Source organism: Dreissena polymorpha, chromosome 3 (assembly GCF_020536995.1).
Source record: "Dreissena polymorpha isolate Duluth1 chromosome 3, UMN_Dpol_1.0, whole genome shotgun sequence".
Classification (NCBI taxonomy): domain Eukaryota; kingdom Metazoa; phylum Mollusca; class Bivalvia; order Myida; family Dreissenidae; genus Dreissena; species Dreissena polymorpha.
The window spans coordinates 63,479,849-63,624,027 of NC_068357.1; the positions used below are offsets into that span (position 1 = coordinate 63,479,849).

Consider the following 144,179-nt stretch of genomic DNA (forward strand, 5'->3'; position numbering starts at 1 on the left):
TTAACGCGGACATGGTGGAATTTGTCTGTTTCATAAATCTTTTTTGAAAGAATGTATTTCAGTAATAGAAACTGACAATCAGGGTGCTATATGGATTAAATTAGATAGCTCATTTGTTCATACCTCTGTTGATGTTTACATATGTTTTATTTATATTCCTCCACATAACTCTATTTATTTTAATTTGCATAGCGAGGGATTTTTCGAATATTTAGAACGAACTGTCTGTCATTATTCGTCATTAGGCTTAACGTCTATTATCGGTGATTTAAACGCACGTTGTGATAATAAATCCGATTATTTACAGGCGGATGAACAGTTACCTGTATTTATTAACACTTTAGATAACAATGACATTTGTACGAATTATTTACCCGAGCGATTTTGCAACGACACAATCGTAAATTCGTCTGGAAATATGTAAATCGATTTATGCTTAAATTCCGATCTGCGAATTGTTAACGGGCGTTGGGGATTTGATGCGGGGATAGGTGATTACACGTTTATGACGGCTAACGGTAGTAGTACTATCGACTACGTACTGGCGCACCAAGAGTTGTTCTCCTTCATTAGTAACTTTGTTGTGCATGAATACTTTTCATTCTCCCCACATGCACCTATTGAAATATCTTTCAACTTCAATGTTGATAAAGCGTCTATTGGGGACGAGAAATTTACAATAAAAAAATGAATTGGTGTTACGACGATGATAAGTCTAACACATATTTAACAAGTATGCAAAACAATTTACCCGAATATGATCGCATTGTCGATAATATAATTAGCAGTAATTTGAATATTGACATAGGTATTGAGAATTTCGCGACATTATTGTATGACTGTGCATTTAATGCATATGGTCAAACGAGAACATATTTTAATTCTAAGAAAACACCTGGACGGAAATATAATAGCCCATGGTTTAACAACGAGTGTAAAGTTGCGCGTCGTAGCTACATGCGGGCCAAACGATTATTTTACGATGATCGCTCAACTGATAATCGGGCAGTATTTTTAACATCGAAGACGCAATATAATAAAACAAAAAGACACGCTAAGCGTTCATTTAACATGCGACAACGAGAACATTTTCGCACATATGCCAAGTCACAACCTCAAAAGTTTTGGAATGAAATAAAAAAGATAAATAACCGGCGAATTGATAGTGATATTACTCCGGACACATTTTTTGAACATTTTAAGAATTTATTTTCAAGCGATGATGTTTTTTCTAATGTCACGGTTGAAGAAGATTCATCAAACTTATTAGATAGTGCCATTGTTTCCGCGGAGTTCCTTGATAGCGACTTCACAATTGAAGAAGTAATGAATGCAATAGGGGATATTAAACGGGGGAAAAGCGGTGGTTTTGACCAACTTATTCCTGAGATTTTTATTGATTGTAAAGAGATTATATCTCCTGTCCAATTTAAATTGTTTAATTATATTTACAGTACAAGTTCATATCCATATTCATGGTCTTTAGGCGTTATTGTTCCCGTGCCTAAGAAAGGAGATAAGAACGATGTCAATAACTACAGGGGGATAACTCTTACTAGTATTTTTTCCAAAATATTTTCCATATTGCTAGACAGAAGAGTACGTATTTGGCTTGAAAACAATAATAAACTTAGTGATTTTCAATTTGGTTTTAGAAACGATAAGAGTACTATAAATTGTATTTTTGTGCTAAATGCAGTGATAAATAGAGTAGTTTATCGAGAAAACCGGCAGCTGTATTGTGCCTTTGTTGATTTTAAAAAAGCTTTCGATCTCGTTTATAGGAACGGAATTTTGTACAAACTGCTGCAGCATAACATATCATCTAAATTTGTTAAAATGATTAAATCAATATATGGTTGTGTTAAATCATGCGTTAAGACAAGTAATGTAAGTAGTGGTTCGTGTACACTGTGTAGTAGCACACGTGTAGAAAATCAGTGTAATCACACATTTAAAACAGGCTATTCTCTTTCAGAATTCTTTGATAGTCATTCTGGTGTAAAACAGGGTGAGCCTTTATCACCATTATTATTTATATTGTTCGTAAATGATATATATGACTATTTGTATAATGATTCTACTGAATATGTAAATGTCGACAACATAAAATTATTCTCGCTGCTATTTGCTGACGATAACGCTCTATTTTCTTACTCAGCAACTGGACTCCAGCGTCTTTTAGATAGGTTGCATGAATATTGCAGCGAATGGGGTATATCTGTGAACACAAGCAAGACTGTTGTTATGGTTTTTAATAAAGGCAGTAGAATTAAAAATATTGATGTTAAATATAATGATATTAAGCTCGAGGTAGTAAATAAGTTTACTTATCTCGGTGTGACATTGTCCTCAAACGGCAATTTTTTAAAAGCGCAGAAAGCCTTATCGAAACAAGCATCTAGAGCATTGTTTTCCTTAAATAAACTTTTTTCTAAATTTCATTCAGTGTTGCTGACAAAATACGTGTTTTTGATGCTATGATATTGCCAATATTGACCTACGGTACTGAGATTTGGGGATTTCATCCCAGCCCGGACATAGAGAAAGTCCATCTAAAATTCCTTAAACAGGCATTGTCTATTCGACCACAAACTACGTCTGCCGCAGTGTATGGCGAGCTGGGTCGTTTTCCTTTAGAGTGTATAAAAAAGATGCGTATCATTAAATTTTGGTTCAAAATAAAGCAGAAACCAGATTCCTTACTTAATAAATTGTTGCTAGATTTCGATGATGTTAATTCGCATATTACTAACTGGGGTATTAAACTCAAGATATTGCTCCAGGATTTAGGATTACCTTTTTTGTATTATAAATCTGATATAACCACTAGTGATGTTAATTGTATTTGTCAGCGTATAAAGGATAGCAGTTTACAAACATGGGTTAGTGATATTGATAACTTGCCTAAACTTGATACGTATCGTTTATTCAAATCAAATTTTGATTTTGAAAACTATTTAGATACTGTGGTAAACGATAGGGATAGAATCTGTTTGACTAGACTTCGCTGTTCTGCACACTCACTATTCATTGAAGAAGGTAGATATAGAAATATTCAAAGAAATGACCGAGTATGTACAAGATGTAATATGGGTGTAATTGAGAATGAATACCATTTTTTGTTAATTTGTCCATTGTATAGAGATTTAAGAAAACTATTGTTACCTAAATATTATCTACGCTGGTCTTCTATTATAAAATTTAAGCAACTGATGTCTACTTCGAATAAAAAAAACATTAATTAACTTGGCTAAATTTACTAGAATGAAATTTAATTTAAGATCTAGTCGCAATAAGTATTATGTATGTATAAAGGTATATTGTTTATTGTTGTTTTGTGTTTTTGTCAACATTCGCGCAACCATTAATCAGTATTTCATGTCCATCATATACACCATACTTTTCATCACAATTGTTGTATATGCATTTATTCACACCGTCATTACATGTATTATGTATGTTGTTTGGCTATGTACAAATGTATTTGCCAATAAAATTGACTGACTGACTGACTTCTGCTTACTGTGTTCATGATGAACATATTTAATCTTGGCGCGAACGGTCGTAATTTTCAAGTGGGAAAGAAATTTTGGATTATTTAATTAAATCTAAACGTCTTATAGCGATATTATAGTGTTTTTATGTGCAAATGTGTGCTTTATCAAAATGTGATATTGAACGATGACAAGAACGCGAGATAAAAAGGGGAAAGAAAGAAACAGTAGTGACAATGAACCAAATAACCGGAAAATATGTAAACAAAGAGGCCCGTCTGGGGAGTCAGCAAACGCGTCGGTTAGCGAAGTTTTACACTGGACTAACTCTGTGCTTTATGGTGAGAATAATCTAGAAAGTAGTGTATTTAAACAGTTTTGTGACAGTGCTGCAATGGCGGAAAATAATGCTGAACCAACAATCCGGGACTTAATGACACTCATGAAAAATGTAAGTGATCGCCTTGAATCTGTAGAAAAGAAAATGGGCGGCATAGACTCTATCGAGAAGAAAATGTGTAACATGGAGAAAGATTTGAATTAACTTTGGGTTGCTCTAGAAGATCGAGTAAGGAAGGTAGATGAGCGCGTTACACGTATAGAGGACAAGGTGGACGGGGCGGACATCCACGCGGCGCAGCTGTCGGAGCGGGTACAGGAGCTGGAGAAGCAGAGGGATACCCTGCGTGACAACGTAACATACCTACAGTCGCAGTCAATGCGCAACAATCTAATATTCACGGGGGTATCGGAGGACAATTCGAATGGAAGCGAGCCACCGGAAACAAAAGCGAAGAGGCTTCGCCAGCACCTCCATGACGCCTGTAAGGTAGCTCGTGACGTTGCGGACTCCATAAAGTTCGAAAGGGTGCACCGTTCGCCGGGTTCACCAATTTCTGGCAAGGTCAAAAATATAGTGGCAAAATTTACATATTTCAGGGACAGGGAGAGCGTTCAAAAGTGCTGGAAAGAGTTAGATGGGACTGTGCACCGTGTTTTCGAACAATTTCCACAGGACGTCATCGAAAAACGGCGTAAATTAGTGCCTAAGATGAAGGAGGCAAGGCGACAGGGTAAGCGTGCGTACCTGGTATTCGATACTCTTTACTTCGACGGAAACGCGGTGCGAGCGTAGGGGCACGAAGGCAGTGAGATATCCATACTATCATGGAATGTACATGGACTGAGTGAATGTAAAAAATCTAGTGCTGAGTTTGTAAATATTTTATGTTCTTCTGATATATGTTTCTTATTTGAATCATGGACTAATGCTTCTAGTAACATTACAATCAATGGTTATCAATCTTTTGACTTTTTTAGAAAATTTCATCACAGGAATGCACGGCGATGCAGCGGTGGAATTGTTATCTATTTTAAAGACCATCTGAAAGATGGCATCGAAATTGTTCGTAACCATCACGACACTATTATTTGGTTAAAAATTAAACATGATTTTTTTAATACTGCTAATGATATGTATATATTTGGAAGCTATGTATGGGGAGAAGATTCTGCAGTTTATAATACCATTAACGTGGCTCTTTTTGATATTTTAGAAAATGATGTTTCATATTATTCTGAACTTGGTAGTGTCTTTGTTACAGAAGATCTGAATAGTAGAACCAGTAATAAATGTGATTTTATTGTATATGACTCAATTAATAATGTACTTGACGATTTTGACTATATACCAGATCACTCCTCAGTTAGGGCCTCTATTGATACAATACACAATAATCATGGGATTAAATTGCTCTATTTATGTAAATCAACCACTTTACGTATTGTCAATGGAAGAATTGGTGATAGTTGTAAACAAACATTCTTTTCATGTATCGGTTCATCTGTCATTGATTACTTATTGACCAATGAATGCAACTTTCCATTGTTATCACAATTTAATGTTGGCGAATTTAACGAGTGGAGTGATCTCTCTCCGTTGCACTTTTCTTTGTTTGGTAATAATTGTCTACCTAGTTACGAGACCGATGTCAAATATAAATGGGACAGTTCGCGTAGAGATGAATTTCGCTCAAGAATTATTTCGAAACTTCCTATTTTTAGCTCCACTGGCCAAAGGCCAGCGGGGCTTATGTCATGGTCCTGTGTCCGTCGTGTGTTCGTCCGTGCGTGCGTCCGTGAGTGCGTGCGTTAACTTTTTCTTTAAACATCTTCTTCTCCTAAACTACTGGTCCAAATCTGATGAAATTTCTCAGGAATGTTCCTGTGGTGAACCTCTTTCAAATTTGTTCAAATTATGCCCCTGGGGTCAAATTTGACCCTGCCCCGGGGATTCAAAAAATTGAAAATTTGCTTATATAAGGCCTATTTTGTGCAAACTTTATAAATCTTCTTGTCCATAACCATTAGGCCTAGGGCTACCAAATTTGGTATGTATTGACATCTTATAGTCCTCTACCTAGTTTGTTCAAATTATGCCCCTGGGGTCAAACTTGACCCTGCCCCGGGGGGGTCAAAAAATAGAAAATTTGCTTATATAAGGCCTATTTTGTGCAAACTTTTAAAATCTTCTTGTCCGTAACCATTGGGCCTAGGGCTACCAAATTTGCTATGTAGTGACATCTTATAGTCCTCTACCAAGTTTGTTCAAATTATGCCCCTGGGGTTAAATTTGACCCTGCCCCGGGGGGTCAAAACATTGAAAATTTGCTTATATAAGGCCTATTTTGTGCAAACTTTAAAAATCTTCTTGTCCATAACCGTATGGCATAGGGCTACCAAATTTGGTATGTACTGACATCTTATTGTCCTCTACCAAGTTTGTTCAAATTATGCCCCTGGGGTCAAATTTGACCCTGCCCCGGGGGGTTAAAAAATTGAACATTTGCTAATGTAAGGCCTATTTTCTGCAAACTTTAAAAATCTTCTTGTCCATTACCATTGGGTCTAGGGCTACCAAATTTGCCATGTAGTGACATCTTATAGTCCTCTACCAAGTGTGTTCAAATTATGCCCCTGGGGTTAAATTTGACCCTGCCCCGGGGGGTTAAAAAATTGAAAATTTGCTTATATTAGGCCTATTTTGTGCAAACTTTTAAAATCTTCTTGTCAATAACCAATTGGCCTAGGGCTTCCAAATTTGCTATATAGTGACATCTTATAGTCCTCTACCAAGTTTGTTCAAATTATGCCCCTGGGGTCAAATTTGACCCTGCCCCGGGGGTTTAAAAAATTGAAAATTTGCTTATATAAGGCCTATTTTGTGCAAACTTTAAAAATCTTCTTGTCCATAACCATTGGGCCTAGGGCTACCAAATTTTGTATGTAGTAACATCTTATAGTCTTATATCAAGTTTATTCAAATTATGCCCCTGGGGTCAAATTTGACCCTGCCCCGGGGGGGGGGGGGGGGTAAAAAAATTGAACATTTGTTTATATAAGGCCTATTTTGTGAAAACTTTAAAAATCTTCTTGTCCATAACCATTGGGCCAAGGGCTACCAAATTTGGTATGTAGTGACATCTTATAGTCCTCTACCAAGTTTGTTCAAATTATGCCCCTGGGGTCAAATTTGACCCTGCCCCGGGAGGTCAAAAAATTGAAAATTTGCTTATATAAGGCCTATTTTGTGAAAACTTTAAAAATCTTCTCGTCCATTACCATTGGGCCTAGGGCTACCAAATTTGGTATGTAGTGGCATCTAATAGTCCTCTACCAAGTTTGTTCAAATTATGCCCCTGGGGTCAAATTTGACCCTGCCCTGGGGGGTCAAAATATCAAAAATGTGCTTATATAAGGCCTATTTTGTGCAAACTTTAAAAATCTTCTTGTCCATAACCGTATGGCATAGGGCTACCAAATTTGGTATGTACTGACATCTTATAGTCCATTACCAAGTTTGTTCAAATTAAGCCCCTGGGATCAAATTTGACCGTTCCCCAGGGGTCACAAAATTGAACATATGCTTATATCGGGCCCATTTTGTGCAAACTATAAAAATCTTCTTGTCCATAACCATTGGGCCCATTTCTACCAAATTCGGTAGGTAGTGACATCTAATAGTTCTCTACTTAGTTTGTTCAAATTATGTCCCTAGGAACAAATTTAACCTTGTCCCAGGGGTCACAAAAATGAACATATGCTTAAATAAGGCCTTTTGTGTGCAAACTTTAAAAATCTTCTTGTTCTTAATTATAGAGCTTAGGGCTACTAAATTTGGTATGCAGTGATATCTTATAGTCCTCTACCAAATTTGTTCAAATTATTCCCCTGGGCTCAAATTTGACCCGGCCCCGGGGGTCACAAAACTGAACATATGACGTTTACCAGTGGAGATTACTGCGGCTGTTTGGCTGTGACCAACAACAACATCAACATCTTGTAAACATGAGATAAAACCCTGTCATTTAGTGCCATTTTAGGTCAGATGGTGACTGCTTACAAAGGCATTGAAGTAAGAACAGTATAAACTGAAAAAAGTCGGGTTTTATTTAAATATGTCGAAAGTGACCATATATCCGGATGAAAATATTTTGGATGACATGTTAATTTCATGTCTTTTGATAGTGTTAAAACCAGTTTAATAATATATTATTGATTTTAAAAACACAGCTTCCATGAACATAATTATTTCAAGGAAAGTCAATATATGATACTGCACGGTAAACTCAAACTTTGTATCGAAGAGAAGGTGTTGAAATTAATGAAGTGCAATGTCTTAACTATCGTATATGCTGCTTTTTAATAACTAATGATTCATTGTTCCATTTGTGAATCGTGACTGATCATGAATTGTTGAAATGATTGTCAATTGCTCAACAATCCATATATATATTTCTGACCATTTTATACTTTTCTTAATATTAGTTATGAATTGATCTTAGAAGTCAAATGTATTACTTAATTAAATACATTTATAAATATAAAGAAATAATCTTTAGATTATCATAATATTCTCAGGCTTGTTGGTCTTAGGGATGTGTGGGTTGATGAGCAATTTCTCCTTTTATCACAATTATTTCTACCCTACCTGATAATTTCCTTCATATTCCATTTTAATTCAATTGACGTCTGCATCCTCTTTCAAATTGGGAAAGTCCAAAATGTGTTGTTTGGTAAAGTGTTAAGGAATTTTGATTCCTATGGGTCTTGTGAATCTGTTTCAAATCAAATGCGTAGATTTGATCTTCAGCATCTAAAAATATGTGAAATAGAAAGAACGACAATATATTTTGGAGAGATAAATGTACCTACGTTATAAGCAAAGGACCTGTGCAACAATTCCCAGGCTTTTTTGTCTGTTTAGTTAACACGGTAGTAACTTTTTCCATATATAAAAATGCTCATCCTTCCAACTTTAAGCGCCCAGTGGGACGAGGGATAGAAAGAGAAAGTCACAATTTGCTTGAGTACATTTCAACCCATGCGCATTACACGTTTTTTTCGCAAAGAAAAAACAGTGGAGCGATGCAGGGCCATCATGGCCCTCTTGTTAATGATATTGTTAAAAGTATTGATAATTCGAGCCAATTGTCAATTAACTCCATTTTAGATAAATTCACAGCCACAATTCGCAGTGAAGCGGATGAGCTATTCTCGAAATCGTACAAGTACAGTAATAAACCTTCATTCAATACTGACAGTAGTTTAAAGCATGCAGATTGGTTTGACAACGAATGTATTACTGCACGAAATCACTACCATGACGCTTTAAAATATTTTAACCTTATCATGACCGATTTAAATAGAAAAGTGTTGTGCGAAAAGAAAAGTGTTTATAAAAAATTAATTATGAAAAAGAAAAATATTGTATATCAGCGTAAAATGGCAGAAATTGAAAGTTTGAAAAGTAAAAAGCCGAAAATTTTTTGGAAAATTTTCAAATCAAAAAATAAAAGTAATTGTAATAAAATTCCAATAGATGTATTTAAAGAGTATTTTGAACATTTAAGTACTAAATACTAATTCGGACAATCATAATGCACAGGCAGAATTTTTTTGTTCGAACAATGACTTTGACATTGAAAATTGTACTTTTCCAGAATAAGACCAACCAATAACGGTAAATGAGGTATTAAATTCATGTAAACACTTGAAGCGTAATAAAGCGTCTGGTGGTGGCTGTATTTTAAACGAATACTTTATTGAGTGCATTGATATCTTATCCAGTCATTTGTGTGATGTTTTCAATAGTATTTTAACCTCGGGCTATTTTCCTGAAAAGTGGACAGAGGGTATAATTATACCATTGCATAAAAAAGGCCCTGAGGACGATGTGAATAATTATAGAGGAATAACCCTTATTAGCTGTTTTTCTAAGCTATTTACAACTGTTTTAAACAAGCGCATTGAATTATTTTGCGAAAATAATGCTAAAATTTCGGTTGCACAATTCGGATTTAGAAAAGGTTGTTCAACCGTTGATGCCATATATATTCTTATGTCAGTTGTACAACATTTTTTAAATGAAAATAAGCGTCTGTATGTTGTTTACGTAGATATGCTAAAATGTTTTGAAAGCATATATCGCAATGCATTATGGCTAAAAATGTACAAATCCGGTATACAAGGCAAAGTATTACGAATAATTAAAAATATGTATGAAAATGTCAAATCATGTGTAAAAGCATGCTCGACATACTCTGAATACTTTAGCTACGCCGTTGGCTTACGGCAAGGGGAGGTAATGTCTCCTATTCTATTTTCATTGTTTGTCGAGGACTTAGACCTTTTTTTACAAGATAGTGTCCATTCTGGTTTAAATATAGATGATATAATTTTAATTTTACTGTTGTTTGCAGACGATATGGCGATTTTGGGTAAATCACCCGAAAAAATACAATCTCATTTAGACAACCTTTACCTTTATTGTAACTCATGGGGACTTAATTTTAATACTAGCAAAACAAAAATAATGGGTTTTCGGAAAAGGGGTAGAATTCGCCGAGATGAGATATGGACATATAATGGGGAAACTATAGAAGTCGTCGATAATTTTAACTATTTGGGTACTGTTATTAATTATACTGGTAGTTATATATTAAACCAGGAGCAGTTAGTAGGTAAAGCTCTTAAGGCTATGAATACTTTGCTTTATAAATGCAAACAGTATGATCTAAAACCTAGAATATTGTGTCAATTGTTTGATGCCTTTGTTGGCTCTATTTTAAAATATGCATCGAGGATATGGGGTTTTAATATATTCAAAGATATGCAACGGTGTATGGTGAATTAGGTAGAATTAGGTAGACACCCACAGTATGTAAATAGATATGTTCGTATTGTAAAATATTGGCTTAAAGATGTTAATAGTGAAAATATTATCATAAAAACTGTGTATAACCAGGAGATAAATGATTGTGATAAAGGGTATAAAAATTGGGTTTCGAATGTGAAAAAGTTATTAAATGATTATGGATTTTCATATATATTCGAAAATGAAAATATGATTAATGCAAAGTCGTTTTGATGTGAATTAAAATGTAGAATTGTAGATGTTTTTAAACAAGAATGGTTTGGCAATATGAACGATAGTTCTGTTTTAGATATGTATAGAATATTCAAAACAACTCTTGAATACGAAACTTACTTAGATTTACTGCCAAAAAGTTTGCGTACATACTTTGTTAAACTAAGGGCTTCTGCCCACCCTTTGAGAATTCAAACTGGAAGATACGCACGTAATAATATTCCCCGTAACGAAAGATATTGTCAATGTTGTGATCAAAGGGACATAGAGGTTGAATTCCACTTTATATGTAAATGTCCATGTTTCCAACAATTAAGACAAAAATATATAAAAATTGTTTACTATGTGAATCCATCAGTTTTTAAGTTCCATACTTTATTGAACTCAACTTGTAAAATTGAAATTATAAATTTGTGTAAATATATGAAGGAAGCTCTAGCCGCAAGATATTCTATCACAAATAATATTGCCAGCGAAAACTAAAGTAGTTCCTTACTGCTAGTAAAACGATATATATTTAACTACGGTAATGTAAAGTCGTTCTTCTTTGTTAAATATACTTTGTCTCAAATTGTTATATTACATTTTTTATATTGTTATAACTCATATGTTGTAATATATAGACACTTGACAATATTTTGTATTATATTTTGTGTATTTAGACGATGTACATTTGTATAAGTCTTAATAATCTGTCTGTTTTGTTCTGTTCTGTTCACACCATTTAGCAAATGCGAATAGCTTTTACGTAAGTCATTTTCACACAAATCGCCATTGCAGAGCTCGGTAAATGAATAATTGTTAGCGAACACAACGTTGTCGATCGGTGTTTTCTTCTTTTTCGATTTTGCAAATCGCTCGCTTTTATTTCGCACTTTCATTTTGCAAAGAAAATGTCAACAACCGTGACGTCATGAACACAAATATTTTATGAAACGAATTAATTTAACTTATATTTGTATTGTATAGTTATTAAATCTTACAGAGATAAGCAAATTTAACTCTTAAATAAACAAAATACAAATTTATTAATAAGTGACTGTAGTGTAACTGTTATCAATAAAGCAATAAACCGTGTAATCGCTGTCGTCTTGTAAAATCGAAGAAAACGCGTCAACCAAAACTCGAACAGCAAAAGTCTGCGTTATTGTTAGAAAAGCCACAAAATAAATATATTTTGATTATGTTTTGTTTTTATAAAAAACCAGAAAGTTTCGCGTATTTGCCAAGTCCCTGTGATCTTTCCCCTGTGATCAGTTATTATTTTAAACAATTAGCTTTGCATTATTGGCAATAAATGTTGTAATACATGTAATAGGCACAAATGCAGTACTTATTTACACTAATTTACACAAAAAAATCACCACTTTGCAAGATATTCTTAAAACAAAAACATATACATTGATCCGTAAAATAACTTCTCCTCCCATAAGCGAAAAAAATGCATAAATGTGAAGCAAACGCTATTAATAGAATGTTTACGTTAAGTGTTATAAATGCTTGTAGCGTAACACAGTAAATTATCAACAAAAAGAAATTAAATATTACTAAATCAAATATTATGTTATAGGCGTATTTAAATTGTCGCTGTTTTAAATATATTTATTTCATAAATATATTTATTCTGAAAGACATTGAAGTAAATTATTTTTAAAGGAAACATTGCTCTGATTGTTCAATGGTTGGACAGAGTAGATTTTAATTGTAAATAGGATTAGTAGCGTTCTTTTGTAGTAATTGATTAGTGTCCAGTATGTAAAGACTGGGTAGAAATTTGAACTGTTTTAATAACATCTTAATACGTTAATTGGCTTGTCACGCATGAGATTATTCACTCAACCGCAACCGTGTGCATGAATGACTATTTCAAATGCCATATCTTTCATGCTGTTAACCTGTATATTTATGATATTAAATCGTTAATATTATATATTAAGGTAAATATGCATTTTATACATCTTTTCTATTGATGTTTGTGGGTTGTATTATTGAATTTATTTTGTTGTAATAGTTGTATTTTTGCATTAATTATGTTTGTCTTTTACCGTCGGAACACATTATTTTAAATATAATTGAAATTGCTACTTATTATCAGAAAGTCATTCTTTGCATATCTTTCATGCTGTTAACCTGTATATTTATTATATTAAATCGTAAATATAATATATTTAGAAACCTTCAACGTGTTGGTCGAAAGAACCCTTAACGCTCATACGGCAACATTGGCGCCCAACAACGAGTCTTCGACATCAGCAACGTTTGGAGCAGAAAAACGGTAGTAGCGGACACGTTACTACGGCGAAAATCCCAGAACAGACAGGAGCCTCAGATCGGTAGCGAGGTCGGGGAGAGTCCAGGAGTTTACTTAGCGATTCCTTGGAAACCGGTTTTTGATGTTTCACGGGGAGTAGAGGTACACCATTTTTGCGCGGCATCGAGCTCGAGCACCGCTGGGATTACAACTACGTATTTCTTGTGCACAAAATGTTGACGTCAAAACCATTAAAACGTACGTACAGGATTTCACCTTCTGCTACGCAAGCGAGGATTCACGTTCAATCGGGACGGAGAGTGATGGACACTTAAATCGCTGTGGACATTGTGTAGCGTTTCATTCTTGTTTTGTTGTTTGTATGTTGTAAGTGTTCCGACGGAGTTTGGTGAGTGTAAATATTTTTATAATTATTATGCAATGTACATTTATCTATTTATTGTAGTTTCATTGTCGTAAATGAGTTATTTGAAATACCAATCAGTTTACTTACAAAAACAACAACAACATATGTAGCTAATTTAAGTTTGTATGGTCATGCATTTTGCGAAGTGGTCGAGATAAATGATACGACCTTTTGTCAGCTCATTGGTAAATTAGTGTCGATATGAAGTTATTTTAAGGCAATTATAGTCCCTTCACGAGCACAAAGTTTACTGCATACTCACCACTTACAGAAAGTTAAGTAGTAGATAGCATTTAGCCAATCTCCACGCAGAGTTGTCGTTCCTTGCTGTCACATACACCTCTGCGTAAGGCTTAGCATGCCATTTTGCCTATGAAATAGGTAAAACCGAACAAACGCATTCAATGTATATTTGATTGGATATTTGAAATCGCATGCATTAAATTAAGAAATATGACTTTTAAATTTACGATAAATCGTGCAAAAAATGCGAGTTTTAATACAACTCTTTGGAACTATTTTATTACCCATTTACGCAGATGGATCCATTCCACGAACTTCACAAATGTAAACAATTGAACATAATTAGCGAGGCTGTTTTCGGAGAAAACCCGAGCTATTGTCATAGCCAGCTCGTCGTCGGCCGTCCGCCGTAGGCGTCGTGCTAAAACCTTAACATTGGCTCTAAAATCAAAGTGCTTTCACATACAACTTTGAAACTTCATATGTACATGCATATTGATGAGTTCTACACGCCACACCCATTGTTGGGTCACTAGGTCAAAGGTCAAGTTCACTGTGACCTCTAATATCAAACTTTAACATAGGCTCTAAAATCAAAGTGCTTCCACCTACAACTTTGAAACTTCATATGTAGATGCACCTTGATGAGTTCTACACGCCACACCCATTTTTGGGTCACTAATTCAAATGTCAAGGTCACTGTGACCTCTAATATAAAACTTTAACATAAACCTTAACATTCGCTCTAAAATCAAAGTGCTCCCACCTACAACTTTGAAACTTCAAATGTAGATGCACCTTGATGGGTTCTACACGCCACACCCATCATTAGGTCAAAGGTCAAGGTCACTGTGACCTCTTTAAAAAATTCTGACAAGCTTTCGCAGCCGAGCGTGGCACCCGTTATGCGGTGCTCTTGTTTTTATTGAGTGACGTTAGGAATTGCTTCGACGTGTGTATGTATGTTGGTTTCTTAACATAAAAAAAAATCAATTTATAATAATGAATTAAGACTGATATAAGATATCATGTTATAAGATGGTTTTCTTAAATGCAGTATATGCAATGTAACCGTCGTGCAAGAGATTGTTTAGTATACTGTAACCTCAATGATGAACGCTTGGAATGATCATGACATGAATGAGACGCTTTCATAACAATAGTCCGTTCTGAGCCCAACACAAAGGTGAATGTAATGTAACCGTCGTGCAAGAGATCGAGGTTTTAGCAACTGGATTTATTTACCTCTAGTAGCGGTAGATTTTGGCCAAGGGTTATAATAAGCATCGAGAGATTTCAATGCGTAAACTTGTTTATTTGTCATACTGTACGTTTGGTTGAATTGAAAACGCATTGTGCGTATTTTTAAAGAGAAAACTCTCTTTATAAATACCGGGAAAAAAAATACTGTTTTTTTTTCTCTGAAATTTTATAATGTTAAAAAGTACATGTACGATTTAAACTGCATTATGTAGTTTAATACGTGGTAAATGCACGTGCTCGCGATATCGTAGCGCAAGAAGAACGCTATTTTGGCAGTGTGGTAAACGCCCGATAGTAAATCAGTTGCGGGTTCGAATCGAAATCAAATGGAACTTAGTAAACACCTGGTACAAAATAAAAGAGCTTTGATTGGATATTTGTGATAGTCAATCTGTTGACTTAAAATAAGCCTAAGGGAGGTAATACAGGTATGTTGAGATAACTGTTTTGGTAAACGTATATTGGAAAAAGGGGAAAAGTGAGTCGTTATTATTATAGCTTGATTAAACGAAATTTGACTTCGGTGAAAAGGGGAAATAATTGAACGTAAACGTAAATTAAGAAAGAGAGAAATAAATGCGATTCATGTGAATTATTTGTCTTTTTTCTGCTCATTAAATGACAATGAACTAAAAATTATATTCATACAATAAGTAATGTAGCCTAAGGTTTTAACACACGGGATTTTTTTTAAAAGAATAAATCCCTACTTAACAATGTTGCATTCACATTGTTATTAATGTAACCGCGTTTAAAAGCATGCCTACGGGTAGCGACCGCGAAACAAGGGGGGGGGGGGTTGATGATGAACTGTTAGAATTACAAAATGCCAGGCAAATGTTTATTGAAAGGGGCAGACGGGACGTACATGTTGAGAACCAAAGCACTCCTTCGCAAGACATGAGGCCTGAGGAGGAAAGAGATCAGTCTAAAACTCCAAGAAGAGCTTATCCCAGTGGAAATGAGCAAATACAGGAAACGGGGGTTAAAACTCCAGTTTCAACCAGACTTTCTAAGTCGCTGATAAAACAGACAACCAGAAGTCGGAAGTGGAAACAGATACACGAAGCTCCACAAGGAAGGAGATACCACTGCGCCGCAACCAACGTCAGGCCCGTCGGCCGGCGTGGTTTACATCCAGGGAGTATAAATTGTGATCGGTGTTGTTATGTATGTGCAATTACGATTAAGTACAGTGACACCGATACATTTAACATGTGTGGATTTGTATTGGAAAGATACACAGCTGTTAACATTCACTTCTGAGTATTGAAATGCAAACTATTGTTTTATGTGTTTCTTTGTCAAATTGTTGTTGTTTTCTAATTGAAAATAAACAGTTTCAAATGAAAACGGTTATATTGTTGATTGTCATTATTTTTTAACAACTATGCTTTCATATATATTTTTATCACGAGATTAATCAAACCTCGCTTAACAAGCGGTGTTTGAATTTGTATAATGTCGAGGACGAAATTTTCTCGGAGAGGGGAAATGTGTTACAGGCGTATTTAAATTGTCGCTGTTTTAAATATAGTTATTTCATAAATATATTTATTCTGAATGACATTGAAGTAAATTATTTTTAAAGGAAACATTGCTCTGATTGTTCAATGGTTGGACACAGTAGATTTTAATTGTAAATAGGATTAGTAGCGTTCTTTTGTAGTAATTGATTAGTGTCCAGTATGTAGAGACTGAGTAGAAAGTTGAACTGTTTTTACTAACATCTTAATACGTTAATTGGCTTGTCACGCATGAGATTATTCACTCAACCGCATCCGTGTGCATGAATGACTATTTCAAATGTCATTCTTTGCATATCTTTCATGCTGTCAACCTGTATATTTATGATATTAAATCGTAAATATAATATATTTAGGTAAATATGCATTTTATACATCTTTTCTATTGATGTATGTCGGTTGTATTATTGAATTTATTTTGTTGTAATAGTTGTATTTTTGCATTAATTATGTTTGTCTTTTACCGTCGGAACACATTATTTTAAATATAATTGAAATTGCTACTTATTATAAGAAAGCCATTCTTTGCATATCTTTCATGCTGTCAACCTGTATATTTATGATATTAAGTCGTAAATATAATATATTTAGAAACCTTCAACGTGTTGGTCGAAAGAACCCTAAACGCTCATACGGCAGAAATTACTAAATATTATACGCATTGGAAAATTATAAGCAAAAGAAATTCAAAAGTGTTAGCGGATCACAAAATTGACAAATTCCTACATATGCTTTGGATCGGTGTCAATATTGAATCAATACCGATCTAATTATTGAATGGCTAAGCCTATTGATACATGTTTGAGAGCGATGCCAAATGGTAATACGAGACGAAGGGTCACACAATTTGTTATTGTCACGGGGCCAATAAGCCATTACATTTAACTTCTAGTTTAGAATATTTTACGAACATTGGAAAACGTTGTCTCAGAATAAAATTCATCGAAATAAATCGATATGAACACTGAAAAGGACTTGTTTGTGTTTATTATGTTTTAATGACTATGTCACATGCTCTACGTTCATCGAGTGATCACACAAAAGGCAAGTTCATTTGTAACTATCTTTCGCAGTATTTTTAATTTTTAAATTAATGCCATGACGTTTGTTTCCCATAAAAAAATGTAAAATGTATATTGCGAAAATATCGACTCTAAATTTTACTTCAAAGTTTTTAGTGAGATGATTTTGAAATCGAAAGCAAAATTAGTTTCAAAATTACTTCTTTTTTCTAAATTCGACTGTAACATTGCAGTTTCTACTCAAATAGGCGAGTGTTTGCCTTAAATGGTTGAGTTGTGTATCTGAATCTTTTTATATCACATATATGTGCAAATAATTATTGGTACTTGTATAGGTATTTAAATAAAAAATGGAAAATCGAATGGGGAATTCCATGTGTTTATTGCAAAATCATTTTGTTCAGGAAAGTACTTAAAAGCAGTAACAGGATCATAATAGCAGACTAATTTGACAGCGTTTAAATGTTTTCCAGATCCTTATAATTGCATGGGCTAATTGATAAACTGCTGAGAGATCTCCCTTAGTATTTTTTAAATGTTCAAATTAATTTGTAATTGCAGCCGACTGAAATGGCAGAAAGAGGCGAAGATCGTAGCATGTCAGAAACCGAAAGGGATCCAATCCATAGCAGCATGTACAGCACTCACTCTCGGGTACGTTATGTACTAATAGGGCTTCCTAAAACAACAGCTTGTAAAGTCGGCACTCGGAGGTAAGTAAGAGACAGAAAGCGTTGCAAGATATAGAAGCAGTCTGTACATTATGCATACGCAGGTGAGTCAAGGACCGGAAGCGTTTCCAGACATAGCAGCCTGTAAAGTCGTAACTCACGGGTAGGTTAGGGACTGAAGCAGGTCCCCTGTACAGTCATCACTCATGAAAAAGTCCGGGACTGAAAGCAATCACAGACACAACAGTCCGTACAGTCATCACTCATGGGTACGTAAGGGGACTGAAAGCGTACTCAAACACAGTACACTGTACAGTTGTTATTCATGGGTAAGTCAGGAACTGAGAGCGTTCCCAGACACAGCAGCATGTACCGTCGTTACTCATGGGTTAGTCAGGAACTGAGAGCGTTCCTAGACACAGCAGCCTGTAGAGTCGTCACTCATGGGTAAGTCAGAAACTGAAAGCGTTCCCAGACACTGCAGCCTGTGGAGTCGTCACTCATGGGTAAGTCATGTAGATTCATCACTATCGAGTTAGTCAGGGACTGAAAGCGTTCCCACAAATAGCAACATGTACATTCATCACTATCGAGTTAGTCAGGGACTGAAAGCGTTCCCAAAAATGGCAGCATGTAGATTCATCACTGTCGGGTTAGTCAGGGACTGAAAGAGTTCCCACATCTAGCAGCATGTAAATTCATCACTATCGGGTTTAGAAGCGTTCCCACAAATAACTACATGTACATTCATCACTATCGGGTTAGTCAGGGACTAAACAAGTTCCCAGATACATAGGCCTATAAGTCGTTACTTTCGAATTAGCCTGCCATTTGTCTTCTGAATTAAGTAAACAAATCTGAAAATGCAACTGTTTCTGCAGAACATTGAAGTTGAACGAAGTTAAAATTGTATTGTTAACAACTTACTTAATTGTGTGAGCATAAACACAGTATAGTTCATGTACTAAATGACACTTTCAAAAATATAGCTTGTACCACTTGTCTCCACTTGTCTATATTTGATATTGGAGATGCAATGATTATTTTGCAGAATAACATGGTTTGGATCTATGGAGGTTATTCGTTGCCAAATAACCAGCCTTGTCAAAATGACAATTTATACTTAGATCGCACTGAATAGATTTGTTTAAATATAAAATGTTGCTTGTAATCGGTCTTTTGATTATCTCAGTTTTACTAGTACCGAAGAATAGCGAATGCTCACGTTTCTTTACGATGGTGAAATGGGCGGGGAAATGGGTGGAGCTTATTAATCTATTTTTTTCAAAACTTGTGAAGCTAGACTTTACATACCCGAATCATGATGATCGGAAAGTGCAAAGATGCGCGTGTAAAAGCAGTTTCGGCAGCGTTCTATTGTAGGCGTAAACATTAATATTGTATATCCTGAACGTCAGGATGAACACTCGGAATTGTCTCTCTGGTAGTACTAATATTTAAATAATAGTTTAATAACGTGCATCTTATTTTATATAAATACGAGTGTACATTGTTACATCAACAAACCTCGTTTTCAAAATACACTTTTTGAGTTTACAAAAGAAGAAACGCATATGTATTTCACCGGAAACAATATATTTAACACAGATCAGCATGACTCGATTTTTTGGCAACGAATAGCCTCCATATGGTTCTAATCATAAATGACCATTATGCCTTGAGTGTGATTAAATATTGGTCCCCAGCTAGATCAAGTTATCACTATATATAGATGTGCATTCACATGTATACATATTATACTATACATTATTTTCAAATATATATTAATTTGTATAAATTATTTATTTATTGATTTAAATATCATTCTCTTTTCGATAGCTCACATTAAAATATAAACTGTTGAGCAATGTACATGTATCGTGTCTGTTAGAGGAAAAAAGCGAAACGACATTGGTTTGACTATGGTCAATATTTAATGGAAATACCGTCAGTTATACACATTGTAATCGCAATGTGTGAGGTGCCGGAATAATGTAATTTTTTATCCACGCTCTTCAATTTTACTCAAAATATAACGACTTTCGTCTGATTTTATGTGTTACGTATAAGTAGTTTGAACATGACAATTATAATGCAGAAACTGTGAATGCTATCGGTAAAACAATACGAATAAATAAAATTAAAATATCGAAATAAAATATCATATCTGCATAAGGAACCATTGAACATTTTATCACAAACTGTATCATGTAATGCAAGCGAATTGTACAATACTGGATTATAATACAAGTAAAAAGCATAACTTTTAAAGAGAATGTAATAGTTGGATCCTGTTTTTCAGGATTATGTCGAAGGTGTTTCGGTAGAAGTCTGTAATATAATGACTCAGCTGGGATATGGAGAGGAAATCAGACGGGGACGTATTGAGAGATACAGGGAACGTGATATGTTGTTTAACGCAAGCTCCTATCATTTCACTCACTTCACAGCTGGCAGTAAGGCCGAGGGGCTTACCTGCTGGGCAGAAAGCGACCATGACTGGTTGCACGTGCTGAAAGATGTCGTCTGTGTGGAAGCTGAAGTCGATCTACACACCATACCAGACCACACAGAAGTATACAGGATGGATACACGTACATACCCAGGGCACTGCAGGATGTTACTGGAGAGACGTGCTTCCACACAAATTACCCTCATTAGTAATTCTCTTTGTGATGACGGAAAAGGGAATGCTTTGCTAAGCAGCAGTTTATTTCTTGATGAATTGTCAAAAATTGAATTAAAACACGGAGTTCGACTTGAACGCGCGGGGCCCTCACTACCGATGTCATTAAGTCGTTTCAGAATTAATGTCGACAATGTGCATGCAATACACTGTCAATGTCCCTGCATCCTGCAGAGATGGGCTGAACGACCTCGACATTGGCCGTCACCGGATGTCGTGCTGAAAGTTGTGTCATTGGGATCTTTTGTTACCCCAAACGGATTAAAAAAAAGTGAATACAAATATTTAGAGTGGAGAATTTGTTTTAACATTGGTGAAACGGAACTCGTTAACAATCTAAATGGCACTCAAGCAAAATTGTATGTTATTTTAAAAATGATTGTAAAAGAGGTACTGAAACCAACCAATAAAGAAATAACATCCTTTGTGCTGAAAAATATAATACTTTGGCAAGCTGAAAGCAATTCGCCCGCAATGTTTCAAGAAAGGAATTTGATCCATTGGTTGCATGACGCACTGGGAACACTTAGAACTGTAATAGCATCTACACAGCTGCCATACTACATGATTCCTGAGCGAAATTTGATGGCAGATTGTGGGTTGCATGATGAACAACAGCATAAATGGGTAACAGATGTCACGGCCATGATTGAAGAAGGTCCAAGGGCAATACTTAGATTGCCAAAGATACGACAGGCCATTATTTGTCACCCAGAGCCGCTGTTGTGGTTCAGCAGGAGAAGGATGGAGCTGGAGATGCTGCAGCTAGAGTTAACGAAAAATTGCCTTGTTAACTACGGGGAGTGTGATGACACTGATATCATCCTGCAGATAGTGAGACGCATGAATGAGATAGTAAGAGAGGTCTGTCTACGGATGTTTATAGAAGGCAGTACTTTGAATGAAATAGAAGGCAACGTTATGGAAGGAGTACTTTCTAGAATGTTGATGTAATTATGAATGCAAGTGATATATATATATATATATATATATATATATATATATATATATATATATATATATATATATATATATATATATATATATAGTAGTGGTGGTGCTGGTAGTGGGGTGTGGGTTGTTGGCGACAGTTTGTCAATCGAGCATATTTGATCTGGACTGTTGTTATTGCATTCCAATTGTAAAACTATCGGATTAGCTTATACCGTTATTACCGATATGTATACTTTTTGTCAACTATTCTTGAAACTGCATTTAAATATTCCTGTACTGTGTTTACGCTCTCTTGGAAATTTTTAAATAAACAATATACATGTGTCACTTTTTCATATGTTTGTCATAGCCACACAACTGTCATTTTTTGCCACAAATCATGTCGTTCATCATGCAATTTCAATAACTTGCCACAAAAGACCATCTCGAGGAGAGGATGTGGTGCGTGCGAGATCAGTTTCCCTACCTCAACGGTTAAGGTCAAAGTTAATGATCAAAGCTTAAATTTGGACATAGAACAGCTTGTGTGAGCTGTTACTTCATCGTTCACCATACAGTTGTTAAACTGTTCACCACAAATGTGCACCATGCTGAGATGGTGTGTCACGTGTAACAAGCGTATCCCTATTGTATAGGTCACCATCACGCACAACTGTCATAGGTTAAATTTGGCTATTATTGCCAGACATTAATGAATTCATAATTTATCTTGCAATTAAAAAATAATTTACCAAAAATAGTAACTTTATGAAGAATGTGTGTCACACGTTTGGTCAAGGTCAAGGTCACATCAAACTGCAAAAAAATGTTCATGGTTAAGCTTGTTAAATACTTTCAAGAATTGGTGACAGTGGGAATTAAGTTACCATCAAAATCATTCGGGCAACGAAATATTAAACTAACCATAAATGAAATATGAAGTGTTATTCAATTTCACTTACTAGTTTTACATGTATTTGAACACGTCTACTGTCATAGTTGGCAAACATGTGTTTATGTTCAGAAAGAAAACGAGCTATATTCAATCAAAGGTGGTTAGCGTGTGGCTATGATATTAATTAGTGAAAACATTATTTTGAATGATAAATTATATTTTAACGAAAAATCAACTTTCTGGAAAAAAATCACTATCAAATATATATATATAACAAGGTATCCAACTCGAAATCACCCGAAAACGGGGTGCATCGCTTTGAACAGCCATTAATTCTTGTATAACTTATTTTATCTTGAAACTTCTATTGCATTAATGTTTTTTTTATTATAAAAGTCGTCAATTTTATGTAGATTTCTCTATGGTTTGAAAAACATTTAGGCAAAAATTACGCATCTAATATAAATTTCAAATAATTTAGAAAATATTCCCTTTTATTCAGTAAGTTTATCGGCCAATAACAATACCACTTCATTGAATTATTTAAAAGTTATAACAAACATTAAATGTTTTTTTATCAAATGATTCATGACACGTATTACAGATTGATAGGAATTCCCGCCTAGAATGGTCATGTTAGTATAGAAATACTTTATATACAATTTTATAAGCCTTTGGGTGTTATAAAGACATGACATATTTAATGAAATGTCTCAAAGTGTAGATTTTTTTTCATTTAGTAAAAGAAAGACAACATTACTGTTAAGAAGCTGAGAAGAACTTGTGGCTGAATACAAAGAACAAGAGGCTATATAGTTGTTGAAAATAGATGTAAACATCATTTTATATGAATTTTCTGATAAAAGTGGTATGTTGAGTGAAAAGGGGAGATACATTTTCAAGAATAAACAATATAATTATAAATGTTTTGGTGAAGTGCATGTCATCCAGTATTATTATAGTAGCAGTTTTGGTCTAAAAAAACTATACCATTTTTACAGTTCATAACCCCTTATTGCAAAATAAATCATTAAACAATAGAATTTTCAGAGTAACCTATTAAAACAAACATAAAATGCTTTATTAGAACCTAGATATTTTCTCTGCACTCATTTGTCATCAATTACTTATGATTAAAAAAAATATTGTTTCATGCTACTCATGATACCAGTTTTTTCGACAGAACATAAATTACATTATTTTAAAGTGTGTAACCCCTTGTTGCCAAAAAATTCATAAAAAATATAATTTTCAAAGAAATCCATTAAAACAAAAAACAAAAAAGAAACCGCCTTTTTAAACCTTAAATATTATTCCTGCAAGCATTTTACATCAATTATTAATGTTTAAAAACATCATTGGTTCATGCTTATGTAAGTTGCTGAGGTATCGGGCCATTCAGGGGCTATCATTTTAATGGTAGACCATGGCCGAACCGTTCTGCGTTCTGCGCTTATTTGGATGTAATAGCCTCTTGAGATGCGCATGTTATTAGAAATTGCAACGTGTGCGTTCTATTAACATTGCAATAGACCCTTAAGCTTCATGAATATAGGCAAAAATTAGCCCATTGTGTTTGCGCACCAATGCATGAATTAAACTAATTCATACAATAACAATCAATTGGATTATTTTATTTATCGAGATAAAACAATACACGCGTTATTACAAATCTTAAATCTGTTTTAGTATATAACAAAAAGTCGTAAGATTTTGCATATCCCTCGAGTTCGAGTTCGACGTCATATCACGTTACGCGACGACAAGCTGTTGTTTTTTGCAAACCTTTGATATTCTCGCTTCGTGATTGAATCGCAAATACCGGTAATCTACAAAAACATTATAGTTGTAGTTCACCTTTGGACAAAATTTAAAAATGATGTGTTTGATTCGCACATTTTCGTTGTAGTTATGATATATGTGAGGAAACAATAATACTGAACTTTTACCATGCTCTCAAATTTTGACGATTTTAAAACCTGAAAATTATAAAGCGTTGCATTATTAAACGTTTGAATAATTTGGAGAGATCTGTTGTTGTCGTTATATTTTGTGACACTACGAGGATTGCTTATATAAAGTACAAAATACATCACTTATTGTATGAGAACGGATGGCCGATAAGTCTAAGCGTTAGACTTTTACTCCAGGGGTCAGTGGTTCGAGCCCAGTTGAGGGTTATATTTTTATTTCTTTAATTGTATTCTTGTTTTTTACTCGAGCTTTTTAAATCCAATGTTAACATTATCATTATAAGCATATAATAACAAACTTCAATATCTGCCCAAATCGTGAATAGGTCCCTTTATAACTATCGTTGCGATATGTAAATATTCACATCACAAACACAAGCTACCTACGTATGTACGGTTTAGGCATATTTATAATACAATATCTACAATACTTATTTGTTGTATTGTATTAGATGTTAATGCAAATTAAAAAACTATCTATACAATTGCCATTGATGCATGCTATACACTATGTGTATAATTGTATGCGAAAATTGTGTTCCCTGATTTTCTGAAATTTTTTGTCGTCAATAAACTGAAACTGAATCACAAATGTATGAATGTAATGTTTACTCGAATTGATAATTAGCTGAACAGTTTTGTCACCATTTACAATTTTACACGTATGTTGTATTTTCCGAAATCATTTACTGCATCTTTGCTTTCTAATCGATATATATAATTGGAAATATAATTACTTTAGCAGTTTAACTTCTTTTCAATGAAAAATGTACTTTATGACTAAATGGGTATTAGGCGTAATGCCTGAACTTACGGGCTACCTGAAATATAGGTCAACGATATCATATACAGCATTGCACCCATGTAATGTATTCAACGTTCTCGATTGAACACATAATATCAGCACCATTGATGCAGATCTATTGCATTCATACCGAGGGCTTTTTGAGTAAATGCTCGCAGCAGCGAACGAAATTTAACTAAAAGTAGTAAACATAAATAACCCTTAAAATTATTCAAGAAAGTGATCATCCTATTGTCTGCCCTTTTATACTCGACTCCACACTGCCTGCTGGAAAGCAAATTCAGATTCCTCGAGTTGTTTACGCTGATTAATAATCTTTGCTTTAACTATGGTGCGTCTTCAGCTAACTTAGTTAACAAAGAATTATCTTAGTTCGAATGCATCGAAAGCATAAGGCTTATTCAAACGCTATCGATTCCGTTTCCTGAGCATACTCAGTACTTTGTCTCTTTAGGGCGATATAAAGAACGCCCCCACAGTAGGGATAGAACCATTGACCTCACAGTCGCTACGGTCACACGATAACCGAAGAAACTAAACTGTTCTGTGTTGTGTGTATACTAAATAAAGCTTCTGATCTTGCGTTTGACCCGGAACCATTTTTCACTCGGCTGAGATATCATCAGAACATATGCACCAAGTGCTCGTGGTGAGCTATTGTGGCCATCGTCATGAGTCGTAGTTCGTCAATTTTAAGCTCTTTATTGCACTATATGCCACCAGGTCAAATCCTGGTAAAACATTACTATCGTTCTAGAAGCAACATTTATTACTCAATCTTAATGAAATTAGTCTGTTTATTTTGTTATCACTGTAAAGGCCGTATGTATTGCTCAATTTTAATTAAACCTGGTCAGAACATTTATCTGTACAGCACTTAAACCGTGTTTGAATTTCAGTTACTTCAAGCACTCAAAAACTAGGTAACCAGGTAAAGTATAAGAAAGAAACTTTAAATCACTATATGGGCCACATTTCTTACTCAATCTTGATGAAATTTGATAAATGTTATCTTGACAATATTAATCTCGATATCTCATTTGGGTCACGTTAATTCACGAGCTCAAATCTTAGAAATATGCACATATATGGCTCAGTCTTGATGAAACTTCAGAATATACATCTTAAAAATAACAAGGCTTAATTCGAATCTGAAGAATGTGCATCCACTGTTCGTGGTATAACGTCATATAATGTTCTATTCTCGATATGTGTATCGTATACCCATACGCATGGTACTAATATCATTTAACTTAATATGCAGAATCCCTTTATGGCGGACATGCGCATTGGTATCAGACCACTTCGGTCCAATAATGTTGCACGAAGTTACTGCTCTCTGATTAAACATATGCCATTTCTCATTTTTTTCCGTTTCGATTAAAATTTGATAAAAGTTTCAATGCCCTCTTGTTTTAGGGTGGCGCATATTCAAAGTTTGAATTTCCAGGGAGTTGTTGTCCTTTTTTACCGCATTTGATCTAGGATACTAACGATTCGAACTGTACATGTACTACACTTAATAAGCAGCATATCCTTATTTGGTGGACATGCGAATATGTTAAAGGTTGTTCCGCTCCAATAACTTATCTGGCACTAAGTGACGTTTGACTTATGTTATGACATTTTCTTATTTATTTCACGTTTCACATTAAATGATGATCAGATTTCGATGAAACTTAACATGTATCGTAAGTTCAGATTGTTTATGCGTATATTTTTATGTCTTTTCAATGCAGTGGTTTTAGTGAGTAATTGTCGATTGAATAATAATTAGTTTCCAAACATTAAACCCATATATTGACGAAGCGCATCATCGAAGAGCATCTATCTGTTTTACTGACAATCTCGTTCCTATGTATTTGAAATATTTCAAAAGTAACCAAAACAATACAGCGATATGGTATGTCTGGTACTTTTGTTTGTCGGTTTTAGTTGGAATCTTTTCAACATTGTTTCAGTCTTTTAACGTCGGTCAGCTTACAAACTTGCATATAGGTGTGTTGCTGTGTGGGGATGGAACCCGCGATTCTCGGACTTAAAACCCATCGATCTACCAACTGATCTAGCTGGCCCGGTATGGGGTTGGCGCTATGTTTTCAACGAAATTTAAATTCCTTGTTCATAGATTGGCGGCCGGGCTTCGTCAAACTACTGTTTTCGGGTCAATAATGTAGTTTCGATTTACCAGTGTGGATGAAATCTTGGATATAGCTTGTATTGGGACCCAGCTTGGGCTTGTATTTGTGACTAGTGGGAGCAATGTCAGTGTTCTTAAAATAAAAAAGTAGTTTCCGCTCATCAACTCAAGTTTGGACGATGGTTTTTTACTGAAATTGTGTGTGAATGTAGCAAATATGCGGGCCCTGCTAATGGTTTAACGAGGGGCCATCCGGTCATTTATACTGACATTAGAACCAAAACACAAAAAAATGAGTTCGGATTTAGGTATTGAATTGAAATTGAGTGTGTTGTTAGCTTACGTGCCTACCTGGCCTGTGAATGCATTCGGTTGCAGTGATATCCAGGTGCCTTTTACTAAACTTAGTAAAAATAAGGTTTCTGTACAATAACTTGGGTTTCGATTGAGTACTGCACCGAACGTTTGTGTGTAGTAAACTTTTTTACATACCTAGTTTGGAATTGGGTGCGTGTCAGATCGTGCTCAGGTGTCACTGTTTCTAAAATATACAAAATATTTCCACTCAATAACTTAATTTGCATTGATTCTGAAATTGTGTGTGCATGTGTTGTCTTGGAATGGCACAATGATTAAGCTTTCGTGACATTTCCATATTATTGCTCGAGTGTTCACCTATTTTTTTAAGTTTCAATGTTGCTAGGACATTATTTCATTGATCATTTAACGTAGTTCTATATAAACAATTCAGTAAAAACAATATCACTATGTATCGTAAAACTATGTTTATTATATACAACAAATACAAAACGATAACTCTAGCTAATTGTTATATAGTATACTCAACAACTTAATTAGATTAAAAATATCCACTATGATATTTTTTAAGAACACAAAATTGTTATTTTAAACTATATCTTCAAAGGCAATACGGTAAGCGGACACTACTTTTTTCTAAACTTTATTTTAAGATTTGAGAGTTATTTTCCATCGTAGTAAGGATATATAATAAAAGGAATTCTCAAAATCTCCATCAAAATTCTTTTTTTTATATGTTAAAGTTTACATTTAGTAAATGAAACAAAATTGATATAAAACTCAAATGGTAATACTGAATGAGTTTAATGTTGGCAATACCAATACAATAGGTCAGGCTAGCGGTTATTTCCGACGACAGTAAATACATAAACAATGTCACATCCTGGTCACAACTTTGCCTGCGACCGGCTGTTTGCCGGTATCACTTGACTGACGAGAGAGACCACGTGGTCTGCACAGCCCCAGTGAAGCGTTACCCCGCCACCGCCATGACCGTAGTTGTGGATCACAGGCTAACCGTATGTGGATTATACAAACATATGCAGGTTACATATTTTAAGAACATTTGATGTGTTGTATTGTGTTAAACCGCATTAATGTCATCTTAATTTGATTTTTTTTTCATAGGCGCTTGCACTTTTTGGAACTATACGCAAAATATACAACTATTTTTATTTTACGTTGTATTTATTACTAAAGAAAATCGTTTGAGCACAGGCAATGTAAGGATCAAATAAATAAGTTTCGATATTTATTTTAACAATTATCATACTATTAATTATTAAAATTTCAACATACCTTAAAACTACCTTAAAACCAGAATTGTATGTATTTCAGAAATTCTAATGTGTTAGATTGCTTGTCTACTGACGTTATAACTTATGAACAATTAATAACCACAAAAACACCCCGTCCCACTGCTTCATAAAAAGTATAAATTTAATATCTAAATGTATCAATATGCTCGTTTAATCCACAGGTGGAAGTAACGTACCCTGGATAGTATATTTCATTATTTTTATTTTTTTAGAAGCCCAGTTTATTCAAATAAATATATAAAATCATGTTTAATGAGAAAAAAATTGAAAAAGAGCCATGAAAACCAATTCCCCACCCTCTGATATTGGAATCATAACAAGGTCATTAACTTGAATTTATCATATTCCTGTCTTCGAGGGCCGCACAAATGTCAAAAATTGCTTTAATCCAAAACAACCCTTGGTCTTCTTATGGGCAATTGGACAACCTTTCAAAAAAAAGTTTACTTCAAAGAAATCTGTCCAGCCGTTTACTCACAATCGGCCGATAACCAAGCAATATTTCGAGCCCATTGGTCCACCCGAATAAATCTTCGACAGACTTTCAAACAATATTTTTTAGTTTTTTCCCCTTAATCGATAGCTCGTGTTTTAGGGGTATGATAAATTCTAGTTAATGACCTTGTTATGATTTCAATATCAGAGGGTGGGGATTTTTGTATGGCTCTTTGTCGTTTTTTTCATTAAACATGATTTTATATATTTTTTTGAATATATTGGGCTCCTAAAATAAAATAATTTACTATCTAGGGTACGTTACTTCCACCTGCGGTTTAATCAAGAATTTAGAATGTCCATGCATGTCAACAATTACTTACTGGTTTCATCTGACCACATAACAGGTGCATAATCTATGCTCGCCTATTTTTGTAAAGATGAAGAACACACTTATTATTGTTTATCTCCTTATAAACAAAAAGTTTACCTTCCAGATCGATGGCTATTTTACCACTCACATTACGCCCTCGCGGTTTAATACCTAGTAAGAAGAATTTCAAAATCGTTCTTAAATGACAGAACAAACGTAGCTAAATTAAATTCTTTATTAAAATGCCATGTCCAGTTTTGCTCACCACGTGTTTCCCGCCCATCGCCACGCGCTCGAGCTCGAGACGCACCGAGGTCCGGCTGGGCCTCAACCCCACGTGATCACTCTGCACTTCCGCCGACTGTAACAGTGAAACACAACCTGCGTAGAAGCGTCTGTGAGATACGGTGTGTGGGCGTTTGTTGATATTATTATAATCATGGGTTATATACTAACTTATACTATCTGCCCATATTCATTATTGACAAAAAAAATGTTCAGATGACGTTTGCATGTACGAAACAATCAGGATTTCAAGAAAGGTTCGCTCAGACGCTTGTGCAATGTAATACTATGGACGGAAATGGTCCATAAGAAATGTTAATTTGCTTAAAAAGCAGTAATAGTAAGAAGTCTAATTCATAAATACAGCCACGCTGTATTACGTATAAACAATTACGGTCTTTTTTATTTGTTATAAAACAGCCTCACGATTTACTACTATACCGATGGTAAATGAAATACAGAAAGTCATCTGATGTATGATGGTCCGTAAAGAAGATAGATACACTACGTACATTTTCCATCATTAGATGTTATCCGCCATCCTTGGCACCAGTTGTATTTTGCTGGCGTTGTGTGAGCTCTCCATGTGCGCTATGTGTGCGCATTAGCATTATGATTCCATGCGATCGTTAATGCGCTTTTGGAGGTTTAAAGGTTTTTAAAATGTTCAATCTACGCCTCCCAGATTTTTCAATTCTAAATTCATAGCAACTTATATATATTTATAACTATAAATATAACTTAGAAATATAAATATAAAATTACTAATTTTAGAAAATTTAACGCAATTTAAAACATTTGTGCAAGTAATTCATGATGATCTATGAAGTTGTGTTGTCATATGACCTTTGCTTAATTGTTGAATTTGTTGAATTTTTTATTGGTTTTAGCTTGTATGAATAATTGTTCATTAAAACTTATGATGAACACAATACATTATATACATATTTTAAATCTTCAATTTTCATTTTCTCATTGTTCTACAAAGAACTTGCGGAGTGTATTTTAGTTATTTAACTGTTCATCAGTGTTCGTTTTAGTTCAATTCTATGAACAATACTATAAAGCGAAATCGTTTCGTGCATATAAAATAAAGACACGTAAATCACACAATACACCCACTACGCATGTTTCCTTGAAATTATGTCCATACACGCTTGAAAGGTTCTATAACACACCATGCACACGATCCCCGTCCCCGGACGTATATACCTACAAGCTGGACAGATACTACAACTTAACATAAACGCATCACACAAGTTCCTTGAAATGTGGTACCTTCAAGCTAGGCATATACTTGGTACATATGCCCCAGATGTGGTCCCGATCAACTGCCCGTACCCGCGTGTCCCAGTCCCCGACCTGGCGCGTACCGCCTAGCACCACGTAGTTCATTCTGCATGTAAGATTGTTCGACATTAAAAAAATGATCCACTGTCTGGGAAAACGGGGTTTACTGCTCGTGCGTAAAGCGTCGTCCCAGATTAGCAAGTGCAGTCTGCACAGGCTAATCTGGGTCGACACTTTACGATTTCACATTAAGTTTCTTCTTATAAAAAATCGAATTTAGGCGGAGTGTCGTCCCCGATTTGCTTGTACAGGCTGCAAATGCTAATCTGGGACGACACTTCACGCACATGCTTTAAACTGCGTTTTTCGAGAGAGTATGCAATAAAAAGTAACACATTGATAATGTTATCAACAAACAAGTGTCAAATTTGTTTCTAATGTTGTCCATCAGAGCTATATAGCGTAAGCTAAGGCCTAAACACACATTTAACAAAAAATAATTTATAACAGATTCTTGCTTTAAAAAATACGCATTGAAAAAAAAGGAACATAAGTTAACTAAATATGATAATGTGCGTTACTTTACAACAGTGCATGTAACATAAACCAACATTTGAAGGTCTTAATCATGTCAGGTTTTAAGATGTATATGAATTGTTTTGTAAGAAGATCTTATTCCAACGATTCTTCCTTCAGCGTCACTTCGATCTTTACTAACCAATCGCGTTTTCGAATAAGGAAAAACAGACGGTTGAGGCAGTAAACTAATTTGTCAATACTTTTTTTTTTTAAATAGTTTTCTCATATAAGTGTTAAATCACTAACAGCATATATAAGAATAAATGTAGTAATAAATTCCCTAAACAGTAAGAAACAGTAAACATTATCATAAGTTTGTAATTGATTGCCTATAACTTGATTCCCGTTTTAAATGGTCTTTCATTCCGAAAAACCAAGAGCTTTAGTGAAGTCATTATTTTCGATTACTTTTCCTATGTGTTGCAATGAGCGCCTCGACAAGTCAGTACTCCGGTTAATGGACACTTTAAACTTGATATGTTGGATAAGTTGATAATAACAGCTGTCAATTTAGAGCAGTTGTTGGTTCACGCGCTTCTCATCTAGGCGACCCGGGTTCAATCCCCACTCTTGGTGCATGTAGGCTTGGTTGTTGGTCACCATACCAGACAGATGGGGTTTCCTCCGTGTACTCCGGCTTCACACCACAGAACAAGACCTTGTACAAATCGAATGACTTTCAGAAAATTCAGCTGCAAATTGAAGCTATAATACTTTGTTCGTCCCAACTTTCGTGAGTCTAGTAGTTTACAACAAGAGAAGTGTTTGTCAGAAACACAATGTCCCCTATTGCGCCGCTTTGAAATAAAATTTCAATTTATCATTTGGAAGGTTTAGAAATTATCTCCCTTTTAAAGCTTATTACTTCCCTTGGATTGTATTTTTTGACTTTTGACCTTGAAGGTTGACCTTGACCTTTCAACACTCAAAATATGAAGCTTCATGAGATACACATGCATGCCAAATATCAAGTTGCTATATTCAATGATGCACAAGTTATGGCCAATGTTAAAGTTTTCGGACGGACGGACAGACTGACTGACTGACTGACTGACTGACTGACTGACTGACGGACAGTTCAACTGCTATATGCCACCGTGCCGGGGGCATAAACATGGATGATTAAGACCTTCAAATATTGGAGTTAAATGGCTAATTGTAAAAGCCTGAATTGATTATCGTTATGTTAAGAATGGAAATTTAAATCATGGAATTAAACGAGAAGCACTCTAAAACGTGATCTCAGACTCTGACACTTATTTAAATTGTGTACTGCATACAAAAGTAAACGCACTTCACATAATTACGAGCTTGCATCATGTATTTCAAGTGAAAACGCGGGACAAAGATACGGCGATCCGTAGTGGTTTCAAATCACCAAAGAAAAATATGCGATTCTTTTAAATTCATCATTTCCACTCGAAAATACCGTTGCAATAAAGTCGTACCCGAGTAGTTAATAGTTATACCTCTGTTATAACATACTATATACATTTTAAACGCGCTTTTTATTAAAAAAAGAATAATTGATGATTGATTATTATTGATTTATAATCAATAAATTATGCCGAAATAATATATTTCAACTATAAATACTAACGACGGTAAAACGTATGCCAGATGATCTTTTCCAACGCAGATCACAAAATGCCTTACCCACGACGCCTCGGCCTGTGAAAATACAAAAAGGTGTTTGATGACATGAATACACTGACAAACTTAATATTCTTGGTATGCCATACCCCGGCAGCACATATCCCTCGGTCCCATCGGCGAATTCGAACGAGATATGCATTTTCAGCCAAGGTGCATATACCTGAAAATTTCATTATGAACTGAGTTGTTTGATACCAGCTCCTAGTGGATAGCTTAACTTTGGGTTTATTTGAGTCTGTTTTCAAAAATAAATTTTAACAAAACACAGTGAATTCTTTTAAGAAAAGTGTCAAAAGTGTTAAGCATTTAAGAATTTTTAAATAGTATTTGTAGTTTGTAACATTTCGATTAAAACGTCTTTTACGTGTACATAAACTGAGTACAGAAATTTATCTTAGACGTTTTGTGCATGTAAACCCAGGTGTTTAATTGCGTTTATCTATACCGCAACGTGCAAAAATCAAGTGTATGTTGCATCCATTTCTGAATTAGGTGTTTACATTTACAATGCTTCTACATGTAAGTTCACACCGGAGGACACTGATACGAACTCCTCGCACCAGTTATCTCCCTTATAAGTTATAAATGTCTGCCGATCAACAATTATGCTTACCTCACCTGGGCGACCCGGGTTCAATCCCCACTCCCGGCGCACGTAAACTTGGTTGGTAGTCACCATAACGGACAGTTTTTTCTGGGTAATCTGGCTGACTTCCACCAAAACCAGTTCAAAAACTCACCAAAATTAACAATATTTCAGTAAAAATTAAATAGATGGAAACATGGGTTATACTTAAAAAAAAACTCGCGAGTCTAGAAAGTAAATTAGGTAGGAGTGCTGAGACACAATCCTGGTGCTCACATAGTGCAGTCTCTAGCGTGGAAGGACCTCATACACTTCGAAGCACACATTCATCTTACCCTCATGACCTGACCTCGCACCGCCTGCACCTTGTCGTCACCTAGCAACTCCCGCGCACCTGTTCCGGTACAGTTGATAATGACGTCATACGCGTCAGACAACAACTAAAATGACAGGAATACCAGCAAGTTAAGAACACAATTATGGCAAAACAATTAGGTAAAATAACACATTAGTACTTTAAAGTTTCATAAAGATCAGGCAATCTTTTTGAGAGTGTTCGAAGAAATAAGCAATACATATGGATCCGTAAAGGTAATACAATATTCTACATATTTACAGCAAACGCAGTCTATTCGTAGCATTACCAATTAATTCCTTGGCTTATAGGCTTAGTTTAATATACAATATTTATATAGGTTTTTAACATGCTCAAACGAATTTAACTACATAGATCTCTGTCTACAAAAAGGATAAAAATGAATTCGTGTTAAACGTCTCATTTGTTTAGACAAGTTTGACCGTAAAACAACTATCTCGTTAATAAGTGATATTCATGGAGCTCATGCTCGAATATCCCAGATAATTATAATGATACCTCGTGTAAACTGCTCAGACGTCGCTGCAGTAGACGCCCACCGCGTTCCTGAAACCTGAGAATGAGGCGTACAGACGAGCGTGTCAATACGTCAATAAGCACTGTACTGATACATTCAATTCTTATACTCGCATGGGTCTTGTTTTACTACCATATGTATAAAATTTCAATTTAATTTTATAAGTAAATTTTGTACTTATAACGAAACGGTATTTTTAAGTGCTTGGGGAATACAAAACATGGAATCCAAAATCCAAACGAACAAACGGAAAGATAGTGCTGGATATTAAACATACGTCTTTCAAATATACCTTGTTTTCAGCCACTGCAGGTAGAGTGCGGGGTCTAGCATCACAGTGGTGAAAAAAGAGCCTTTCCTAAAACGGTAAATTAAACACATTAAGCCTGTGAAAACTGCTCTTAATGCATCATCATCATCATCATCATCATCATCATCATCATCATCATCATCATCATCATCATCATCATCACCACCACCACCACCACCACCACCACCACCATCATCATCATCATCACCATCATCATCATCATCATCATCATCATGAATACCCTTGACCGATCTGGCCGTTGTGTGAAATTAGAGACAACGATACAGAAATCCTCCTCCAGTCAGGTTTGTTGTGTGCTGCTGAGAGTAATTCATCCATGGGAAAGGATGACTCTTTCGCATAGTCAATTCAGCTGTTCGTCACGCGGCCTCGACGGCGACCTCCCTCTAGCGAGCCCTGGAGAACAGTCTTACACAGAGAGTTGTGCATGGTGACGTGTCCAAACCAAGCCAGCTTTCTTCGTTGGACGATCGCAAGTACGGGCTCTTGTGGGCCAACAAGTACAGCAGTCATGGTCCGGACGTACTCGTTGGTCTTGTGCTCCGTGTTGTAGATGCAGAACAGTCATCTGAGACATTTGTGTTCAAATGCCTGTATCCTGCGTTCTGTTTCCGCGTGAAGCGTCCATGTCTCGCAGCCGTACAGTAGGATGGAGACTGCGAGGGACTCGAAGAACCTGTACTTAGTGGGGTAGCTAATGAAACTGCTTGTTCACAACCTGCTCAGTCTGGCCATCGTTGCGGTCGCAGTGACAATTCTTATTCGAACCTCAGCGGTACTAGTACCATCCTTGTACAGATTTGCTCCGAAGTACTTGAAGCTGGTCACTTCTTCAAGCTTCTCTCCATTCGTGGTGATGTTTGAACTTGTGTTGGTTGTGCTGTTTACCATGATCTTCGATTTCTTCGTGCAGACTTCCATCCTGTAAGCTTTCATAGAGTATGTTGGTGAGAATTTAAGTTCACTGCTGGTGCCACCCATGAGGTCAATGTCATCAGCGAATCTTAAGTCTTCCGCCGATGGAGATAGAGGCGAGGTGGTCATGGAGAGTCTCCTGCATGATCTTCTCAAGGAAAATGTTCAACAGGACGGGAGAACGCAGACATCCCTGATAGACGCTCAGTGATGTACGGCAAAAGTCCCCCTGCTATCAATTGAGAAGTACTGCGCTGCTGACGTTACCGTAGAGTTCTAAGATGACTTACACCAGCCCTTCGTCAATGTTGAATCCTATCATAACACACCAAAGGCCATCATGCCACACGCGGTTGAAAGCTTTCTTAAAGTCGATGAAGTTGTAGAACAGCTCAATATGGTGCTGCATGTGTTTCTCATTTATGACTCTGCAGTTGCAGATATATTCCTCTGTACGCCGCCCAGCTCTGAATCGAGCCTGTTCCTCGGCTTTACTTTTCATCAGGTTAGGATCATGCGTAGCATGACTTCGCTGGGATGAACGATGAGGCTGATGGTGGGGTAATTCTCACACAACGTGAAGATGCCTTTTTTCGGTCGGTAGGGGGGGAAGGGGCGATGACAAGTGATGAGATACACTTCTTGTGTCACTTCTTCTACTCCAAGCCTCTTCTCCATGTTTTAACAGCTCGGAAGGGACGTTGTCCAGCCCCGGAGATTTTCCTGCCGTAAGACTACGCACTGCCTCTTCCACGTCTGCCTATGGACGGAATTTTATAAACAGCTTCTGGTCTGTGATTGATTTCTGATTTTTAAAGACCCTGTAGTTTCTTCTTAAATTGCAACTTGTTGTAAACTTCTGCGTTATGATTTATGCCAAGAAACATTAAACACGTGTGGAATACATGTATAATTTCATTTTCGTTTATACGTTTGTGAGAAAATGATCATTTTACATATTATTGCAGTGCATTTGAAAGTTACAAATAATCGAGTAACAAGTATGTGCTATAAGTGCTATATATATATATATATATATATATATATATATATATATATATATATATATATATATATATATATATCCACATACATTTGAGACGCGTTGTGAGAAAGGGGGGTGTAATGCATGAGTGTAAAGTGTCGTCTCATATTAGCGTAAAGTGTCGTCTCATATAAGCGTAAAGTGTCGTCTCATGTTAGTGTAAAGTGTCGTCTCATATTAGCGTAAAGTGTCGTCTCATATTAGCGTAAAGTGTCGTCTCATATTAGCGTAAAGTGTCGTCTCATATAAGCCCGAGCAGTCCGTGCATGCTTATCAAGGACGACACTTTCCGCAAAACTGGATTTTCGTCAAGAAGAGTCTTTCTGTAAACGAAAAATACAATTGCAGTGGAAAGTGTTGTCCCCTATTAGCCTGTGCAACCTGAACAGGCTAATCTAGGACGACACGTTACGCACATACATTAAACCCCCTTTTCTCAGAGTGCGTCTCATTTTATCTGCAACGTCACTTACGTCATAGGGTGGTAAGGTTTGAGTTCGTCTTCAGTCATCTCCCGGAAGTTCAAAACTAGATCTTTCCAAAATGGCACCTGTAATATGAAACAAAGGAATATATTTTACTAAGCCTAATAATATATAATTTAATGTAATGTATAGGTTAATATAAAATTAGTGGACTCAAACAACGTAGTTGTTGCAAAAATAGGAACATGCGCTTTTTACGAAATAACTTTCGATGCTGGGTTGCTGATCGGTTTTGAAACCACCTTTTTGAAATCTGATGCCGCATATTGTTTATAAATAAACCGCACTTATACGAATATTCGGCGTACATATACATCTTAGCAAATATTATGTGGAAATTATATCCATTCTTACATTATCTGCTTTTAAACTTAATTTACTGCGTTTTATTGTTATGTAACTACTTTTTAAATTAGCTTATTGGCAATTGAGCGACTTTATCCATATAATGAATGAGTACACATCAACATAAGCAAAAAAGATTAATACGTGTCTGATTTCATTATTTAGAGTCTTTTGAGTACATGCTTATTAAAATATTTACTTATCACACACGTGCTTACAAACAACGCAAGTTTCTATACAAAAGTTTTCAATCATGATTAAGTATAATAATGTACAGCCCGCATCGCCTGGGGTTCACTCAAATACCGGTTCTTCAGCCTCAGTCATTCTGTAACCGGAAACCATGGTTGCCCCGGTGGCCCGCGCATGTTCACTGTCGGCCAAACCCTGCATGTGCTCGAACGTCTTTCCGCTCCATACTCTAAACAGACACGAGTAAACTCAAATGTTCATACATTAAGATCTATATACAAATGCGAAATCAAAGTACCGTTACAAAAAAAAACTGAATAAATGTCGTGCTAAAGCAACAAATAATATATGTACAGTCGAGTCGCCCAAAGCGGAACAAAATAGCGTTCAAGGATTAATACTTTTCTTATCGCGTTCTTATTTAAAATATGATTGGAATTTTGTCAACCTTATCAAAGCTTAAAAGCGAACACATGAATATGTAGTTCATGGTGGTGGGTTGTAAGACAATCCAAATACAAGGTACATTATTCTGACAGTATCATATATCGTGGGCTTAGCGCAAAACGGTTGTAACTCACATTTTTACCAAAAATCATATTTTTTCATTTTTCGAGTTTTTTTTTTTACTTTACACATACTTAATCGATATTAAGATTATATTCTGAAAATTTACCCATGAAAACATGTATTTGGCTTATGGTTGTATTTAATTTTGGATAATTTTTGTTATGCAAAACAGTTGTATCTCAAGTTACAACCTTTGAGCACAAAAAATTACAAAGTGTACAATGTTGGTAGGGAAGTAACTCATCTTTACATCTTTAGTTTATGACATCATAATTATGACATCACTGTTTGATTTGCTTGCCATGTGGGCCTTGACATTCTAAAGGTTGTTTTATTTTTTTTTAATTCACAAGAACATACATAATTACCTTTACATCTTTCTTAAATCATTTAATATTCGTATTGTAATTATTATAATTCAATATTGAGTTAAAGTCAAAACATGTTTATCTTATCAGCTCATTTTAATTAAAAAAATAATGAACTTAAATCCTCTTTCTGAATTCAAATACAAACTATTCAAATATAATTGTGATATAAGAAAAATGATAAGACAGAAACTAGAACAAAATGCGATTGATCTTTTCCCTACCTTTTGAGCATCATTATTATAATTGTCTCAGTCTGACATGCTACACACTGGTACCATTGTCTCAGTCTAAATTGCTACGAACTGGTATTATTGTCTCAGTCTGACATGCTATTTACTGGTACAATTGCCTAAGTCTGACATTCTATATACTGGTACCATTGTCCCCATCTGACATGCGTACAGGTTTAATTGTAACAGTCTGACATGCTATGTACTGGTACCATTGTCACGGTCTCAGATGCTACACACTGCATGGTACGTTGTCACAGTCTCACATGCTACATACCGGTATAATTGTCACAGTATGACAAGCTTCTTACTGGTACCATTGTCACAGTCTGACATGCTACGCACTGGTACCATTGTCACAGTCGCAGATGCTACGTTCTGGTACCATTGTAACAGTCTCACATGCAACATACTGGTACTATTGTCACAGTCTAGCATGCCATGTACTGGTATAATTGTAACAGTCTGACAAGCTACGTAGTGATACCATTGTCACAGTCTCACATGCTAGCCCTGGTATAATTTTCACAGTCAGACAAGCTACGTAGTGGTATCATTGCCACAGTCGCACATGCTCCATACTGATATAATTATAACAGTCTGACTTGCTACATACTGGTACCATTGTCACAGTCTGACATGCTACATACTGGTACCATTGTCACAGTTGCAGATGCTACGAACTGGTACCCTTGTAACAGTCTGACATGTTACATACTGGTTACATTGTCACAGTCAAGCATGCTAAAAGCCTATGTACTGGTATTATTGTAACAGTCTGACAAGCTACGTAGTGATACCATTGTCACAGTCTCACATGCTAGCCACTGGTATAATTTTCACAGCCTGACAAGCTACGTAGTGGTATGATTGCCACAGCCGCACATGCTCCATACTAGTATAATTATAACAGTCTGACTTGCTACATACTGGTACCAATTTGTCACAGTCTCACATGCAACATGAGGATATAATTGTCACAGTATGACAAGCTACATACTGGAACCATTGTCAAAGTCTGACATGCTACGTACTGGTACTTTTGTCACAGTCGCAGATGCTACGTTCTGGTACCATTGTAACAGTCTCACATGCTACATACTGGTACTATTGTCACAGTTTAGCATGTCATATACTGGTATAATTGTAACAGTCTGACAAGCTACGTAGTGGTACCATTGTCACAGTCTCACATGCTACATACTAGTAGAATTTTCACCGTCTGACAAGCCACGTAGTCCTGGGTACCATTGTCAAAGTCCGACATGCTAGATACTGGTACCATTGTCACAGTTGCATATGATTCATACTGGTACCATTGTAACAGTCTGACATGCTACATACTGATACCATTGTCACAGTCTATCATGTTGCTATGATATGTAACAGATGCTACGTACTGGTACCATTGTCTCAGTCTCACATGCTACGTACTGGTTAAATTGTCACAGTCTGACATGCTACATATTGGTACCATTGTCACAGTCTAACATAATACATACTGGTACCATTGTCACAGTCTGAAATGCTATGTACTGGTACTATTGTCACAGTCTGAAATGCCACATACTGGTACCATTGTCACAGTCGCAGATGCTACGTAATGGTACCATTGCTACAGTCTGACATGCTACATACTGGTTATATTGTCACAGTCTAGCATGCTATGTACTGGTATAATTGTTACAGTCTGACACGCTACATAGTGGTACCTTTGTTACAGTCTCACATGCAGCAATGATGCTACCTACTGTATAATTTTCAAAGTCTGACAAGATATATAGTGGTACCATTGTCACAGTCTCAGATTCTTCGTACCAATACCATTGTCACAGTCTCAGATGCTATGTACTGGTACCATTGTCTTAGTCTCACATGCTATGTACTGATGTCTCACATGCTATGTACTGATATAATTGTCACAGTCTGCCATGCTTAATATTGGTACTATTGTCACAGTCTAACATAATACATACCGGTACCATTGTCACAGTCTGACATGCCACATAGTGGTATAATTGTAACAGTCTGACAAGTCATGTTGATGAAGGATCTTACTTTTGCTGTTATACCCAGTTAAAGCGTTTATGGTATCATATCTTTAGCTATTAATTCTTTTATGTTAAATAACTGCAGACCAAATTGAACAAAGTAACACGGGAATTATTGTGATGCTAAAATATGTTTGAATACAAGTACATACTTAGAAGTCTCAATTCTATTTTCCAAATCTCAATTCTACCTTTTTGAAACAAAATTAACTTGTTCTAGAACTTTCTTTATTGTTAATTTTATTAATTTACCTATGTTCAACATAGTGTTAAATTCCTTTTTATTTATTAAAAAATCAAGTGAATGAACCGTGAAAAAATAAGTATATTCTTTATAATTAATTATAGTATTATATATAAGCATTATAGAAAAATGATGTACATGAACGGCAGGAAATAAGTTAATTAATTAATTAAGTTGGCTTGAGTAAAAATCTTTTAATACTGGAAATATTATTTATCGCTTCTTTAATTGCATTTGTCGAGACTGCAGTATAAAATCACAAACTTTTTCCGTAATGTATAATAAAGGATAAAATAAATACCTCAAAGTTTGAATCTTAGTTGATCATGTAGATCTCTAGAATAGTTTAAGATGATTAAAAAATCGTTTAAAGATCTCATTTAATTTAATTTATTTAAGTAAACAACAAATTATATTATAAAAAAACGTATATCAATAATGTGTGGAATAATTATGAATACATTTTATACACCATACTAAAATGATTGTATTTGTTCAAAAAGTGTTTTATGATTGTTGAAAGTTTATGGTAACTAATAAGTTTTGCTTTCTTTTACTAAAGATGAAGAATAAAGAGTATATGATGAGAAACTTCCATTTAACACACAAATAAATGTTAAAATCTGCCCAAATTAAAAATGGAAAACAGTTGTAACTTGAGTTACTTCCCTATTGCATAAAAATAATAAATGAAATTTTCCAAAATTTCAGGTTGAAAATGGTTGTAACTTGAACATGTTCAAATATCTCTTTCCATAATTATTCTACAGATTGGAAATTAATGTTTTAACACTGCTTGGAACTAACCAAATATATGCTTTTTAAATAAAATCCAGCAAGAAATTTTCAAAAAATTGGGCAGTTTTTTGTCTCTCCTGTAAAATTTCCAAAAATGGAGTTACAACCGTTTTGCGCTACGCCCACGGTATACATTACACAAGTAATAGAAAATATGTATATATATATATATATATATATATATATATATATATATATATATATATATATATATATATATATATATATATATATACAAAAACGCTGTATTTATTTTATGCCGAAGTTTTCGACTTCACGGTCTTCATCAGCGGCCATTTTTTTATTTCATGATGTTCCATTTATGTACGGATATGACGCTGTGCGTTTCCGGCGTCAACGTTGTTTTGGCGCCCTTTCATGACTGTTTATTTCTGCACGTTAATACCATATTGTCGGTATGTCCTTAGTTTTGCCTTCCACAATTGCTCCGTGGTTTTGCGGTACTCGTCCGACCCGCTGAGTTTTTCGAGTGACATTACTTGGAAATCATTCATGGAGTGTCCGTCTGTCTAGAAATGTTCAGCTACCGGGCCACTGTGCTTTGTGCGAATACGCGACAGATTCAATAGATGTCGCCGGTCTCTCCCAAATACACGAACCTGCCACAGCGACAGTTGACCGCGTACACAACATTGGATTATTTGCAATCCACATTGTTCCTCGCGCTGTACTTCCTGCCGCTGGGATCTGTGAAATAGTCCGCCTTTATCATGTTCGGGCAAATGGCGCACCTCTGCGCCCCACAGGGCCCGCTCATATTGGACCTCCGGAAAAACATCCTATTGTGTGTTTTGTGCACTAGGATGTCTTGCAGGTTGCAATCCCTTCTGAAAGCTACTAATGGGGGCTCAGGGAACACTTCTTTCATAGTGCGCGCGAAAACGTAATCCTCGTATTACGCTCCGAGTTTGTCTTTTCGCGTAAAAGGTCCTGTCTCTTTTAATTGTCGACCTTTATTAATTCGGTCTCCACAAACGCCCCGTCATATCCACGGTTCACGAGCTGTGTTTTCGTCGCCTGTCTGTGCTTCCGGTAGGCAACCTCCTCTGAACAAATTCTTTCCGCACGCACACCGAGACCATATGGTATCGCTTTTTGTAGACCCCGGGTGCGAAGAATCCCTGGGCAGGTACAGGTGTTTATCGGTAGGCTTAGTATATAGGTCGGTTTGAAGGCGCCCGTTCCGTATTGATGTCACCGTGTCCAGGAACTCTAATTTTCAGAAGAATTGCGGAGCTCGAGTTTAATGCGAGGGTTGATTTCATTTCCTTGTGTGTGGAAAGTTTTAAGTGCTTCGATACCATGCGTCCATAAGCCCAACACATCATCCACAAACCGGAAGTATGCGAGCGGTTGCTTATCTGACCGCCGGAACAGTTCCTCTTCCCAAGCACCCATATAGGTTGATGCAAAGTTCAGCCCGAGGCGTGAGCCAACGGCCGTCTCTTCCGTCTGTATAAAGTGTTTGTCGTTGATGGAGGTGTTGCTTTCCAACACAGTGTCCATCATCACGATGACGTCCTCTGTAGGAATTTCCGGGTCCGTTCGCCTGTTTAAAGCCTCTATAGCAGCAGCACGGGCCTCATCTCTCGGGACACTTGGATACAGGGCCTTCACATCTAAACAGAATATTAGTGTACCTTCCGGAAGAGGTTGTTTCACTTTATGTATTTTGTTTAAGAAGTCCATAGTGTCTCTTACAAACGACGGAAGTGACGTCACATGGCTTCGCAACTGGTTCTCAACAATTTCCGCCATTTTCTCTGTCGGGTGGCTTCTACCATTCACAATGGTGCGTAACGGCATTCCTGGCTTATGTAACTTCGTGTTCCCTTGAAGCTTACCGGAAGTGCCATCGTACCCTGTCATGTATTGTCATAGATCACTGTCTATGGAACCTCTTTTGTACAGGTTGTCTACCACCTTTTTTACCTTGTTTTGCACTGATTTTGTTTTGTCGTCGGTAACTTCCGAATATTTGTCGCTATCAGAAATTTCACCTTTTATTTTTTTTATATTATTAATATATATATATATATATATATATATATATATATATATATATATATATATATATATATATATATATATATATATATATATATATAATTTTCATTGGTTTCATCAAAAAGTGTCGCGCATGAGTTTATTTTAACGAAAAAAGCCATATGTATCCCATGAGTTTGGATGACAAATGTATACCGTTTTCCCAATTAACCAACATACATCTACCATTCCGTATACACAACTGCGGGTTAATTAATGAGGCCTTATCCTGAACTCATTTCAACTCGGTATTTATTGTGGTATGTATACGTAACCAATTTATGGATGAACATGCTTAGCCGAAATGGCGATTTGAACTACAAATATAATTGGTTTTATCATAGTAATTAATTAAAATAAGTAAGTCTCTGCCAGAATATGTTTGTTGTGCAAACGTTTGAGCTATTTATGTACCTGTAAAGAGTTATGTGTTAAGTATGTTTGACTGCACATTACAGATTTAGTCCGTTGATGTTCAGAATCGTACAGATTCTTCAATAAGAAATCGTGACACTATTGACATCCGTCCAATCTGGATATGTGTATGCATGTGTCGTCTGAGGTCAGTGTAAAAATAAGGTACCGGGTAACCGCTGTGATGGGTTTACTATTGTAAAACGTCAGTGTGTCCTACTGGTGTTGAGCTTAATTCTAATCATATTGCCATGAAGGTGATATAGCCGTTTACAAGTAGGTGTGTGTTCGTACCTGATATCGCTCTCGGGTGTCTCTCCCAGAAGGTGAGGCTCCCAGAAACCTCCTGATACGTTGGTTGTTGTGTCAGGCGAGAATTGGGCCGCGATCACAGTGACATCAGCGTTTGGAAACCGCTCGAGCACGCGCAATGCAGACGACAACCCGATCACTCCTGCTCCAATTACGCCGATTTTAACCATAGCTTTAGAGGTCAAAATTCAGAACTTTAAAACGTTAGTAAAACTAACTGGCGAGTATGGCGAAACCTGACGACCTGCCTTAAATGTACGTTAATATATCCGTGCTTCACATTAACTCAACGAATTATATAGTCAGATGAATCTCGTTATCGGTACATGTCAAGTATATTTGTTTGCACACATATGGTTACAGTTCACTATGCCTAAGTAAGTTCCGATGAAGTTAATCTTATGTGTACTTGTTAAAAGTTCAGAAGAACATATGATACTAGCATACTGTATGTTTTCACTAGTTACAACTAGTAAATAGTGACGTATATGCCCAGGGGCTGGGGTATTGCAGGGCAGATTGTCTTATAAACTGACGGTGACGAAAACCTAGTGCTGGTGTCACAGGAGTAATCCTTCTACCAGACTCAACTATGTATGTATGCATGTATGTATAAAGGAGTATTATTTAAACTAATTCCCATAACTTTTCCAATTTAAGTATACAATTTATTTTCTGAAAGAAGAAATCAAAGAATCTATTTCAATAATAAAATACATGTAGTGTATGTTTACCGTTTTGCGACGATTACATCTTCAACATATATTTTTACTAGGGGACACCACTCTGTGAAACATATTGCAAATAGTTTCGTAAGAAACGAAATCAAAATAAAATGCCAACTGACAGCGACAAAAGGGACCAAGACCTACAAGAAAGAATAGAAACATTCGTTGGAGATCTGAAACAGGGGTAGTGCTTAACTGTCAAGTGTCTGTTTTAGTATAATGTTAATAGGCTAAAATATGGAGGTTAGAAAACACTAAATTAATAGATCCAATTATTGTTCATTCGTTGCCATAAAAATATGTTAACAACTTTTTACTGCAAAAGAGACTCATTAATTTAAATGGCTGCCTTTTCCATAACTAATGGTATAGAAACAAAAATCTGATCACTAAATGGCACATTTTGTTTGGTATTTATCACAAAAGACAACAAGAAACCCATCAGTCTGACAGTATAATTTTTTTTAATGAGTATACACATACAGCCATACATGCCATAATTTTTCAGACCAATTCCGGGACATTGAGTTAAATTGTCCGGGACTTTTGCCGATTTTCCGGGACATGTATAAAATATAGCGATATTTATAGACATATGCATTTTTGGTACGTTTTTTTTGTTTCGCATCGTTAATTGCATAAGTTCGAAAGCCTATCCGAAATACACTTAATCTATTAATGTCAAATTAAACATTACTACTTCCGTTACTAGATACAAGCCACATGTTTTCAGTGTAAGCGTTCTAAACATAGATGGTGACGTCACTGCATTATTGTTATTAAGACCGGTGTGTAACGTGTAGTTGTTGATACGCCATTATTCATTTATAACATTTATAAATAAAAAGTTTTGACATGGCGAACGCAATTCAAATGCACTTATTATTTTTAACGTTATGTTTACTAGAGGTTTAGAACAAGACAATAATAAACCTAGTGAGGATGACGTTTTTATATGCTTGCTTTTTTACTCGACTTCTTTGTCGGTTAAACGTGCGAACATAAACTGCTTTTAATTTTTTACTCAGCGATGTTGGACTTCAGATGTGTTAACAACTATCCTTTGCCCTTACACAGCGGGAAATAATGACGTAGTAGATTAAAGTCAATTAACAACCACATTAAACAATGCCGCCTTTTCGGTTTGACCGCGAACGTGAGACAATCGATATGATAACAGGACCCCTGTTAATTGATCGATTTTGACACGTAGCGTAGTCTGCCTATTCGGGTAGGCATTGTCATGGAGACGCTGCAGATATACACAAATTCGAGGTGCAGTTAAGCCTAAGATAAGGTACATGTATATATGGATTTTGTAAATTCCGGGACATTTGACAGATTTCCAGGACAGCTGGACAAGTTATTCATTTCCGGGACTGTCCCGGACAATCTGGGACGTATGGCATGTATGCATACAGCTCAACGTTCTTTCTGACAAAGGGAAATTTCATATGGAAAAAACATATGTCTCCAGTGTTTTTTATGGCAATAATGAATTCTGGGGCCGAACTTATTCCCCAATGGCCATTCCCATCAAAAAAGAGTAGGCTGCTTGAACCAGTTACCGGTGGTCTTAATATTAATCGATTACAAAAGTTATTGAAATTATATTGCAACTGCTTACTTGCACTTTATTTGTATATTATCAATCGATAATCATCGTCCATAATCCAAATATTGAAGAAAATGGCAATAAATGCATGTAAAACGGCTCCATTTACATGTCTGCAAAAGTGAAGTTGTAAGGTCACTTGTACGAGTAACCGGTGCATTTATAAAAATCGCCCTGGGAGCTTGATCTCTTGTAAACACTGTCTTGAAAGGGTAACTGTTTGTTTATAAATATTTAAAGTCATTATTATGAACTAAAATTGTTTGCTTTTTACAACAAAATAATAAGTTTGTGTTATTCCTCTGAAGATATAGAAATTATTTGGCACTCATCTATTGTTAGAAAATGATAATTGAACAATTAATCAACTTAAAGTAAACGAATCCAACGAAAAATGTCCTAAAGCTGAACAACTGAAGTTGATAAATTTAGATTGTTGTTTCTGGATCACAATGCGGACAAAGAAAAGCAGACTCACGCCTTACAACTCTTATTTTTGTACAGTATTTGAGATGAGTCCAATGAGAGCATTTATCACACTGTGCCCATTGTGCAAACTCCACAACAAAAGCCAGGTTTACAGAAGATGGCATTCTCTTGTCACAAATGCAGCAAAAATTCCCCTCCTCATCTTCATATGTAGATAAATCACTTATGCTGGGACTTATAGGTAAGGCGTTCTCTTTTGAACAACTTGGACGTGGCAACTGTTGATTGAAAAGGGATTTCTTTGATTTTACTTGCTTAGCTGCTATGATTTTTGCATTTTTAGCAGAAGAAAGATTTCCTATTATGGCAGATGGTAAAATTTTTCTTTTCTTTGAGGTGGCAGCTTTAACAGCCACTATTTTTTTACTTTCAAGGAACTGTTCAGTACTTGTTTCATAAGGACTTGTTTCCAGTTATTTCCAGTTTCTTGCATAGTTTTTTCCATGGCTGCATAAATAACAGGCATCACTTTCTTTTAACTAATTTCTTTCCAACAAAGGGGGAAAATGCCTGTTTTTCTGAATGCGCTTATTAGATTGTTGGGAGATAAAGCTTTTAGGTATGCTTTGAAAGATAATTCACCAACAATATATCGATTTATGATCCATCCAGGATGTTCTCTGATAAATGTTTGGCATTCATGATTGAAGATTGACTTCATTGGTCCAAAGCAAGCTACATCTAAAGGCTGTGACACATGTGAAGTATGAGGTGGCAGAATGTAAAATACAATTCCATGTTCTTTTCCCCAATTTGTTAGTGATAATGAGACATGTGATGTGTGTCCATCAAAAATAACAAGGTGATTCTGGCCTTCAGCAGTGTTAACGAACTTGAGGAAATGGTTATCTAAATAATTTTGGAAAGTTATCGAATTAGACCAGCCAGTCTCGCTCATTTCTCCTCCTGCTCCAGGACATGTGTCCTTCAAAAGGTCATCACACCACCTCTTACCAGGAAATATGTAGTAAGGTGGGATGGAAAAGCCAGCTGCATTTCCACAACCTATGATGGTAACATTTTTACCTCTTGGAGAGGTGACTGCTTGTGGAGTATTCCCCTTTTGGCACAATACTCTGGGTGGAGAATGCTCCATCAATATACCGGACTCGTCAATGTTCCATATCCTTTCTGGGTGATCCTTGAGTCCGTTTTCAATATAAGTTTTTTCTAGTTCTGTGAAATGTTTGTTCATTGCTTCCATTGATGTGGCCTTTGCCCTTATCAACGCAAGGTGCTCTGGCTTAGCAAGGTGGATAGCAGGCCACCTTTTTTTGAAGCCATCATACCATGACTCCTTGAAAGTTCTACACTCTTCTTTCCTAGAATGACAGCAAACTCATTTGCCATACCCAATAAAGCCTGCCTCGAATACCCATATCCAATATTCGACATGTTTGACAGTTGGTTGACTAACAAGTTTTCTTCGTCTCTGGTGAAAATTGGTTTCGGTCCATGACTAGGGAGTTGGTCAACAGGTTGGATCCCTAAATGCCTGTCTCTTAGGGTACTCTCGGGAACCCCAAACAACCTGGCAGCCTTGTAGATTGATATCCCACTTTCCATGACTTCTTTTTAGGCCAGCACAATCTGGTTAGGATTGTAATTGCGTCTCCTCTTCATTTGAACACTTGATGGAAACTAAAGTAAATACAACAGGAGATGTGTTTGTCAGAAACACAATGCCCCCTATCGCGCCGCTTTGGATTGTATTTTTTGACTTTTGACCTTGAAAGATGACCTTGACCTTTCACCACTCAAAATGTGCAGCTTCATGAGATACACATGCATGCCAAATATCAAGTTGCTATGTTCAATGTTGCAAAAGTTATTGCAAAACTTTACTGTAAGGTTAAAGTTTGTGGGACGGACAGACAGACAGACAGACAGACAGAGAGTCCAAAAACAATATGCCCCTTATCATTTGATCCAGGGGCATAACAATATTAAGAAATTGGAATTGTAAGAATAATTTTGAAATAAACTTTCCATGGGACTAATTACACGGGGGACTTTTAGCTTGACACCTGTATCTACGGACGCTAGCAGACAGACTTCTGGATCGGATTTTTAGTTATTTAAAACCACATTCATGGATGTAAGTGTCATGGGTATGGAATTTTTTGTTGCAAAAACAGGTACTGAATTAAAAATTTGTAAACTTACCTTGTAAAAGCTCATTCTTGATCAAAAAGTAGACTTTGACAGCTTGCGGGAAGTTTTGACAGCGCACTGACATAAATTTCAGGTATGCATATCAACTGACGTCATTGATTTTCGGATATAACGGATTGCACCGGTTACTCGTATACACCGGAAATAGGGTCAAACAGCATATATATTTTCCCCCAATTTTGTAGAAAAAATCCCCTCCAGAATTTTTTTTTTTTTTTTTAGAAAGAACTGTCTAATGATAAATATATCTCAAATTTATTTCATAAATAACTAACAAAGTATATAACTATAATTAATATAATTTTGTATTATTATTAAGAGTTATATGAAATTAGTTTTTCCCAAATCAGTGGACTTTTCACATGAATTGCATTTTTTCCCCAAAATGGCCAAGAAAAGGCCTGATGTATCTATATTGTGTCAATATGTGTTGATCAAAACATTCCAATTTGGTCCATTTTATTGATATAAAATGCTCATATTAGTCATTTTATCTATTACAAACATTCCAATTAGAATCAAATTGGCTAGGAAAACTGAGACTGTACATGACGGCTGAACTTTCTGAAACAAATGTTTGAAAAAATCATTGATATATATTTAAGAAAAATGACAGAGACATTCAGCTGTGAATATTACATACATACATACATGTGTATTCATATAATAAATATAATTACTTATAAAAGACTGAATTTTTAATTTTCCCCTTTTCCTAAAAAACGACGAGTTTTTCCCCTTTGGACAGGCCCCGCCACCATTCCCCTATAGGTGAAAAAAAACACTGGTCTCATGTATGTCTATTAATTTGAGTTCAATCAACATAATAAATCATAACCAATGCTATACATGTAACTATCAACATCAATTTGCGTATCTTTTGTGGAAAAATGCTCCAAACAAAAACTTGATAGAAAACATTGAATTTGTCAAAGTTTTGAATTGACCATTCGATCTATTTTACAGAGGTTCAAAAGATAGTAAATGAATCACAATCAGTTGATTAATAGTAAGTTGCATTGTGTTTAACAAACGCAAGTCTTGTTACAGTGTTAACTTTTGAATAAAAAACAACGAATAGATTGCATCTTACTACTATGTATAATGAAAACTGGAAAGTCACAGCTACTTTCCCTTCTCTTTCAGAACTATCCAGGGCTCCTTCAATGTGGCATACACGACTGTCTCACTGCTGGTCAGGATTATCTCACAGACAAAATGGTCCAATGCAAAGTATGAATGCTGTGCTGTGTTTATCAGAATCTTTCATTCTTTGGACAAATATTTGAACCTTTTTTTCATTTTAAGGAATTTTTGTTTTTGTGGAAAGTGTTGACCTTAATGAGCCTGTGCAGACTGTGCAGGCTAAGTCGGGATGCTATTCATTAAACCCATTTTGCCAGAACAAGGCTCATTTTCCTATATCTGGAGCAGGAAATCAAGACAAATATTTAGCAGTTCACCAAATATTTTTCTTTGCATGGGAGTGCAATATATGGAAGCATTTAGCCATTAATTGTAAAGAATTTGTCATCAATAAGGTGTTAAATACTATGATGAAACACTAGAAACGTCTTGAGGAATGGCTTGTAAAATATTGGAGAAGGAAACATAGCATTAAAAATAGCACTATCAGTTAATCTTCAAGACATTTGTTGCATGGTCTTTAGATTTCTAGGAAAAATATAAAAATAAATGCCCAATTGGGCATCAAAAATACTAATGCACCTAAATACTTTTTATATTAGAAAAAAAATACACAGATTGTCATCAGCTTCAGTTTACAAACAACTAAAATGACAAACCACAACAAACATGACAGCCATGATTCAGACAGTGTTCTACAAATTATAGGGAGCTGATGGACATTGTTCGCGCTGAGGGAAAGAAGCTAATGTCCTCCCAGCCCTCAGAGTCGGCCATCGGCAACATGGTGAGACGAGTCCTGAAGATCATCAGAGAGGAGTATGCAAGGTGTGTGTGGAGAGAAATGTCACACACATGTGCAGAATATTTACCTGAGCCTTGCTCTGGGTAAACGAGGCTTAATGCATGCATGTATAATGTCTCCCATGTGCGGACTGTACCGGCTAATCTGGGACGAAATTTTCCGCTTGTAAAGATTTTTTGGTTAAATGAAAGTCTCTTCTTAGGGAAAATCCAGTAAAGTTGGAAAGTGCCATCCCTGATAAGCCTGTGGACTGCTGATCTTAGACGAATGATAAACGAGATTAATTGATGACCTACTTGTATTATATCTGGTTCTTTCTAGAAAAAAATACTTTAATGATATTTCAGTGGCCTAAAAGGAAAATCAGAAGAAGGGGATCCCCAAGAATCTCTCAGGAATGTACGTACCTAGGCCAGAATTGAGATATGTCTCATGAAGAAATTATAATTATACCTCATACTTGAATGTTTGCTAAAGGCAGAAAGTTTAAATACTTGAATTTGTATTAATTTTAATAAATTGTCATAGAAATTATGCTGACAAGGTTAAATTTTACAGAATAACTGTTTTATGTACAACATAAGAAATAAATTAAGAACGATCTGATCAGAGTTAAACCTTTAGAGACGCATTATAAGAAAAATTGGTTTTATGCCAGACAAGCCTGCGCATTCTCACAGTCCTGTCATCAGCTAACCTGTGCTCAAATGAAACTAGGAAACCTTGCGTGACTTTACAGCAGGCAGGGCAGCTCTTGACCAGAATGCCCAAATGCGTATGCTGGTTTTAAGCTACACTGACCGCATATGGCGTTTTTATTATTACGTGCTAAATGTAAGATAGTGTTGTCCTTGCTGTGACTGTTGGTGCAACAAATGGTTTGTTTCTTTGTAGAAACTTCTCACAGCTGAAGGCAATATAGATGACTTCACACGGAGTGTCAAAGACTTGAAAGCTACAGTGATAGAAGCAATGACAGAGCTCAAAACAGAAATAGAAACAAGGTTAGATTGTATTTTATCAAATATAAAGTGGTATTTCTAGTACTGCATGAAATTGCATATTCTATTTTGAATGAAAAATTGTTGGCGTTTGCACTATTTGTTTCATTTGTTGAAGATAAAAATCTTAACTGTTGTGGAATGAAAACACCATGGCACAAACTTACTTGTATGAATGAATATTGTTCAAATTAAGTATTATATACAAAATCTTCATGACTTTAAAGTTTAAAAGAAAAGGATTTCATATATCGGGGCTAAAGATAACAAGCGTTTTGTGTTATTACGCAATTAAAATAACCAAAAACGTAATTAAATTCAAAATAAAGAGTACAAAAACGCAAATACAAATTTAATTACGTAATTCCCGTAAAAAAACTTGCTTCACAAAAGCTATTCTTATGAACAGTTGAACACTGGGCGTATTTTTTAGACTGGTTATTTTCCGTACAAAAATGTACCGGATAGTATATATGCCTTCCTATGAAGAAAAGAAGGCAGTCTTTCCAGTGGTTATCAATCTTTGGGGTATTATTGTAACTATTCGTAGACCTGTCCGATTTCTACTTTCATTTTCAAGGTATTCATCTCAAAATGACCTGAAAACGGGGTGCATCGCTTTGAAAAGCCATAACTTCATCAATGGTGCAGTGATTTTCATGAACTCGGTCTTATTCAATGCAAAAATGAATGACTTTGATAAAAAAAATCAGTAATTGTTTATTGTTATGTACAGGTACCGTTTTGAATTTCATTTGTATAAATAATATAATATCCTTAGTAGATTTTTATTAGATTATAAATGTCATTCCCTAAATTACCCAATTGAGTTAAAAAAAACAGGGATGAAAAACCCTATTAAGCTCAAAAGTAGAGAGTGAATTTTTTTTGCTAAAACTCTATTGAATTTACAAAAACCCTATTGTTGTCAAAAACAGGGGTTGATTACCCAATATACCCCAAAAGTTATCTATAGCCCTGCTATGTATTAACAATTCAAATGAGCTCAACACATAAATATGCAAAATTAACATTTAACACTTAATGCTGTTATGATGTATTATTTACATTTTGTATGCCCCTCTTCGAAAAAGAAGGGGTATATTGTTTTGCTTGTTGGCTGTCGGTAGACCAGTCTGAATGTCCGTAGACCAGTTAGTTTCCGATCAATAACTGGTCAACTCTTCAACGAATTGACCAATTGGCTTGAAACTTCACATGTGCATTGGACAGTAAATGACCCTAATTAAAATTGGGGTCACTAGGTAAAGGTTAAGGTCACTATCACACATAAGTGTGAAAAAAAGTTTCCGACCAATAACTCGTCAACTAATTGACCGATTGGCTTGATACTTCACATGTGCATTTGCCTTAGACAGTAGATGACCCCTATTGAAATTGGGGTCACTAGTTCAAAGATCAAGGTCACTATCACACTAAGTGTGAAAATTGTTTCCAATCAGTAACTCATCAACAAATTTACCAATTGGCTTGATACTTCACAAGTGCATTGGCCTTGGACAGTAGATGATCCCTATTGAAATTGGGGTGACTAGGTCAAATGTCAAGGTCACTATCATACTAAGTGTGAAAATCGTTTCCGATCAATAACTCGTCAACCAATTGACCGATTTGCTTGATACTTCACATGTGCATTGGCCTTGGACAGTAGATGACCCATATTGAAATAGGGGTCACTAGGTCGAAGGTCAAGGTCACTATCACACTAAGTGTGAAAATTGTTTCCGATCAAATACTTATCAACCAATTGCCCGATTGGCTTGACACTTCAAATGTGTATTGGCCTTGGACAGTAGATAACCCCTTTTAAAATGGGGGTCACAAGGTCAAAGGTCAAGGTCACTGATACACATTAAGAGTACAATCGTTTCCGATCAATAACTGGTCAACTGATTCACCGATTGGCTTGATACATCCCATGTGAATTGGGCTTGGACAGTAGATGACTCCTATTAAAATTGGGGTCACTAGCTCAAAGGTCAAGGTCACTGTTGCACGCTAATTGTGAAATAGTTTCCTGTCAATAACTCGTCAACTGATTCACCAATTGGCTTGATATTTCACATGTGCATTGGCCTTGGACGGTAGATGACCCCTATTGAAATTGGGGTCACTAGATCAAAGGTCAAGGTCACTGTTACACACCAAGTGTGAAATCGTTTCCGATCAATAACTTGTCAACTGATTCACTGATTGGCTTGATACTTCTCATGTGCATTGGCCTTGGACAGTAGATGACCCCATTAATATTGGGGCCACTAGGTCAAAGGTCATGGTGACTGGCACAATAAGTGTTAAAAGCGTTTCTGATCAATAACTTGCCAACAAATAGACGGACTGGCTTGATACTTCCAATGCGCATTGGCCTTGGACAGTAAATGACCCCTATCAAAATTGGGGTCACTGGGTCAAAGGTCAAGATCACTGTCACAATAAGTGTGAAAATTGTTTCCTATCAATAACTCATCAAAGAATTGACCGATTGGCTTGATACTTCACATGCGCATTGGCCTTGGAAGTAGATGACCACTATTGAAATTGGGGGTACCTAGTTCAAAGCCCTGTTTGGAGGGGCATATGTCTCCAACCGCGGAAGGCTTGTTATATAAATGGAATGGTTCACTCTATTTTACATTTCACTCATTATTTCACTCAGTTTATAGCTCAGTGTTAATATAATCCATATAATTGGAATTCATTCCTATTAAGACATAATAAACTTTTCATTTTACACTTTTTATGCCCCCGGTAGGGTGGCATATAGCAGTTGAACTGTCCATCAGTCAGTCTGTCCGTCCGTCCGAAAAAAAACTTTAACATTGGCCATAACTTTTTCACTATTGAAGATAGCAACTTGATATTTGGCATGCATGTGTATCTCATGAAGCTAAACATTTTGAGTGGTGAAAGGTCAAGGTCATTCCTCATGGTCAAATGTCAAATATATAGCGTCTGTCCGTCCAAAAACTTTAACATTGGCCATAACTTTTTCAATATTGAAGATAGCAACTTGATATTTGGCATGCATGTGCATCTCACGGAGCTGCACATTTTGAGTGGTGAAAGGTGAAGGTCATCCTTCAAGGTCAAATGTCTTATATGGCGTCTGTCCATCCGTCCAAAAACTTTAACATTGGCCATAACTTTTTCACTATTGAAGATAGCAACTTGATATTTGGCATGCATGTGCATCTCATGGAGCTGAATATTTTGTGTGGTGACAGGTGAAGGTCAAGGTCCTCCTTTAAGGTCAAATGTCAAATATGTGGCGTCTGTCCGTCCGAAAACTTTAACATTGGCCATAACTTTTTCAATTTTGAAGATAGCAACTTAATTTGGCATGCATGTGTATCTCATAAGGCTGCACATTTTGAGTGGTGGTAGTTCAAGGTCAAGGTCATCCTTCAAGGTCAAAGGTCAAAAAAACATATATATTTTTTTTTTCAAAGCGGCATTCTCATGAAGCTGCACATTTTGAGTGGTGGAAGTTCAAGGCTAAGGTCAACCTTCAAGGGCAAAGGTAAAAAAAAATTCAAAGGGGCATTCTCATGAAGCTGCACATTTTGAGTGGTGGAAGTTCAAGGTCAAGGTCATCCTTCAAGGTCAAAGGTCAAAAATAAAAATAAAAAAAAATATTGTTTTTCAATGCGTCGCAATAGGGGGCATTGTGTTTCTGACGAACACATCTCTTGTTTCATATGTCATTGTGTCTATTTATTATGCCCCCCTTCGAAGAAGAGGGGGTATATTGCTTTGCTCATGTCGGTCAGTCTGTCGGTCTGTCGGTCCGTCCACCAGGTGGTTGTCAGATGATAACTCAAGAACGCTTGGGCCTAGTATCAGGAAACTTCATAGGTACATTGATCATGACTCGCAGATGACCCCTATTGATTTTGAGGTCACTAGGTCAAAGGTCAAGGTCACAGGTGAAGGTCACAGTTACTGGAAATAGGCATTTTAAGGATTTAGCATGGTTCAAACAAGGGAAACAACTACCGTTTACCGTAATTACTCTAAATTTTCGGACACTCTAAGTTTTCGGACACCCCTTTTTTTAGCAAAAATATTTATTTTTGGTGACTCTTAATTTTCGGACACACGAGTTTTCGTCCATAATTAATGTCTCTACGTTTTCGGACAGTATATTTTACAGCGCTATTTTACCAAATTTCGGTCCTGTTTTCGATATCTAATGACACTTCGATCATGGGGTTTTACAACCAGTTTAACATCTTAAAACATGGCAGGTGCATGCCTGAGGGCAACGGACCATTACATTTGCGTTATTGGGTAAATAACCTTGTAAACCGGTATTAAACAATGGTTTGGCCCGATAGCATAAGCGTAATGACAATTACCGGGGGTAGTGCCAATTAACAGTTCAATTATCTACCGCAATGGTACTCCCCTTCTCAGTAAAACAACTGTGGCAAATACTAAACGCTTCAAAGTGTGATGCACCCAGGATTGCAAGTTTTACGAACAATGGAAGGTGTTCGACAACAACTATCAGAAATGAACAAACAAATAATTTATAGTTTGCTTTTTTATTTCGTTAATTACAGGTTCATACTAGCGAGTATCGGTACATTACATGCTCATCTTTGAACTGGTTGGTCAAAGTACAACCTTGTAGTAACTTTCTGTCAAATAAATTAAGCATTTAAAATTATTTAAAATGCAGTGCAAACATATATAACTGTAATTTGTACTATACGGCATGGTAATTTACAAGCGCGTGCTATAACCGGTAGTCGTTGATATAATTTGCGCTATTTTTGGACACTTCAATTTTCGACTCTAAGTTTTCGGACACCTGTATTTTGTGAATATTTTTTGTATCTAAGTTTTCGGACACGAAAAAAATTATTATTTTTAAGTGTCCGAAAACATAGAGTAATTACGGTATGCATGTTCTTTTTGTTACAGCATTTGCCTCCCTTGTAATATATTTAAATTTTACCAAATGTAAGGCTAACTGCATTTTTGTAATGCATTGTATCAATAACCACCACCACTACCACCACCACCACCACCACCACCACCACCACCACCACCACTACCACCATCACCACCACCACCACCACCACCACCACCATCACCACCATCACCACCGTTGTTCACAGTGACAAAAAACGTATTCACACAATGGCTGCTACTACAACTTATAGCTCATATAGGGGGGCATGCATGTTTTACAAACAGCCCTTGTTAATTTTAAGTTATGTTCATATTTCCTTTCTGTTCTTACTTCTCTCTCTTCTTACTTTACTCTGTTCATATTTTAGTTTAGATAACATTGTGTTCCTGCCGCTGAACATTTTATTCTTATTAAGTGATTATAATTGGTGTTAATATTTCACTTTCTTCATATTTCAGTGTAGATAACATAGCAACCCAGGCTCTAGAACACATTCATTCTAATGAAGTCATCATGACTGCTGGCAAGTCAAAAACTGTGGAAGCGTTTTTAAAGGTATTTGATGTGAAAACTTTTGCACCTGACCATGTGGGAAAGTTGCCGTGGGTCTGAGATTGTTAAACAATACCAATCATACATGGTAAACAAAGCGCAAAAGCAAACATTGATTAGGAAAAAAACAACTTTTTCTTCCCCCTTTCATCTGCACTTTATTAAAGCTTTAAAGTTTTCCTGTCTGTTGTGTACCGGTATTTGATAATGAATTTACATGTACTTAAACTGGTTTTGATTTTTATAATGATTTGACAGTTTCCAGTTACTTTTGCTTATAATTTACCGGTAACTATTTTGAATGTATTTAAGGCTGGTATTACTTTCTTTGATAGTACCAATTAAGAGTTCTATACCTGGCTCTGCGTTTTAACTAATTTGTCTTCTATTTCTACAGCAGACCTCTTATCAATGACACCCCTGTGACTATTTTTTCCAGGATGCAGCCAGATATAAAAGAAAGTTTCAAGTGATTGTCGTGGAGTGTGCTCCATTCTATCATGTAAGTTGTGCTGGTTATTTATGTGTACATGTAGTTGGGTTACTCAGCTAACTGCATCTGGTATTTAAATTCTGATATAATAAGATGCAGCTGCAAACCTCATTTTGTCAAGATGAGCAGTTACAAATCATTTCAATTGCAGTAGGATTTTGGCAAGTGTAACGACCTTTGAATTCTTTAACTATTTGATGTTAACAATCTTTGATAAATGTGAAGTCATTATAAAATCAATCGTCTTACAAAGATATAGCTGGCGCATTGATGTCAAACATTGTTTTCAATGTTTGTCTTTTGTTCTCTTTTATAGTGTTATCTTACAATTATCTTACAATTTAATGTTGCACCCCAGTTTTTTTATGTACATCCTATCATCACTGCTAATATTTTTGCCAAGTTATTTTAAATCCATCTGTATTTGACAAAGTTACTGCATCACAATCTGTGCAACCGACACACCTCCTCATCGAAGTTTATGTTTGTGCCAAATTAGCTTATAATTGATCTCTGTATGATAAAACTAATGCTGATAGAGGAGATGTGCATATTATCAGGCGGTTCTGGTCGGATGATTTTTCACAGAGTTATGGCCCTTTGAAATTTTCCATTAACTGTACATATGGTGCAATTCTTGTCCCCCCAACTACTAGACGTTTCCTTTTATCTGAATATATAGTGCAATATTGTGACAAAAAAAACTTTGGGGAGCATCACACGTCTCCGACGGTTTCTTGTTTACTTTTTCTTCACCACACTTCCCTGTTATTTCAGGGCCAGGAGTTGGCTGTGAGTCTGGCCAAGGCGGGCATAGAGACCACCGTGATCAACGACTCAGCGGTGTTTGCAATCATGTCGAGAGTGAACAAGGTTATCATGGGAACTCACACTGTCATGGCTAATGGAGGGTAAGCTTACTATGTGATGGTAGGTTATCATGAACTGAATCAAGAAAGGCAAGGTTAAAATCAACTATGGAATGTATGGTAGGCTGAAATGCATACTGGCAGAGATATTGACATGTATAGGTAGACAAATTCAATAACCTATGGATACTTTCCTGGTATGTGGTATTCTTTTTTACCCTTCATTTTCGGTCATAATGGTAAAGTTTAATTAAGGTAGCGCACCCGTAATGATTTCCCAATTTCTTCAAAGATCGAAGAGCTTTTTTACCTATTACTTATGGATATCTAATTTAAGCAGGTAGTAATGTGAAGTCGTCCTGGCCGAGTGGATAAGACGATAGACTAGAAATCTTTTGGGATCTTCCTGCGCAGGTTCAAATCCTGCCAACAACGCATACTTCTTGTGACGCGTTTTACTTCTTTTCTAACGTAATTTGATTTAATATAGCATATCAGGTATATATTTTTTTTTAAATATGTTGCAATTTTTATGCACAATCTTCAATTTTAAAATTAAAACGTTATGGCTAAATTGGGTGATTTACTGCTGAAAATACGAATCATGCATGTTGCATTTTATTTTTATTTCAAAAAGTAAATGCTAAATCTGTCTATTTCTTGGTATTTTTGCTGTATATAGTGTATCTATAAAAACTAAGTTCAAAATATTACTTAAATGATACTATTTTAAATTTTATGACACTTTGTTTTTAACCAACCCAATTTCTACTTGGCTGAAACCACTTACATTTCATGGCGCTTTCAGAGATAACAGGTCATAAAAATAAATGTCTGTAAAAGAATACTTATTTCATCTTGTTTAAACTTTAAACACCTTTACTGCATCTGTAAGTACCAACTGCATGCCCATATTTAGAAATCTGGATGAATTATGGAACTTTAATTTACCCCAGGGGTTCAAATAAACTGGACAAAAGCAGAGCGTGGGGGTGGTTTTGAAAAAATCAGTAAAAATTTTTTTAAAGCATGGAAAGCCTATCTAAAAATGTGCATTTAGTTCAGTGAAATGATGCTGATTAGGAAGATAATACATTAGATTATATTTGGAAAGGTGCCCATTACAGGTGCCCTACCTTAAAGAAGACTACATAGTGTGGAAATCATACAATTATTTCCAAATAAATGTTTTCATCTGACATAAATGACTAAGAAAGTTTAGGATCTATCTTTTATGGGTGGAAAAGGGCATTGTAGGCCTTAATGAACTTCATTGAGTACAGAACATTTGTTAATGGTTCAACTTCAACTATAAATGGGTTTTTACAAATTGACTGTATTGAACATGGGTTTGATATATGCAACTAATTACTAGTACAGTAATCAATTTTCCAGTAATTCAACATTCGTTTTGGTTTCCTTTCTCAGGTTGAAGGCCATAAGTGGAAGTCATGCAATAGCACTGGCAGCAAAACACTATTCTGTACCTGTAAGTACTGATTATTGTCTTGTTCTGATGTATAAGGTCAATTAATGATCTATCTTTGGCAAATCACTTGAAAGCCTGCTTCCTGACTTAATATATTATTGCCATTACAGAAAACTAAGTATAGTTATACTATATAATAGTATTTTAGTGTGTGATGTAAAGTTGTTTTTTTGTTCTTTCATTGATAAGTGATATATTTATGTATTAATGAAACTTTGAATATATCATGCTTGTGTGTAGATCTCGCTTATGGTTAGTTCACACCAACGGCGAATGCCGCGCTTTAGATCAGCGAGCAAAGCGCCTTTATTTTTGATTACTTTTCCAAAAAATATCACGATTTCTTACGCTCTGATAAGCTCTGATACGCTCTGATACGAATAGATTGCCGCTTTGGGGACGAAATATTTCCCGACTTGTTACGATTCCTCACGCTTTGATGCCGCTTTAATCAGGCTTTGTTACACTTGAAATCACGCTTTGATAAACTTTATTAGGCTTTATTACCCTTTGAGGCGATTATGACGCTTACAATCAGGCTGTGATACGACTATCAAGCTCTGGTGTGCATTTTTAAGCTCTGTTACGTATTGGAAAATGTCACGATCGCCGGTTTTTATGCCGCCCTTGATCCAGAGCCTACGTAAAGATGCAGCAGATCCACAAAATCATTGCATCTTTGACTCCAGAACACAACGACAGAACAACAAGATACAGAAGTTCCAGATGTACCAGAGCATGATATATCTGAAGAAGAATTGACGTTTGTCTCCCTGTTGTATAACTATATCCTAGGCTAGCCCTTCAGGTGGATGAGAGGGAAGAAGAACAGCGCAGACAAGGGGAGGTTGACCTACCAGCAGGAGGGAGAAGACCATTAATCAGAAGCTGCTGGACCAGGCCATTGCTCACTGAAGAAAGAAGACAGCAAAATGGTAATTACACTAGCCTCCTGGACACACAACTCAGATTAGAAGACCCTGCTGGCTGCTGCCTTCAACAACTTCACCAGATTAAACCCTGAGATGTTCCATTATATCCTGAAAAGAGTGGCACCAGTCATCCAGAAGCAGCAGACTAACTACAGGAACCGCCTGTCAGCTGGCATCAAGCTAGCAATCACCTTGAGACATCTGGCCACTGGGGACAACTACAGGTCACTGGCATATGGATTCAGATGTGGTATCTCCACCATATCAGAGCTGATTCCAGAAGTGTGCACGGCCATTGTACAAGTGTATAAAGATGAGGTTTTCAACGCACATATAACCCCTGAAGCCAGAGACACCTTGCCCAGCAGTTTGAACAGAGGTGGAATGTCCCCCATGCAGTTGGTGCCTTGGATGGAAAGCACATTTCCATCAAGAAGCCAGCAAACAAAGGCAGTTTCTACCGCAACTACAAGGGTTTCTTCTCCATACCAATGCTGGCCCATGTAGACGCAGAATACAAGTTCATCTGGATTGGGCTGGGAGGAAAAGGACACATGTCTCACCCCCAGATATTTACAGACTCTGAGCTCTTTGAATGCCTAGAAGATGGGTCCATAGGGCTGCCCTCATCATGCCCTCTCCCTAGGAAAACTGAGCCAGATATTCCATACTTCATCCTGTGTGATGATGATTTTGCCCTGAAGAGCTACATGATGAAGCCATACAGTAGAAGACGGATAACAGATGAGCAGAGAATCGGCAACTACAGGATCTCAAGGTGTAGAAGAGTGGTGGAGAATGCCTTTGGCATCCTGGTAAACAGGTTCAGATGCCTGCTGGGAACACTTGAACAGAAGCTAGAGAACGTCAGAAATTTGGTGGAGACTGCTGTGGTGCTGCACAGTCTGTTGAGGCATAGGGTGGTGATGGCAGCCAATGAGGTGGACCACGAGGATGAAGCGCACAACTTCGTACCTGGGGCCTGGAGACATGGACCTCACTGGGAAGATGTTCCACAGCCACATGCGAGGGGGAACCTCGCCACTGTGGATGCTAGACATCAGAGAGATCATCTCAGAGACTACTTTTTCTCTCCAGTGGGTGTTGTTGACTGGCAGCAAAGAATGGTTGGTGTTGTACTTCCTGCTGCAGTTGAACAGAGGAATGGGTCAGAGGCTAATTTATAGGGAGAACAACAGAGCGTATGGTAGGAGATCATGAAAGAGCGTGAGGATGCTTGCCGAGTGTAACAAAGCCTAACAAAACGAGTCGATCCTTGATCAAAGCGCCTCAATTCGTGGGAAAGCGGGAGAGTCCTTCATGAAAACGTAACAAAGCGTGTCAGATTTTGATGAAAGCGTCTGACCTCGTGTCAGATCTTCATGCCAGATCGTAGCAAATCTTGAGACATCCTAATGAAGCGTGTCAAATGGTGACATACCGTGAAGATTGTTTTTTTTTTAAGCTTTGATGCACTCTTGACGCTTTAATCAATTCGTGACAGAGCGCCCAAAATTTTTAAACAGTTAAAAAACATTTGGCGTTCTTGCTGGATGTTCCGCTTTACTCCAAGCTTTCCCACGATCTATTACGACACTGACGCATTAATCAAGCTTTGTTACGCTTTGGTGCCGCTTTGAACGCCGCTTTAAAGCGCCATCAAAGCGCCGTTGATGTGAACCATGTATTACGTATATAGAAAGACTAGCGTATAGTTTTAAGTTGTTCTGCTCCAATAATTAATATTATTCAGGCAGTTATTGCCCTTATAATATTAATAATCTGTTTCCACACAATTAAGCAATGGATTGATAAAGCACATGGTGTGGGAGCTTCCATCAGTTTAAACTCCTGGTATTAAATTGGGTCATGGCAGGCAGGACAGTGTCAAACAGGTTGTTCCCTCAATAAAGTTGTGTTAACCAATTATGGTTGAAACTTTGAATATATCAAGTTTGCAGGGAGATCTAGTTGGGCTGGTATTTGTGACAGGTGAAGTGGGGGTCAAGGTCACTGAAATTAAAAATAGAAAAATGTCTTATGCTCAATTACTTGAGTTTAGATGGACATATGATATGAAATTTTGTGTAAATAGCTGACATAACTGTGGATGAAAAGTTTAAATCGTTTTGATAAAAGTCCTTCACTGAAACTTTTTGCTGATTTCTGATATTAATACATTTTCCTTGGACTATCCAATGTATGTTGTTAGAAAAATTAACCTTGTTATCTTTAACCACTTATCTTCTGTTTGAAAAACTAGACTCACATGTACTTCTGTATATCAGTTTGCTCAAAATTAAAGTATCATCATGTTTTCTCTTCTGTGTTTGCAGATTGTTGTTTGTGCTCCAGCTTTCAAGTTGTCACCAGAGTTCCTGTGCTCTAATGATCAGGTAGGCTAGCATGTTAAATTTGAACCGTGTTCTGGGCTTAATGCATGTGAGTGAAGTATCATTCTAGATTAGCCTGTGCAGTCTGCAACGGCAAATAAGGGACGACATAAAATGAATGGTTGTGAAGTAGAGACTTCCTTTAAACGAACTAAAAAAATAAAAGCTGAAAGTTTTGTCCCTGATAATCCTTTGCTGACTGCACAGGCTAATCCTGGATGACACTTTACACACAGGCTAATCCTGGATGACACTTTACACACAGGCTAATCATGGATGACACTTTACACACAGGCTAATCCTGGATGACACTTTACACACAGGCTAATCATGGATGACACTTTACACATATGCTGACTGCACAGGCTAATCCTGGATGACACTTTACACACATGCTGACTGCACAGGCTAATCCTGGATGACACTTTACACACATGCTGACTGCACAGGCTTATCCTGGATGACACTTTACACACATGCTTTAAGACTGCACAGGCTAATCCTGGATGACTCTTTACACACATGCTGACTGCACAGGCTAATCATGGATGACACTTTACACACATGCTGACTGCACAGGCTAATCCTGGATGACTCTTTACACACATGCTGACTGCACAGGCTAATCCTGGATGACACTTTACACACATGCTGACTGCACAGGCTAATCATGGATGACACTTTACACATATGCTGACTGCACTGGCTAATCCTGGATGACACTTTACACACATGCTGACTGCACTGGCTAATCATGGATGACACTTTACACATATGCTGACTGCACTGGCTAATCCTGGATGACACTTTACACACATGCTGACTGCACTGGCTAATCCTGGATGACACTTTACACACATGCTGACTGCACAGGCTAATCTTGGATGACTCTTTACACACTTGCTGACTGCACAGGCTAATCCTGGATGACATTTTACACACATGCTGACTGCACAGGTTAATCCTGGATGACTCTTTACACACATGCTGACTGCACAGGCTAATCCTGGATGACACTTTACACACATGCTGACTGCACAGGTTAATCCTGGATGACACTTTACACACTTGCTGACTGCACAGGCTAATCCTGGATGACACTTTACACACATGCTGACTGCACAGGTTAATCCTGGATGACACTTTACACACATGCTGACTGCACAGGTTAATCCTGGATGACTCTTTACACACATGCTGACTGCACAGGCTAATCCTGGATGACTCTTTACACACATGCTGACTGCACAGGCTAATCATGGATGACACTTTACACACATGCTGACTGCAAGGCTAATCCTGGATGACTCTTTACACACATGCTGACTGCACAGGCTAATCATGGATGACTCTTTACACACATGCTGACTGCACAGGCTAATCATGGATGACACTTTACACACATGCTGACTGCACAGGCTAATCCTTGATGACTCTTTACACACATGCTGACTGCACAGGCTAATCATGGATGACACTTTACACACATGCTGACTGCACAGGCTAATCCTGGATGACTCTTTACACACATGCTGACTGCACAGGCTAATCATGGATGACACTTTACACACATGCTGACTGCAAGGCTAATCCTGGATGACTCTTTACACACATGCTGACTGCACAGGCTAATCATGGATGACACTTTACACACATGCTGACTGCACAGGCTAATCCTGGATGACTCTTTACACACATGCTGACTGCACAGGCTAATCCTGGATGACACTTTACACACATGCTGACTGCACAGGCTAATCCTGGATGACTCTTTACACACATGCTGACTGCACAGGCTAATCCTGGATGACACTTTACACACATGCTTTAAGACTGCACAGGCTTATCCTGGATGACACTTTACACACATGCTGACTGCACAGGTTAATCCTGGATGACTCTTTACACACATGCTGACTGCACAGGCTAATCCTGGATGACTCTTTACACACATGCTGACTGCACAGGCTAATCCTGGATGACTCTTTACACACATGCTGACTGCACAGGCTAATCCTGGATGACTCTTTACACACATGCTGACTGCACAGGCTAACCCTGGATGACTCTTTACACACATGCTGACTGCACAGGCTAATCATGGATGACACTTTACACACATGCTTTAAGACTGCACAGGCTTATCCTGGATGACACTTTACACACATGCTTTAAGCCCAGTTTTCTCAGAACAATACTCAATTTAACTTTCCTAATGATTTCCATAAACCTTTTCATCAAAGCCAACGAAGTCCTTGTACTACAGAGTATTTTCTCTCTATATATTCTAACTCATGTAGATATGTTGTACCTTTGACCAACTATGTGTAAGGTGCACAGCTTGGTCTGTATATTTTACAGATCATCCACCTTTGACTATTCAGTGTGCATACTTCTATGTTTACAGGATGCCTTTAACAAGTTTGAAAGCCCAGAAGACGTGATGCGGTTCTCTGAAGGGAAGATTCTCTCTAAGGTTCAGATCTACAACCCTGTGTTCGACTATGTACCTCCAGAACTTGTCACCTTGTATATATTTAACATGTACGTTAAGACACATACATACCGGTAGTTGATTTAGGACATAGCCCGTGTTATTTGATGATTTCCTAATAGCTTATAATTTAAAAAATTGCATTGGACCTACGTCCTTTTTAGCTCACCTGAGCACAATGTGCTCATGGTGAGCTTTTGTGTTCGCCTTTTGTCCGTCGTGTGTTGTGCGGTGTCAACAGTTGCCTTGTTAAAACTTTAGAGGCCACATTTATTGTCCAATCTTCATCAAATTTGGTCAGAAGATTGTTCTCAATAATATCTTGGATGAGTTCGAAAATGGTTACGGTTTCTTGAAAATCATGGCTGCCAAGGGGCGTGGCATTTTTCCTTATATGGCTATATATTGCTATAGTAAAATCTTGTTAACACTCTAGAGGCCACCTTTATTGTCCGATCTTTGTGAAATTTGGTCAGAAGATTCATCCTAATAATATCTTGGAAAAGTTCAAAAATGATGCCGGTTGGTTAAAAAACATGGCCGCCAGGGGGCTTGTCATTTTTCCTGATATGGCTATTGTAAAACCTTGTTAACACATAAGAGGCCACATTTATTTTCCGATCTAAATGAAACTTGGTCAGACGATTTGTCCCAATGATATCTTGGATTAGTTGGAAAATGGTTCTGGTTGGTGGAAAAACATGGCCTCCAAGGGGGCATGGCATTTTTAACCAGGTTTTCTGAAGGACAAAACTGGTTATTAGATTTGCGAATGTCGGGCGGAACAAGCTTGTCCGGGCCATAACAATGTCGTTCATTATGAGATTTTAAAATCATTTGTCACATTTCTTCACCATCATTGGACGGTGTGTCGCGCGAAAGAATTACGTTGATATCTCCAAGGTCAAGATCACACTTTGAGTTGAAAACCTGGTTTTGTGACAATTTTGTCCCTTGTTCCTTATATAGCTATAGTAAAACCTTCTTTACACACTAGAAGCCACATTTATTGTCTGATCATCATGAAACTTGGTCAGAAGATTTGTCACTATGATATCTTGGACAAGGTAAGAAATGGTTCCAGTTGCTATAAAAACATGGCCACCAGGGGGCGGGGCATTTTTCCTTGTATGGCTTCATCAATCTTATGAAACTTTGTCAGAATATTTGTTTAAATGATATCTTGGATGTGTATGAAAATGGTTCTGGTCTGTTGAAAAACTTGTCTGCCGGTCATGAAAATTGGTAAGAACATTTGTTCTAATGACATCTTGGGCTGCACAGAACAGGTCAGTTTGTTTGAATCTCAGGTGAGCGAGTTTGGGCCTTTTAGGCCCTTTTGTTGTTGTTTTAAGATTGTCTATGCGTCATAGAACTTGAAGATTGCAGAATGGCAGAGTATTTATTTGCCATAACTGGGTACAACAATTACCATAATAAATTTCATATGCCCCCCCCCCCCCCCTTTGCCCACAACATATTAGAGGGATTCAAAAGCAGGGATGTTTGTGACCTTCACTCAATCCATTTCTGGCTGGCTGTCCGTAGATATAATCTTTTCCAGCAAAGTACTTTTACACGTTTCAACTTACAATATTCCAACTTGCAAGCATGTTTTGTGTAATATGAAGTTTTGCATGTGAAATTGTTTTTACTGGTATCATACCTTAAAATTGTCCATGTACTGACAATTTTTATAACATGCTTGTAACAAGTAGCTACATATTATTACATGCAGTGTCATGTGGTACTGTTCACTACTCTGACAGGATCTAGGGTAAATCAGATACAAAATGTGCCTCGCTTTGTAAAAGCCCGTCTTAATGCATCTGAGTAAAGTGTCATCCCAGAGAAGACTCTTTCCGCCTTAACTGGATTTTCAATAAGAATAGACTTCTTTAAACAAAAAATAACTTTGAAGCGGAAAGTGTATCTCTCATTATCCTGAGCTGACTGCATTAAGCCCCGTTTTTCCAGAGTGAGGCTCCAATGGCTTATTTTCCCCTGTTCTGTCTATTTCCAGTGGTGGGACTGCCCCGTCCTATGTGTACAGACTGTTGAGTGAGTTCTACCATCCAGATGACCATGTCTTATAGCACGCCCTGGACACTACCTTGTGATCATGTGCTGTTACAGAAATCATGTTAAATTAAACCTGTGTTGTTTATCCATGCCATGGCTTTGTTTTTGTTTATTTGTTTCCTGTAAGTGCCTGCTCCCATAGCTTGGTTGTGGAAATGAGCTTAAATTTACAAAATATGAGCCTTGCTCTGTGAAAAGGTGGTTTAAAGCCTGTGCATAAAGTGTCATCCCAGATTTTGCACACATGCATTAAACCCCCTTTTCACACAGCGAGGCTATTACATAATACCCGTTAATATAGATTACTGGTAGTTATGCTTAGTCAATAAGGCTTGAAAGTCAAGTCTGCATACCCATATATCTAGATTGTAAGTGTGCTAAACTTCTGGAACACTTGTTATAGATCACAAACAAGAACAGCAACTGACAAGAACATACAGAAATTTTGCAAAATTGTAGCATTTCTTTTGTAAAATGAACCAAATATTTCTCAGTTGGCAATTAAAAAGAGACCTCAATGATGTAAATTGTTGAACTTTTAGGGATGCAGTGAAGTTGTATATATATTATTTATAAGCAACTACATTTAGTTGTTTATGAAAAGTAACGGGTGCTTTTATTTGCAAAGGTTATAACCCTTTGACTTAAAATGGTATTTAAAATATCTTTATATACTTGAATATTTGAATGGGTGCAGTTGTTAACAAGTTATATTGCAAAGATTTCTAATGATCTGCATTTAAATTATCTTAAAAAACGTTGCTTTAACACCCTTGATGTTTGGGCATTTTATCATTGTCAGGTAGAAGTTGTAAAAAGAATTCTTGAGCTTTGGATCCTTATTGTTGAGGCCAGTAAAAGGTTTAACCCTTTCCTACTCAGATGCAAAGTAAAAATGTGCAAACAGCATAAAACCAGAACAGCCTGCGAGTAACTCGCAGTCTGTTCAGGTTTTATGCTGTTTGCTGCTCATCAGTATCTAAGGTTTGGAGATGAAGCCTTAAAATCTTGAATCAAGTAAGAAAGGTCTTCAATTAAATTTAACTTTCTTAGGGACTACAAATGCGTCAAAATACATATCTTAAGTGGTTAAGGGTTAAAGGCATTGCACTGGTTAGTCTGTATATATACTGGGGAATCTCCACTGGAAAGAAGGCCTTTGTTATTGAACACCACACAATCGTAAAAGGTAATTATATTAGCTTTATTGAAACCCATAGAACACATTTTGTTGTGATTGTATTATATTTTGTGGGAGAACAGGCTGGCAATTATACTCCTAAATATTGGTGAGGGGATAATTGTAATTGTGGCAAAACAAAGACCACCTGCATGTCACTGTTATAATAAACCGTTTTCTCATTGGTTGAATTTCCCTGCCGATTTGGACTATAACTTGTGCAATGTCTCATCAATTATTCACAAGTATCAACATTTTGCTACGATTATCTGCCATGGTGGATCAAGAAGTATAGCAAATTTGAGTAAATGTGGGTCCTGATAATGTTCTTGTAGAATAAGACATTGTATTGGACACTTGGAACTACAGGAAAATATACAAAAAGAACACAAGTATTGTTAAATTTATATTTATTTTTGTATTCAAAAGTAGAAAACTTCGACAACGATGTACATCTATGGTAGAAATGGAATGTCTAGGGTTAATGGACAGAAAAGAAAGAAAAGAGGTTATAAAATAGCAGTTATGTATGTACTTTGTACAGAAAAGGTCTATATTTAAAAAATGGTTATAAAGTTAAAAGCTTAAAGATTGTTTTTCCATTTAAATGATATAATGCACTTCAAAACTTAAGTTATGGAATTATTCCTGTTAGAAATGTTTTTATCTGAGCAATTATTATTACAGCTAAATTATATCATGGTTGTTAAATAAAGTATGATCAGTATGGAGGTAATTTGTATGGATTTGAAACGAATATTGTGATTGTTTAGAGTGATGATGAATATGAATACCGATTGATTAATGCTTTCTGAACACATCTTTATTATTTTCAAATGCAGAAAAATGGCTGCTATATGTATGCAACATGTTTAACATTTTCACATGCATTGAGCAATATGTCACATTTAGAAACTACTCTCACAATAAAAATATGAAACAACTAACAAATCAATTCACAAATTTCAAGAAAATCACTTTCAACATCTATAACACTAATCTATAATTAAAACGGTGTTTCTACATATCTATGAAAAATATTTTCACGCAAAACATCAAACATAAATATGGAATTTTAAATTATTATATATATTAATAGTGTATACTATAATTTGTGTAAATACTTTTCAATATCATTCATCAAACATACATTCAGGCTTATTTACAATATAGCACATTTTGTACTTGCATAATTTATACTTCAATAAGTAATAAATTAGGTGTTTTACTATTTACACAAAACAACAACACAAAGGTAAAGGGGAAGGTGAGAAAAGAAGAGATAGCAATTTAGCTTAAGAGACAAGAAGAACATATTTTCACATATACATCTTTAAACTGAATTCAACAAACTGAATTCAACAAGTCTACCGGTACAGAAATAGATCGCTTATTTTTTCTGTTGTTCGTTCAAGAGATTGAAATTATTTTATGTGATGTGTGTACAGCAAAAATGTACTTTTCTTTGCTGATACAAATACATATCAATGATAATTTAACACAATACTTATTTGGCAAATAATTAGATTTGAGTGCTTTTAAGATTAAATTCTCACGTGACAATATCCCTTAATGATTACACAATGAATGAATAAGAGTTAGCATTCATATTGAACAAGAAAGGTTTTTTAATAAAAAATATGTGCATAAGTGGCTGATAACTCCAAATAACAATTTTATAGTAAAAACAATTGGTAAATTTTACACTAACAACAAATTTCAACCTTTAATCAATTACCTAACAAACAAACTTAACTACGACAATATAAAACTGCTAATTAATATATTAATATATTTCCATCACGTAATGATAAACAAAAATTGTTTACAATACTAACAGCCTTTATTAATAATGATATTTTTTTAATGAAATAATACAATCTAAGCTTTGTTACTTATAGGCATAGCAAAAAAAAGATGTGAAAGAAATAGAAATAATCTACTAAGCAAGAACAAATCTACAGATAACGCATGTATTTAATTATTCCACCCTATGAATTTTGCAGAAAAACACGCAGACATTAACACAACAATCTCTGGCAGTCAAAACTGGTTGTGAGTACTCGGTCTTTAAGAAATGTTCCGTGTCATATATCATATAATACTGGATGGAACTAAATATTCTCACATGATCTAACTAAACATTACTTAAAGCAAAAAAAGCTCAACATTTTTCAATTTCAATTAATATAATTTTTGTATAAATATTTATTCTTTTTATATATTTTTTTATGATTTTATTTGAACAAAAACTTGAGTTACTCAATAAGCATTTACGTATGCATGTCTTTATTTTAGCTGCATTGGATGACAACAGAACATTTCTAGACAAGTACATTAAACAATTATTAAAATCTAAACAAAACATATAATGGCAGTGATAAATAATAATTGTAATTGTAATAAAAGTTTAAGCCAAAACTCATTGTTTCTATCAATCAAAATAAGCTTTAACGTTTTCTTAATGTAATTGGATTAAATAAATACAAATAAATAAATATTTTCAATACATAAATTAAATAAATTTGGAAACATTTATTTTCGAATGTTTAAAAAAGTATTTTACACAACATTCATCAAATCAGAATCAACATGTTTGTTCATAAGTTACACATTAATTTATTTGTAAATAAATAATAAAGTTATATATTTGATAAATACCGGTATTTATACTTACAATGAGTACATAAAAATGAATAAATACCTATGTAAAAATTAGTCATACAAGGACAATACTTTGAAATAAATTACTAGTAATGTACAAAAGGATGAAACTATTACAGATAAATAACTGCAATATATGGATTGATTGGACGGAAAATAATAAAAAAACATTGTTAACTTAAGACTACAGAAAATGAAACAAATGTATTCTTCATGAACAATACCTGATTCATAACTATGGCTTTGTTATAAGCAAACTTAAATTTCATTAAAAAAGAAGAAATAACACTTCTATATACACAACCAAAGAACTTTGGTTAAATTATTAATTGTTTCTATGTTAGGTTGTAAAATCTATGTTAACAATTCGACTGAGAGTTATGCAACTGCAATCTATACTTGTGGCCTAATTCATAACTATTTCCATAAAATCAAAATTATGTTCAGATTCAGATTATAAACTTATCTTTAACTACCATTACATTCTTAATCAATGTAATTGGTAATGTTTTACACATTAATGCACAATATGTTTAATATATAAAATCTTGTCAATACCAAATATGCAAACTGTCTATTTTGTAGGGGCATGTTTAAAAGAACTTTAATTCAGTATTGAAAAAACAAAATGAGCTGCGCTCTGTGAAAAGGGGGTTTAATGCATGTGCAAAAATTGACGTCCCAAATTAGCCTGTGCAGTCAACACTGGCTAATCAGGGATAACTATTTCCACCTAAACTGGATTTTCGTGAAGTAGAGTCTTCCTTGAAATGAAAAATGAAAAAAAAGTGGGAAGTGTCCCTGATTAGCCGGTGCAGACTGCACTGTTAAATCTGGGACGACACTTTACACACATGCATTAAGCCCCCTTTTCACAGAGCACATCCAAAATAGTTCCTTAAAACATAACACAACACATTACACAACAATTAAAAAAAACAACATTTTAAGTAAAAAGTGAAGCGTGTTTGGTAAAATCTTAAACAAAGGCTTAAAGTTGTTTAAAATACATAAACAAACATTTGTGCACAACATACAAAATCATCTGTAAAGTGATGTAACTACATTTAACATTCCACACAAAAATCTCAAAATTCTGAACACAAGTTTATAAATATGCAAATTCAGGAACTTTTTATTTAAAAAATGTTGAAATCAACATCACACAAAAATGAAATGCACATATGTTTGAACACTTTTCATTTAAAATGAACTTAAAATTATGCTGATTTGGTGATCCAATGAAAGCACCTTTTCAAATGAAAATAAATGTATTTCTCTTTAAAAAAGTAATGTACCAGTATGATTAACTATTGTTTTTGGTTTTAAGACGAACTTGTTGTCAAAGGTATGATATATTCTATCATATCAAATTCATTGAGAAAAGTATTGCCTTTGAAATTCCAGAAATATTTACATGTACATACAATACTTATAATTGAAACTATGCTTGCTAGTTGACATGCCATGAATAATTCTTTTAAATAATATATGCCATAGAAAAGATATATCAAAACGACAACTGCAATTCTTAAAGATAAAATAATAGTAATGATACAATGTGATTGGTGCCGAAGGAAAGTTTCTTACGAAACCCCATGAGCCAGTTCTAGCAAGGCTAAGGCGGACACCCATTTGTCTGTAGCCTCCTTTTTGAAGGGCCTGTGTCCCGGCTTGAAGCTAGACTTGACCGGGGATCCAATCATCTGGACAGGTCGATCTAGGGACGTAGCACAGTGGGTTGAGTTTAATAATGATGACGTCACTGGAGCTGGTTGGACGGAATTCGATGACGTAAACATGCTTGGCATTGACTGAATGGGCGGAAATGACGCAGACGAGGCGACTGAAACGGACGATGCTGCACTGACAGATGACGTGGCTGAAGAGAATGATGAAGCAGATGACAAATTCGTCAACGATCGCGGCGTGATGAAGGGCATCGGGACATTGTCTGGATCCTCGCGAGGGGTCACTGCAATGTGCTGCACCTGCACGATAGGGGTTGCTGGCGGCAGCGCCGACGACTCGCGCTTAAACTTCTTCTCAGGCTGAGTTGGAGCAACCGCCATTTCCTCCCGCTGCATACAGTGTCTGTTGTAAAATAAGGAATTCGATTATTTACCAATTAAAAGCAACGTAGCAAGATGGAGGAAAAGGACGACATGATCATCACGTTGATTTTATCCATTTTGCGTCATTTAATGTTAAAGCAAATGCTGAAAGTAAACCCTATCGGGAACTCAAGCGACGGAAAATGAAAGCGCTAACCGAGTGAGCCATTCCGTGACGGACTGGTTAGATGACGACTTGATGACGCCGAGGCGGTCCTTCAACTGCTCCTGTGTGGAGACGCGCCTCAGACTGGCGTATGGGTGCTCCGTGCAGTGGCGGTTGGCGTGCGTGAACCGGCTAGGGCAGCCTAAAACGTGAGACAGGGTCAGATATTAGAGCACATTTTGATTGCTTAATCGTCAGCCAAATATGCTGGGTGATTTGCCCACGAAACGGCATAGTTTGGATAAAGTGCCAAGTAGGTCAATTAGGGGCGGGGTGATTTGCTATGTAAGCACTATTCGTATAATACATCGTTTTGTAAGTTTACGAATCTACCGATATGTGTACACAATTTGAAGCTTTCTCCTTAATCGGAAAAATAATCGTGTATGTCAATTAGTAAAACATGTTCTGATATTTCTACCCCCCCCCCCCCCAAGAGCTGAATTCACCGTGCGGCAGACTTTTCCACGCACATCGATTTTCAGTCACGTGGATTTCCTTGATATTCAAGCAGAACATTAGATTCGATTAAAACGTAATTTTATGTAAATCGGCAGGCAATAAAATACTCCGGCTATAGACAATCTGCGCTTTATGTATGATAAAATGTCAAGGGCTACACAATACGATATTCGTATAGAATAAAGATAATATCGCGTTCCGCGCGATAAAAGCTTAACTCGGCACTGCACTGAGGAAATTAATAGGATTTGTTCAAAGATTTCCGCATTTTTAAACATGTAATTACAATTTTAAATTCGAATTATAAACCCTATTTATGTGATGCGCGTTTTTTCCCCCTCAAAATTATCGAAAAAAACGTCACAGAGGCTTTAGTATTATACAGATTTCGTATGATGATGATCGATTATTGTTTTCACCAATATTCTTCAACGTTTCATCGCCAGAAGTGTTATTTCGTTTGTTGAAACCATGTGCATACTTATTTTCCAAATATGACATTTTTTAATCGGCATTTTGGAAATCTGCCAACAAGTTCCTTCAACAGGATTACTTTCAAATGGTACAATATTATTTAATAGCCAATGGTTTAAGCTAAAGTGTTGTATGAAAAGGTTTTATTAGATAAAATTGTCTGAGATCTCATTAAGTTGATAAAATATTGTAAGATTGAGAGTTTAAACAAAACATATATATTTTATCGCTTACATAAAAGGTTATATAACATTTCTATTTACGATATTGTACTACGTAATATTTCGTCACAAACACAATTTAAGGTTGTTAATGCGTAACAATTAGTTTAAATACCCGTCAAAATGCAATTTAAACAAATTAACATAGGGTTGTAGTACGAATTATTTCATTATAAACACAATTTAAGGGTGTTGATGTGTAACGGTCAGTTTAACTATCCTTTAAAATGCAATTAAAGAAGTTGACACAACTGAATATATCATCGAAACATGATGCTGATTGACTACACTAAACGGACGATTATTTGCAAATAAGGAAGTAAAATATTTCAATACCATGTGAGGAAAGCATGTTGTTTCGCATTCACAAATTTTGACATTGATATATTTGGGGAGTCTATAGCATTGTCATGATTTGTATTCTTTACATTATTATACATACGCATTCTTAATACTGTCTTAAAACACAGTGTTTATCAGTCGTCTATGAAAACATGTACCTATAAATGCTAAAAACAATCATACCGACAGAGTGACCACGAAATCAATTAAAAAGGCTTAATATATTTTGAGACTTAAAGACCGACTTTGAAACTGAACAGAAAGACGGCCCAGTCTCATTCTTATGCCAGGCTCCCTAACATAACAATAGGGTTAATAAGTCATTGTTTTTATTTGCGCTAATTCTGATCTTGCGCTTCTGAGCAAACAAAAAGTCCAACGCCCGCCCCCCCCCCCCCCCCCCTATCAACCAATGTATATAAATTGGTACCAGTAAGGAAAGTAAGCCGATTTGTCATGGTTTTATAGTACCCCGAGTGTTAACAGACGACTTATGGTATAATTTAGGGACCGTTTGGATGCATAATATAAAGTCATACAAATGCCATCATGTAAGGATGAAAAAGAAGAAGACAAATGTGATTAACATAAATCTATACCACTATCTGAACGAATGGAATTGTCAAGATGTAACGTTAAATTTATATTTCACATAAAAATTCCGAGACACCAGTAACGCTGCCAACACTTATCAAACTATCATGAGCACAATACTGCAAAATTCTGATAAGTTAATGAGAAATGAGAAATGGAAATGAAACTTTTAAAACTTGAATCTACAAGAAATGTCTTAAATTTAACTTGATTTTCTAAGGGACAACAAATGCGTATCAGCGTAAGAAAGGATTAAACCTTTGCATACTGGGAAATGTGTCGTCTGCTAAAATGTTGTCTGCTGAATTTCTAAAATTAGCATTTTCTTCGATTTTTTTTCAAAGAATACTATCAGACAAGGGACAAAATTGTCACAAAACCAGGTTTTCATTGTGAAAAAAAAATCTGATAAAGGGAGAAAACTCAAACTGAACTTTTGAAATGAACAAACAAAATAAACCCCCTTTGTTTTTAAACAAAATCTATTTTTAGTCGTGGCGACCTTGACATTGGAGATATTGACGTGATTCTTTCGTGCGACACACCGTCCCATGATGGTGAACAAATGTGCCAAATGATTTTAAAATCTCACAATGAATGACATAGTTATGGCCAGGACAAGCTCATTTATGGCCATTTTTGACCTTTGAACTCAAAGTGTGACCTTGACCTTGGAGATATCGACGTAATTATTTCGCGCGACACACCGTCCAATGATGGTGAACAAATCGAGGGGTAAGGGCCAGAACGTGATAAGTGCAGTTTTGAAGGAAAATCGGGTTTTGCAAAAGAAATATGTAATATTTACTGCCGCATCTTTTGCACTCAAAACCAGGCTTATATTCAGTCATTTTACATAATTATTGTATAGAACTCCATTGCACTAAGTGTTATGGAGTATTTTTGTATTATGCCAGAACGTTATATATCCATTCCTGATAGAACCAGACTGTAGTAAATGCACTTGATACAATCTGGCTGGAAAAAAATAAATGAAAATGAGACAGAAAATAGGAACCAAAATGATATAAGTGCACTTGTATATAAATAGAAAAGAAACATACAAGGATTTTTCAGAGGCGTAATGTAATAAGTACACTTATGCCTGTTTAGATTAATATGTAAGGCAACACTTGCAGTGTGATAATGTTTCAAGTGCCTTTACCTAATTAACTGAAATTACCTAAGTATCATGTTAAACAATTAAACAAGATAGCAGATGTTTTGTCTTGTACCTGGAATGGAATGTGAACATAAAAGCTTATGTTTTCATCAAGTAAGGAAGGCAATGTATTAAATAATAGGTGGGTATTGATTTAGTTCTTCAATTATTTAGTAGTTTTTACTTCATTATTGTGTATAGTAAATGTAAATTAGGTAAATCATGTTATTAGAGCCTATCATTTTCTTCGAAATGAATAAAGTTTGTTATAACAGATTGATATTAAAATATTCTTAATTTACGATTAGATAATTATTAAAATATATTTGCAGAAATAATGCAAAATTTACACTGAAAACAAAACGCAAGGCACAGCCAGAAAAGTGGAAGAAAAATATTAGAAAGAAACGACGCATGCTTGGACTACAGTACACAAATACAAAAGGGAAGACTGTTGAAGCAAAGCGGCTATTAGATGCTCGTTGCAACTGCAGATATAAATGTAGAAAAATCTTCACACATGAGCAAAGAGATGCAGTTTTTCAAAACTACTGGAATATTGGATTCTACGAACGCCAAAAGGACTTTATATGTTCCAATGTGAAGGAAAACACTCCTGAGAGAGTTCGTTCAAGTGCAAAGAAGAGACATGTGTGTTCAAGAAGCTTCTACCTTAACAATAAGCGAGTCTGTAAAGATTTTTTTCTTAGAACGTTAAATATTGGCAATAGGGTGGTAGAAACGGCTTTGAAGTCCTCATCAACTGGAATATTTGCTGCATTTGACAAAAGAGGGAAACATACACCACACAATAAGACCCCAGAAGCAGTGATTAACCAGGTTAGACAGCATATTGAATCTTTCCCTACGGTTGAGGCCCACTATACAAGGCAAGACACAAGGAGAAAATTTCTTGGAAGTGATCTTAATATCACATAGATGTATAGGTTATATAAAGAGAAGTGTGTAGCAGAGAAAAAGAAAGCTGTCAGTGCATCAAAGTACAGAACAGTATTCTGTGAGGAATATAATTATTCATTTCATGTACCTAAAAAAGATCAATGTCAAACATGTGTTGTATACCACCAGAAAGAGACAGATGGTGAATTAACAGAAACCGTCAAACAGGACTACGAAAAGCACATTAAAAGAAAGTTAAAAGCAAGAGCTGAGAAATAAAACGACAAAACTGAACCCAAAGAAGATAAATCATACTGTGTTGCTACTTTTGACTTGGAAGCGGTGTTGCCAGTTCCGTGTTGACTTGTCAGTCAAGTCTACTATAAGCGGAAACTAAGTTGTTTCAATTTGTCGTTTTATTCTTTGGCAGATGCAAGTGTGACTTGCTACCTGTGGAATGAAACCGAAGGCAACAGGGTATCGTGTGAGATAGGAACTTGCATACAGACTTACATACAATCATTGCCAGTGACAACAAAACATCTGTGCCTTTACTCAGATTGTTGTTCAGGACAGAATCGAAACAGGTTCATTTCATCAGCTTTGCTACAAGCCATCAGTAAAAGTCCTAGTTTAGAAGCAATCGATCAAAAATTTCTAGAAACAGGACACACTCAGATGGAGAGTGATTCGGTGCATGCAGCAGTAGAAAATGCTAAGAGGCGTACTTCAGCCTTTGTTCCAAGCGAATGGGACACAATCGTTAGATTGGCTCGGAAGAAAAAATCCTTTACAGTTGTGACTATGAAACACTATGACTTCCATAATTTAAAGTGTCTGGCAAAGTCTGTATTTCCACAAACTATCATTGATCTTGAAGGAAGAAGAATTCAATGGACGAAATATAAGTGGCTCCAATTTCGAAAAGCAGACATAAGCAATATTTATGTCAAGCATGACTTTGACGAGGAATTCCAGTGCATAAAAATCAAACAGTCACGAAAAGGTATTTCTCTCTGTTCAAAGCTACCACGACTGTATACTGAGAAACTGCCAATAGCAACTGCTAAAAAGAAAGATTTAATTTCTTTGTGTAGAAATGGAACAATACCCTCGGAGTATCACAAATACTACGAAGACATACCAGATGACAAAAATGTGAGAGACTGCTTACCAGATCCTGACGCACTGGAAAGTGATAGAGACTCCGACCCAGAGTTAGGATCAGCTTGATTGAGTTTTGTTACAATACATGCATAGGTGTTGTATTCAGTGGACAGTTGAAATCAGTAGACAGTTAAATTGGTACAAAAGAAACAGTAAAATGTATAGTGACAGAGGTCTCTTTATAAACAATATTTACAGAGAGGACTATATGAAAGTTTTGTTTGACAATAAATGTTACTTGTGACATTTTTAGTGTTTACCCAGTATACAATTCAGTGAAATTCTTATTCTTAGTACACTTAAACCATTTTCTATAGCATGCACATGTGCAAAGTGTTTTCTGCTAGTTTTCAGTAAGTGCACTTAAAACTATATAAACACAGATAATCAGACATAAGTTCAGGTACATTTGTAAACAAGTGCACTTATTGCGTTTATACACTAAATGGCTCGACAGACTAGTTTCATGCCAATAAGATATAAGTACATTTTTCTTTAAAACACCATTTTGTATTTAACCCTGCTTATTCTAAATTTTAGTGTATTATCTTATGAGTATTTGCTAGTATATAATCAATTTATCATATACCTATCTTATTTCAAATAAAATATATTAATACTCAAAACCTTATTTTTGATTTTCCCAAAAGTGTGAAAAGTGCACTTATCACGTTCTGGCCCTTACCCCTCGAAATGTGCCAAATGATTTTAAAATCTGACAATGAACGACATAGTTATGGCCCGGACAAGCTTGTTCCGCCCGCCCGCCAGCCCGCCAGCCAGCCCGCCCGCCAGCCAGCCAGCCAGCCAGCCAGCCAGCCAGCCAGCCAGCCAGCCAGCCAGCCCGCCCGCATTCGCCAATCTAATAACCAGTTTTTTCCTTCGGAAAACCTGGTTAAAAAGCAAACAGTTTGGATCCTGATGAGACGCCACGTTTTGTGGCGTCTCATCTGGATCCAAACTGTTTGCAAAGGCCTTCAAAATTCGGTTCCAGCACTGAAAAAGTTAGCAGTACCGCAAGGGGTCGCTTACCTTCCACGGAGCACGCGAACGGCTTCTCCCCTGTGTGTAGACGCTGGTGAGTCTTCAGCTGGCCACTCTGGCAGAACGACTTGCCGCACCCCGGGTAGTCGCACACGTACGGGCGCTCGCCTGTGTGGGACAGAGGGCAAATGTCGGAGTTAATATTGGTGAACAGCAGTGGTGTAAAACATTGATTAAAAAATTGATGTAAAACAATTCTGTAATACGGAGCTGTAGTAATGGTAGAATCGTACGACTGAGTGGGTGACAATTCGTTATATTTTTCATTCTCGTCGGATATTTCATATTTGACTTACCGCCTTTAGTCGTGTACCTATGCACTAAACAAGTATTTATGTTTCTCTACACTTAATGAAATTTATGAAATAGTTAAATCACGCGTGTTACAAAAAACTGCATCCGTACATCAACAATACGCATAAGCTGTAACAACACTACAATTCTTGTTCCACATGCAAATGTCTCTCAATTGGATTTGCGAATTACAGCTAGTGCGCCACTATTTGTCTAAATAAATACATGTACTCGTATCTACATACATTGCCGATGTAATTTAAATGCTGGTCGTTAACTCCAGCTTTTTAGCATAATCTCCAGCATTTTATAACTTATTGCGGAGGAATATTAAACTATTGACACAAACGAGTGATAAGTCATTTGCCATGCATTTTACTCAGTATTTATGGCGCATTCGCGATACTGTGTATCCAAACAAATTTCAATGTAAACTTCTCAAATATACACAAACTGAAACTTAAGCACCACCAGCTGAAAACATGAAATCAATCTTGACATTTTTTTCAATACCATTAAATATTTTCCAATGAGTATAGCTAATTTAAATAATGATGTGTGGTTTATTATCTAAATATACACGAAATTATACAAGCTTAAACAACTTACTGATTTTGCAACCACCAGCAAGTGTTTCCAAACATTCAGCCAGTCAAACAGTTTAAAATTCATATCTTATATACAACAGACCACAATAGTAGCTTGTATTATTAGCCACAACATGGAGACATCAAAATATTTTGAAAATAAACAATACACAAAATCAATTTGATTTCAGTGTATCGTTAAGGCTTTGGTTGCCGAGTACATTATCAATATAAGCCGGTGGATATGTTCAATAAAGACTCGATTGCGGGATTTATCGTCTCAAGCCCAGATACCGTACTTAAAATACCACGATATATTTAAATCGAATTTCGTTTAAAGCAAACAAAGTGGTTGCGCATGTCCAAACGCGCTTTTAATAGTCACTCTCGACTGGCGATTTAAAGTGGAGGCGTTAAAGGGACAGTCTCAAATGAGAGGGTCTAAGTGCTGTCTATAGTTGCCCCCCCCCCCCCCTCTTAACCATAACATAAAGACTCGTCTTTCGTTACACCGAGCTGCCTTGTACAACGTGCCTAACACCAGGCACTTACAGACCCAGGGTCGTCTCTGGATATGGGCGTATACTCTATCTCGCACTATCCCCCGTCACTCAACTACGGTAACCACCGGTAGTCTTCTAAAGGCGATAGCCATTTGGGAAATTCCCGGTACGCACAGACGTATCACAGAAGTTTTGTTTTAAAATAAACTCTTCATTTTTGTAAAACATTTTTTTGTTGATTTTTTATGTCTTGTTTTTTATGGTGTTTTACGTGTGAATAAATAATATGCTTCGTAGTAGAAATATGCGAGCAAATTTTGACAAAAAACGGCAAAAGTAAGTATATGGCAACGTTTTAGAGTGATGTTCCCCATACATGAAATCTCCCTTTAAATGCGTACTTTTTTCTTTTAATTTTCCCTTAGAAACTGTTGCTAGTGACGCTTAAGTTGACCTATTTAAAGGGCTAAGTTCGATTTATCTATAGAATGAGTCAATAGTGTAAAGATCGATTTAAATCCAGTCATTTATAACGGAGGGCATGACGCGACGAGTAAATTATAGATCGTGTAAGATGATAACACCAGCTTTAATACAGTCGGCCTTTTGTTTACCCCGGAACACAATAGATGTATTTTATTTGCATAAAATATAAACAATACGAAGTCAACTTCAGTCGATTGATTTTTCAACACAAAGGGTTCATTTGTGGAGTCAAAAACAAATAAACGACTAGATATTTCAAAAGGCCCGACTGTAGCCATGATTACGGAGGTAAACATTTATTGTGTAAATACTACAACGATAATACCCAGAGCAAAGTCCACTGAGTACATTTACCTGAGTTATGATTCATGAAGATTTAAATGATACCCCTCGCAAACCAAGTCAATGCGGTGTATATCTTTAGCCATATCAATTACGTATTAGAACCACATATGCGAAAGTCAACAGACAATTTGAACGACAACAAAAAATATCGTTGAAATATTTAATTGTAATATGTTTATAGGAACTGGCCATGCAGACATGCTGTCGGTTAATTTGATAAACCTCGTACAAATCACGTATACATATGTGTAGCTCATTAAAATATATTATATATTTATATAGTAAAACCCAATTACAAATTCACGCGGACCTATTTTCATTACACCAATAACAAGTAAAAAATTCCAAACACGTGCGCACGTGCTGATGTCTCAATGTTCCGTTACCGGGTACCATCATAGACAGATCGATATACAAATTGAAGATTTCTGTAAACTCATGGAATAGAAACAAGTAGCAGTTTTTCTTCCCTCTTAAAATATTTGCCCTAAAAAGTATTTAGGACTCTCTTATCAAAATCAATTAATTAAATATTGAATAGTAGTGATAAAGTTCAATTAAATCATAATTGATATTAATTCGTAGTACTGACCTGTATGTGTCCGCATGTGTGCCTGTAGAGATTTTTCTCGTGGAAACACTCGAGAACATATTCGACACCGTATGCTGTTTGCCGAAAGTGCGCCTTCCAAAATTAACGATGATATTTTCTCGGCTCGCGGTCGGCCCCTCTTGTTAAGGTCGCGAAATACACCTGAGTGGTCCCCTTCTATAGAATCCGCTTCCTGTGAACTAGTTGACGATGAACGCGGACTAAAAGCAACCCTTGAGTGGCCTTCGGCCCAACTCCAAGGGTACATCGTATAATACATGTGGTCTTCCTCGAAATTTAAAACCGTCTTTAATGAATACACGACAGCGTGATAATATTTACATTGGGAATTTACTCGTCAAGCCTATACATGTACACTGCTCTATAATTAGATTGGGAAATCTTGGGAACAGGTGCGTGTTCTATAATTAGCCTTCTGCGCATTGATGGAAATCAGCTATTTGTTGCAATTATTGTGGTTTAAATACTATACAAAACTTTTTCAGGCTTACGTTTGGTACTTATATAGATATTTTGTGTACGACCTTTAAGTAAAAGTCTGCCTAAATCAGGAAAAAATCGGCGAAGGTCATGGGCAAAACCCGCCGGTTACCCGTATTTGGGCATGCAAACACCATTCGGATTGTTTCGGAATCATTGTAGTCGTGCAATAACATCAAGGTAAATCCAACTGATCAGGTCACGTGCTCTATTCCGTTCCACAGCAAGGGACTCCATATTGGTGAGACTAAAATTTATAAGGCCGTAATATCCATTGACATCCTCTAAGAAAGAGGAACAATGGAGAGTGTATACGGCATAAACGTTAAAAACAAATTTGACCTTTTTGGTGACGAGGATGTTGATCCTCTAGAAATTATTGCTCAGGCAGAAAATGCCAAGAAAAATGAGCAGGACAAGAAGAAAAAGGATGACAAGGGAAAGAAAACTAAAGCTGCCAAAAAGCAGGTTTTAAAGACAGAAGACAAGAATAAACCCGCTGAAGTAATAAAGCCAGAAAAGGAAGGTATGCTTTTATTTCCGTCGCTTATTTGCATGTCGATTGCGTGTTTTTTTCTTACCGAAATTGTTTGACTTCTGTCGGCAGTCAGCACGTGTGTTTTGTCAACATGTTTCCAGGTTGTGTCTGTAAATGATATGATTGCAAAGATTTCTAGACTCTAGACGTCATGTTTGATATTGTATTGACGTATCTTAGAAGTATTTTAATTGGGACACTTTTTATTTGGTTAGTTTTAGGAATTTAAAATGTCGAGCCACCATGAATTTGTTAGTATTACATATCATTCATCATAATGATAAACGAGCAACATTCCCTCCAGTTCCTGGGAATGCAACTAGTAACAACATTTTTAATGTGAACTATTTCACCTGAATTCCAGACAGCATTTACAAGCTAAAATGAGCAACATCAACTATTTTTGGCATAAATAAACAATTAGTTGCAATAATATAACTCCCAGCTATTGACCCTCCGGGTCGCTGGGAGTTGCAACTGATTACAGGTTTATTCATGATAAGATGCCACCCAGAATATAGGCTGTGCTTTAATCAGAAATATTAGCCACATAAACCATTTTCTGGCATAAACAAACACAAATAGATCGTAAATATATTATGCGCATAATGCGCAAGTTAAAACAACTTACTTGATATGGTATGCTCGTTTAATATTTATATTATTCCAAAGTTTCATACACGTCGACGGTTCATTTAGATGTTTATGTTTTTGCTATGGACAAAGCCGAGTATTCTGACAAATTTCCTAATTCGAAAACAAGCTATAGACCACAGGCAGCAGGCAGTATCATAAAAAAATGCCCCCCCCCCCCCCCCGGACCATACCCCCCCCCCCCCCCCCAATTGTAATGTACCAACCATCTCCGGAACATCTGTAAGATAGATTGAATCTTCAATTAAAAACTTTGGCTTTCAGTTTGTTAACGTTTTTTGTATAAAGTTTTTGTTTTGAGTATTTCTCCACAAATTGCTCGCACATTGATTTCGTTGATAACACTTAAACAGGTATTGTGTTTGTTTCGATGTATTAGGTTGCTTGAACTCTATTTCATAGACATACGTGATAAATTATTTTTTGACATTAAACAATCGGTTATCAAGAAGAACTTTGGACTGTACGTATGTACTTAAAAACGCACAGAGCATTCAGGAAGAACTAAATAAACAATCGGATCATAAATACAGCACTAATGCGTAAATTAAAACAACTTGATATTACATGCTCGCCGAATAATGATTTTAATAAAAGTTCAATGGTTCACGAGAATGTATGGAAATGGCCAATGCAGAGAATTCCGGATTCGAAAATAAGCTAATTTATACAACGAATTTCCGGAATCCTCTGCAGGATCTTGTAGCTATCCCCATAACCTCCGTTAGAAAGATTGAATCGTAATTTCTGAATTTTGGCTTTCAGTGAGAACGTTTTTTGTCTCCTACCGGTGAAACCGGAGGGACTTATGGTTTGTGCTCCGTCAGTCAGTCTGTCTGTCTGTCACACTTTTCTGGATCCTGAGATAACTAAAAGTTCTTCATATTTTTTCATGAAACTTGAAACATGGATAGATGGCAGGGCCCTCAATCTGTTAAATTCACGGTTGAAATTCGGACGCATTCCCCCACCTGAAAAGTATAATTTTTTCCCCTTTTTGGGGAAAAAATTCCCCCTAAAAATTTTTTTTTTTTTTTTTTTTAATAGATAGATCATAGATGTGTCTCATGATTATTATATCTCAGTTCTATTTTAATCTAATCTTGTCAAACATACTTAATTATGAAAAAAAGCAATGAATATAGTGCAAACATGTACAAATGTAATAATTAGAGAGTAAGTAAAAAATCCCCCAAAAAGGGAAACGCTGCGAAAATTCCCCCTGCTATGGGTAGCGACCTGCTTCCCCTAAAATGGATTGAGGGCCCTGGATGGCAATATGGAAATTATGCATGTCATTTCATTTTGTTCCTATGTCAAGAATTCTGATTGCTATGGCAACAAATATATAAAAAATAATAAAACAATTCTGACAATGGTGGAGTTTCACTGGTAGGGGACAATATTGCTTGGCAATCTCTTGTTTTTATCTACTTTTTGTTTTGAGCATTTATCCAAACAAACTTGCAAATGGATGTCGATAGTAACAGTGTAACTGACTAGTGTTACCTTCAGAAAAAGTAAGTGCCGCTCCACGACAAAATGAACGGCCAAGAAGTGCTCGGCCACCAAGGGAGGAAAACAGGCCACCAAGACGGCGGGATGAGAACTATAATCCAGACAGGTACAGTTTGATTAGTTTTATAGATTAGATTGAGACTGATAAAACAACATAGATTGAGACCGATAAAACAACAATTTATGAACTGTTGTTTCTAAGAATAGAAATGCTGTCAGATTGTTAAGAATACTTTGTTTACATTTCCTTTACAATACTGACCACCTTGTCAAGCAAAACAATTTAAAAATAAAATACTTAAAAATTAAGGAATGCGTTTTTTTGGTGCAAATCATGTGTGGTTTTCTACAAAGAATGGCAGATATGGCCGATCAAAGTTGCGATTTGTAACTTGCTCATAGTAACAATAGTTACTGATAGCCAAGGATCAATGTGTGGGATACATTTCCAGCGATTTTTTCCTTCTTTATTAAGTACCTGCAAAACGTGCTTTCCCAATGGAGAAAAAAAACTACAAAATTACCAATAGCTGTCTCAAAAATTCCCAAAAGGAAAGAAAGTTTCGTCAATTTTGATCCAAAAGTGCATAAACTGTAAGTTAACCGATAACATGAGCACTGAAACTGAACATTTCAAGCGAAATTGCATGGTAATCAATATGGTATTGTTTTGTTCAATTTATACCAATCAATTTAAACGACCAGTAATTCCCAATCTGAATATTTCGCGATGCGATTTTCACAATTACAGGGGGTTTTGCACTAATTTGTCTCAATTGTTGGGTACGATTTCTTTTTTTATATGTGAAAAAAATGAGATTTCTCTGTATTTTACGTGCTGGCAATCTTAAGACTTTCAAGCTTTATTTGCAAGATGTTAGATACAAAGTGACAATGTTTTGCTGATATACATATTAGAGAGAGGAGTGAGCGACCTGCGACCACAGACAACTACCAGAGATCTGAGCGGGTAGAAGGCGGTGGTTTTGGTCAGCGCGATAGTGGACCACGGGAGGGAGGGTTTGGTCGAGGACGAGGCGGTCGGGGAAGAGGGCCGCGAGGCGCAAGAGGAGACCGTGGTGGACGTGGCGGCTTTGGAGGCAAGCGGGAGTTCGAGAGACACAGTGGAAGTGACAAAACGTATGTATTTTGGTTATGTAAAAGGCTATATTCCACTTGCATGGAAATAAGAAAATGCTAACTTTAACATCTTTATCAATTATAAATGGATTATATTGACCATGACATCAGGGCTCAACATAAATGGTTGTCCAATTGCCCTTGGCAAGTAAAAGTTTGGTCTGGGCAGGGCCAAAAAACCTTTCTTTGAAGAAGCCGAATATCGACCGCTTCCCCAACTGAAGTAACCACTTTATTCCCCCAATTTGACCACAATTTCCCCAAATACTGGAAAAATTCCCCACCAAAAATAATATCTAAACTTTGTATAAAAGTGAAAATTGTCGAGCCTTCTATTAGTCTGGAAAAACCCAGAGCTGTAAAAAGTCTCCTAGTGGGTACTCGTATGGGTTGAATAATGCCTTTCATTACCTCCCAGGGCCCTCAATCTATCAAATCTGCCCACCTGAAAAGTATACTTTTTTCCCCTTTTGGTGTGAAAAATTCCCCCTAAAAAAAAAAAAAAAAAAAAAAAAATTTTTAATAGAAAGATGTGTCTCATGTTTATTATATCTCAAATCTATTTCAATTTAATTTTTTCAAACATACTAAATTATGAAATATGCAATGAATATAGTGCAAACATGTACAAATGAAATAATGAGAGAGTAAGTAAAAAAATCCCCCAAAAAGGGAAACGCCGCGAAAATTCCCTCTCCTAAGGGCTGCGGACCCCTTCCCCCAAAGTAGTGTTAGGGCCCTGCCTCCCATATTAATCTCCTAGAGGGGTATGCATATTGATCGAATTAGTTGTCACTGTTGTGCTTACCTCGCGAATCATGACTTAATTTTGTCATTTGTAACCAATCAGCAAATAAAGGAAACAGGCAGAGTTTAAAAGCTGTAAATTGATTACATTAAAAGGCTATTACGTCATAAAATATTTACAGTCATGTGGATATTTTTGGAATATTATTGTATCAACTAAGAAATACCGGGTAAGTTATTCCTTTTTGTGCGTTGACGGCATCTGTTTCCACGCTTTTGATTTATAGCTCTTATTTGTACAGCTTGCTTTAGTTTAACAACATACATATTCATACATACATAATTCATACAGACGCTTTACTACCAAGGTCATGGAAGTAAATACGAAAACCAACATAAATGTTTGTGGCTACCCAATATAATTTATTTCATGTATCAACTCCATTATCCAAATGAAATACAAATTTCTTATTTTCCTCAAATAAGAAAAAAACACGCTATTTTTCCCCTAAAAAAAGGCTGTGGCCCCTTCCCCCAGGTTTTTTTTTCCCTTCTTTGGGACCCGCCGAAAATCTGCCTTTTCCCCTCAGATTTTTTCTTCCCCTCAGCTGGTAAATTTTCCCCTAGATTTCATTCTCCCCTCAAAAGTGTTTTTTTATATTTTTTTAATTTTAAATATATAAATTAACCTGATCAACTGTAGAAAATAGAAAAAAATATTGCATAATAAAATTGACCATTGCCTTCAATATGTTTTAAAAACAGTAAAATATGTTAAATTGATTATTTTAGACGTTTCTTACCTTATTTTCCCAAAAATCCGGATTTTCGCACGATTGTTTCCCCCAAATTCAATGTTTAACATGATTTTTTTCCCTTTAAAAAAGGCCAGGCCCTTTCCTCAAAATCGGATAAAAAACCCTGCTTCCCCAAAAAGGGTGTTTAGGCCCTGCTGGGCAAGTTATTTTAAAAATAAAAATTGGAATAACAAAAAAAGTTATTTTATAATCAAGTTGTCCGCCCGGGCAAGTGCAAAAAAGAACAAAGAAAAACATGTGTTCTTGTGGTTAACTAGTACAAATAATCACATACGATTTGCCTTATGCATGAATTTACCTCGGCGATTGTTGTTTGCGGAAGTCCGGACTAACTACGCATGGTGCGCATGCTTTTCCAAACTTATATTTAGAAATGCCGTAAATCGTTAGAAGCAATGTTTTGCAAACCCTGTTAACAGTACAGTGATGACGAGAGCTCATCGTTCATTTCTTGGTGCACTACTTTTCGCCTTGAATCTATAAAAACACATGAAAAAAGTTCATCACATGAGCTTGCTTGCTTGATCATTATTAAAAAAATATGAGGTTTACAGTTAATGTGATATTTCGTGTTTGGACAAGCGGTTTTACATTCAGGGCAAGAAGATTTTCAAAGTACTTGCCCGTCCAGGCAAAGTACTTGCCCGTCTGGGCAAGTTGGTTTTTATAGCATTTGAACTGTCTGTCCGTCCGTCCGAAACCTTTAACATTGGCCATAACTTTTGCAATATTGAAGATAGCAACTTGATATTTGGCATACATGTGCATCTCATGGAGCGCCACATTTTGAGTGGTGAAAGGTCAAGGTCATCCTTCAAGGTTAAAAGTAAAAAAATACCATCCAAGGGAAGTAATAAGCTTTAAAAGGGAGATAATTTCTTAACCTGCCAAATTATATATTGAAATTTTATTTCAAAGAGGCGCAATAGGGGGCATTGTGTTTCTGACAAACACATCTCTTAAGTTAATGTTGAGCCCTGCATGTTCCAACCAATGATAAGGGAAATGTTAACTAGTAAATGATGCTAATTTCTGTACTTTATGCTGCGCTTGGATTGGAATGAACTGCTTGGAACCTGCAATATGGAATTAAATTAATAGTAAAAACAAGCTTACAGTTGTTCTAAGAAATATATATAACTTTCCTTGCTACAGCAGTGGTGTAAAGCCTACGGAGAAACGAGACGGAAGTGGTGCCCACAACTGGGGAACTGTAAAGGATGATATTGAGTAAGTGGTTCAGTAGATATATCCCACACTGTACTGGGTCCGTATTCACAAACCCTTTTTATACGCCCGTCTATGACGGGACGTATTATGGTATACCCCGCGTCCGTCTGTCCGTCCGTCCGTCTGTCCGTCCGTATGTCTGTTAATGTCGTACGCTACGTCAAATATCCTTTGACAGATTTTCTTCAAATTTTAACACAATCTTAATATTGATAAACCCTGATCCCCTTTCGTTTTTGACGGAATTCTGAATTGTCGTTCCAGAGTTATGGGACTTTGTTCGTCAAAATTTCGTGATTTCATTGAATGTCCTACTGTAGCTATATAAAAATGTTAAAGTTGTTATAACTTTGGTATGCTTGGACCTAGAGTCTTGAAACTTGACATGAAGGTTGGCCAGAACTAGTAAGTAACCACTGGACATTTCAAGGTCATTCATTTGAAGGTCAAGGTCACTGTGACCTTGAATGTAAAAATGTTAAAGTTGTTATAACTTTGGTATGCTTGGACCTAGAGTCTTGAAACTTGACATGAAGGTTGGCCAGAACTAGTAAGTAACCCCTGGACATTTCAAGGTCATTCATTTGAAGGTCAAGGTCACTGTGACCTTGAATGTAAAAATGTTAAAGTTCTTATTTCATGTTATAACTTTGGTATGCTTGTACCTAGAGTCTTCAAACTTGAAATAAAGATTGGCCAGTACTAGAAGATGACCACTGGTCATTTCAATGTCATTCATTTGAAGGTCAAGGTCACTGTGACCTTAAATGTTAAAATGTTAAAATTGTTATAACTTTGGTATGCTTGGACATAGAGTCTTCAAACTTGACATGAAGGTTTGCAAGCACACTTAGATGACCACTGGTCATTATAAGGTCATTCATTCTAAGGTCAAGGTCACACAAGGTCACTGTGACCTTAAATGTTAAAATGTTAAAATTGTTATAACTTTGGTATGCTTGGACATAGAGTCTTCAAACTTGACATGAAGGTTTGCAAGCACACTTAGATGACCACTGGTCATTTCAAGGTCATTCATTCTAAGGTCAAGGTCACTGTGACCTTAAATGTTATTGTTGTTCATGTATCCTACCGTAGCTCAAATATCCCCCGATGGATTTTTTATACGCCCGTCTATGACGGGACGTATTATGGTATACCCCGCGTCCGTCTGTCCGTCCGTCCGTCCGTCCGTCCGTCTGTTAATGTCGTACACTACGTCAAATATCCTTTGACAGATTTTCTTCAAATTTTAACACAATCTTAATATTGATAAACCCTGATCCCCTTTCGTTTTTGACGGAATTCTGAATTGTCGTTCCAGAGTTATGGGACTTTGTTCGTCAAAATTTCGTGATTTCATTGAATGTCCTACTGTAGCTCAAATATCCTTCGATGGATTTTTTTCAAATTTCAACACAATCTTAATATTGATAAACCCTGATCCCCTTTCGTTTTTGACGGAATTCTGAATTGTCGTTCCAGAGTTATGGGACTTTGTTCGTCAAAATTTCGTGATTTCCATGCTCATGTACTTATAAAATAAACCATGTATTCAAATACAAATAAACTGAAGTAAAAAAATTATTCAAAGGGTTATTTATTACCTTACTACTTCATTGGCGAACGACGGGCGTATCATGCGCTCATGGCGCAGCTTTTATTTAGACTTCAGGAAAGAATAAAGTTTAGTCTTAGAACCAAGAAAAATATGTCCAGCTACCACTGGCAAGTATGTAATCAACAAAATGCTCCACACGATGCATGTCTAATGATGTGTAATATAAGTGGTTAATGACTGGTTTGATTAAAAATAAAAGCAATTATTGATTACTCTAAATTTAAAAAATATCCTATATTTTAAGACTAAGAAGTGTTTGTTGAATACTGACCCATGTAACATTCTGTTAAAAAATTGCAGAAGGAAAATAGCAAAAAGTGCATATAGTAACATATAGTAACTGACACAATCTGGTATTGAATTTTCACCACCATTGTAAGATCTTGTCTAGATAAGCATATCTTACCAGCTGTCTCAGATGAACACTTAAAACTTTGCACTGTTAATAAATTGTTCAAATATTAATATGCAACAAAGATTGACTGAAAATGTGAAAAAGTAATTTTTGCTGTGCCTGCTGCATGTAACCTCATCAAATGTAACAGTTTTTGATAAGAATCTAAAAGACTTGTTCACATGGCTTACTCAAGTTACTGTGTTACAGAAAAATACTGTTTTAATTATTTCAAATGATACAACAGACTATTATTTGAGAGGTCCTAATGTCTGTTGAAAACTTAAATGAGTTTGAAGTGACTGTTGACTTGAGTACACTGCTCTCAGTAGTCAATGCAGGTTGCTTGTGTTGATGGAGGTCTAAGATTCCTTTCTTTGTTCCAGCCTGCCACCAAAGGTGGATTATTGGAGGGATCCAAAGTAGGTTACACTCCATCATAGGAGCCCAATTGAGCTGCTTGTGCGAAAATGGGTCTTATGCTGTATGGTGCAAGCATTTGTGCAGTATGGTCATGAGCTACCCTGTCTGGTTATGAGGCCACAAAACTGTGCGCAGGCTGTTCTGGACTTACAATCGCTGCATATTGCATAAGACCCATTGTCGCATGATACATGCTCATTTCTCCAAGGAAACTGGGCTAATACATTCTAAATTTCAATATTCATCCTGCGTTTCTTTGACAAAACATTCCTTAAAATCTTGCTCAAACTGTGTATTTCAGCAATTCATAAGGGATCTAATGGTTAGCTGTTCGAATCTTATCTACTTTGATTATTGCTGATAATGCAGTTATAAATAAAAGCTTTCTAGTTTCTGGAGAGGCTACGCTCCTGTGATGTACGCAAGTACTCGGATATCCTGTGCTAGTCAGCGTACTGATTTGCATCCTTCTGTTTTATTATAAATGATTGTACTACATGTTTATGTATCGTTAATCTCATTTAGTGGGTTACTGTGACTAAGTCTATTTTCAATTGGAAATGTGTTCCTGCCCATTTACTTATGTCTTTTGCTTATCTCTTTAATATTTCATTCTATGTGATTGGCAGAACAAATCCATGCTCGATATATTTTGTTTTATGCCCACGCAATGTTGGCATAAAGCAGTGGCACTGTCCGTCCAGAATTCCATTTTCCATACTTCTGTTCTAAATGCTTAAAGAAATTCAGCTGATATTTGGTGTGCCAGTTTTGGCAGGTTTTTTTTCTCCACTTTTTGGGAAGATAGCCCATGGCTTTGGATTTGGGAATTTTATCGGCATTTTCATGAAATTGGGAAAATAAATTCATTAGCCTTTTTATTCCAAAAGAAAAGTCCACTGATAAGGGAAATACTAAATTTGATAACTCTGTATAATCATTCAAATTTAAAGAACAAAATCATATAGTACTTTGTTCGATGTAATTGAATTAAAATTGAGATAAAATACGCATAAGACACTTCTTTCTAAAAAAATAAAATAAAATATTTTGTTATTTTTTGAAATTGGGAATTTGTTGCCACATTTTGGGAAAAAGTTTACTTTTTGGGATTGGGAACATAGCCGAATGTCGGCTATAAAATCGGGTATAAAAAACCCTGTTCGTTCTGGCCCATTGATTTTTTGGCGAAGTTATGGGCATCTGACATAGGAAATTTTCTCTAGAATAACTATATTTAAGAGGATTTGTTCACTTCAGATATTTACCCGATTTTTGGTTTGCGAGTCTACCTACATGACTTACAGATAATATAGTGTTCTGGTCCAATGGCTGAGTTTTGGGGAAGTTATGGGCCTTGGACTTAAAAATGTTGTCTATAATAAAAAAAATCTTGAGGTCTTTCCAAATGCTTTGAGATATATAGCGGAGTTTTGGTATTTGAGTCTACCCACATGACTTACTGATGAAATGCGAGTTTCATTCAACGTTATGGGCTTTGGATCTAGTAGAAGTTTTCTCTACAATGACCATTTTTCTGAGTTTTTTCCGATATTGAGCTGAGTTTTGGTATGTGAGGATATCTACATGGGTATGTGAGGATATCTACATGACTTACCAGGGCTCAACATTAACTTTTGAAGCCACTTGTCCGGTCATATATGTAGACCAAAATCGTTCAAAATACATGTTAACATAATTGTAGGCAGGGCCAAAGAAAAAATATGTCTGGAGCCGTTGACCCAACCGACCCTTTTTTTTACCGCCGACCCTTAACTTTTTTCTTGCTCAGAGTACGAAAAAATTTAGAATGAAAAGTTGAAAGATCGATCTTTCTTTTAATGCCAAAATTATTGTTCGTTAAGCAGAAATAGGTGTCCGCATCTTAAGTTAACCCGAACTTGACACGAAGGCTGAGCATTTTCTTCCACCATTTTGTATTGAAACTGGAATTCAGGGTAGCGGAAAAAATCCAATAACAAGGCAGTCATATTTATATCGAATAAAACCCGACTGATTTTAGAAGGTAAATACATTTTAAACATTATTTCAAATTATTGTAATTTAAATTTCGGTATTTTGTAATATAATTTAATTATACAAACCGATCGTACCCTCGATTTGAAGTTTGACAGCTTGGCGTTTGTTTTTATGTGAACGTTTCCGTGTTTTATTAAATGAAAACATAACCTCAAGTGTGCAACAGTACTTGCTTATCTCCCTCAAGTGTGCAACAGTACTTGCCTATCTCCCTCAAGTGTGCAACAGTACTTGCTTATCTCAATAAGGTCAATATCTGTAATATCTTTCATAGTTTTTGTGCACAAATATCCTTTAAATAATTTAAAATATGTTAATGCGAAATGGTTATCTATAGTCATGAGTACAGTGTAGTATCAATTGAAAATATCAGAATATCTCGCGCTTTGTCATATAAACGTAAACAAATTATAATCAACACAGTTTTGTGGTAACTCCACATAAATAATGGATATAAAATTTTAAAGGCATTTTTTCTCAGAAATTAAATTATAAAGACCACTTGTCCCGTCGGACTAGCAAATTCTTTATTTACTTATCCGGACTAACAATTTATTTGTCCCGGACAGTCGAACTACCGTTAATGTCGAGTCCTGCTTACAGATGTAGTGTGAGTTTCGTACCGGTCCATTGATTTTTTGCAAGTTATTGGCCATTAACTTCAAACGTTTCTCTATAATCTTTTTCCTGAGGTTTTAAGCTCTACTGGCCGAAGGCCTGAAGAGCTTATGTCATGGCGTGGTTTCCGTCATCCGTCCATGCGTGCCTTAGATTCTTTTCAAACTTGTTCAGTGTCTTTATATTAATGAGGACTCGGAACTTTATTGAAAATGTGTTACATCAGAGTAAAAAGTCCAGAATTATCTCCCCTTGAATTTGAGAAAATTGTGAAATAGGCTTGTTTACGCAATAAAGTCCACAGTTTTCATCCAATCATTTCCCAACTTGCACAGTGTCTTTATCTGAATGATGAGTCAAACCCTATTGAAAATGAGCAATATCGGATTTTTAAGTCCAGAATTATCTCCTCTTGAATTTGAGAAAAAAAATGAAAATCTTTAATATTTTGCCATAACTTTTGCAATATTGAAGATAGCAACTTCTTATTTGGCATGCATGTGTATCTCATAGAGCTGCACATTTTGAGTGGTGAAAGGTCAAAGTCATCCTTCAAGGTCAGAGGTCAAATATATGTGGCCAAAATCGCTCATTTTATGAATACTTTTACAATATTGAAGAAAGCAACTTGATATTTGGCATGCATGTGTATCTCATGGAGCTGCACATTTTGAGTGGTGAAAGGTCAAGGTCATCCTTCAAGGTCAGAGGTAAATATATATGTGGCCCAAATCGTTTATTTTATGAATACTTTTGCAATATTGAAGATAGCAACTTGATATTTGGCATGCATGTGTAACTTATGGAGCTGCACATTTTGAGTGGTGAAAGGTCAAGGTCATCCTTCAAGGTCAGAGGTCAAATATATGTGGCCCAAATCGCTTATTTTATGAATACTTTTGCAATATTGAAGATAGCATTTGATATTTGGCATGCATGTGTATCTCATGGAGCTGCACATTTTGAGTGGTGAAAGGTCAAGGTCATCCTTCTAGGTCCAATATATGGGTCAAAATTGCTCATGTAATGTAACTTCTGCAATTTTGAAGCTAGCAATTTTATATTTTACATGCATGTGTATCTCATGGAGCTGCACATTTTGAGTGGTGAAGGGTCAAGGTCATCCTTCACGGTCAAACATCATATAGGTGGACATTGTGTTTCACAAACACATCTTGTTTCCATGGAAAATGTTTTCAATGGGCATATAGCTGCTGTGTGACTTCAAAGTGCAGTTGTGGGCATTGTGTTTCACAAATGCAGCTGGTATTGGGAGTACTTGTACTTTCTAGGGTTGGTTCCTTTTAAAAATCAAAGAATTATGACATTACGGATTTGCAGGTTATGTCAAAAGAATGCTAGTAAAGACGGGAACTTGTTCAGCAGGGAACTATCAGTGCTGTGAATTTTTTTTTTGGATTTGCAGAAATTTGGGACTTGACAACACAGGGGTCACTTTTGAGGAGAAAAATTAAGTTTGGGTTATAATGAAGGATTAGTTTCTGGAAACCAATGTTTGAACGAACAACAAATCAATAATTTATAAATGTTAAAGCCCATTTCCAAGCACCATTACCCCAATCCAGTCATTAAGCCTTCTCACAACCGGTCGCTCAGCCAATCATATTGACTGGTAGTGTTCCTTCATTGTTTCTCAGGCTTGCCCAAAATTACACGAAATGTTAAAATATGAAAGTTTTAACAGGAAATGAAAATTAACATATTGACAGTCATATGCATAAGAAATCAATTTAAATTTTATTGTAAAATGTCAGTTTTAAATGCTTAGAAATGTGATGATGTTTTGATTGGGGAAAATGTGTTAATGCTGCAATTTCCGAGTTTTGTTAGGTAATAAACAGTTGGTCTGTTTTCTTTTTGAGAGCAATATGCTACATCGCAGACCAAATGAACTGGCCAACTGTAATAAGCGCCAGTTACTAACATTGTATACAGGTGAAGTATACAATTGGGTATTTATTCACACAAGTTGACTGTCAATAAAATACCTTCAGAGTAAATATAAGAACATTTACATGGTAAATGAATTTCTTGTAATGCTCAAGTTAAAAAAGCAGTTGAATTATCATTGCTATTAGTTTTTAACCAAACAACAGCGATCAGGCAGAATTTTCTGCAGTTTTTTATGCCCCCCTTCGAAGAAGAGGGGGTATATTGCTTTGCTCATGTCGGTCTGTCGGTCCGTCCACCAGGTGGTTGTCATACGATAACTCAAGAACGCTTGGGCCTAGGATTATGAAACTTCATAGGTACATTGATCATGACTCGCAGATGACCCCTATTGATTTTGAGGTCACTAGGTCAAAGGTCAAGGTCACAGTGACCAGAAATAGTAAAATGGTTTTTGAATGATAACTCAAGAACGCATACGCCTAGGATCATGAAACTTCATGGGTAGATTGATCAGGACTTGCAGATGACCCCTATTGATTTGAGGTCACTAAGTCAAAGGTCAAGGTCACGGTGACCCGAAATAGTAAAATGGTTTCCGGATGATAACTCAAGAACGCATACGCCTAGGATCATGAAACTTGATAGGTAGATTGATCATGACTCGCAGATGACCCCTATTGATTTTGAGGTCACTAAGTCAAAGGTCAAGGTCACGGTGACCCGAAATAGTAAAATGGTTTTCGGATGATAACTCAAGAATGCATACGCCTAGGATCATGAAACTTCATAGGTAGATTGATCATGACTTGCAGATGACCCCTATTGATTTTGAGGTCACAAGGTCAAAGGTGAAGGTTACGGTGACCCGAAATAGTAAAATGATTTTCGGATGATAACTCAACAACGCTTTTGCCTAGGAACATGAAACTTCATAGGTACATTGATAGTGACCCGTAGAACTCTATTGATTTTCAGGTCACTAGGTCAAAGGTCAAGGTCACAGTGACAAAAATCGTATTCACACAATGGCTGCCACTACAACGGACAGCCCATATGGGGGGCATGCATGTTTTACAAACAGCCCTTGTTTTAAGCAGCGGTTCACAGCCCTGACTATGTATTTTGTTTAATTGATCAGGGCATGGGTGTCATCTAATACATTTTCCTAGGAAATGCATGTAATTTTAGCTTTTGTTCAAGTTTTATAGTCGTAGTTTGTGTTGCTAATTTTTGAAAATATTCACTGCATAAAAGGTGGTGAGATTTTGTTAGAGAGCATTGCAAAGGTTGTTTTCATTGTAAAGTGGTACAGCTTTGTTAATCCATTTATGCCTAGCGTCTAGAAAAAAAAAGCCTTTGCAAACAGCGTAGACCCAGATGAGACGCCGCATGATGCAGCGTCTCATCAGGGTCTGCACTGTTTGCTTAAAGGAACTTTTGTAAGAAATATTCTAAATATAGAAATAAATAAACTATACATCCCTAATTTTGGAAATAAATTGATCCAATTTAGAAGGATGGGAGAGTCCACTAGGCATAAATGGGTTAATCAATAGTGCAGTCTCTGCAAAAGTCTGCCAGCCCTCGGATAAAGTCGGCAAAAATGCTTGATGTTAAGGTAAAAATTCCATAATATAATGGTAAAAAATAATTTATATTGCTAATTTGAAGTTAATGGGGTAGTAAGTTGTATTTGTGCCAATAATAGTCTAGGGATTACCAGACCTAAAGAAGTAGGGACTTCTGCAGAGACTGGTTTAGATACACAGAGAGCATGATGTGCATGCACTGTACTGTACTGTTTAAAATTACCATCTCAATTGCATTTAATGAAAAATCTGTCCTATTAATTGGTAAATGCTCAATCTTGTAGCGTCTGTGTATCTGTGTGTGTTTACGTGCATGTATGTTACCATTACAGCAACTTCTGCTCTATAACGAGTTATGTATCTTGTGCTCTGTACATTAACATATTGCTAGTCTCTTCTGGTGATTGTAACCTGCACTCATCAGTGAAAAACACAGCACGAGTTATAAATGAGTAAATTAATTGTGGATTTCAAAGCTTATTTGCATATAACACTACAAGGAAATTTTAACTGTATAAATATTAGGCAAACAAAAACTATTATGCCCACATGGGGGAAAATGGATTGTTCTCGGAAAACTTTATCTAGAAGTTAGAGCGAATTTCCAGTGGGTCTTGAGGGAGGAAAACAAACCCTGCGAAAAATCCAAGTACTGTAATGGATTAGACTTAAATACTTGATAAAAGTGTACGCTTGAGATCGTCATCCATAAGGGCGCGTATCTGCTTTTGCTTTAGAAAATGGAAATGCTGGGCTTCAAAACTGCCGCACAGCACAAACAAATGTCTGGGTATATTTTAACTGCTATATGAGTGATGAGTTGTCATCCTGGATATCCATAACTGTTTATATGCCCCTAGGTAGCTTGATACAAACAACAACGTATCCTAGGTGAAATTATTGTGCCGATGTTTATGAACAGTCACAGATGCTCTACATATTTTGGTGTAAGCACCTTGTCCACATATGGGTTCTCTTCTTCCAGGGAGCAGATGAAGGAGACCACTGAGGAGCCCCAGGAATGGAACCCCCAGGCCGAGGATACAGAAAACAAGGACCCCAAGTATGCAACCAACAATTGCAGGCTTTTAATTTAATAATTGTTAGTGCCTGATTTATTTAAACATGGGTGAAAAAAAAATCGAAATTATTGTTGGGCTAGTTAACAGTTCAAGAATTGTTGTAATAAAAGAAAACCATTTTATATTCTGCAGAAACTGGTTGACATGGATGACTCCTTCCATTACATGTATTCATGTGTGCATTTCATTTTGCTATATTTCATGTAATGACATACTTCAGGGAAACTTAAATAATGCATTATTTCTAAAAAATATTTTACTCATTTTCCAGTGAGAGCACTGAGTCAGCTGGACCAGTTGATGAGGCTGAGGAGGAGGCAGAGAAGCAGATGACCCTGGAGGAGTGGAAGAAGATGGAGGAGGCTAAACGTGTGAAATCCGAGTTCAAGCTGCGCAAGGCCAACGAGGGAGTGGACACCAGTCAGTGGAAGGGCTCTCATATGTACAAGAAGGCTCCCGGGGCTGAGAGTGAGGAGGAGGAAGAGTCCGAAGAGGAGGAAGAGGAAGATGTGAGTTTACAAACAATAGGTTTTTGTTGAAGCAATATTCTTCTGTTTGTCCATTTTAGTCTGATACTGAATAAGATGATAAATGTACTTCACTCGCATCAAAATTTAAAGGATTCTTACGAAAACACTGGTTCAGTGTGTCCGTCCCTTATATAGGTTAAATATGATAATATTCTCTCAGTAATTTTATATTTATTTATTATTTTTCAATGTGTATAGGTCTAGTCCTTCAATGGCAGTATAAGTTTAGTAAAAAAAAAGAAAAGGTGCATATCTTGAGTCCTATGCCATATATAGCCAGCATAGCTTCAGACCGTCCTGCGCATGGGATCACTCTGGTCAGGAGCTACCCTGCCCTCTTTAAATCCATTTAATGTGATGTGGTTTGTGGACAGGGTAGCTCCGGACAAGACTGAATGCTGGCTACCCTGCCCTCTATAAAGCCATTTAATGTGATGTGGTTTGTGGACAGGGTAGCTCCGGACAAGACTGTGAATGCTGGCTACTTTGGTTGCATATGGCACATGATGCATTTTCGCATTACACAGTTAACCCTTTCCCGGTCAGAAGTAAAGTGAAAATTGCTCTATGCAAACAGCATAAAAGCAGATCAGCCAGTGAGGAACTAGCAGTCTGCTCAGGTTTAGAAATGAAGCATTTAAAACTTGAATGTAGTAAGAAAGGTGTTAAAATTAATTTGATTTTTTAAGGGACTACAAATGCATCAGTGTGTTTCTGAGGGGTAAAGGGTTAATATAATGTTAGCCACGCTCTGTGAAAAGGGGGTTTAATGCATGTGTGTAAAGTGTAGTGCATGTGCGTGAAGTGGAGTCTCAGAAAGTGTAGTCTCAAATAATCAGGTGCAGTCAGCACAGGCCAATAAGGGACAGCCCTTTCCGCTGTTATATTTTTTATAAGTTTAGGGGGGTATACAAGAGTGAGGTTGTCGGTCAGTCCGTATATAGGGGCTATATAGGAGTCACTTTGTCGGTCGGTCTGTCCCGAAATTTCATCCGATCTTCACCAAACTTGTCACAAGTTGTATCTTGATGATGTATAGGTCAAGTTTTAATATGGGTCATGCCAGGTCAAAAACTAGGTCACGGGGTCACTTTTGTGTGTTTTAGACCGAAAGTGTGTCCGGACCATAACTATGTCATTTATCGTTAGATTTTAAAAGAACTTGGTACATTTGTTCACCATCATGAGACAGTTTGTCGCGTGATAAAAGTACGTCGATATCTCCAAGGTCATGGTCACACTTGGAGTTCAAGGGTCAAATGCTTGTCCGGGCCATAACTTTATCATTTATTGTGAGATTTTAAAATCATTGGGCAAATTTGTTCACCATCATGGGACGGTATGTCGCGCAAAAGAATTACGTCGATGTCTCGAAGCGTTGAGTTCAAAGATTAAAAATGGCCATAAATGAGCTTGTCTGGGCAATAACTATGTTGTTCATTGTGAGATTTATAAATCATTTGGCACATTTGTTCACCATCATTGGACGGTGTGTTGCTTGAAAGAATTACGTCGATATCTCCAAGGTCAAGGTCTCGCTTTGAGTTCAAAGGTCAAAAATGGCCATAAATGAGCTTGTCCGGGCCATAACTATGTCATTCATTGTGAGATTTTAAAATCATTTGGCTGGCATATTTGTTCACCATCATTGGACGGTGTGTCGCGCGAAAGAATTATGTCGATAACTCAAAGGTCAAGGTCACACTTTGAGTTCAAAGGTCAAAAATGGCCATAAATGAGCTTGTCCCGGCCATAAGTAAGTTGCTCATTGTGAGATTTTAAAATCATTTGGCACATTTGTTCACCATTATCGGACGGTGTGTCGCGCGAAAGAATTACGTCGATATCTGCAACGTCAAGGTCACACTGTGAGTTCAAAGGTCAAAAATGGCCATAAATGATCTTGTCATGGCCATAACTATGTCATTGATTGTGAGATTTTAAAAATACCTGGAACATTTGTTCACAATCATTGGAGGATGTGTCATTCGAAAGATTTATATCGATAACTCCAAGGTCTAGGCCACACTTAAAGTTTAAAAGAAAAAAAAAATGGCCATAAATTTGGACGGCATGTCATGCAAAAGAATTCAAGAGTTCAAGGGTCGAAATGGCCATTAATGATAATGGCATTATAATTCTTAAAAATCGCCATAAATTTGATTCTCTTGTTTTGTGAAGACAGCATGCAAAATAGTCTGTGTCAATGCGGCACTTGGGGGTATACGTCACGTCTATGACAAAGCTCTAGTTCAAGTTGTTTTCATCCGATCTTCGCCAAACTTGGTCAGATGTTGTATCTTGATGATGTCTAGGTCAAGTTCGAATATGGGTCATGCTGGGTTAAAAACTAGGTCACGGGGCCACTTAGTACATTTTACACATTCAGCATGTAGTCTGCTCTCTAATTCAATAGTTTTCATCCGATCTTCAGCACACTTGCTCAGAAGTTTTATCTAGATGATGTGTAGGTCAAGTTGGAACATGGGCCATGCCGGGTCAAAAACTAGGTCACGAGTCTCTTGGTGCATTATAAACATTGAGAATGGTGTCCGCTGTTTTTTGTGAAGACAACATGCATAATATTCTGTGTTATTGCGGCATGTGGGGGTATTCGTCACATCTGTGACAAAGTTTTAGTTTTATTATGTTGCAAATTCAGAATTCAATGGGATTCTCTAAGGTAGATAATTTATTTATCAATTCTAGTTCTTTATACAAAAATAAAATATATATATTTAGTTGTGTTTGTTAAATTTTGCACCCGAGATCTGTCTCTGCCTTGTAGACATTTGACATTTGCACGGGTGCTAGAGTAATAGGAGTATAGGTTCTGTGACTGCTTTAAGTATTCACAGGGTACAACTCTCCTTACAAAACATGCAAGCAGAATCAAGACCCACTGTTACTATTACCCCCACAAACGATGTGTAGGTCAAGTTTGAACATGGGCACTGCCGGGTCAAAAACTAGGTCACACGGTCACTTAGTGCGTTTTAAGCATTGATCACGTGTCCGCTGTTTTTTTGAGAAAACAACATGCAAAATATTCTGTGTCAATGCGGCATGTGGGGTTATTTGTCACATTTGTGACAAAGCTCTAGTTTTGTTTAAAGAAAAATTCTTAACAAGAATATAGTTTAGTCAGAAAGTGACAGCACAGGCTAATAGCGGACAACACCACTAACATGCATGAAACACCCTTTTTATGCACCCAGTAGGGTGGCATATAGCATTTAAACTGTCTGTCCGTCCGTCTGACCAAAAACTTTAAAATTGGCCATAACTTTTGCAATATTGAAGATAGCAACTTGATATTTGGCATGCATGTCACGATGTGTATGTGTAAGAATTACGTCGATATCTCCAAGGTCAAGGTCTCGCTTTGAGTTCAAAGGTCAAAAATGGCCATAAATGAGCTTGTCCGGGCCATAACTATGTCATTCATTGTGAGATTTTAAAATCATTTGGCTGGCATATTTGTTCACCATCATTGGACGGTGTGTCGCGCGAAAGAATTATGTCGATAACTCAAAGGTCAAGGTCACACTTTGAGTTCAAAGGTCAAAAATGGCCATAAATGAGCTTGTCCCGGCCATAACTATGTTGTTCATTGTGAGATTTTAAAATCATTTGGCATATTTGTTCACCATTATTGGACGGTGTGTCGCGCGAAAGAATTACGTCGATATCTGCAACGTCAAGGTCACACTGTGAGTTCAAAGGTCAAAAATGGCCATAAATGATCTTGTCCGGGCCATAACTATGTCATTGATTGTGAGATTTAAAAAATACCTGGTACATTTGTTCACAATCATTGGAGGATGTGTCATGCAAAAGATTTATGTCGATAACTCCAAGGTCTAGGCCACACTTAAAGTTCGAAAGAAAAAAAAAATGGCCATAAATTTGGACGGCTTGTCATGCAAAAGAATTCAAGAGTTCAAGGGTCGAAATGGCCATTAATGATAATGGCATTATAATTCTTTAAAATCGCCATAAATTTGATTCTCTTGTTTTGTGAAGACAGCATGCAAAATAGTCTGTGTCAATGCGGCACTTTGGGGTATACGTCACGTCTACGACAAAGCTCTAGTTCAAGTTGTTTTCATCCGATCTTCGCCAAACTTGGTCAGATGTTGTATCTTGATGATGTCTAGGTCAAGTTCGAATATGGGTCATGCTGGGTCAAAAACTAGGTCACGGGGCCACTTAGTACATTTTACACATTCAGCATGTAGTCTGCTCTCTAATTCAATAGTTTTCATCCGATCTTCAGCACACTTGCTCAGAAGTTTTATCTAGATGATGTGTAGGTCAAGTTGGAACATGGGCCATGCCGGGTCAAAAACTAGGTCACGAGTCTCTTGGTGCGTTAAAAACATTGAGAATGGTGTCCGCTGTTTTTTGTGAAGACAACATGCATAATATTCTGTATCAGTGCGGCATGTGGGGGTATTGGTCACATCTGTGACAAAGTTTTAGTTTTATTATGTTGCAAATTCAGAATTCATCGGGATTCTCTAAGGTAGATAATTTATTTATCAATTCTAGTTCTTTATACAAAAATAAAATATATATATTTAGTTGTGTTTGTTAAATTTTGCACCCGAGATCTGTCTCTGCCTTGTAGACATTTGACATTTGCACGGGTGCTAGAGTAATAGGAGTATAGGTTCTGTGACTGCTTCAAGTATTCACAGGGTACAACTCTCCTTACAAAACATGCAAGCAGAATCAAGACCCACTGTTACTATTACCCCCACAAACGATGTGTAGGTCAAGTTTGAACATGGGCCATGCTGGGTCAAACACTAGGTCACAGGGTCACTGAGTGCGTTTTAAGCATTGATCACGTGTCCGCTGTTTTTTGTGAAAACAACATGCAAAATATTCTGTGTCAATGCGGCATGTGGGGTTATTTGTCACATTTGTGACAAAGCTCTAGTTTTGTTTAAAGAAAAATTCTTAACAAGAATATAGTTTAGTCAGAAAGTGACAGCACAAGCTTATAGCGGACAACACCACTTACATGCATGAAACTCCCTTTTTATGCCCCCAGTAGGGTGGCATATAGCATTTGAACTGTCTGTCAGTCCGTCTGACCAAAAACTTTAAAATTGGCCATAACTTTTGCAATATTGAAGATAGCAACTTGATATTTGGCATGCATGTCACGATGTGTATCTCATGGAGCTGCACATTTCGAGTTGTGGAAGGTAAAGGTCATTCTTCACGGTCAAAAAAAAAAAAAAAAAAAGCAATCCAAGGGAAGTAATAAGCTTTAAAAGGGAGATAATTTCTAAACCTGACAAATGATGTATTGAAATTTTATTTCAAAGCGGCGCAATAGGGGGCATTGTGTTTCTGACAAACACATCTCTTGTCTTTAATATAATAGTATGTTATGTCCACAGGAGGAGGAGCAGAGAAAGAAGAGATTGATGAATGAGATCAAGTTCACATTCAACGACTCTCCCAGACGGGGTCGTGGAGGTCGTAGACCCAGGGGTCCCCGTGGGGGTCGTACAGGAGGTCGCATGGGGGACCGGCGCTCGGGCACCGCAGCACCCAAATTTGATGATGAGAACGACTTCCCATCACTCATTAAATCTCAAGCCTAGGAGGTTAAACGCCACCTTATGTGAGGCTAAAAATAACCCTAGAACTTGCGTGTTGGTATCTCTGTGAAAGTACTTTTAAATCATGGTTTAATTTATGTTCACATGTGCGGCCATTTATCATATTCATTTTTGCATGATGTGGGGATCTGCCAGAGTTGTATATTTGCCTTTTATTAAAGGCTCGATACTCGCTGAAACCTCGCGACATTCTCTATCACAAGACTGGAATATGTGTGTGAAATGAATTAATTTGCAATAATAGTCGTTAACTGTTGATAAATGGTACTACAAAAAACAACATTTGTGCTCATGTAAGTGGCAAAATTGCCAGTCGTATTTATACCTCTTATTAGAAGTGTGTTGCATGGTTATTGGAGGAGGAAGGAGTCATTTTTCGTGGTTCATTTTGTTTATTTAACCATCTTTATAAACCATGATGTGAGATATTAGGCTAGCGCAAATAATTTTGTTATTTAATAATAAAAATTTAAAGGCCATTTTGATTTGTTTTATATATCTTGGATGTTTACAAATCTTCAGCCATTGTTAAGCAAATGGCATTACAGTTTCTATATGAAAAAAGATAGTGGAAAAATACGAGCATAGGGCATGAATGGCTATATGAAATTAAGTCGTCCCTGCTTGAATTGACCAATTGCTCAACAGATTGAATCTGCGTTTTTCCTTTGTCCAAGGATGTGATGCAAATCTTAATGTATTGGATGTCGCCCAGTAATATATTTTACCACTTGCATGTGATTAGGGTTTTACTTGGCTATATTGCCGCTTAGTTCCTTTTTGGCACAACCGCTGCAGGATCCAACCCAATAATGCTTAAGTTATTCCATGGGCACACCATAGCCCTGTTGTAACATATAGTGTGTTAAACATCTTAAAAGCGTTAGTCTAGCTTAGTTTAGCACTATAAATTGTGGTCTGTTCATTGAATTTGTGTAAACGTTATTTCTGTTTGAAAAGAACATACAAAATGATATTGACCCCTCCAACTGTGCATATAGCTTTTGCTGGATAATCAATAAAGAAGAAGTTAAAGTGCATGTTTGTTACATACCATAAAAACAGGTGTTGAATGTGTGCCAAGTAATTTTAAAACTATATATGGAAGAGACATGAAATTTCAAGCTGATTTATGGCCAAATTTGATTGACATCTAAGTTTGATATTGGTGTTTGAGGTGGTTAGACAGATGTAACACACAAAATGGTGGCTCCTCATGGTTGTCAATTTGTGTGAGTTATCTAAGAAAAGCATGAATGACGAAGTAATGTTCGATTGGGCACTTTCTGCTCAGGTTCTACCTAAGTACCACAGATACTCTAGTATACTAAAAAGTGCTCAGGTACGCAATTAAATACTAAACAAGAGATGTGTTTGTCAGAAACAATGCCCCCTATTGCGATGCTTTGGAGCCATATGATATCTTTGACCTTGAAAGATGACCTTGACCTTTCACCACTCAAAATGTGCAGCTCCATGAGATACATGTGCATGCCACTTATCAAGTTCAACAGCGCCCTCAAACTACTTTGGGGGAAGGGGTCCGCAGCCCTTAGGAGGGGGATTTCTTTTGTAAATGGGGGAATTTTTATAACGAAAAATCAAACTATGTTTAACTGTTATAAACATATATTTCTATATATGCGACTGTCTATATAGGACAGAAAGGTGGACTTTTACTCAATCTATATAACAGTAATCTTATTTTAAAGTCCGCCATTATGTCCTTTTTGTTCCTCAAACAAGCTAGTGCTGTGTCCATTTGCATGCAAAGTCTGTCTTAAACCAAAGATCGCGACCATGATATATCCGGCGCGCGATATAAATTGTCAGGTTATTCATGCATGTTTATGTATGTATTAGCTTAGTTTGGCAATCTCAAAACACGCAATTTACCTACCTTATTGAAGTGTTATATCCATATGTTATTCATTGGTATAAAACAAAACATTATTCCATGTAAGTATTTTCAAATGCGTATAATTAAATTTGTGATCCGAAAACAATTGTCAAGTTTTATTGTTCAAGAAAGCATGCACAAATTAGACCCATGTACAAAATGACGTCATTCATTCTTATGGAAAGCATGGACTTTAATAGTACCTCTAAATTAAAAGCAAGCAGTTAACACTGTATCTAATTGGAGTCAATTTTCAACTATAAATCAGCGATTTTTTTAATATATTTTTTATTTTTCTGAGGGAGAAAAAGTAAGTTTTTTTGGGGAAAAAAATATACTTTTCAGGTGGGGGACTGCCGCCGAAGTTCGGCGGCAGATTTGATAGATTGAGAGCCCCGAGTTGCTATCTTCAATATTGTAAAAGATATGGCCAATGTTAAGTTTTCGGAGGGACAGACAGTTCAACTGCTATATGCCACCCTACTGGGTGCATACAATTACCTCGAGAATGGTTGGTTGCCTTTAAGCATATTAATTGTACACAATTGTGGTATTTTGTAATATACCTGAAGAGTACCTAGGGTACTTTTTAGTAGTACCTGAGCCAACAACAACCAATTGGGTCAAAGTAACAGTCTTATTAGGTGTTTTATGACCAAATTTGATTGTTGATCTCTTAAAGAGTGACCTTGACATTTGAGCTAATGAGACCAGTTTAAAACGTGACTTGTTCAAGAAATGTGACCAACCCAAAAATGAGATTTTTCAGTTTTTAGCTAGGCTGTTTTCGGAGAAAACCTGAGCTATTGTCATAGCCAGCTCGTCGTGTCATGTTGTCCGCCGGCGTCGTGCTAAAACCTTAACATTGGCTCTTAAATCAAAGTGCTTCCACCTACAACTTTGAAACTTCATATGTAGATGCACCTTGAGGAGTTCTACACGCCACACCCATTTTCAGGTCACTAGGTCGAAGGTCAAGGTCACTGTGACCTCTAAAAAAAAATCTGACAAGCTTTCGCAGCCGAGTGTGGTACCCGTTATGTGGTGCACTTGTTCACTTTGTCAGCAAGGTCTGCAAATAAGCTTCTTACACTGAAAAATTACAGCAAATAACATCCCTGCAGAACAAAGTTAATGAGCAAAAACTATTTTTCTATTTATAGTAACAATGACATTGACCCAGCATGCCCTAAATGCAATCCCAACCTAGATCTGCATAAAAAGCTACCAGCAAATATGGGCCCTAAGGTTCCCACCTGAGACTCAAAGAAACTAGACTTATCTGAGAAAGTGCCTGCTGATTCATGAATATTGGACCAAACAATTGACCTAAGAGTATAAACATGTTTTTGACGATGCTGCAAAGCAGCTCGTCTAAGTTATCATTCCATGAAAAAATTCTTCACAATGGCGACCTATGTAAAAGACAGAGTCAGTTCGATTGAGATAGCTCGATTTTTATTTGTTATCAAAGCTCACAAATAATGCAGACGCAATTTTGCAAATCAGTATGGGCTAGCTACGACAGGAACCGTAACCCGTGACTGCCTGTGTGGATAACTCCAGTTACTTTAGCAGACAATAATGCTAAAAGCTCTGCTTTAATCACCGCACCGCAAAATCAAGCAAGTGAGATCTGGCTCTAAATACACTATGTACTGTACCAGTAAAACAGGTGGATGCGGTGATTAAAGCAGAGCTTTTAGCATTATTGTCTGCTAGAGCCAGATCTCGCTTGATTTTGCGGTGGTAAAATGTTAACCTACATTAACTAGTGTGCTGGGTTTATCTGCCAGTGATTTGCTGATAACATTAGAGTGTTTATAAACAGCAACACGTGTTTGAGCAGACAGCTACATGTATTTGGTATAGTGTTGAATCTGTATTTACATGTAAACTTGATTTGAGTCATTCGCTAGCTGTTGGCTGAGAGAAGTTCATAACCTTTAAATTAGGCGGTGCTTAACATTTACAGGGAAATTAAAAAAAATTAAATTTCAAGCAGACAATGAAAAACTTTTTAGCTCAACTGATTGCTCAGGTGAGCTTTTGTGACCGGTCTTTATCCGTCGTCCGTCGAACATTTGTTCATAAACACTCTAGAGGCCACATTTATTGTCCGATCTTCATGAAACTTGGTCAGAAGCTTCGTCCCAACGAAATCTCTGTCGAGTTTGAAACTGGGTCGTGCCAGGTCAAAAACTAGGTCAAAAAAAAGAAAAAACTTGTAAACACTGTAGAAGTCACATTTCATGCCCAATCTTCATGTAACTTTGTCAAAATGTTTGTCTTAATGATATGTTGATAGAGTTCAAAAGTGGTTCCGGTCCTTTGAAAAACATGGCCGCCAGTGGGCGGTGCAGTTTTCCTTATTTGGCTATAGAGAAACTTTGTAAACACTCTGGAAGTCACAAACTTTGCCCAATCATCATGAAAGTTGGTCAAAACATTTGTTTTATTGATTTCTCGGACGAGTTCGAAAATGGTCCAGATCGGTAAAAAAATCATTGCCGCCAGTGGGCGGGGCATTTTCTCTATATGTATATAGTGAAAACATGTCAACACTCTAGAAGTCACATTTTTGACCCAATTTTCATGAAATTTTGTCAGAACTTTTGTTTCCTAGATACGCGAGTTAAGTTTGAAAATGGTTCCGGTCCGTTGAAAAACATGGTTGCCAGGGGGACAGGGCAGTTTCCCTTATATTTATATAGTAAAAAGGCTTGTTAAACAATCATGAATTAAGGTCATGTAACATGCGAGACAACTCTTCTAAATATTGCATTTAAGTTTAGTGTAGTTACTCCCCTTTGATTATTAATGTTTTCATAATGATACAGTGTAGATTTGTGTAACATTTATGTGTTAATTGTTATTCGAGGTTGGATGTTTTTTTTATCCATACTCATGCCAAGTCTACTGGACAGCTAGAGATTCTCATTCAATGGTTAAATGACAGCTAGAGATTCTCATACCAACTTTACAAGACAGCTAGATATTCTCATGCCAAGTCTGCAGGACAGCTAGAGACTCATGCAAAGTCTTCATGGTAGCTAGAGATTCTCATGCCAAGTATACTGGACAGCTAGAGATTTTCAGTCCAAGTCTACAGGACAGCTAGATATTCTCATGCCAAGTCTACAGGACAGCTAGAGATTCTCATGCCAAGTCTACAGGACAGCTAGAGATTATCATGCCAAGTCTACTGAACAGCTAGAGATGCTCATGCCAAGTCTGCAGGACAGCTAGAGATTCTCATGCCAATTCTGCAGGACAGCTAGAGATTGTTATGCCAAGTCTACAGGACAGCTAGAGATTCTCATGCAAAGTCTACATGACAGCTAGAGATGCTCATGCCAAGTCTACAAGACAGCTAGAGATTCTCATGCAAAGTCTACAGGACAGCTAGAGATTATCATGCCAAGTGATCATGCCAAGGACAGCTAGAGATTCTCATGCCAAGTCTTCAGGAAAGCTAGAGATGCTCATGCCAAGTCAGCAGAACAGCTAGAGATTCTCATGCCAAGTCTACAGGACAGCTAGAGATTCTCATGCCAAGTCTACATGTCAGCTAGAGATTCTCATGCCAAGTCTACAGGGCAGCTAGAGATTATCATGCCAAGTCTACACGGCAGCTAGAGATTATACTGCCAAGTATACTGGCAGCTAGAGATTATCATGCAAAGTCTACAGGACAGCTAGAGATTATCATGCCAAGTGTACAGGACAGCTAGAGATTATCATGCCAAGTCTACAGGACAGCTAGAGATTCTCATGCCAAGTCTACAGGACAGCTAGAGATTCTCATGCCAAGTCTACTGGACAGCTAGAGTTTATCTTGTCAAGTCTACTGGACAGCTAGAGATTCTCATGGCAAGTCTACTGGACAGCTAGAGATTCGCATGCCAAGTCTACAGGACAGCTAGAGATTATCATGCCAAGTCTACTGGACAGCTAGAGATTATCATGCCAAGTCTACAGGACAGCTAGAGATTCTCATGCCAAGTTTACTGGACAGCTAGAGATTATCATGCCAAGTCTACTGGACAGCTAGAGATTCTCATGCCAAGTCTACTGGACAGCTAGAGATTCTCATGCCAAGTCTACAGAACAGCTAGAGATTCTCATGCCAAGTCTACTGGACAGCTAGAGATTCTCATGCCAAGTCTACAGAACAGCTAGAGATTCTCATGCCAAGTCTACTGGACAGCTAGAGATTATCATGCCAAGTCTACTGGACAGCTAGAGATTCGCATGCCAAGTCTACACGGCAGCTAGAGATTATCATGCCACGTCTACTGGACAGCTAGAGATTCTCATGTTAAGTCTACAGGTAGTACAACAAATTAATTCTGCTCAATTGCATGATGATTCTCAGAACATGTTATGTGTATGCAATCGAATATCTGTAGAAGTTTAACAGTTAAGTACTTGTTGAGCCAAACCTTAACATACATTTCATTTTGCATGCAAACCTTAACCACAAGGACACTATCTTGTAAAACAGCTGATCATAGTTATAGGTCTTGGTCACTGAATATGAGTGAATGTTTGAAAAGACACTGAACACATAATGTTAAGTTTTATTTCAATATGTGTACTAAATATAGAGATATGGAATTGTGGCACACAAATTGCCAGCAAGATTTATGGATCTTGGTCAGTTAACTCACACTATGACCAAAAACATGTGTGAAGTTTCAAATGTATTGATATGGGAATATTGAATCTGAACAATAACCTTTTTCCAACGTACAGAAATTGCAGGTAAGATTTATATACTTGGTCGGTGACCTCTCACGAACTAGAGCTTTGTCACAGACGTGACGTATACCCCACATGCTGCATTGACACAGACTATTTTGCATGCTGTCTTCACAAAACAAGAGAAGCTAATTTATGGCGATTTTTAAGAATCATTATGCCATTATTATTTATGGCCATTTTGACCTTTGAACTCTTGAATTCTTTCCCATGACATGCCTTCCAATAACTGTGAACAAAATTAATGTACAGTCATTTAAAAATCTCACAATGAATGATATAATTATGGCCCAGACAAGCTCATTTATGGCCATTTTTTACTTTTGAACTCCAAGTGTGACCTTGACCTTGGAGATATCGACGCAATTGTTTCGCATAACACACAGTCCAATGAGTGTGAACAAATGTACCAAGTAATTTTAAATCTCACATTGAATGACAAAGTTATGGCCCAGACAAGATTATTTATGGCCATTTTTGACCTTTGAACTAAAAGTGTGACCTTGATGTTGCAGATATCGACTTAATTCCTGCGCATGACACACCGCCCAATGATTGTTAACAAATGTGCCAAATGATTTTAAAATCTCACAATGAACGACATAGTTCTGGCCCGGACAAGCTAATTTATGGCCTTTTTTGACCTTTGAACTCAAGGTGTGACCTTGACCTTGGAGATATCGTAGTAATTCTTTCGCATGACACACCGTCCAATGAAGGTGAACAAATGTGCAAAATAATTTTAAAATCTCACAATGAACGACATAGTTAAGGCCCGGACAAGCTCATTTATGGGCACCTCGAGGTGTGACCTTAATCTTGGGGATATCGACATACTTCTTTCGCATGATACACCGTCCCATGATGGTGAACAAATGTACCAAGTAATTTTAAAATCCAACGATAAATGACATAGTTGTGGTCCGTACAAACTTTCGGTTTAAAACGCACTAAGTGACCCCTTGATCTAGTTTTTGACTCGGCATGGCCCATATTCAAACTTTACCTAGACATCATCTAGATACAACTTCTGACCAAGTTTGGTGAAGATTGGATGACATTTTCGGGACAGACAGGCCGACTAACAAGTGACTCGTATATAGCCCCCATTACCAATGGTAATGGGGGCATAATAAAACAATTAAGTAAAATTTCAATTGAATGCTTGTAGTAAAAAAACCCAGAAAATATGTAAAATTTACCTTAACCAAAGAAATACTCGAATGACTACCCAGACATTTGGGCGAGTAGTATAGCTTCGACTTTTCAGTATAGAGTTGAGCTTAATATCTAAATGGATAACAATTTTCGGTAAAAATAGGCTTCATGCATTGTTCACAGTTAATAAACAAGTGTGCCAAACTGCCACAAGATACGCCGGTTTGAAGGTTTTGGACATCATCTGCTGACCAAATTTGGTGAAGATCAGAGGAAAACTACTTCAATTAGAGAGCGGACACCATGCTTAATGCTTGAAATGCACTAAGTGACCTGATGACCTAGTTTTTGACCCTGCATGACCCATATTTGACCTTGACCTAAATATCATGTTCACACAACTTCTGACCAAATTTGGTGTAGATCGGATAAAAACTACTTCAATTAAGAGAGCGGACACCATGCTTAATGCTTGAAATGCACTAAGTAACCTTGTTACCTAGTTTTTGACTCTGCATGACCCATATTGAACTTGAACAAGATATCATTTAGACACAACTTCTCACCAAATTTGGTGAAGATCGGATGAAACTTTATCAGTTAGAGAGCGGAAACCATGCTTAATCCTTGAAATGCACTAAGTGACCCCGTGACCTAGTTTTTGACCTGGCATGACCCATATTCGTACTTCTGACCAAGTTTGGTGAAGATCAGCTGAAAACTACTTCAATTACGTAGAGAGCAGACACCATGCTAAATCCTTGAAATGCACTTAGTTACCCCGTGACCTAGTTTTTGACCCGGCATGACCCATATTCGAACTTGACCTAGATATTGTCTAGATACAACTTCTGACCAAATTTGGTGAAGATCGGATGAAAACTTCTTCAGTTAGAGAGCGGAAACCATGCTTAATCCTTAAAATGCACTAAGTGACCCAGTGACCTAGTTTTTGACGTGGCATGACCCATATTCGAACTTGACCTAGATATTGTCTAGATACAACTTCTGACCAAGTTTGCTGAAGATCAGATGTAAACAATTTGAAATAGAGAGCGGAAACTGCTGTGGATACCGACCGCCTGCCAAGTGTGAAACTATAATACGTCCCGTTTTGAAAAACGAGCGTATAACAATAATATCGAGCTTGGATACACAGAAATGATTGTCTTTTGACCAATAAACAATAACAAGGCAACCGCTTAAAAATCACAAGGCAACCAATAAAAAATTACAATGCAAAATTTATTTAGAGATTTATTTTGATAAATAACAATTAATAATGATCGAAACAAATATTTTGTGCTATTTAGATGCCTTTTGTATTTAATTTTACACATGCCACCTTAACAAGAGGGATTCCCCATTCCTGAGACAATGTTATGTTATACAAGCTGTTTTATAGCAAAATTTGACAAAAAAAATGAAAGTGTGACTTTGGCCTTTGATTAGGGAGTTGGGCTACACAACCTAATTTTGCCTCATTGCGGTAATGCGTTCCAAAGTATTTTGAAGATGCATGATGAAAAACAAAGGTACAGTCACGACACGCTGTTCTATGGCAAAAGTATCATTGTACATTTTTGTCTGTCATCTTAAAATCCATTAATTTATGGCAATTATGGTTGAGAAAAGAATTTTTATGCCATTTTATGGCCAAATTTTATGTTATAAGTGTTACCTTGACCTTTAAGGTAGGGAGGCAGTTGTAACACGCATCACATCATGTTATGATGGTTTACATTAGCACTAAGCTACTTAAAAATCCATTTATTTATCAATGTGGAAATGTTATAGCGGAGACTGAATATTTTGGGAGGGACAGCCCGATGCACAAATGGACAGTGCCACTACTATATGCCGCCTTCTTTGCAGGAAGGCATAAATATTAAATATTCTGCAATAATCATGTTTGAACAAGTTTAAGCGGAGTTGCTCAAGTTGCAGGTTTATAATATTATAATTAAAGTTAAAAACAATCAATACATGTTAAATTATAAACTTAATAGTATCTTAACAGTCTTCGCACAATAACAATTCAAATCTGAAAAAATATCATAGACTCATAGTTTGTTAAAGAATTAATTATCTTAAAAGTTTAATTCTACATATTTTGGAATCAAGTACCACAATGTTTAACTTAAATCATTTTCTATAAAAGCTTTATTACATGTATTAATAGAGTTCAATGTCTTCAGCAATGATAGCAACTGGTTTGTCCCATTTAGGACTGAATTCAGAAGGAAGTACATCAATGGTGTCCATTTCAAATGTGTCATTCTCACACCCTATATCTGAGTCACTTTCGAGGTAAATATCATCATCTGCGGGTCCTGTAATCTCTTTCACACTGTCCTTGTGAAGCTCTAGGGATGTGTAAGTCAATTCATGATCTGGAAGACAACCGAAAGGGATTCTGGACCAGTCCGTGATTTTCTGTACTTTTTTCCATTTATTTTGGGCTTGATAAACGCATTGTCTCAATTCTTCTACATTATGGATTTGAACATCATTGATGTTTGCTACTGGTAATTCTTCATCAACATCCCTCAAAGCTTGAAGCTTAGAAAGGGCAGACACCTGATCTTTGTTCATTTTCAAGCATTTAAAAAGAACTTGAATGCAGGGAGCTGCCAGAGGGAAGTCAATTAACAAACAGTGGTTCAGCAGCGTTCTGTATGGAAGATCAGCAGTTAATTTAAAAGTGTCTACCTTTTTGCTAGCCGATGCATTACTCAAAAACAAGATTGTGTAGAACCATTTGCTGAGAAATATTGTTCGTCTTGAATTATTGAGACTCAATAAAAACGAAATGTTCAACAGAAAGTCTGCTATAAGATTACATCTCTGTAGAATAAGTAAAATTGGTTTCCAGAAATCAATGACAATCTTTGGTAAACAGTTTTGATGAGGGGAAACTGTTTCATAGACATCTTCCTGGTCAATATCGATGCTCGACAGCTGCTCGTCTGTGAAGACCATGTACCCATCTTCTAACAATACAGCAAAACAACTGACACCTAGTTCTGATATGATATCATCAATTTTTGACACCAGTGTCTTTGAAATTGTTGACGAGTCATTCGTGAGATCTTGAAATTTCCTCTGCATGAATGTAACAAGAGCATCCCTCAGGCTTTCTGCAAGCTTCGTTTTCTGTTCTTCAACTCGGAATGTTTCAATGGACTGGACATCCCAGAACTGACTTTTCAACCATTCGAGGCACCATGCAGCTGCAGCACGAAATTCAGTCAACGATGGCAGGGCTGCATGCGTGGACTCATGTCTCAAGTCGACGATCCAATTTGGCACACCAAGATAGGACGCTGCCAAATGCACTGGCAATGCATGCGGTTTTTGCTGATTTCTCTCGGTGAATAAATTAACAAACCGGATGACCGCCATGCTGTAGATTTCCCTCAGCCTTTGGTCGTTCCCAACCGGTTGAGAGGTTGATACATATGCTATGTTAGCTTTAATGAAAGCTGCGGTGCTCTCCACTGCTATTGGCAATCTACTTAGTGAACGAGCTTCCCATGCGGCTATTCTGTCAACTGCGTGTTGTTGGAGAAAGATATCATGGCTGTACAGTTCTTTATACACATTTCTGAATTCTTCTCTATCTACCCAAGGAAATGTCACCAAAGGAAATGTCATGTCTTACAAAACATAAAACACGTGCAACAATCAAAAAACAATGTAAGCACTTAAAGCAGACGAGCACGATATATTGGATTTTTGATGCAGACTGATAGGGTATAATGTGTACTACGTCATGAAAAGTGCAGTATGTTTATTTTCCGACACGCTTTAGATCGAGTCATCGATGTAACCCGGTATGTACGTCTTTAAGTCTGTGTGAAGAACTTTCCGTATGAGCATTGAATTGCTCTAACAAGGGTAGAGTGCGCATGCGCGAACGGGAAAGTCGTGTTTTCCAACAGTGTGATGAAAATTTAACTAAATAATTATTTCTACGAAGAATAAGTGTTTAATTTAATAAGGATTGGTATTGGGTAACTTTTCTATGCACATTGCACTAAATATGTCTGGCTAAACGGCCCCATAGCTGGTTACCGCCCTCAACCACCACTTTCTTCATACCCCACCACATTTATCGACGTGTCATCCAAGATGGCAGCCACCATGACGAAAACCGGAAACACATTTTTCCTCGAACTTCTTCTTATATTTACATTATCAGCCTACATCTCCACCACGAAACAACCACTAATTGAGTGCTTCACCTCCATGACGGCAGCCTCACTAAACATCTCACATGTGAAAGGCTTTACCTTTGTCGAACGCCGAAATTTACCGTCGAAACGAGACCGGATGTGGCACTTCAGACAAGGTAGATGTTTATTCATCCTACTGTTGCTCCTTGCTGGTGATGTTGAAACCAACCCTGGCCCAGGAAATGCTTCAATCTGCCCATGTGGTCTCTGCGATAACCCTGTCAACTGGTCACAATTAGGCGTTTGCTGCGATAACTGCGGTGTATGGTTTCACAAATCCTGCGAAGAGATACCATCGGGAAATATGTCCCACCTAAACAAATCCAGTGTTGTCTGGAATTGTTGCAGATGCAACAGTATCAACATCGATAGTTTCACCTTCAATAGCTTTGAACTTCATACCTCAAACGTCTTTACACCCTTACTCGATACAGATACCTCCTTTGTCTCAGTTACTTCATCCTGCTTCAGTCCATTACACTCCAGCAGCCCTCATCCACACCCAACAGGTAAAAACAGAACATCGTCCACAAACAGTTCACATGGAAACTCCAGCCATCAGCATACCACCAACCATGCAACTGATCGAAACAAGACAAACCTACGTTTACTGACCGTTAATTGTTGCGGACTACGTACCAACAGATCAGAATTCATAGCAGCACTAGACTACATCAAGCCAGACCTAATATGTGGCACAGAGTCCTGGCTGCGCGGAGTAAAACCAGGTGCTGATCCGGATAAAAATGCCATCCTGTCGAGCGAAGTGTTCCCGCCAAACCTGACTGTACACCGGAACGACAGAACATCAACCGTGGGTGGAGGAGTATTTACTGCTGCGAGTGCCAACATCATGATGGACGCCCAACCACATCTCACCACTGATTGTGAAATAGTCTGGTCCAAAGTACAAACCTGGAAGGGAAAGGACTTATACTTATGTTCCTTCTATATGCCTCATCGCAACATCAACATCATCCATAAACTAGACGAATCTATCCGCCATCTAACATCAACTGCTAAAGAAAAGTACATCATCTTAGCCGGCGACTTTAACTGCCCAGATATTGACTGGCCCAACCTGATTGTGAAAAAAGGAGCCACTGATAGAGATGTCCAACAAGCCTTGGTAGACCTATCCATAGAACATCGCCTAACCCAAGTCCACGACCAACCTACTAGGAACAACAACATTCTCGATCTCGTATTCACTAATAACCCTTCTCTAGTTAAAACTTCATCATCAGTCCCTGGTATAAGCGACCATGCCATGGTGGTTACTGACATAGATATCATCCCCCAGAAGATTAAACAAAAGCCTCGAAAGATTTTCATTTTCTCCAAAGCAAACTGGGATAGCATCAACGAGGACATGCAGCATCTCTCAGCCACAGTCGTTACTGAAGCAGAAAGCAAAGATTCAACCATTCAGTCACTATGGGACACTCTAAAAGCAGGCTTTGAAAAGTCAATTAATAAACACGTACCATCTAAAATGAGCAAGAAGCTCAAGTCTCTACCATGGCTTAACAAAAACCTGAAAAGAATGATCAGACGTAAATCAAGACTCTACAAACACGCTAAAAAAAGTAAACAATGGAACACCTTCAAATCCTTCCAAAAAGAATGTAAAAAGGCATTTAAGAAAGCCGAAATCAATCACATCAACAACACAATACAAAAAGGCCTCGATGAAAAGAACACCAAACCCTTCTGGAGTTACGTAAAATCACGCAGACAAGATGGCTCCGGCGTTGCTCCCCTGAAAAAGATGGGTGGACTTGTGAGCGACAGTAAGGAGAAAGCCCAGCTGCTTATCGACCAGTTCAAATCTGCTTTCACCAAGGATACAGGAGATACACATCTTCCGGACACCACAAAGAGATGTCGTACACAAATACCCCCACTCAGTATCACCACAATAGGCGTTGAGAAGCTCCTCCGTAACATCAACCCTGCCAAAGCTCAAGGGCCAGACATGATACCGAACTTAGTATTGAAGACCTGCGCCAGCCAGTTAGCACCTGCTTTATCAACAATATTCCAAATATCTATAGACTCCGGTAAACTCCCTCGAGATTGGAAAGATGCTTTTGTCTCACCCGTTTTCAAGAAAGGCGACGTCCACCTAGCTGAAAATTATAGACCCGTCTCCCTAACCTGTGTTACATGCAAGCTTCTAGAACATATCATATGCAAACATATCCTAAACCATCTGGAAAATAACAACATCTTAACTAAACTTAACCATGGCTTCCGAACCGGATTTTCCTGTGAAACACAACTACTGACCACTGTCCATGACCTTCTCTCCAACTATGACTCTGGCACGCAGATAGATATGGCTATCCTGGATTTCAGCAAGGCCTTCGATACGGTTCCACATAAAAAGCTCCTGCAAAAACTGAAGCAGTATGGCGTCACTGGTAGCATAAATCACTGGCTCGAGGACTTCCTTACAGACAGGAGCATGAATGTTGTTGTGGAGGGAGAGAAATCAAACCCGGTAACTGTCGACTCCGGTGTTCCACAGGGCACAGTCCTTGGCCCTCTGCTTTTCCTCTGCCACATTAATGACCTACCAGATTCAGTTAAGTCATCGGTCCGCCTATTTGCAGACGACTGCCTACTTTATCGACCCATCAGAAGTCGCCATGACCATGAAATTTTACAACAAGACCTGAACAAACTAGAAACCTGGGCTAACACATGGGGCATGCGATTCAACGCCAAAAAATGCTACATCCTAACCATAAACCAGAAAACCTCAAAATTTTACCAACTCGAAAACCACATCCTTCAACAAGTCCCAGAAAACCCATACCTCGGAGTGACAATATCAGAAGACCTAACTTGGAGCTCACACATAAATAAAATCACCAAAATAGCAAACTCTACACTCGGCTTCCTAAGACGCAACCTGAAACACTGCCCCGAATCCTGCCGTAAAACAGCATACTTCGCCTTAATTAGAACTACTCTAGAATATAGCTCCATTGTCTGGGACCCACTCCTTCAAAAAGACATCGATAAAATTGAAAAGATCCAAAAACAATCGGCGAGGTTCATAACCGGCGACTACTACACCAAAACATCAGGCTGCGTGACAAACATGCTGAAGAGTATGAAGATCCCACCTCTCCAGGAAAGAAGGAAGGCCAATAGACTTATCTTCTTCTTCAAGGTGGTTGAGGGGCTGGTGCCAGCAATGCCTAGCCAAGACTTCCTTACCCCAGTCCGGCAATCAAAGCGTAGAATTACCCCTAAACATTTCAAAGACTTCAAAGTAAACAATATCGTTGAACAATATTCAGTTAATAACTCTAAGTGTTTCACACCAATCCAGTGCAAAACCCAATTATACAAAAACTCATTTTTCCCTAAGACATTAATAGAGTGGAACAATCTTGAAGAAAGTGTTGTTCGCGCGGACACAGTTGACATATTCAGGTCAACTGTCCTACAGTGGGACTAAACCACCCTCTCTTCCGTCGCGCCTACACCGAAAGGTCCTGCGACGTACATATCCAGATCCAGATCCAGATCCAGAACACAATTGATGAAACACTATTATTCTGTTATCGCTTATTTCTGTAATCATATCGATCACCATTGCCATGACTCTGAAAGATACAGTTTGTGCTGTACCTATTTTAAAAATAGCAAATTGCTTCATATACGGCTAGTAAATGTTTACTGCATGTGCTTGACAATTTCCACGATGGATTGTTTACATAGAACTATGTCAATTATTAAATTGTAAATATATTGACACACGTATGTATTCGACTTTTTATTTAGTGTAAGTGTCTAAGTCCGGTCATGACCTATATTGACCTTTATCAGCAGTCAATAATATGTTTCAGGTCTGTAGACCCGAATGAATAAAAGTCTTTTACCGGTACTTCATTTGAAAAAGGAAAATTATAAAGATACAGAATTGCGTTTTGAAGCGATGAAATTATTTTAATGAGTGGGTACATCAGTTTTACGCTCAACTCTCTAAATTGATAGATTCTTGAACTGTCGCTTTAGATCAGCAGAAGCGTGTATACATAAAGGCTGAGCTGTTACATTCAACAGCAATATTTTCATTTTACATTACGCGCACTTATACTTCGCACATCATGTAACTTTTGCTTTTTTGTATTGTATTGTATTTTTGTATTGTTTTTAACGTTTTTAAACTTTCCTTAAAAAATATACATTTCACCCCTCAGAATATCAAAGTCAGTGCGCAATCAGCCTGTCTAGTTCCTGACAGCCAGATTAGCCATTCGACATGTGTAGGATTTTAAAAACGTGAAAAGAAAACTGCTTCTTTTATACATAATGATAAAATATGACATTTCTGCAGTAAAATAACAGCAGTGAAAATAAACACATTGTTCTTTTCACCGGTGAAAAGAACAAATTTTCGGAACTCTCTTTTCTATTTTTAGATTATCACAAATAATTATATTTATTTTTTCTTTGATCACGAGTGAATTAAAATCGACATTCCACCAAATGCAACACATTTTCTTTTTATTTTATGCCTTTTTTACCGTTTATTTACATTTTAAAAGAGTTTAACTGGAGAATTTTGCTGGTATAATGACGCCATTTCTTCACACTAATGATGTAATTTTGTGTTTTGAACTGTATTGAGGCACGCCACGGGAAAAGGGGTAACTTTTCAGCGAAAGGGAAACAGCTGTTAATTATTTTCTTGAAAAAGGGGCATAAAAGAAACAGAAAATTTGTTCATGTCAGTGTAAGATCGTTTGTTATTTCACTCGTTATCAAAGACACTCGTTATTTACACTCGTGGCTGCGCCACTCGTGAATATATATTTTCTATGATCACTCGTAAAATAACAAACGATCTTACACTGTCATGAACAAATATCCTCTATGTCTTAATGAAATACACATGTCCCAAATGTTTCAATCGTGACGAACAAGCAAATGTTTATTAAAATACGTAAGCAACGTGAAAACCGTGGCAATTTAACTTTGATTTAATTCTTGTTGCACTTTATATATAGGATCTGACATGAGTTGTCGTAGTATCATACCCTATTTTATTAAACGAGTTATGTTTTACCCATTTTTTTTTGTATTTATCAAATACCATTATGTATAGATATATATTATTACACAGGACACGTTATATTAACTGTGTTGATTAATTTACTTTATAATTTATAAATTAAAAAAAATGGTTTACATAAATATGCACTACAGTACAAAACAAACATTTAACGCGATGGATAAGCGACTAACAAACGGCAACGCTCAATTAACCGTATGTTGATTTAAGACGTCTGTGGCTACGGTACCGACGTATATGCATGTTCATATATACCAGGGGTGGTATTCCAGAAACATCTTAAGTCATTTCTTAAATAATTTCACTTAAGTTAAAAATTACAATGTTTTGTATTTCTTTACTAATTAAGGAAACACGTGTTATTTTGGTATTCCTAAAATAACATTGGCATAATGATGCTATTTAAATGTATATCTTGATGCCAATCTATTGCAATATGAAATGAAACACTTATGAAAATATCCCAATTTAAGGATCAGAATAAAATTTAACTTAAGATGCTTCTGGAATACGACCCCAGGAACGGTTTTGTGTGCAGTTCTGTCTAAGCCGATAGCGCATTGAATGCACGGAGCTCCTCACTGTAATGCTCTGATCAGGCAATGCACGGAGCTCCTCACTGTAATGCTCTGATCAGGCAGCACGGAGCTCCTCACTGTAATGCTCTGATCAGGCAATGCACGGAGCTCCTCACTGTAATGCTCTGATCAGGCAATGCACGGAGCTCCTCACTGAAATGCTCTGATCAGGCAATGCACGGAGCTCCTCACTGTAATGCTCTGATCAGGCAATACGCTTGGTCTTACTTAGGGGATTTATTCAGAAGTTTGTTTTCAGGGATTTGATTTTTAGCGTGCAATATATAATTTTCGGTGGAGTCAACATGTCTTAAAAATGTAAACGTATATTTTGAAGGGAAGGACAATGTATTTAAAGTTTGGCATTTACGGGTTACATATTCGAGAAAGCACGGAATAATTTATTTGAGAATATATTTTGTTTGTTTCTTTTCACCACATTAGTATTTAATGTCACACCGAGAACTAACATTTCGTTTTAACGTATTCCACTTAATATAGTATTACACCCCACAGAGTGTTGGTTATCTCACAGTTTGTTTTGTATGTTATACAACTTAACATAAAATAAAGGAACATCTGACGCAACACACGTTCAATAAATTTTTACATGTGTGGGAAAATGAAAATATCAGTACAATTCATTTTACAACAACATTCTGTACATTATGTCTTCCTGATCATTTGGAGCGCTGCCTTCCATAAACATCCGTAGATAAACTTCGCTTAATATTTCATCCTGCCGTCTACATATTATCTCAAGGATGACATCCGTGTCATCACATTTCCCGTTTTCATCTCTACATTGCACCATTCTGTTCATCCATCCCAGCTGCAGCATCTCCAGCTCAATCCTCCTCTTGCAGAACCACAGCAGTGGCTCTGGGTGACCGATAATGGCCTGTCGAATCCTCGGCAACCTAAGTATAACCCTCGGTCCTTCCTCCATCATGTCCTTGATATATGTTACCCATTTACGCTGTTGTTCATCATGCAATCCACGCGCTGCCATCAGATTTCGCTCTGGAATCATGTAGTATGGCATCTGTGTAGAGGATATTGCAGTTCTAAGTGTTCCCAGTGCGTCGTGTAACCAGTGGATCAAATTCTTTTCTTGAAAAATTGCGGGTGGATTGCGTTCAGCTTGCCAAAACATTATATTTTTCAGCACATAGGATGTTATTTCTTTCTTTTTTGGTTTCAGGACTTCTTTTACAATCATTTTTAGAAGTACATATAATTTTGCCTGAGTGCCATTAAGATTGTTAACGAGTTCCGTTTCACCCATGTTAAAGCAAATCCTCCACTCTAAATAGCTGTATTCACTTCCTTTATGTCCTATGGGGGTAACAACTGATCCCAATGATACAACTTTCAGCACGACATCCGGTGGCGGCCAATGTCGAGATCGTTGAGCCCATCTCTGCAGGATGCCGGGGCATTGACAGCGTACTGCCCACACTATGTCGATATCATATCCTAGTCCTGTTGACATCGGTAGTGAAGGCCCCGAGCGTTCAAGTTGAACACCTTCGTGTTTGATTTTTGACGTTTCATCAAGAACGAAACCGCTGCTTAGTAAACTGTTCCCATCTCCGATATCACAAAGAGCATTATTAATAAAATTCAAACGCGATGAACCAGGTCTCTCCAATAACATCCTGCAGTGTCCTGGGTATACACGTGTATCCATGCTGTATACTTCTATGTCGTCTGGTATGGTGTGTACATCGACTCCGTCTTCCACACAGAGGACACTCTTTAGCACGAGTAAGAGGTCACGATCGCTTTCTGCCAAGCAGGTCAACCCCTCGGCCTTGCTGCCAGCTGTTAATTGAGTTGAATTACTGGGTGTTGCGCCCACAAGCATATCATTTTCCATGTACTTCTCACCACGTCTCCGTCTGATCTCTTCCCCATAGCCCAACAGGGTCATAATATTGCAGATTTCCACGGACACACCTTCGACATGATTCTGAAAATGAAAGGGATCCAACTATTGTATTTACTGGATGGGGTACCGTGTATTGATTGATCAGTCCGTGGGGTTGTTCTTCTCACTGTTTGTCGTGCGCTGAACTCAAAATGTATTGGAGCTATATGGGTGAACATTGCCGACATACTTACTAGGATATGAACTTGCGCACATCCATACTTTGGTTCTGAAAGGTATTAAATAAGACTTACGGTCCTTTTGTGTGGTCGTGCGTAATTTAAAAAAGTATTTGTTCCACAGGGCTGCAACTTTACAAACTTAAACATATTGTTACAATTTTACTTCAAGGATTGTCCATCTTGAATTCAGTAATCAAAGATACTTGTGAGACCCAAAGTGTTGTGTAATGCACCCAAGAAACAGGATAGGCAGCTGCTTAAGTTACCGAAAGTGTTATATAACATATCCAAAATATATGTTAATAGTACTCGAGTTATCCGAAGTATTACATAAGCTAACCAATAAATGTTAAATAGAATAACCTGTCCACTAAATATTCAGTATACTCAAATTTAGGAATTTGGATGAGCACTAAACATTTGGAGTGCCTAGTGCAACTTTAAGTATATATTGTATGGCTATTTTCTCACTAGGAAATAGGGAAAACGTGATTACTTTTAAAACTAGACTTAACATTCTTTCGCCTCATAATTTACTGAATACCAGGCGACATTCGAATCACACTATTTTGCGCAATCTTTTCCCGATATAATGACGTGCGGCGTCTTTCAAATGTCGCGCGTCGTTTTAAATGTCGCGCGTAGCTTTGAATGTCGCTTGGCATGCTCCATGCTTGACTGTCGACAATAGCGCAATATTTGCGCAATATAACGTCGTCTGTCGTTTGAGAAGTCGCGGTGTCGAATTGTGCGTCGATTAACTGTCACATGTGGCCCTTTGATGTCGAGAAAGGACAATCACAGCGAACGGGAACGCTTTCTGTCCGATTTTTACCTGAGATTGACGAATGTATACAGTTGCTGTTTCTGGTAATGTTTCAGTGTCTTACCTATGGGTGAAACTGGTACATGGTGTTGTGGCTGGTAACGTTTCAATCACTGAATTATTCATGAGTGACGACTGTACATGATGCTCTGCCTGGAAACGCATTCGGTCCCTAACTAACACGTCAAGATGTGAGTGACAACTGTTTATGCTATTGTATCGGAGAACGTTTTCAGTCCCTAACTTACCATTTAGTAATAATTAGTAAAGGCTGCTTTGTCGAGGAACGCTTGCAGTCCCTGACTTACCCAAGAGTGACTGCTGTACAGATTGTTGTGTCTGTGGAACGCTTCTAGTCCTCGATTGACCCAAGAGGAACGGCGGTACAGGTTGTTGTGTCTAGGGAACGCTTTTAGTCCCTGACTTACCCGAGAGTGACGACTGTATAGGAGGTTGTGTCTGGGGAACGCTTTCAGTCCCTGACTTACCAAAGAGTGACTGCTGTACAGAGTGTTGTGTCTGGGAAACGCTTTCAGTCCCTGACTCACCCGAGAGTGACGGCTGAACAGTTGTTGTGTCTGGGGAACGCTTTCAGTCCCTGACTCACCCGAGAGTGACGGCTGTACAGTTGTTGTGTCTGGGGAACACTTTCAGTCCCTGACTTACCCAAGAGTGACGGCTGTACAGGTTGTTGTGTCTGGGGAACGCTTTCAGTCCCTGACTCACCTGAGAGTGACAGCTGTACAGGTTGTTGTGTCTGGGGAACGCTTTCAGTCCCTGACTCACCTGAGAGTGACGGCTGTACAGGTTGTTGTGCATGGGGAACGCTTTCAGTCCCTGACTCACCTGAGAGTGACAGCTGTACAGGTTGTTGTGTCTGGGGAACGCTTTCAGTCCCTGACTCAACCGAGAGGGACTGCTGTACAGGTTGTTGTGTCTGGGGAACGCTTTCAGTTCTTGACTCACCCGAGAGTGACTGCTGTAAAGGTTGTTGTGTCTGGGGAACGCTTTCAGTCCCTGACTCACCCGAGAGTCACTGCTGTACAGGTTGTTGTGTCTGAGGAACGCTTGCAGTCCCTGACTTACCCGAGAGTGACTACTATACAGGTTGTTGTGTCTGGGGATTGTTTGCAGTCGCTGACCCACCTGAGAGTGACTGCTGTTCAGGTGGTTGAGTCTGGGGGAACGTTTGCAGTCGCTTACTCACCCGAGAGTGACTGCTGTACAGGTTTTTGTGTCTGGGGAACGTTTGCAGTCCCTTACTCACCCAAGAGTGACGGCTGTACAGGTTGTTGTGTCTGAGACGCTTGCAGTCCCCGACTCACCTGAGAGTGACTGCTGTAAAGGTTGTTGTGCCTGGGGAACGCTTGCAGTTCCTGACTCACCCGGGAGTGACTGCTGTAATGGTTGTTGTGTCTGGGGAACGCTTGCAGTTCCTGACTCACCCGGGAGTGACTACTGTAAAGGTTGTTGTGTCTGGGGAACGCTTGCAGTTCCTGACTCACCCGGGAGTGACTACTGTAATGGTTGTTGTGTCTGGGGAACGCTTGCAGTCCCTGACTCACCTGAGAGTGACTGCTGTAAAGGTTGTTGTGCCTGGGGAACGCTTGCAGTTCCTGACTCACCCGGGAGTGACTACTGTAATGGTTGTTGTGTCTGGGGAACGCTTGCAGTTCCTGACTCACCCGGGAGTGACTACTGTAATGGTTGTTGTGTCTGGGGAACGCTTGCAGTCCCCGACTCACCTGAGAGTGACTGCTGTAAAGGTTGTTGTGCCTGGGGAACGCTTGCAGTTCCTGACTCACCTGAGAGTGACTACTGTAAAGGTTGTTGTGCCTGGGGATTGTTTGCAGTCGCTGACCCACCTGAGAGTGACTACTGTAAAGGTTGTTGTGTCTGGGGATTGTTTGCAGTTCCTGACTCACCCGGGAGTGACTACTGTAAAGGTTGTTGTCTCTGGGGATTGTTTGCAGTTCCTGACTCACCCGGGAGTGACTACTGTAAAGGTTGTTGTGCCTGGGGATTGTTTGCAGTTCCTGACTCACCCGGGAGTGACTACTGTAAAGGTTGTTGTGTCTGGGGATTGTTTGCAGTTCCTGACTCACCCGGGAGTGACTGCTGTAATGGTTGTTGTGCCTGGGGAACGCTTGCAGTCCCCGACTCACCCGGGAGTGACTGCTGTAAAGGTTGTTGTGCCTGGGAAACGCTTGCAGTTCCTGACTCACCTGAGAGTGACTGCTGTAAAGGTTGTTGTGCCCTAGGAACGCTTGCAGTTCCTGACTCACCCGGGAGTGACTACTGTAAAGGTTGTTGTGCCCTAGGAACGATTGCAGTATCTCAGAGTCTCTCACATTCTCACTTACCCGAGAGTGATGATTGTATAGGCTGCTGTTTATTGGAACTATTCCTGTTTTTGACACGGCACTATCGGTGTCAACTTCTTCCATTTTCTGTTGGCTGCAAGTATACTTTATTTTAAGATTTAAAATAAATAAAGTGTAAGATGTCGATTACTCTGAAATTAACATGTAAGCCAAATCATTACATGTCGTAATAGATTGATCTTATAGCAAGTTTATAAGGCCTGTTTAATTATGATAATCTTGAAAAGGGTCGAAACGTTCTCAAGTAAGTCTTTGTGTGCTTATTCATGTTTTCATTCCCTTTCTATGCACAATAATTTTGATATAAACTTTTGGAAATCCCACTTCGATGTTCTTATTTTTTATTTACATGCGTGTTCAAACTAGAATTCGAATACACGTGCCAAGTACTTAATTCTTGCAATATGTGTGAGATAACAAAAACCAGTTTAACGCAGTCAGCAACTTTAACATGTGTGGTAAACTCCATTTGCGTAGACAAATTGATTTTGCAATTTCGTTTTCAAAAGTATCTCCATAGTTATTTTAAAAGAAAATTTGTGTTACTGTAAAAAAAATGCAAATCACATTATATATTATTGTGTCATAGGAAACAAACATCAACATAATTTAAATATTCCAAAGAAAACATTAACAATACTGCGAAATACAAATGAACTTACTTGCAGTGTACTCGAAGATATTTTATATATAAAGATAGGCCACATTAGAGAAGGCTTCTGGAGATCTCGTTTTATCTAAAGGCCCGACGTTATCTTTCATAATCACACTTGATCGCCGACTTGACTTCAATAAGCCTGATTTTATGACGTCGCACAGTAGAATTGATAACGACTGAAACATGAAATCAGGTATGTATATTAACGGTATCCGCAACTCCATGCATAAATCCAATAACAGCGAAAATATGATGCCGTGGCTGATAATCCAGTCAGAAAAGAAGATAATTATTGATTTTATCGATAACGCGTAATAGCTTAACGGTGTTAACAGAGATGATATTTAACCTTGGTAATTTAAACCCCGATTGTCACGTCATTTATTATTCAATATTTAAAATTTTACCCATTTTAGAAAGCTGAAATGTTGTTCTTTCTAAATATCTAATTAATTTGTCAATCCATAAGATATTAAAAATATGGGCTCTCCGTTGTAGTGACAGCCATTGTGTGAGTATGTTTTTGCCACTGTGACCTTGACCTTTGACCTAGTGACCTAAAAATCAATAGGGGTCATCTGCCAGTCATGATCAATGTACCTATGAAGTTTCATGATCCTAGTCATAAGCGTTATTGAGTTATCATCCGGAAACCATTTTACTATTTCGGGTCACCGTGACCTTGACCTTTGACCTAGTGACCTGAAAATCAATAGGGGTCATCTGCGAGTCATGATCAACCTACCTATCAAGTTTCATGATCCTAGGAATAAGCGTTCTTTAGTTATCATCCGGAAACCATTTTACTTTTTCGGGTCACCGTGAACTTGACCTATGACCTAGTGACCTCACAATCGATAGGGGTCATCTGCGAGTCATGATCAATGTACCTATGAAGTTTCATGATCCTAGGCATAAGCGTTATTGAGTTATCATCCGGAAACCATTTTACTATTTTGGGTCACCGTGACCTTGACCTTTGACCTAGTGACCTGTAAAATAAATAGGGGTCATCTGCGAGTCATGATCAATATACCTATGACGTTTCATGATCCTAGGCATAAGCGTTCTTGAGTTATCATCCGGAAACCATTTTACTATTTCGGGTCACCGTGACCTTGACCTTTGACCTAGTGACCTGACAATCAATAGGGGTCAATTGCCAGCCATTATCAATCTACCTACGAAGTTTCATGATCCTAGGCATAAGCGTTCTTGAGTTATCATCCGGAAACCATTTTACTATTTCGGGTCACTGTGGCCTTGACCTTTGACCTAGTGATCTGAACATCAATAGGGGTCATCTGCGAGTCGTGATCAATCGACCTATCAAGTTTCATGATCCTAGGCCTAAGCGTTCTTGAGTTATCATCCGGAAACCATTTTACTATTTCGGGTCACTGTGACCTTGACCTTTGACCTAGTGACCTGAAAATCAATAGGGGTCATCTGCGAATCATGATTAATTTACCTATCAAGTTTGATGATCCTAGGCCTAAGCGTTCTTGAGTTATCATCCGGAAACCATTTTACTATTTCGGGTCACCGTGACCTTGACCTTTGTCCTAGTGACCTCAAAATCAATAGGGATCATCTGCGAGTCATGGTCGATGTACCTATGACGTTTCATGATTCTAGGCATAAGCGTTCTTGAGTTATCATCCGGAAACCACCTGGTGGACGGACCGACAGACCGACAGACCGACCGACATGTGCAAAGCAATATACCCCATCTTCTTCGAAGGGGAGCATACAAAGATGTGACGAGTTAAATACAACGTAATTGCTTTTTGTCTTCCAACTGCGAGTGAGTGTCGGTAAAAAAATATCGTCGCCTTCACTGTAAAATATATTATTGCTTTGTCATTTTTAGTCAGAAATGTGATAAATAACATTCACTAGAAAGCTTATAGATTGACGTTTTTTCTGTGTTATTTTCAATTGTTTATTTGAACTATTCAAGTTATTGCGCCGAGTTAAAATCAAAACTTTTACTAGCAGCCGCGGTCGATTTAAGCGGCTGCGAGACGCGAACTTCAATTGAAGATCACCAAATTATTACCATTTTCAATTTAATATTTAAAAAGTAACCATCGTTCGAAAGCTTGGAAATTTATTGTTTATATTAAATAATTTAATTAGAAAACAGATCAAAAATAATACGGAAATCGCGATACCGCTTTTTGTGTGTCCTCAACCGCGTCAGATACTGCATCTGTAATTTCCCATCAGTTGCTAAAAAACTATTCACAAAAAGACGTTTATTTAATTAAATTATTAATATAATAAAAATATCAATTATAATGTTTAAAAGTTTAATTATATTGAATTATAAAAAAAAATCATACACGTGCGGTCTACTGTAATAACAAGTCTTTGGCTTCCATTATTCAATCAGTACAGGAATATACTCAAAAGAAATTTATCACACATCCAACACCCATGAACAACTTTTCACATATTGACCTTTGATAAGCCCCTTTATTTGACAAACAAGTACAATCACAATAGATCTTTGCCACAAATCTTCAACAGGTCCTGCCTCAGGAATGACAACAGTTGAGCTATTAATGTCCTCCGCATCGGACAAAAATAAGTCCAATGGCTCTGCAAAGAATGTATCAGATTCTGCTGCACCTGTAAGAAAGTAAAACATACACAATGAAATTATACTTTGAATAGTATCAGCATCAATCAATGTGTGTATACAAACTATCCATAAATGTACCTTGCATGCGCCGATTGTACTCGGTATATGTTTGACCGGCACATGGAACGTACGTACACTGTTGGGCAGGGATGAGTCCAATAGACCAGAAAGAAGATCAGCCCTCGTAGCAAAGGAGTTGTCGAGATACAATGTGGACATTGCTGCTCTGAGCGAAACTCGTTTTGCTAAAGAGAGACAGTTGAGAGAACCAAACGCTGGATACACTTTCTTCTGGAGTGGTCGTGGGAAGGATGAACGCCATGAGGCTGGGGTTGGCTTTGCTATCAAAAATGACCTTATAGGCAAATTAACTAGCCTACCAAAGGGAGTCAATGATCGCCTTTTGAAGCTCACTCTTCAACAAAAAGGAAAAAGAAATGCAACCATTGTAAGCTGCTATGCTCCTACTATGACAAACCCCGATGACATCAAGGACAAGTTTTATGACGAGCTTGATAATATTATTGATTCCGCACCCAAACAAGACAAACTAGTGGTTCTTGGCGACTTCAATGCCCGTGTCGGGTCAGATGTAGACAGGTGGGGAGAACACGGTGTTGGATCTTGCAACAGCAATGGTCTACTCTTGCTCAGATTGTGTGCCCAGCATAACCTTAGTGTAACAAACACACTATTCCAGCTGCCAACCCGAAACAAAACCTCTTGGGTGCACCCGCGCTCAAAACACTGGCATCTTATCGACTATGTCATTGTCAGGTCTTCAGACAGGAACGATGTGCGAGTGACAAAGTCAATGTGTGGAGCAGATTGCTGGACGGACCACCGCCTCATAATATCTTAACTCAACTTTCATATTCAACCTCCTAGGCGCCCACAGGGGAAGAAACCCCCAAAACGTCTGAATATTGAGAACCTGAACAATGTCGACGTCAAAAAGCAGGTAGCAAGTGAGTTGGATGAAAAACTTGAGTCAATGACTTTGAATTATGGCAAAATTGAACAAGACTGGGCGGACTTCAAGAACACTGTACACTCGGCATGCTGTGTCCTACTTGGTCCTAAAATGCACTCTCACCAGAATTGGGTCGATGAAAACAACGAGGCTATAGACAAACTGCTTGAAGAAAAGAATAAACTATTAAAGCTGAACCTCTCAAATAAAACCCAAGCCAACACAGCTGCTTTACACCAGGCAAAGCAAAATGTTCAGACAGAGTTAAGGCACATGAAAGACAAATGGCTCAAATAAAAAGCCAATGAAATCCAGGACTATGCTGACTCTCACAAATCCAAACGTTTCTATCAAGCTGTCAGAACACTGTATGGTCCCCAGCCTGCTGATACATCACCACTGCTCTCTGCGGTTGGGACCAAACTTATCACAGACAACCCTGGCATTCTTGATAGGTGGGCAGAGCACTTTGAGTCGGTCTTAAACATGACATCTACAATAAGTGACGAAGCAATCAATCGCCTACCTCAGGCCCCGATTGACAATACACTCGACAACCCTCCTTCCGTTACAGAGACAGAAAAGGCTATTAAGCAGATGTCAACTGGCAAAGCTCCTGGCGCAGACGCCATTCCAGCTGAGATCTACAAAGCGCCAGGCAAACTGACGATCCAGAACATGACAGAACTTTTTCAGTCAATGTGGGAAAAGAAAACGCTACCAAAGGATCTAAAGGATGCGTCAATATTTCACCTCTACAAGCGCAAAGGCAACATTCAGTCGTGCGACAACCACCGCAGGAAAGATCCGTGCACGCATACTATTGAACAGACTCCTAATCCACCTTGAAAACGGCCTCCTTTCTGATAGTCTGTCCGGATTCCGCTCCGGTCGTGGTACAGCCGATCTTTGCTGCTAAACAACTGCAAGAGAAATACCAAGAACAGAATGTCAGCCTCTACACAACATTTGTAGACCTCACCAAAGCGTTTAATACTGTGAACAGGACTGGTTTATAGAAAATGAAGAAATTCGACTGTCCACCAAGATTCATCACGATGGTACGCCAATTCTATGACGTTATGCAGACCCACGTTCTCGATGATGGTAATCAACATTCACCCTTTGAGGTTTCTAATGGTGTCAAGCAAGGATGCGTTTTAGCCCCGACACTCTTCAGCATGGTGTTCACTGTCATGCTCGCAGATGCCTTCTCTGAATGTGACCCAGGCATTGATATCAGGCACCGCACAGATGTGGGAGTCTTCAACCTGCAGCGTTTGAAAGCCAAGACCAACGTCCATTTCAAAAGGCTAAGAGACCTTTTCTTTGCAGGTGATTGTACCCTTAATGCTTCCACAGAGGCTGACATGCAACAGAGCCTGAACAGATTCTCAGATGCCTGTGACAGTTTTGGCTTGACAATCAGCACTAAAAAGACTGAGGACATGTTCCAACCAGCACCAAATAGCCCTTACATCGAGTCAAACATCTCCACCAAGTCTCAGCGTTTAATCCTGTGGAGAAGTTCACGTATCTTGGTAGCACTCTATCCAGAAACGTCCATATTGATGACGAAGTCAACTCCCGCATAGCTAAAGAAAGCTCTGCCTTTCGTCGCCTAAACAAAACTGTATGGAACCGCCGAGGTATCACAGCATCGACAAAGCTCAATGTGTACAGAGCAGTTGTGTTTACAACATTACTTTATGCCAGTGAGACCTGGACGGTGTACCAGAGACACACCAAGAGGCTTAACCACTTTCACACAGTATGCCTCCGAAAAATACTAGGCATCAGATGGCAAGACAAGTTCTCGGATACTGAGTTCCTGAGCCGTACAAATATGTACGGTATCGACACCTTACTACAGTCAGGCCAACTTCGCTGGGCTGGTCACGTTTGTAGGATGGACGACACACGCATCCCAAAACAGCTGTTCTAAGGTGATCTAGTAAATGGCTCACGCTCCAGAGGTGGTCAAAAGAAGCGGTTTAAAGACTCGCTGAAAGTATCCACCAAGCTGTTTGGCATGGAACCCGACTTATGGGAGAAGCCCGCCCAGAATCGTAGTGCTTGGAGATCGAGTCAAAAGGTCGGAGCCAAAAAACACGCGCAGCATCGTGTCTGCCTTGCCGAGCAAAAGAGAGCAAAGCGGAAGGAGAGGAAAGCATCTGATGCACCCCCATCTGGACCATCCTGTCCGATATGTGGAAGGACGTTCCATGCCAGGATTGGATTAATCGGTCACCTTCGCACCCACAACACCAACCACAGAAACACTAACAGTTGAATTCATGGTCATCTTCGACAACGAAGGACGAACTATCATTGTCAAATGTAACTTGAAAATAATAAACTAGTAGTAACTGGAGTTTTAATAGATGTAAACATCTTTTTTTATGGTAAAATGTGCAATTGGATAAAAAAAGAATCCCATTAAAACTTAAATAGCATAAAAACAACTCAGTAGAAACAAACAATGTTTTTGCAAACCATTCAGTTACGTTAGTTTAGTAAATTTGAAGCATATTTTAAAGATGTTTATAAATACACTTGATGTTTCGTCCAAAATATACCATAAACTCATTGTTACGCCTACAATTCTGCCATTTTCCCCCAAATTCCAACTTAATTAGTATTGAAATTACGGGGTAGAAACCCAAAACTGTTTTTGCAAACCATTCAGTAACATGAATTTAGTAAATTTGCAGCTTTCATTTATATTTTAAAGATGTTTAAATACACTTGATGCTTCGTCCAAAATATGCCATAAACTCATTGTTACGCCTACAATTCTGCTATTTTCCCCCGAATTCAAATCCAGAAAACCAACAGAATTAATATCGAATATGCCTTTCAAATATTTCCAAGACAACATACGATACATTATCCATCGGTTTATATAAAGTTTAACAATCAGTATAATGTAATATAAACGTGAGAATTCTTATAAATTGGTACATGTCGGCTTGTTTAACATACATTTCCGCCATTTTGAAATCTATCCTCTACCAAAGGCAAACATTTTCAACCTGATTTAATGACTTTATCAGCATAATCCAACATAAATATACATGCGTAACTGATTTTGAAAACGTATGAACCAAAACATAATTTTAACAATAAATGTGTTGGTATCAATCATAATATTAATTTCTCAAGCAAACCACATTAAAAATAATGAAATATTTTTCGCTTGAAATTAAAATGCTTCATTAATTTATTTCCATTTCATTGTTATTCATTTTCATGAATTGACACTAACGTGTAACTCCTCTTCTCTACCCCCCTCCGTAACCAATATATTTTACGACGTACCATCTACTGCAATGTGTTAGCCGTAAATTGGCGTATTTTTTCTATAGTTTCAATGGGTCAAAACTTTCTCTTTGTGTGCATTAATTCCGATTTGAATTTCATCATATAATTCTTCATTTACTGAATTGCATGACTTTACATGTATTTAGTTACAGCACCTAATCTGTTGCAACACGCACGCTTTTCATGCATAGAACTTGGCAGACGACAGCAACAATTTCGCGCTCTTATTAAAATACGAGTTTATCATGACGTACATGTATATTGAATGACGCGTACGACGGTGCTTGAAGCAGCAAATATTTTCACGAGGCCATAGAAAAACGGTTTTAGTCAGTTTGATAAATAAACATGGTGAAATAAATATTTACTGGAATTAAACTGCTAGCGCGTTAAGTTTGTAAAGGTTACTGTTTTCACAACTAACTCGCCATAAGGATTCCATTGCTCACCATTTGCTTTTAACTGTTTATAAGAAACAATTGTTTACATTTAAAAGGTGTGATGATGATGGCCGACATTGTCTTACATTTACTGAATTAATTACCGTTTTATATTACGTTAATAGTAGAACTGTAATTGCTTGTTAATCTATCTGCGGTAAACCACAGGTGGTTAGCGTGTGGCTATGATGTTAATAAGTGAAAACATCATTTTGAATGATAAATAATCAAAATATAACGAAACATTAACTTTTCTGAAAAAAATCACTATCAAATATATATATAACAAGGTATCCAACTTAAGATCACCCGAAAACAGTGTGCATCGCATTTAACAGCCATAACTTCATCAATTGTGCAGCGATTTCCATGAACTCGGTCTTTTTCAACGCAGAAATGAATTTCGGTAAACGCTTACCTCATTGACCGACGTCAATAAAAATAAATACACTCAAGTTAACATCGCCCTCATACGCATAACTGTGATACGGTGTAAATAACAGTTTGACGACAAGAAAGTTACCTGAGAATTTATTGTGACACCTCTGTATCAGCATACATGCCTGTGTAATATGGCTTGAATATTCGATTCGCACGTCATGCTATCTCCTATTAGTGGCATGTATGGATTATCACCCCATGTGGCGTTTATGACGATTACGCGTAGATGTAAATTAAAGTATGGAATTCTGACACATTTATAGAGAAACCTTGATTTTTTTGACAATCGCTCTTTTCTTTTACATTTTCAACTTGAATCCTCTAGTGAAAGATTCAATCGCAATTGGCGATCGGAAACGTTATAGAATATTCTGACTTTGAAATAAAGTTAGAAAAAAAGCGTTTTTAAATAATTAAATTGTAAACGTGTATACATTGTTGTTGTTTTTGGCACTTGTTAGTCGCATATTCATCGCATGAAATGTGTGTTATGAGTTTAATCGAATGTTGATAAATTATTTCCGTGTGACATAATCTTTGACACGCATAATAATAAACATACACAAGTCCTTTTCAATGTTTATAACGATTAATTTCTATTGATTTAATTTCAACACAACGTTTCCAATGTTCGTAAAATATTCTAAACTGTAAGTTAAATTTAATGGCCTAATTGCCCCATGACAATAACAAATTGTGTGACCGTAACGTTCGGCCGTCTCTTTCTTTCTAACTTCCCTCTACTGACGAACAGTGTATTAATATAGATTGGAACACCCAATGCTGACGTGTCAATTTCCGACGGGATCTCTTGCAAAACCACATGCCCAAAGGTAGCGAAGATGATATATGAGATAGACAAATAAGGAAATACGCTATTTACATGAGTCATACAACATTCGATCTGCAGGTTGCATACCACAAGACATGTTTAATTAACGCGATAAGCAATCATTAATTAACTTGGTGTGTTATTCTGGTCTGTTTTGACGTTATTTATGATTACCATCTGTGTTGGTCATCTGATATCGTTCGGAAGCATGCATTCGCTAATTCATTAATTAGCTGGTCTCTTTGTATGTAAGATATTGCTTATAGTAGGTTAGCCAATTGAATTTTTGTTGTTTATACTTTTCAAATGCGCATAATATTTTGTATACTTAAATTTAATAAAATATTTAACTCGTTACGTTACATCCGCTTGTCACGATTTTTCGCAATTAACAGCGTGTTACTTATCATTATGAAACACTAATGAAATGGAATTAATATGCATATTAAAATATAAAAAAATCTTTAAATATTTGTTTTGCTTTACATTATGAAATAATGGTTCTATTGATCAATTAGATAAATGGTATTGGGTTTTTCGGTTTTCTCCCTTTGATTTGCTAAGGAATATGCTGTAATTTAGGTTTCTAATTTATAGCCTCAGCTGCTGTGCTGCGGGTGTGTATGAGGGTATTTCTATGGCGCACCAAAGGGGTCGAAACTTTAACTTCTGCTCGAGCAGAAAAAAATGCAGCTCGAGCAGCATTTAAATGCTGCTCGAGCAGCATATTGCTGCTCGAGCAGCAATTTACTGGTCGAGCAGCATTTAAATGCTGCTCGAGCAGCAAAATTCCTGCTCGAGCAGCAATATGCTGCTCGAGCAGCATTTATTTTTAGAATAAACCATTGAACCCGTCGGCCAATCAAATTTGAGCTTACAAACGGACGACATTAGCTATCTCTACGGAAACGAAATAGACCGGTGTAGCGTCAATATTGTCAGATCGTGAGATCTGACGATTTCACAGTACCTCCGTGATATTGCTCCGATCAGTCGCCGTGAAAAATGTCAGATTGATGAAAAATAATATTTAACGCATTGTTGTTTCAATTCAACTTAATTTCGCGTTTTTACAGCTTGCAGTTATTTTCGGACATCTTTTTTCGGACGTTGAACCTTAACACATTATTCACAACAAAGATATCGAAACAGTAGTTCTAACACAATGCAAACATTTGAATTTTAAAACGATTTTCGTTTTAAATGTTATATATATCGATGATGTACATGCATTACGTTGTAAAGAAATATAGTAATGCCTAATTTACAGTCATGAGTGTTGCACTTATTTAATACAAAGATATCACATTGATTGAAGAAAATATTTTCAGATTATATAATATATATATATTATTTTAGCTTAAAAAAGTTAAAAACTTATTATGAACCAAATTCAGTTCCAGAAATATATAATCCCAATCGGTGTTTTTATCATTATTTTAGCTAATTCACATGTACACTCAATTCAGGAAAACTATTTTATTATATTTCATACAATCATAGTTACCACTATCATCATTTATTTAATATGTCAATAAGCTTGATTGGCAATTGTCGCTTCAGCTCGGGTAATGCTTTAAAGTACCCCGTGTACTCTTAAGTATACTTTAATGTACCCCGGGTACGCTAAATATACTTAAACGTACCGTTGGTCTGTCTGTCAGTGCAGTCACTCACAAACTTGTCAGTGCTCTATCTCAGAAACTCAATATAAGTATTCAACATGAAACTTTATGGGTGTATAAATATAGCTGAGGAGAGATGCCATGTACAAGAACCATAACCCGTCGCTTTCTGAAATAAGAGTTATTGCGCTATGTTGTTTTTCTATGATGTAACTAGGGCTATATCTCAGATACTATACAAGATTTTAACATGAAACTTCATGGGTGTATAATTATCAATGCACGAGAACCATAACCGTATACTTTCTTACATAACGGTTATTGCCCTTTCTTGTTATTGTTATTTTATGATGTAACTTTTCAGGGCTATATCTCATTTATAGAACCATGCATAAGAACCACAACCCTTCACTTTCTTAAATAAGAGTTATTGCCCTTTGTTGTTTTTGTATGATGTAACTTTTCAGGGCTTTATCTCAGAAACTATAAATACAAGATTTCAACATGAAATTTCATGGGTGTATAATTGTCAATGAGAATAAGTGCCATGCACAAGAAACATAACCCTAGTACATATGTACATGTCTGATGTTACTTTACAGGACTATATCACAGATACTATACACGATTTAAAGATGAAATTTAATGGACGTTAAGATATCAATGAGGAGAGGTGTCATGCACAAAATCTATAACCCTACACTTTCTTAAATAAGAGTTATTGCCAATTGTTTTTTTATGTTGTTACTATAAAATAAGTGAGATAAGGGTACAACCCTTCAAATAAACTTTTCTGTTAGTTCTGCACCCATCAATAATCAAAATTTATTTGGCGGGGATATCAATTTAACGAATTTGCTTATTATTAGTCTAAACGTTGAAATAGACTAAATATTTTAAGTAGCAATGAGAATATAAGACACAACAGACTCATCAGTCATCAGTATAATGTTAGCATATGTTTAGTCGGTTACTGAACTAGGGCAAATAAAGTTGAAGTTTATCAGGTGGTCTAAAAGTCCTCACCGCCTAGCAGATAAGTCTACAAAGTATTTTAAAGCCGGTTCATGAACATGAAATGATAAGTCATTTACGCCATCGGGATTATTTATTTTAAGTCAATATGTTTTTGGAATCATAAGGCACTCATTGAAAAATACACCACTACATAAATAAATATCTAGGTTTATAAGTTTTATCGTGCTGTACTTGTTTAGGAGATGTGTAATACCAACTGGCTACTTCTGTTTTCAGAACTAAAAGGCACAGAAGGATTTTATTAATATTTTGTTGAGTTTTCAGATTAATCGAGCCCAAAGCACTTCCTGCTACACAAACATATTTTCGAGCAACAACACATATTGATAATATCCATTTTAATGCCGTGCGGGTCTTTACAGTGGAGTGATCGAGTCGCACAGATATGTTTGCCGCACTCCAGGAATCAGAAGTCTGCTTCTCACGACTAGTCTCGATAAACTGAATCATAGGCCTGTCGCAACATTGTGGGATGCTTTTTAATGACCAAACATTTGGCAGTCTGGAAATAAAGTAAAAGTCATTCATACTTGTGTTAAAATAGTGACCTGAAAATCAATAGGGGTCATCTGCGGGTCACGATCAATGTACCTATGAAGTGTCATGATCCTAGGCAAAAGCATTCTTGAGTTATCATCTGAAAATCATTTTACTATTTCGGGTCACTGTGACCTTGACCTTTGACCTTGTGACCTCAAAATCAATAGGGGTCATCTGCAAGTCATGATCAATCTACCTATGAAGTTTCATGATCCTAGGTGTATGCGTTCTTGA

General features: G+C 37.1%; 8 protein-coding genes and 1 long non-coding RNA gene across 19 annotated transcripts; 5 read left to right on the forward strand and 4 right to left on the reverse strand.

Annotated features, from left to right (window-relative positions):
* Positions 1-2,881: 2,881 nt before the first annotated feature.
* On the forward strand, positions 2,882-4,632 carry LOC127872278 (uncharacterized). Its single transcript, XM_052415607.1, has 2 exons — positions 2,882-2,885; positions 4,058-4,632. The coding sequence occupies exons 1-2, from the start codon at positions 2,882-2,884 to the stop codon at positions 4,630-4,632; spliced, it is 579 nt and encodes a 192-aa protein (XP_052271567.1).
* A 13,555-nt stretch (positions 4,633-18,187) lies between these two features.
* Positions 18,188-21,969, forward strand: LOC127872279 (uncharacterized). The gene is made up of 2 exons (XM_052415608.1): positions 18,188-18,312; positions 20,632-21,969. The coding sequence occupies exons 1-2, from the start codon at positions 18,229-18,231 to the stop codon at positions 21,967-21,969; spliced, it is 1,422 nt and encodes a 473-aa protein (XP_052271568.1). The 5' UTR covers positions 18,188-18,228.
* A 6,284-nt stretch (positions 21,970-28,253) lies between these two features.
* LOC127874462 (D-aspartate oxidase-like) lies at positions 28,254-46,649 on the reverse strand. Of its 4 annotated transcripts, none has more exons than XR_008046929.1 (11): positions 45,848-46,182; positions 38,923-39,037; positions 38,260-38,336; positions 35,788-35,853; positions 35,477-35,531; positions 34,938-35,042; positions 34,103-34,176; positions 31,770-31,887; positions 30,472-30,567; positions 28,899-29,092; positions 28,254-28,302 (listed from the first exon to the last, which is right to left on the reverse strand). XR_008046929.1 is itself a non-coding variant. In XM_052418813.1 (11 exons), exons 2-11 carry the CDS (start codon positions 46,033-46,035, stop codon positions 28,967-28,969), a joined length of 1,020 nt encoding a protein of 339 aa, XP_052274773.1. In that variant the 5' UTR covers positions 46,036-46,037; positions 46,600-46,649; the 3' UTR covers positions 28,707-28,966. The 4 variants fall into 4 exon arrangements, 3 of the variants coding, with proteins under 3 accessions (XP_052274773.1, XP_052274772.1, XP_052274774.1); XM_052418813.1 differs by lacking the exon at positions 28,254-28,302 and adding an exon at positions 46,600-46,649 and having other exon boundaries at positions 28,707-29,092; positions 45,848-46,037; XM_052418812.1 differs by lacking the exon at positions 28,254-28,302 and having other exon boundaries at positions 28,707-29,092; positions 45,848-46,181.
* On the forward strand, positions 46,313-70,160 carry LOC127874460 (translation initiation factor eIF-2B subunit beta-like). 3 transcript variants are annotated; one of them, XM_052418810.1, is made up of 12 exons: positions 46,313-46,471; positions 52,019-52,105; positions 52,727-52,846; positions 53,171-53,222; positions 53,718-53,827; positions 59,225-59,321; positions 59,758-59,820; positions 60,589-60,722; positions 62,109-62,169; positions 65,438-65,497; positions 67,902-68,038; positions 70,012-70,160. In XM_052418810.1, the coding sequence occupies exons 1-12, from the start codon at positions 46,458-46,460 to the stop codon at positions 70,082-70,084; spliced, it is 1,008 nt and encodes a 335-aa protein (XP_052274770.1). In that variant the 5' UTR covers positions 46,313-46,457; the 3' UTR covers positions 70,085-70,160. The 3 variants fall into 3 exon arrangements, with proteins under 3 accessions (XP_052274770.1, XP_052274769.1, XP_052274771.1); XM_052418809.1 differs by lacking the exon at positions 46,313-46,471 and adding an exon at positions 46,611-46,777; XM_052418811.1 differs by lacking the exon at positions 46,313-46,471 and adding an exon at positions 46,795-46,836.
* A 1,483-nt stretch (positions 70,161-71,643) lies between these two features.
* On the reverse strand, positions 71,644-83,486 carry LOC127874468 (uncharacterized). The gene is made up of 4 exons (XM_052418819.1): positions 83,464-83,486; positions 82,549-82,668; positions 76,186-76,336; positions 71,644-76,008 (listed from the first exon to the last, which is right to left on the reverse strand). Exon 4 carries the CDS (start codon positions 75,999-76,001, stop codon positions 75,501-75,503), a length of 501 nt encoding a protein of 166 aa, XP_052274779.1. The 5' UTR covers positions 76,002-76,008; positions 76,186-76,336; positions 82,549-82,668; positions 83,464-83,486; the 3' UTR covers positions 71,644-75,500.
* Positions 83,487-86,024: 2,538 nt separating this feature from the next.
* On the forward strand, positions 86,025-108,845 carry LOC127874459 (plasminogen activator inhibitor 1 RNA-binding protein-like). Of its 4 annotated transcripts, none has more exons than XM_052418805.1 (8): positions 86,025-86,394; positions 88,576-88,684; positions 89,497-89,718; positions 92,439-92,513; positions 94,915-94,950; positions 102,098-102,175; positions 102,466-102,703; positions 108,142-108,845. In XM_052418805.1, the coding sequence occupies exons 1-8, from the start codon at positions 86,169-86,171 to the stop codon at positions 108,346-108,348; spliced, it is 1,191 nt and encodes a 396-aa protein (XP_052274765.1). In that variant the 5' UTR covers positions 86,025-86,168; the 3' UTR covers positions 108,349-108,845. The 4 variants fall into 4 exon arrangements, with proteins under 4 accessions (XP_052274765.1, XP_052274766.1, XP_052274768.1 ...); XM_052418806.1 differs by having other exon boundaries at positions 92,442-92,513; XM_052418808.1 differs by lacking the exon at positions 94,915-94,950 and having other exon boundaries at positions 86,027-86,394; positions 92,442-92,513.
* On the forward strand, positions 102,720-108,140 carry LOC127874469 (uncharacterized). The gene is made up of 2 exons (XR_008046932.1): positions 102,720-104,584; positions 106,430-108,140. It is a non-coding gene; the product is annotated as an uncharacterized LOC127874469 (long non-coding RNA).
* A 5,992-nt stretch (positions 108,846-114,837) lies between the features above and the next one.
* LOC127874457 (ribosomal biogenesis protein LAS1L-like) lies at positions 114,838-119,931 on the reverse strand. Its single transcript, XM_052418800.1, has one exon. The coding sequence runs from the start codon at positions 119,843-119,845 to the stop codon at positions 118,364-118,366; it is 1,482 nt and encodes a 493-aa protein (XP_052274760.1). The 5' UTR covers positions 119,846-119,931; the 3' UTR covers positions 114,838-118,363.
* Positions 119,932-126,496: 6,565 nt separating this feature from the next.
* On the reverse strand, positions 126,497-132,218 carry LOC127874458 (uncharacterized). 3 transcript variants are annotated; one of them, XM_052418801.1, is made up of 3 exons: positions 132,087-132,218; positions 131,404-131,497; positions 126,497-128,074 (listed from the first exon to the last, which is right to left on the reverse strand). In XM_052418801.1, the coding sequence occupies exons 2-3, from the start codon at positions 131,485-131,487 to the stop codon at positions 126,746-126,748; spliced, it is 1,413 nt and encodes a 470-aa protein (XP_052274761.1). In that variant the 5' UTR covers positions 131,488-131,497; positions 132,087-132,218; the 3' UTR covers positions 126,497-126,745. The 3 variants fall into 3 exon arrangements, with proteins under 3 accessions (XP_052274761.1, XP_052274764.1, XP_052274763.1); XM_052418804.1 differs by lacking the exons at positions 131,404-131,497; positions 132,087-132,218 and adding exons at positions 129,767-129,826; positions 130,007-130,234; XM_052418803.1 differs by lacking the exons at positions 131,404-131,497; positions 132,087-132,218 and adding an exon at positions 129,887-131,359.
* Positions 132,219-144,179: the final 11,961 nt, after the last annotated feature.

Coding starts and splice junctions, on each gene's coding strand:
- LOC127872279 (XM_052415608.1), top strand. CDS start 18,229: ATGGCAGAAAGAGGCGAAGATCGTAGCATGTCAGAAACCGAAAGGGAT. Junction 18,313..20,631: donor TGTACAGCACTCACTCTCGG/GTACGTTATGTA, acceptor CCTGTTTTTCAG/GATTATGTCGAAGGTGTTTC.
- LOC127874462 (XM_052418813.1), bottom strand. CDS start 46,035: ATGGTTAAAATCGGCGTAATTGGAGCAGGAGTGATCGGGTTGTCGTCT. Junction 38,337..38,922: donor TGACTGAGGCTGAAGAACCG/GTATTTGAGTGA, acceptor TTCATATTACAG/GTGCCATTTTGGAAAGATCT. Junction 34,177..34,937: donor TGCGAGGTCAGGTCATGAGG/GTAAGATGAATG, acceptor TGAAATTTTCAG/GTATATGCACCTTGGCTGAA.
- LOC127874460 (XM_052418809.1), top strand. CDS start 46,701: ATGCCAACTGACAGCGACAAAAGGGACCAAGACCTACAAGAAAGAATA. Junction 60,723..62,108: donor ACTGTCATGGCTAATGGAGG/GTAAGCTTACTA, acceptor TTCCTTTCTCAG/GTTGAAGGCCATAAGTGGAA. Junction 62,170..65,437: donor CAAAACACTATTCTGTACCT/GTAAGTACTGAT, acceptor CTGTGTTTGCAG/ATTGTTGTTTGTGCTCCAGC.
- LOC127874468 (XM_052418819.1), bottom strand. CDS start 76,001: ATGCAGCGGGAGGAAATGGCGGTTGCTCCAACTCAGCCTGAGAAGAAG.
- LOC127874459 (XM_052418805.1), top strand. CDS start 86,169: ATGGAGAGTGTATACGGCATAAACGTTAAAAACAAATTTGACCTTTTT. Junction 94,951..102,097: donor GATTATTGGAGGGATCCAAA/GTAGGTTACACT, acceptor CTCTTCTTCCAG/GGAGCAGATGAAGGAGACCA. Junction 102,176..102,465: donor ACAGAAAACAAGGACCCCAA/GTATGCAACCAA, acceptor CTCATTTTCCAG/TGAGAGCACTGAGTCAGCTG.
- LOC127874457 (XM_052418800.1), bottom strand. CDS start 119,845: ATGACATTTCCTTTGGTGACATTTCCTTGGGTAGATAGAGAAGAATTC.
- LOC127874458 (XM_052418801.1), bottom strand. CDS start 131,487: ATGGAAGAAGTTGACACCGATAGTGCCGTGTCAAAAACAGGAATAGTT. Junction 128,075..131,403: donor TATACAATCATCACTCTCGG/GTAAGTGAGAAT, acceptor TTTCATTTTCAG/AATCATGTCGAAGGTGTGTC.